General features: G+C 41.8%; 5 long non-coding RNA genes and 1 other non-coding gene across 6 annotated transcripts; 3 read left to right on the top strand and 3 right to left on the bottom strand.

Annotated features, from left to right (window-relative positions):
• The first annotated feature begins 9,123 nt into the window (after positions 1 to 9,123).
• Positions 9,124 to 13,563, top strand: LOC129636115 (uncharacterized). Its single transcript, XR_008706657.1, has 3 exons — positions 9,124 to 9,194; positions 11,164 to 11,280; positions 13,381 to 13,563. It is a non-coding gene; the product is annotated as an uncharacterized LOC129636115 (long non-coding RNA).
• A 27,424-nt stretch (positions 13,564 to 40,987) lies between these two features.
• LOC129636014 (uncharacterized) lies at positions 40,988 to 133,774 on the top strand. The gene is made up of 5 exons (XR_008706593.1): positions 40,988 to 41,120; positions 104,024 to 104,194; positions 123,823 to 123,936; positions 128,882 to 128,973; positions 132,885 to 133,774. It is a non-coding gene; the product is annotated as an uncharacterized LOC129636014 (long non-coding RNA).
• On the bottom strand, positions 43,960 to 47,163 carry LOC129636012 (uncharacterized). The gene is made up of 4 exons (XR_008706591.1): positions 46,853 to 47,163; positions 46,391 to 46,477; positions 44,809 to 44,865; positions 43,960 to 44,532 (listed from the first exon to the last, which is right to left on the bottom strand). It is a non-coding gene; the product is annotated as an uncharacterized LOC129636012 (long non-coding RNA).
• Positions 65,768 to 69,499, top strand: LOC129636013 (uncharacterized). The gene is made up of 4 exons (XR_008706592.1): positions 65,768 to 66,081; positions 66,591 to 66,764; positions 68,323 to 68,887; positions 69,144 to 69,499. It is a non-coding gene; the product is annotated as an uncharacterized LOC129636013 (long non-coding RNA).
• On the bottom strand, positions 87,107 to 93,806 carry LOC129636015 (uncharacterized). Its single transcript, XR_008706594.1, has 2 exons — positions 93,696 to 93,806; positions 87,107 to 87,526 (listed from the first exon to the last, which is right to left on the bottom strand). It is a non-coding gene; the product is annotated as an uncharacterized LOC129636015 (long non-coding RNA).
• Positions 95,736 to 95,807, bottom strand: TRNAW-CCA (transfer RNA tryptophan (anticodon CCA)). Its single transcript has one exon. It is a non-coding gene; the product is annotated as a tRNA-Trp (tRNA).
• Positions 133,775 to 144,179: the final 10,405 nt, after the last annotated feature.

Genomic DNA, 144,179 nt, shown 5'->3' with positions numbered 1-144,179 from the left:
GTCCTCCACTATGGATGGGCTGGTCTTGCTCTTCCAGGCACAGGCTGTGATCTATGCTGTAGTTTCAATTCTATCCATGACTCTGGATGTCCTCTGTTTTCTCCATCTATTCAAGACACATTTGGGGGCTTCTCTGGCAGTCCAGCGGTTAAGACTCTGTGCCTCCACTGTGGGAAGCATGGGATCAGTCTCTGATCTGGGAAGTAAGATACTGTATGCCTCGAGGTGAGGCCAAAACACAAAACAAAACAAAACAAAAACATGTTAAACCCCAAGACATGGAAACAAACAACCCAAGTGCTCATCGACCCGTCGACTGACAATTGGCTTAAGAAGGTGTGCTAAGTATGTGTGTGTGTATATATATATATATATATACACATAGTATATACATAAATGTGTTGTTCACTCACTTAGTCATGTCTCTTTGTTACCTGATGGACTACAGCACGACAGGTTTCCTTGTCCTTCACCATCTCCCAGAGCTTGCTCAAACTCATGTCCATTGAGTTGGTGATGCCATCCAATCATCTCATCCTCTGTGGTCCCCTTCTCCTCCTGCCCTCAATCTTTCCCAGCACCAGGGTCTTTTCCAATGAGTTGGCTCTTTGCATATATATATATATATATATATATATATATATATATGCTAGTGGTTCCTGCCTGCCAATGCAGGAGATATAAGAGACACAGGTTTGATCCCTGGGTTGGGAAGATCCTCTGGAGGAGGGCATGGTAACCCACTCTAGCATTCTTGCCTGGAAAATGCTATGGACAAAGGATCCTTGTGGCCTACAGTCCATAGGGTCACACAGAGTCAGACACAACTGAGCAACTTAGCACACGCACACACACAGACACATATATTCATGATGGCCACTTGGGTTGTTTGTGTGTTTATATATATATATATATACACACATATGGGTTTTGTGTATATATATCTATATGGATTGTTTATAAATGCATTCAATGGAATATTACTTATCCATAAAAAATGAAATAATGCCATTTGCAGCATGGATGGACCTAGAGATTATCATACTAAGTGAAGTAAGTCAAAGACAAATATCATATAATATCACTTATACGTGAGATCTAAAATATGATACATATGAATTTATTTACAAAATAAAAACAGACTCACAGATATAGAAAACAAACTAATGGTTACCAAATGGGAAAATGGGGCGGGGGTGGGATAAATTAGGAATTCGGTATTAACGGCCCGGCTATACATAAAATAAGCAATAAAGTCCTACTGTATAGCCCAGGGAACTATATTTAAGATATTGTAATAACCTATAATGGAAGAGAATCTGAATAAGAATATGTATGTGCATATGTACAGGGATAACCACCTCACTTGGCTGTTCACCTGAAATGCCGAAAGTGAACTATACTTCAATTTAAAAATATGGCTAAAAAAGCAGCCATTAGATGGTCTCCTTGGTCGTTCATCATCCGCGCTTCCTGACAGGAAGGAACAGATGCCGCATGAAGATCACGCTGTCGTGCAGGTCATGGGACGATTGGGCTTGATGGATGTCACCCCTCATGGTGGCTCCAGGCAGACAACTGGCCATGGCAGGCGCAGGGATGTCTCTTAACGTGGCCTCGTCAATCTAGACGTCGCAGACTTTCCAGGAGTTTAGCCACCTCTGAGGAAATGCTTTCAGTGGTAATGCTGTGTTCGGGAAAATTTGGGGAGTGATTTTTTTTTTTTTTTTTTTTTGGGTAAAAACGAATGCCACAGTTCTGGAAGCACTGCAACATTATTTATCTATTAACTTGGTGAAACTCTTCATGGGCGAGCATTTTCTCTTCTTGGAAATGAAGAGCCATTTGTTTGATGAAGACATTGGGTTACAGCCTCTGCTCTCTCTGTGGTGACTCAGAGGGAGACAGTCTGTGTGGGAAGCAGTGAATACTCAACAGTCTTCCTGGAAGAGCCTGGGACCCCCATCACGGAGCTCCTCTGAAATTCGAGAGTTCAGGGTTGGTGTGGTCATTGGAGAAGAAAGCGGTTTCCTCTTCTATATAATTTGAAGAGTGCCTCAGGCCCTCTGTGTCCCCACTCTCTAGCCAACTAGGCTTACAAGGTATTTACTCTTCCTGCCATTGGAGCTCTGACCCTTTGGGTTAAGACATCACAACTTCAGGAGTCCCCTCCTTTATAATGAGGCTCACTTGGGAGCCTGTTGGGTGCATGTGTGTGTAATATAATAGTACGTGAGCTATTGTGACATTACTATTACTTACTAATTCTAAAGAGAAATCATGAAAATGGAGTTCTGTCGAATGACACTGAGAACCTTGTGTTATCTACAAAATGGACTCATGCTAGAACAAGGGTCATTCTAATATGCAGGGACCTGAAGGAACGTGGGAGTGAGACCCACCCCGGGAGAGAAGGCAAGGTCTGTCTGTGTGAAGGAGAGCTCGCTTAAGAAGGATGACCTCCCACCATGGCATTTTCTATGGAGACTTGAAATATAGTGACCCCAGAAAACGGAGAGAATTAGAAAGCACTGTCGTGTCTGAAAGAGTGATCCCTATGGGAGATGGGGCATCTGTTCATACGATTACAAACTCAGTTTGGGTCTGTGCAGGGGTGCATATTGCAGTGTGTAGGCATGATAACTTAACCTTGTTTATTAAGGGTGTGATACCTGCCTCAGTTGTGTGCCTGGTAAATATGCCTTAGTGAATAGTGAAAGTCACTCAGTTGTGTCCAACTCTTTGCAATTCCACGGAATTCTCCAGGCCAAAATACAGGAGTGGGTAGCCTGTCCTTTCTCCAGAGGATCTTTTCAACCCAGGCATCGAACCCAGGTCTTCTGCATTACAGGCGGATTTTTTTTTTTACCAACTGAGTTATCAGGCAAGCCCCAAATATGCCTTAAATGAACATAACTGAATTCGTGTTTTAGTTCAGACTGAGAAGACACTGCACCATTCCCCAGGAGGCTTCCAGTGCCCAGCTCCTTCTGGGTGTGCTGACTTCTCATCCACACCTCTTCCCTCCTCCCAGGTAGCTCCCACCTGAGGACCCAGCCTGCCCCCTCACTTCCCAGTGCTCCGGGGGCCAGCTGAGCTCATCAGGTGGAATCTGAAGTCATCATTGGAGAGACGTGCCTCAGCTCTTCTGCTCTTGGGCTGATGAGTGGATCTTCTTAAGACTAAATGGGGGGAAGGGCTGTGTTTCCAGTTTTGACGGTTGAGTCTCCCTCTTCTTCCCCAGGGCTAAATGCCTTTGCTAAGCCTTCCTGACCTTTTCCATTTTCTATTTCCATTTCCCCCAGTCCCCCATTTCCTCTGGGCAAGAGTTTTGTCTCCAGAATCCATGCTAGGACCAGAACTCTGCTAACTTTCCTGTGGTGGTTTAGTCTCTAAGTCATGTTCAACTCTTTGCGACCCCGTGGACTGTAGCTCACCAGGCTCCTCTGTCCGTGGGATTTCCCAGACAAGTATACTGGGAGGTAGGGGGTTTCTGTTTCCTCCTCCAGGGGATCTTCCTGACTCAGGGATCTACTGTTCACAGAATAAGATCTGTCCATTGATGGCTCACTCAGTGCCAGCCTAGCAGTATCTTCTCTTGCTAGATTTCTTATATACACTTGGCTAGTCTGTAACTTGTTTTCAGGCCATGCCTCTGATGTGAGTCAGACTTTTGGAATAGGGCATGGGAATTTGCTTTATTTACAAGCACGCACACTGGGACTCAACAGGTGAGGACCAGTGGCTCACAGGGTTGAGTGGGCATCAGGATCACCTGGATAGGGATTGTTACAAAATAGGCTTCTGGGTCCCAGCCCCAGAAGCCCCCAGAATGTCTGACTCAGAGCTGGGGCAGTGCCTTTGAAGCTGCATTTCTAATAAGCTCACAAGTGATGCTGATTCTGATTCAGGGCTCATTCCTTGAGAACCACTGGTTTAGATTATAAGTTGTCTTTACACTGTCAGCCTGATGGAAGTAGCTGTAGTTGGGCTTTTCCAGCCCTGCCTTACCCTGGAGGCAGGACCACATGCTTCTTGCAGTACAGACCTTGTGTACCTATTATATCCAGAGATACAGAATATTACGCTCCATATGTTTCACTTGTGACTAGATCCTAGGCTTCAGAAGAAAAACAATGATGTTGTGGATTCTAGGCACTAGAATTAGGTTAGCCAGAGTGGCTAGGGGAACTAGGTTAGCCAGAGTGGCTACAGAAACTAATTTTTAAAAATTAATTACTTTTTAAATTTTGGCTGTATGGGCTCTTCGATTCCTTGCACAGGCTTCTCTAATGGGGGCGCGGGCTTAGTTGTCCTGGGGCTTGTTCTTAGTTCCCTGACCAGGGATCGAACCTGTGTTCCCTACACTGGAAGGCAGATTCTTAACCACTGGACTCCCAGGGAAGTTCCCCAGGAACTCTTTTTTTTTTTTCTTTTAAACTTTAAAGCCAGTGTCTTGATTCTGATGTCTCCACCCAGGTGGAGGGGGAAGTGAAGGATCTTTGGTTTCAGGACGGAGGCTCAAGCTCAAAACCAGGCTTCTGGAGAGCGTGGAACCAGGAGCTTTATTTCTGCTGCCTGAGAGAGGCGTTCCTTCCTAGGACACAGCCCTGTGCATGGACAGACACGTCCAGTTTCCAGGCGATCCATATCGTGTGGGTTTCTGGTTTCTGCAAAATGACATGTTTTGGTCCAGTTGGGGGTCCCAGCCCTGGTGAAAGCTTGTCTGGGGGCATCACTGTTCACTTCCTACTTCACTTGATCCAGTGGAGTTGTTTGGATTAAGCACGCTTGATGCTTGCTCTCATGGGGGAAAAAGTGTATTTATCAGGGTGCAGGGGATTTTTAAAATTATTTTTAATTGTGGTAAAATACATATAAAATTTACCGTCTTATAGTTATTTTAAATGATATGCCTCAGTGGCATTAAGTACATTCACATTTTTGTGCAACCATCCCCAGTATCCATCTCTGGAACTCTTTGCATTTTGCACAGGTGAAATTTCATACCCATTACACAATAACTCATTCCCTCCTACCCCAGCTCCTGGCAACCATGATCTTCCTGACAATTCCAGGTACCTAACATATGTGGATTCATGCAGTATTTGTGTTTTTGTGAGTGACATTTCACTTTGCCTAACATCCTCTAAGTTCATCCTTGTTCTAGCATATGTTGGAATTTCCTTGCAAGACTGAATAATATACCATTGTATGTGTATTCCACATTTTATTTACCCATTCATCTGTTGATAGATGCTTGGGTTGCCCCCACCTTTGGCTACTGTGAAAAATGCTGCATGAATTTGGCTGTTCAGATACCTGTTTGAGTCACTGCCTTCAATCCTTTGGGTATGTAGCTAGAAATGGAACTGCTAGATCATTTAGTTTTTTTTAAAATTTTTGGAGCAAACTGTTTATTTTTTGAGCAAATATCATACTGTTTTCCATAGTGACTGTATCATCTTATATTCCCACCAACAGTACACAGGGGAATTTATTCCAGTAGATTTCAGAAGAGGACTTTGTTCTGAGGCTGTTTCTTTGGGCTGACTTGTCTTTGTTGGACTTCCAGTGTAGTCCCTTATCCCGGAGAAGGCTGGGGAGCTGAGATGGGTGCATCCTGGCAGCAAACAGATGACCTTCTTAAGGGGTAGTTGAGGAGAGTTGAATAAAGGAATAATCCAACATAGGCAGGAATAAGGTTAAGGAAACCAGTGAAAGATGAAGAATCCAGGGCTCAGCAATGAGGGGAAGAAGGCTCGAGCCTCTAAAGTGGGGGCATAATTGTTTTACTTTTTCAAATGTAACATTTCTGAGATATTAATATGTCACATAGTATAAGAAAGAAACAATAACTGCCATAATCCTGATGCCCAGGTATCTTCTGAGGATATTAGGGAAAAAGTCATTAAGGTACCTAAGCTAGAAAATTCAAACAGAGAACTCTTTTCTCAAAGGTAAACATTAAAAAAAATTTCTTGTATATCCTTGCAAAAAAACCATACAGCTATATCTCTCTGTGTGAACATACAACAGATGTATATATATTTTTATTGTAAAAGGATCAAACCATACAGACTTGTCCATATCTGTCCCCTGCAACTAAATAGTATTTCTGGGAGATTCCTCTATCCCAGAATAACTACTTCATTCTTTTAAAGTCCTCACAGTATCCGTTGAATAGATAGTATCAAGACTGAAGTCTCATTAGCTTCTTAAATGGTGTTTTAGGAGCACCTTTGAATGAGGAATGCAAACAACGACATCAATGGGAAAAGTCCAGGTAGCAGGTGAAGAATGAGCAAAAAAAAAAAAAAAAAGGAAGAAGTAGAAGCAACCTAGAGAGAAGTCAAAAAGCAGAAGACCCAAAGAAGTAACCTGACATATTTGAGAGGGCACTTGGCTTTCAGTTCTGAGTGTAGAGATGTTGAATTTTGTGGCGAGAAAAAAAAAAAAGATTATAAAAGTGCCAGGAGGGATTTGAACTAGGTTCAGAAGGACCAGAGGGAGAGGGAATCTTGGCAGCAGCCGCTAATATTTACCAGATTCGAGAAGCACGTAGGGAGAACAGGCCTCTGGACAACAGCTACGTTTGTCAAGTCAAGAAGCGAGTAAAACGAGGGGGCATCTTCTCGGTGGGAGTGGAGAGGGAGGTTCTGCAAATGCAGAGCTCAGGAGCGAGCGTGGCTGCGGAGACCGCTACTGCTGCGAGTGTGGGGCGAGAGGTTCAGCACCAATGGTGTGGCCTTAAGGGAAGGAGTAAGAGAGAGGGTTTGTGGCCAAGGGGAGAGACAACTTAATTTGGGGTTAGTCTAGGGAGTTTAGGTTAATACCAGTGTGTGTGTACATACACACACACGCATGCCAGTGTTTTCATTTATTTATCTATCAATTTATATGAAATTAAAGAAATTGAAGCATAGTTGATTTACAATGCTGTGCTAATTTCAGGTGTACACATATATATATACACATATTCTTTTCCAGGTTATTTTCCCTTAGAGGTTATTCCAAGATACTGACTAGAGTTTGCTGTGCTGTACAGTAGGTCCTTGTTGGTTATATATAGTAATATAAATATGGTAATCCCAAACTTCTAATTTATCTTCGTCCCCCGCATTTTGTTTTTAAAGAAAAGCAGGGGAAGGAATGGTCACAGAACAAATTAAAAATGCCTCCTCCTAGAAGTGAACACTCTATGGGTACATAGGAGACTATGTTTTCTGATTTTGCCCACCCAGTGTTCCGTAAAGTAACTTTTATATCCTTCAATCAAATTAAGGACACTGAGAGTCTGGGGCGTTGACAACACTGGAACTCAAGCCTGTTTGCCTTCCAAGCCCAGGTTTTGCCCTCAGTGCCAGATTATCAGGAAGTCTTTGAATATATTGTGGCAACCTATTAAAAAGGGCTTCCTTGATGGCTCAGTGGTAAAGAATCTGCCAGCAGTGCAGGAGACCCAGGTTTGCTCCCTGGGTCAGGAAGATCCCTTGGAGGAGGGCATGGCAACCCACTCCAGTATTCTTGCCTGGGGAATCCCAGGGACAGAGGAGCCTGCAGTCCACAGGGTCAGACATGACTGAGGTGACTAAGCAGCAGCGGCATTAAATGGGGCAGGGGTCTGCTATGTGGCTAGATCATTACATGGGGACCAGGCTGGACATCTAAAAGGAAATGAAGAAAATCCTGATTACTCATCTTTAGTGTGTGTGTGTTTCTGGAAAACAGCCCACTGACTCTGGGTTGAAGAGGCATTCGGGATACTAAGCACATGGGGGGAACCATCACTGAGAAGCAAATGGAGAGCTAAATTTGGGGTATGGTGAAGATTTGCTTGGAGAGAGCGCTCTGCTCTGTGTGGTAAGGACACAGCTTGGAAGATCTCTCAGTGATCAGAGTTGGGCATGGTTGAGGCATCGAAATGGTTCAGGGAGCGAGATCTGAAAAACAGAAGAACAAAAATATTGCCCAAAACATGTTTAAGTAAAGGGAGCTTCTAAGTGAAAAGGGGGAAGGAAGAGGAGCCTCTCAGGGGACCTGACAGGGTTTGGAGGCAGGATGTTGAGAGTCCAGAAATAACACATCAAGAAAAGCCAGTGGGGTTTAGTGCAGGGGATAAGGGGTCTGGCAGCAGAAGGAGGGTCAGCGAGCAAAGCCCTGTAACTGAGAGAGGGCTCGAGCTGGTTGGATCCACCGTAAATGGGAACCATCCTCCTTTCTGTTTGAGTGCTGCTCGGAGTCCCACGGCAACGGCCGTCCACACCTCCCCACATATGGAGGCTCTAGAGAGGAATGGAGGGCCTAAAATGTTTGAAGTTATACAAAATCACTTCCATGTGGAAACGTAGCAGAATACATTATTTAAACTTAATAAGAGACATCAGAGGGGGAATGCTGACAACTGTTTTCGGGTATATGACAGTTTATGAAATAAAGCTTGCTGAAAGAAGTGGCTATGTCCATTAGGGAGACACCAGAGAGAAAGGGCCGAACCTCATCTTATGTTGAACCTGATCACACAAAAGAAGGAGGCCGCTCTCAATGATGGTGTTTCGACCTGAAGGGAAATGGTGGAAACTCATTCTATGGAGAACATGATTACACTTCAAACAAGAAATATTTTCAGCTCACTTGGGCTCTATAGGAAAGTTTTAATAATCCATCTTTTTTTACTTCTTTAGAGTTTGGCCAGGTTGTGAAGGTGCAAAATATATTCAACTGTATTTAGAAAGAAGGTACTTGGAGTCAGCAGTTCCGCTCATTGAGAATTGATAATTATCAGAAATCCCAAAGGGGAGTCTGTTCATGCAGGGTCTCTCTGCAAATTCATATGAATATTAATTTTTGTGTGTGTGACCATTAGGATGAAGCTTGCTATTCTGAACCAAACCTGCAGAGCCCCCAAGGTTCACTTCCAACTCATGTGGGTTATTTCTCTCTCATGGTGGCCACTTTCTGGAAGATCTATTTTGCAGGGATGAAATAATCATGAATATCAGTCAATCCTTTAAGGAAGAGCGTGTGTCTATGTTAAAATAAGATATTTACATTCTGTTATTTATCTCTTTCAAATTTTTTATAATGAAAAAATTAAGTTTATTATTTATTCCATTGTAGAAGTACTGCCTGCTCCATGGGCTGCCCTGGTGACTCAGACAGTAAAGAATCTGCCTGCAATGAGGGAGACCCAGGTTAGAGCCCTGGGTTGGGAAGATACCCTAGAAGAGGGAATGGCTATCCACGCCAGTATTCTTGCCTGGAAAATTTCATGGACAGAAGAGATCAATCCATGATGACTGAGGTCAAGATAATGAGTACTTTTGAGGGCATCAGTGGCTGAGAAGGGGGCTGAGGAGCTTCTTGTTGGGAGATGGAATAGATCTGGTTAAGGGCCACCTGTATGTACACAAACGTAAATATCCGTCAAGCTGTGTACTGCAGGTTGGTGTACATTATTTAAGTTAGAGCTCATTAAACATAAGCAATGTTGCCCATTTTAAGATAGTTTTAAAATACATAAAGGTAGAAAGAAATAATCATTTATGGCTCACAGAAAACCATTGCTGATCTAGTGGACTATTTCAGTATTTTTTGCTTTTTTTAAATTGAAGTATAGTTGATTTACAATGTTTAAGGTGTACAGCAGACTGGTTCAATTATACATATATATGTATATGTATTCTTTTTCAGATTCTTTTCCATTATGGGTTATTCAGTTCAGTTCAGTTCAGTTCAGTTCAGTCGCTCAGTTGTGTCTGACTCTTTGCGACCCCATGAATCACAGCACGCCAGGCCTCCCTGTCCATCACCAACTCCCGGAGTTCACTCAGACTCACGTCCATCGAGTCAGTGATGCCATCCAGCCATCTCATCCTCTGTCGTCCCCTTCTCCTCCTGCCCCCAATCCCTCCCAGCATCAGAGTCTTTTCCAATGAGTCAACTCTTCGAATGAGGTGGCCAAAGTCCTGGAGTTTCAGCTTCAGCATCATTCCCTCCAAAGAAATCCCAGGGCTTATCTCCTTCAGAATGGACTGGTTGGATCTCCTTGCAGTCCAAGGGACTCTCAAGAGTCTTCTCCAACACCACAGTTCAAAAGCATCAATTCTTTGGCACTCAGCCTTCTTCACAGTCCAACTCTCACATCCATACATGACCACAGGAAAAACCATAGCCTTGACTAGACGGACCTTTGTTGGCAAAGTAATGTCTCTGCTTTTGAATATGCTATCTAGGTATGGGTTATTACAAGATATTAATAGAGTTCCCTGTGCTATACAGTAAGCTCTTGTTGTTTATGTATTTTATATATAGTAGTGCGTATCTGCTAATCCCAAGTTCCTAATTTATCTCTCTTCCATCTTTCCTCTTTGGTAACAATAAGTTTGTTTTCTATGACCTTGAGTCAATTTTGTTTTATTAATAAATTCCTCTTGTTTTATGAATAAATTTATTTTATAAGATTCCACATATTAGTGATATTTTCTATTTGTCTTTGTCTGATTTACTTCAGTTAATATGATAATCTTTATGTCCATCCATGTTGCTTCAAATGGCATTATTTCATTCTTTTTACAGCTGAGTAATGAGTGTTTTTTCAACGCATAGTCTTTACAAATTGAGATTATAATCCATATACAATTTATATACCTTTATTTCACATTTTTAACATAAACATTTTCCAAGGAACTCTACAAACCCTTGAAAAATGTAATTTCCCCCCAGAGATACTAAAGTTGAATTGGAGGTACCCACAGATATAGGGTAAACAGTGGCGCCAATCTACAGAACATAGCACAGCCTATGTAAAGCAGGTGTAGATTTGGTGAAGGTTCAGGAAGATGATGATAAGCTTAGGTTGGTGAGTGGAAATTAATCCTGGAAGGTCTAGATTCTGGAAGAACTGACCAACAATTCAAAAGACTTGAAGCTTTCTAAGAGATGCTTGCAATATAACTAGATCTAGAACATAATGCATTGAGAAATGAAGATCTTTACATCAGAACTTCCTTACTGTTGTGTCATGAGTGGGTTACCATGGGTTGAGATGTTTATTTCCTAGTCCTTCTGGGTATCTGGGTGAGGCTTGAGTAGCTGGAGTCCCTGGGCCACAAACAGATTTCTCTTTCTACTCCAAGTAACAATCTCTGTGTTTGTCGAAAGGTGAAAGTGGTGGAGAAGCCTAGTCCACGTGACAAGCTGTCTCACCTATCAAACCCCTGCTTGCAGCAGGAGCTTGAACAAATACCACTGAGTCAGCCCCTACTCCAAATAAATGATGTAAGTTCTGTGGTTTCTGCTAGAAATGTATGGATCTCCAGGTGGGTAATAATAGCACAGTAAGGATTCCTTTTTCATCTTGATCTGTTCTGACAAGAACCTTTTTATGGGGATGATATGAGTTTATAACCTAAAAGTCAGAGAGATGAATGGTTAGTCCAGCATCACATAATTAGGAGGTGATAGAGTGGGGATCCAAACCTAGATTTTCCTGTTTGTGTTCTTTCTATTGATACTAATGGGTTTTAGTCCCCTTTCCCTGCTTTTCCAAACTGAATTTTGCAGGACTATGATATAGGAAGGAGATAGACATGGTGCTACTGTGGTTGAAAGGAACTGGGGGGGATCTTTCAGAATTTTTTTAGCACAACTTTCCTGGCATCTCTGAGTCTGTGGCTCCCAGAACTCAAGGGACCAGTTTGAAAATGCTACATTCCATCATCTTGTTTCATTAGGGCTTTGTGTGGCAGTCCTTGATAACTGGAAAACAAAAAGCTAGTTTTTATATCATTAGTTTTCACTTTTTGTGTTTTTAATTTTGGTTCTTCTCTTGGTCAGTTGATCAATTGTAGTTTGTCTTTCCTAGTGGGAAGATGGGATTATATTTTCCTGAGTTTGTACATATCTGATACCTTCTTTAGTAATTCCTATTATACAAAAACAATGATTTGGTTGGGAATAAAAATTCATGTTCACTGACTTTCAGCCTCACAGCTCTCCAGATGTTGCTCCATGGTCATCTTGCACTGAGCATTGGTGTATGGCATAGGTTGCCATTTCCTCCTCCAGGAAATCTTCCTGACCCAGGGACTGAACCTATGTCTCTTGCATCTCCTGCATTGGCAGGCACATTCTTTACCACTGAAGCCACCTGGGAAGCATTACAAACAAATAATTTTAATTGTTATAGCTAATTGTTTTCAGCTCAGATTTTTATAGGATTTTCTTCATCCTTATAATTAAAAAAATACAACTATAAGTCTAAATACGGTTGTTTATTCATGACTTTGCTTGTAACACAGTGACACCCTTCAATATTTCTCTTTTCTCAGGTTCAAGAAATTTTCTATTATTCTGTATTCATTTATTTCTTCAGTTTCAAGAGGCTGAATTCAAAGATTTTATTCAAGGATCTTTTGCTCTGAAAGACTGAGACTAAATGTCAAACTCAATATTTTTCTCATAAATTTCATCTTTGTAATATTTCCTCTCCTATATCCCAGAGAATGTATCAGTTATGTCCTTCACACTATTCGCCCACTTTTTTGTAGTTTTAAACCTGGTCTTTACTAGCTTCAGTGCATATTTCTATTTTGATATTGCATTTTTTCTTACACTTGTCCTTACCTGTATTTGTTTTTATCTTGTTCTAATTTCTTGTCATCTCAGTTTGAGTTTCTTTCCCTTTCTTTCTTCCTTCCTCTCTCAATCTCCTTCCTTTCCCTCCTTCCTTCCTTTATTGCTTCTCTCATGATTTTTTTTTTGTTCTTATTACATGACCCCATCTTTAAGCATATTCTTGACAGTAAAATCCATTAAGTTTCTGTGACTACTCATGTGTAAATATTCTATTATCTTTGTCTATTCAGACATCAGAACAAACTGTAGGGTATTGGGAAAAAAAAGAAATTGGGTAAAAAGAGCAAAAGATGGGTCTTTGTTAGGCAGAATTAGGTAAACAGAATAGAGAACTATGATACAGCCACAAGGCAGTATTTAGTGCATATTGAAAACATAGAAGATGCTCAATAAATGGTAGCTATTAATATTCTTGATCTTTCATTTTATTTTTCATATGCAATCTTGTTTGGCAACTTACTATTCCTGATTTATAAATGTGGCTTAGAGAGGATAATTGATTTTCCCTTTTTCATGATGCTAGTTGACATTAGGGTTAACTCTCCTACCTTTCAGTAATGTAAAGAGATCCTCTGAGTCCTGCAAATTGTCTGGAGATGATGTAGTTTAATACCCTCATTTTCCAGATAAAGAAACAAGCCTAGAGAGAAAGAGGATTATTAAGGTTTTATAGCTAATTACTAGTAGCATCCAGACCAGAACTCACTGCCCCATAAACAAAATTTTCTTCCCTGTTTGCAGGAAATGATCATGTACCATGTGGATCTACTATCCCTGCCCCAGACGCCATTGCCCCGCACTGGGTTGACGCGGTTTCTGTCCGCACAGCCTCCCTGCCTTTGGGGGGCCCTCCTCTCCTCTTCTGTGTGGCTCTGGGGAGGCTGAGTCCTAGGACCTACCCATCTGGCTGCACACGCAGCATATGTAAGGTAGCTTGCAATAAAACTTTTTCCCTTTTGTTTGCAATGATTTAAGTTAATGGGCAAAGGGTTGAATTAGTAATATTTTAAATTATGATAATTATATGTATAGAGTGAAGTGAAGTGTGTCTTTACTAGACAGTGTTGGATGAACAGAGCTGTGAAATGTAAAATAGCAAGGATGGCATCGGGCTCCGTGTGTACCTTTCTCCATTCCCTAAGTGGTTTCCACTCAGGTCAGCAAAGGTGAGGGCAACAGCATATATACCACAGACTACAAACTCAAACTACCGCACAACTGCCTCATCTCACGCACCAGTAAAGTAATGCCCCAAATTCTCCAAGCCAGGCTTCAGCAGTACGTGAACGTGAACTTCGAAATGGTCAAGCTGGTTTTAGAAAAGGCAGAGAAACCAGAGATCAAATTGCCAACATCCGCTGGATCATGGAAAAAGCAAGAAAGTTCCAGAAAAAACATCTATTTCTGCTTTATTGACTATGCCAAAGCCTTTGACTGTGTGGATCACAGTAAACTGTGGAAAATTCTGAAAGAGATGGGAATACCAGACCACCTGACCTGCCTCTTGAGAAATCTGTATGCAGGTCAGGAAGCAACAGTTAGAACTGGACATGGAACAACAGACTGGCTCCAAATAGGAAAAGGAGTACGTCAAGGCTGTATATTGTCACCCTGCTTATTTAACTTCTATGCAGAGTACATCATGAGAAACGCTGGACTGGAAGAAGCACATGCTGGAATCAAGATTGCCGGGAGAAATATCAATAACCTCAGATATGCAGATGACACAACCCTTATGGCAGAAAGTGAAGAAGAACTCAAAAGCCTCTTGATGAAAGTGAAAGAGGAGAGTGAAAAAGTTGGCTTAAGGCTCAACATTCAGAAAACAAAGATCATGGCATCTGGTCCCATCACTTCATGGGAAATAGATGGGGAAACAGTGGAAACAGTGTCAGACTTTATTTTTTGGGCTCCAAAATCACTGCAGATGGGGACTGCAGCCATGAAATTAAAAGACGCTTACTCCTTGGAAGGAAAGTTATGACCAACCTAGATAGCATATTCAAAAGCAGAGACATTACTTTGCCAACAAAGGTTCGTCTAGTCAAGGCTATGGTTTTTCCTGTGGTCATGTATGGATGTGAAAGTTGGACTGTGAAGAAAGCTAAGCAGTGAAGAATTGATGCTTTTGAACTGTGGTGTTGGAGAAGACTCTTGAGAGTCCCATGGACTGCAAGGAGATCCAACCAGTCCATTCTAAAGGAGATCAGTCCTGGGTGTTCTTTGGAAGGACTGATGCTAAAGCTGAAACTCCAGGACTTTGGCCACCTCATGCGAAGAGTTGACTCATTGGAAAAGACCCAGATGCTGGGAGGGATTGGGGGCAGGAGGAAAAGGGGACGACAGAGGATGAGATGGCTGGATGGCATCACCAACTCGATGGACGTGGGTTTGGGTGAACTCCAGGAGTTGGTGATGGACAGGGAGGCCTGCATGCTGCAATTCATGGGGTTGCGGAGTCGGACACGACTGAGCAACTGAACTGAACTGAACTGATAAGGTGGTGAGGTTGTGGCTGGGAGCTGTGGGGATTCTAATCGAAATGTCCTTTCTTCTTTTACATTCTTCCTTAACTTATATTATGCTTATATTGTGCATGCTAAGTCGTTTCAGTCTTGTCTGTGTCTGACTCTGCCACCCCATGGACTGTAGCCCACCAGGTTCCTCTGTCTGTGGGATTCTCCAGGCAAGAATATTGGAGCAGGTTTCCATGCCCTCCTCTAGCGGATCTTTCCGACCCAGAAGTCGAACCCGCGTCTCTTGTGTCTCCTGCATTGGCAGGTGCATTCTTTACCCCTAGCGTCACCTGAGATGCACCATGTTTATATTATAAGCATCCATATTTGGATAGCAGCACTGCCTAGGGTAGAAGGATTAAATGTATTGATGATTGAAACACTTAGAACAGCGTCTTGCATACACAAAGTGCTATAAAATAGGCTTTTCTATAAACCTGAAAAAAAGTGAAAGTTGCTCAGTCATGTTCAACTCTTTGCCACCCCGTGGACTATACAGTCCATGGCACTCTCCAGGCCAGAATACTGGAGTGGCTAGCCTTTCCCTTCTCCAGAGGATCTTCCCAACCCAGGGATCGAACCCAGGTCTCTCACATTACAGGCAGATTCTTTACCAGATGAACCACAAAGGAAGCCCATACAGCTGGAAGTAACACAGTGTTGAGAAGATTAGGGGGCTCAGACTGGAACTCAGGAATCCTGAGGAGGGCTACATTCTCATAACCCTCTGAAGAAAGTCACCTTGGGGGTGGGTTGGCTGGCAGTGGAATCACGTCCCAGGGGACAGAATGCTTTCGTGGCATGCCCTTTTGTGAGTAAAAATGACGCTTCGGGAGCTGCGGTAGAAGCTTAGTCACTTGGACGCCTGGGGACAAAGGCTACAAGTTCATGTGGCGTATTCTGTGATCACCCCTGGCTATGACAGCATGCAGGAGGTGGAGCAGGAGGGGGAATCAGCAGTCTCCTCCTGCAAGGCACCGCTGCCCTCCTGCTGGGGAATGGGCGTCCTCAGAGGGCAACAAGTCCCAAATAGAGCTTCATCCCTGACTCAGAGCTCGCCTGGCCCTTGCTGTGATGGCTTAATTTGCCTGCTCAAGTGTTGGCACCCTACCCACTCTGTGCCCCTTAATAGATGGAGTCTGAAGCCCCTGAAAAGTCCACTCTATTAGGGCAGTAAAAATATTCTGTATGATATCATAATGGTGGATATATGTTGTGGGGGGTGTGTGTGTGTGTGAGTGTTAGTCGCTTGGTCATGTCCAACTCTTTGCAACCCCATGGACTGTAGCCCACCAGGTTCTTCTGTCCATGGAATTCTCCAGGCTAGAATACTGGAGTAGGTAGCCATTCCCTTCTTCAGGGGATCTTTCTGACCCAGGGATCAAACCCAGGTCTCCTGCATTGCAGGCAGATTCTTTACCGTCTGAGCTACCAGGGAAGACCGCTTGTTGTTATACGTTTGTCTAAACCAACAGAATGTACAAGACTGAGGATGAACCCTAAGATAAACTGTGGACTCTGGGTGGCAATTGCTGTGTCAATGTCAGTTCATCAGCTGTAAGGAAGGCACTGTGTATGGTGGGATGTAGATCATGGGGAGGCTGTGCACGGGTTGAGGCAGCGGGTACAGGAAATCCTTGTGCTTTTCTCTTCATTTTGTTGCTAACCCAACTGCTCTGAAGAAACAGAATTTTTTCAAAAGCCCACTCAACCTGGCTAAGAAATCCATGCAGGGTGCCTCTCCCTGGCTACCCTCTTCCCTCCCTGTTCTTCCTGTACTTTGCCAAACACATCAGGTGCTATGGGCTGAGCTGTGTCTCCTCCATCCCCAAACTCATATGTTGGGGTCATAATCCCCAGTACTTCTGAATGTGACTATTTGGAGATAGAGTCTGCAAAGAACTGATTAAGTTAAAATGAGATTGCACTTCCCTGGTGGTCCAGTGGTTAACAATTTGCGATTACAATGCAGGGGGCGGGAGTTCGATTCCTGGTCAGGGAACTAAGATCCCAACATGCTGTGTGGCACAACCAGAAAAGAAAAAAAAAGTTAAAATGAGGTCATTAGGACAGGTTCAAAAACCCAGTGGTAAAGAATCCACCTGCCAAGGCAGGAGGGGCAAGAGACACAGGTTCGATCCCTGGGTCGGGAAGGTCCCCTGGAGAAGGAAATGGCAACCCATTCCAGTATTTTTGCCTGGAAAATCCCATGGACAGAGGAGCCTGGTGGGCTACAGTTCATGGGGTCGCAAAGAGTGAGACACGACTGGATGACTGAGCACACACAATCTAATAGACCTGGTGTCCTTATAAGAAAGGAAAATGAGATGCAGACATGTACCTGTACAGAGGACAGGCGCCAGTACAGTGGACACGTGCCCGTACAGAGGACACGTGCCTGTAGACAGGACACTCACTCGTACAGAGGACACACGCCTGTAGAGAGGATACTCACTCGTACAGAGGACATGCGCCCGTACAGTGGACATGCTCCCATACAGAGGACACGCGCCCGTACAGTGGACACTCACCCGTACAGAGGACGCGTGCCTGTACGGAGGACACTCACCCGGATACGCACCCGTGCCAAGGACACGTGCCCGTACAGAGGAAAGACCATGTGAGGCCCAGGGGGAAGGTGCCCATCTCCAAGCTAAGGAAAGAGGCCTCAGAAGAACCACCCCTGAGGATGCCTTGATATGGGGCTTTCAGGCTTCATAACTCTGAACTGTATTTCTGTGGCTTGAAGCCACCCCATCCATAGAATCTTGTTATGGCAGCCTTGGCAGTTGAATCCACAGCATTTCCTGTCTCATCCCATCCCTGCTCACCCGGGCCCTGGGGCAGTGGGCCCACTCCCAGGGCAGCCTGAACAGGGGACACCGAGACCCCAAGGCTGACTGTCAGTTCTGCAGCTTCTCACTTGGGCCCTATACATTTCCAAGTGCCAGGCGACCAAGTTATTATTTTTTTTCACATTAGAAACGTCAAGCTGATCAAAGAAACAAACACTTTTAATGAAACATATGTGGGACACTTAGGAGGAGAAGATTTACAACGTGTCCGCTGTGAAACCAGAAGGCTTATGGAAAGTGTGAAGAAGGAGGAGAAAGATAACGGGCTAGGCTGCCAGGGGAGACACGGCCTACATACTAAACAGAAGGGAAACCACTCCCGGCCATACACTCACTATTCATTTCCGTATCTAACATAAATCACCAGTGCGGCACGGGACACGTTCATCTCCCGGCTTTCAGCCCTGTCCACACCCATCGCCGTCATGTACGCTTTGATCTTGGGGAAGGAAATGAAACTCAGACATGGAGATACAGAATTGTCAGAATTGCTTCAAAACCCACACCCTCAAAATCCCATTTCCCCTATTGAGAGATGAATCTTGAGAGCTAAGAATGATGTGAAGATGTTGGACTAGTTTTTAAAAAGTAGACAATGTCTTGATGCTCTTTTGCAACTTTGATGAGTGTGTGCTCATTTATGTCGGGCTGTTTTGCAACCCCCTGGACTGTAACCTGTTAGGCTCCTCTGTCCGTGGGATCTTCCAGGCAAGAATCCTGAAGTGGGTTGCCATTTCCTCCTCCAGGGGATCTTCCCAACCCAGAGGTCAAACCTGTGTCTCCTGCATCTCATACATCGGTAGATGGATTCTTTACCACTGTGCCGCCTAGGAAGCCCTTGCGACTTTGGATCTTAGAGAAAATCCGGGCTAAAGACGGGATGGTGCTAATGCAAGGATGATGAAAAATTCCACTTTGGATTGTTTGTTGTGTCACAGACATTGCACTTGGGATGATTCTGTATTGCATATAGCATGAAAGCTGGTTTTCTACATTTTGACTGGTTATTAAGTGAATATTAATTATATTTCCATAGAAGCCTGCAAAAATCTGTGTGCATTTTCCAAAGTAATTTTTTGGGAGGATAAAAGTGTATTTGCTATGGTATATAAATATGACCAGTACACGAATCCCTTCATAACACTTGTGACATTTGTAAGGCTCCCTTGGCATATCTTAACATCAACTTGGAAATAGCTACAAATATGTTTTCTGTACTCTCAAACATTTAGATATTCCTTCTCTGTTGTCTAGCCAAGTCTTAAACTAGACTCTGGGTTGTTAAGGATGGATGAAGTCAGGAAATGGAGGGCAGCTCTGATTCACCTCTGCCAGGCTCTCTCCTCCTGCTCTCTTTTCTTTCCCTGGGAGGGTCCCCGGAAGAGTCCCTGGAAGAGGGGGCTCTGACCTTAACCAGAAGAAACCTTTCTCTTCTTTCCTCTAAAAGGATGATGGTCACCAGAGTGTGGGGTCTTGAGTGTGGAGGCAGAGATGAGGTGGTATGTGTTAGCGTATATATGCATGTGTGCATGCTTGTGTGTGTGTGTGTGTCTGTATGTATATATGTGTGCGTATGTGTGCATGTATATGCATGTGTATGTGTGTGTGTGTGTAAGTGTGTATATGTACTATTATTATTTGGAAGTGTGAAATTTTATTCTATTTCTTTGAAAAATGTTTTTTAACTTCTTCTAAGTTCTCTCCACTGAAAGGATCATTCAGAACCTTTTTATGCCCTACCCCACTGTGCTTGGTTTTGTGACTCAAACTCCTAACTACTTCTCAAGTAGCTTCTGGGTTACCATTTAGGGAGACCATGCCAGCATCAAGGACAAGATGTACCAGACAATGAAGGAGATGATTTATTGGGGCTTTTGCAACAGAGAGAAGTTTATTAATGAGGAGTGTCTCAGAGGGAAAAAAAAAAGGAGGCTGTGTGGGGTTTTATGGAGGCCAGTAAACAAGGAAGTCATTTGTGAGTCTCTTGGGAGCCATTCAGAGGGATACAGCCTTGTCTTATCTGGACTATGGGAGAGAAGGGGGGTTTGTTGCTGTTAGCTGTTTCCAGAAACATTAAAATGTAGGGGCATTTCACAACCATGGCTGTTTTTCTGGAGCACAGGACTCAGGTCAAGTTCAACATTGGCCCCAGCAGCGTGGTGAGTTGAGTTGACTCAACCTCTTTAGAGAATTTACCTTTCATCTGTTTACTGGGTCTTAGTTTTACAGTCACAAATCTTAGGTGTGTAACTAAAGTTTAACTAAGATCTGAGTCCTCCCTTTCCACTGATGCTGAGACTGAAATAGCAGTTTACTTCCATGTTTAAATACTTAGGCACTTTAGGATACTGGTCACCTGAGTATTTAAACTTTTTTCAGTCAGAGCTAGCCCTTCCCTTCTTTCTCTCTTCTCCCTCAGCCTTGATTAGAGTTCTGGGGTTAGGTGATCTGGCCTCAGTGGGAGACATTTGGTCCCCCCTTTCTGCCCTCTTGGCTGAAGGACCTTACGGGCCCTTCTTCTCTCTGTCCTTGTAGGCCCCTCTGTGTCCCTGTTCCCCTGCATTGTAAGGTCTCTGCAGGTTCACCAACATTCCACACTCCTCTTGGGTGCAGCAAGGGGAGAAGCCAGATTTTGTAGGGAGAGATTTAATTAAATTTGTGGAGCTCCCTTTGAGAAACAGAATATGAATTTTTCACTTAGTGGGGTTAAGTATATTGTGTGCGTGCGTGCTCGGTTGTGTCCGACTCTTTGTGATCCCATGGACTGTATGCAGCCCGCCAGGCTCTACTGTCCATAGAACTTTCCAAGCAAGGACAGCCATTTCCTCCTCCAGGATCTTCTCCACCCGGGGATCGAACCCGCATCTCCTCCATTGGCAGGTGGATTCTTTACCACCGTGCCACGTGGGAAGGATTACTGAGGATATTTCCTGGCTGGGAAGAGCCTCCATTTTGACTGGGCATCAGTGCAAGCTGAAGGCGCTCTGTGTAATTTCATACATCTTGTGACTAGAAGAACTTTCCACAGGCTGGTGCCTGGCTCCATACATTGGAAACCCTTTCTCTCCGTGACTTTCTGGTTCTTGGTGCTGTAGGTCGTATTCATATTAGATAGCATCTTCTGGCCCTGCAACTTTGTGCCATGACTCTGGGTGTTGGCACAGGGGACGCTAGGAGGCTTTTTGGTATCCATTGGTATACTTGGATGGCTAGCCAAACAACTATACACAGAAGTGCCTGGGAACCGTATGAACACATCTGACTAAACTCAAACATAAGTGTATTCTCACTGCTATATTTAAAATGGATAATCAACAAGGAAATGCTCTATGGCACACAGAACTCTGCTCAATGTCACGTGACAGCCTGGAGTGGAGGGGAGTGTGGGGGAGAATAAATACATGTATGTGTGGCTGAGTCCCCTTCACTGTTCACCTGAAACTGTCACATTGTCAATCAGCTACACCCCAAGACAGAATAAAAAGTTTAAAGGCATAGGTCCTTCAGAAACACTACTCTAAGTCTAAGCAAATGATCCTACCCTCTGCCCTAAAGAAATTGCATGGCGTTAAACTGGAAAAAAAAAAGCCCTCAAAATATAAGTATATTCTCATCTCAGCTTCCTCTGAGCTGCAGCCCAAAACACTGATGGTTACCCCAACATCATCTGACATGAGAGGGAAGTTAGAATGGAAAGAGACAATGGGCTTAATTCATTGGGGTTCCAGTTTTTTACTGTTGCAAATTTTACAAAATATGGGACTAGGTGAACACACCTTTCCTAGGACTTTATAAGAAGGCAGGTAAATGAGGACCCTGAAGCTTAGCCCTGAAGCTGAAGCATCCTAAGCTTCATGAGAAATCCTTTTCTACAGACACAGGAAATTCAGACACCTTTCCTGCCTCTCCAGGGCCATGGAAGACTCAGGCGTTTCTAGGTCCTCTCTGCAAACATAATCTACCACCATTTCTCCTTGTCTGTTGCAAAGCTAAGGTGGGGCGTGGGTCTTCTCCCTGAAACTGCTCACTGGTTACCTAAGCACCAACCTCTTGCTGAGGACATCCCCTCCCTAAACCTATTTGGGGTTCTAGACTTCAGAGTTTCTAGAACTTCTTCCCTACCCCAGGGCTTGGTCCAGAAGGAAGAGGCATACTGTGTAAATCCAGCAGCATCTGAACCCTTCTTGGGCTCTGTCTCACGTCCTCGTCTTCCTCCTGGCTGATCGACATCCATTTCTTTTTGAACCAGAGGACTGTGGTCACATCCTCAGGCATTCTCCTCTCATGTCTGGTTTAAGGATTGACCCTACACCCTGAGTTCCTCAGACCATTAACTTTTTGAAGATCAAAGCTCTTTTTCTTCTTTAGAAAGTCTCGCTCTTACATGAAGAGACTCAATTTGTAAGACGCTTGTTTCCTTTTTGAAATTAAAAATACCTATTTATGTCCCTGACTGATATTTTTGTGTTTGGCTGATTCCCTGAATGCTGCTGATTCAAGAAGTGGAGGACTGTGGGGCAATGAGAGAATTTCAGAAAAAAGAAAGCTCAGGTATTAGCTTCCTATTTTATCCCACCACATTCACTTTGGGGCTTCAGGATTTTCAATACTTGGTCAACAATTTTCTTAAGAAAACTTATTAATTGCAATTATGAATTCTTATCAGATTATGGCATTGGTGACTAATTTTCAAAATACTATATATGCTATTCTTTTTCTATTTATTCATTTATTAAAGAATGATTTAGTGAGTACATACTATATTGCTATTCTGCTGAGAATGCAGGTATGAAAAGACAGGTATGATTTCCACCCTCATTTAGCTTACCATCTGACTGATGAATGCACAACAAATATAATTATATAATTTATAGAATATTTGATTACTGCATACAAAGAGAAATACAAGATGCCATGAGAGAGATTAGCAGAGATTTAACTTACATAATTTCAAAAAAATAGTTTTGGAATTGTAGTTCTTGGTATTTGACTTTTATGGAATAATTATTTGTTGAATGACCATGTTTTAAATTTTATACTGGGGTATTATTGATTTACAATGTTGTGTAAGTTTCAGGTGTACAGCAAAGCAGTTTAGCTCTACATATACATGTATCTTGGAATAGGGAATGGTAGTCCACTCCAGTATTCTTGCCTGGAAAATTCCATGGACAGAGGAGCCTGGCGGGCTACAGTCTGTGGGGCTACAGAGAGTCTAACATGACTGAGTGACTGAGCACACACATACAGGTATCTGTTCTTTTTCATATTTTTTCTTAAACATATTTTTTTTTGATGTGGACCATTTTTAAAGTCTTTATTAAATTTGTTACAAGTTTGTTTCAGTTTTCTGTTTTGTGCTTTTGGCCACGAGGCACGTGGGATCTTAGCTCTCTGACTAGGGATCAAAACCATGGCCCCTGGACTGGAAGGAGAAATCTCAACCACTGGACAGCCAGGGAAGTCCCCCTTATTCAGATTTTTTCCCCATTTTGGTTATCACAGAAAATGAGTAGAGTTCCCTGTGCTATAGAGTAGGTCCTTGTTGATTATCTATTTTATATACAGTAGTGAATATGTTAATCCCGAACTCCTAATTTATTCCTCTCCTGACTATTGAGTGATCGTTTAGATAAACGGATGACAGAAGGAAATGGAGTCCTTCATTCCTCCCTTTGTGCCCAGACATTGGGACAAGCTTCCTGATCTTTTTCTCTGTGTTTTCTCCTTAAAAGACAGATGTTTTTCTTAACCTAAAGACCTAGTTGATCCGGAACATGAGTAGGAGGATAAGGCATTGAGCCCAGTTTTGCGAGATAAAAAGTCAAAGTTAAAGCCGAGATGACTCTTTAGCTTCCAGACCAACTTTGTAAGTGATGTTTTAATTCCTGATAACCTCAACTTGCTTATCTGGTGGCTCAGTCAGTAAAGAACCCGCCTGCAATACAGAAGTTGTGATTTTGATTCCTAGGTTGGGAAGAGTCCCTGGAAAAAGAAATGGCTACCCACTCCAGTATTCTTGCCTGGGAAATCCTATGGACAGAGGAGCCTGGTGGGGCTCTTCATGGGCTCACAAGAGTTGGACATGGCTTACTGACAAAATCACCACCACCACCACTAACCTCAGCTTAGTCTGTAAGGCTTATTTTACAGATGACGAGAGGGGAAACACAGAGAAGAATTCTGACTTAGTAGTCTCATTCAGCCGCCCCAGGCTCTCCCCGCCCTCCCTGACATGGAGTCACAGTCTGTCTACGGCTGTATCTACTTAGACACCACAATCAATTTGTGAATCATTTTTGAGTATATTTTCCTTCCATGTACCCAGGTACTGAGATCATCAGATGGCCCTTCAAGGAGTTTATCATCAGTAAGCAAGATTACCGTGTAAATAATTAAGATAGAATATGAAGAGTATTTCATAGAACAAGGTGCTATGGAAAAACAGAATGATAATTTCCAGTAAGTGGGAGAGCTCGTAGTAAGGTTATACAGCTGTGGCACCAACACGACAGCCACTAGCTAAACGTGGCAATTTAAAGTAAAGTTAGTTAAAAGCAAACGAAACTAGTTGCACCAGTCAAAGTTAAGTCCTCAACAGCCGCTTGTGGCTACTGACTACCGTCTTGGACAGTACTGACGTGTGGCATTTCCATGATCACAGAAGGTTCTACTGAGCAGTGATGGTTTACAGCTACTATGACGATGTGTTAAGTCCAGGGGATCAAGGTGATCTCCAGGGATGACAGAGCAATATCTGATTCTGGAGAGGAATCATCTTTGACCATCTGAGCATTAGTCAGGAGATAAAAATCTACACTGGTTAATTAGATGCTCTGAACTTGGAAGGACAGTTCTAGGGATGGGAACACAGACCCCTGAGAAAGGGATGCAGCTCAGCAGGTCCTGGTACCTCTGAGAGCCAGGCGTAGGGCGGGGGAGGGGGAGCTCTGTGGGGCTGGGACCCACACCTTTAGTAGGAGAGGGAGTTCTTGATGGTTGGCTTGTTCTGTTGTCTCCGAGAGGGCATGATAAGGTTGATTCTGGGAGTTTGAAAAACTGAAAACTGAAATTACAGCAGGTACTGGAATAAATTGCCATTGTAGGGGTGGGAAGTGTGACTGGGGTCATGTTCACAGAAAGAGGAAAGAAACAGGCAGAAAACAGGAGGCAGACACCCAGGAGTAAAGCCTGCTTCCCTTTTCCCACCTTCCAGGCTTCCTCTAGCATCCCTCGGGCAAAGCCTAGCAGGGACCCAACTGGCTAAGGAAAATGTCTTGCAAAATCCCAGCCCCAACATTGGGAAGCAAAGTATGAGGCTGGGGGTGAGGGGCCTGTTATATAATGAAGAATTTGACTGGCCTTGTTCTCCAGCTCTTGGGAGGAAGATTCTAAATTCTTGGAATTTCCCAAGTCCTAAGAGTGTCTTTGTTACTCATAAGCCCCTTGGGTCACACCTGTAGTTATGCTATCAAGATGATTCAGATGTGGACTGCTCACCAAGAAGACCAACCACATGATTAATGGGTTAGGACCTTGAGACAGCCCAACTTCCAGCCTCCGGGGAGAGGTGGTGGGCTGAATGCTGAATCCAACCTTGGGGCCAATGATTTCATCAGCCAGGTCTACAGACGGAAACCCCAGTGAAAGCTGGACCCCAGAGCTCCAAGGACCCTTCTGGCTGTGAACACATCAGGAGGGGAGATGGGTTGATTCCACAGGAGAAGTGCACAGGAGCTCTGTGTCTTGGACCCACTCAGACCTATTTGGCTGGTCCTGATCTGTATCCTCTATAGTAGTAGGAGTGTTAGTTGCTCTGTCGTGTCTGACTCTTTGTGACCCCATGGACTGTAGCCCTCTAGGCTCCTCTGTCCATGGAATTCTCCAGGGAAGAATACTGGAGTGGGTAGCCATTCCCTTCTCTATGGGATCTTCCTGACCTAGGGACTGAACCTGGGTCTCCTGTGTTGCAGGCAGATTCTTTACCATCTGAGCCACCAGGAAAGCCTGTATCCTCTATAATAAAACTGCAATTTTAAGTATAGCGCTTTCCCGAGTTCTGAGAACCATTCAAGCAAATTGTCAAACCTAAGGTGGTTTGTGGGATGCTCTGAATTCATAGCCCGTTGGTCAGAAGTGCAGGTGGCCTGGACACCCCTAAACAGGTGACTAGGAGATGGACTTGAGGCTCCAAAGCAATTGTTTAACAAATTAGCCCGATTTGGCCAAACTGCTGAACTGCTGATTCCTCCGAAGAGGTAGTGCTTGATTATTTTTTCTTGTAGAGCAAACTACCCCAACACTTCCACTCATGGGTTTTGTGAGTCAGAAACTCAGGGAAGACTCTTCTCTGCTCCATCATGTCTGGGTCACAGCTGGGGTGGCAATCCAAAACCATCAAGTAAAAAACTTATCTTCATGCTGAAACTGAAAGTGCATCTTTTCAGATTTTTCAATTATAAAATTCTGGGTAAATTCTTCCAAGTTGAATTTTTCTCCTCAGGTTGCCCCTAATTCTCTGGTGCTCTTTGCATGAGTTAGTGTGAACTTTGGTCAAGCCAGCTCTTCACGTCAGCGGTGATAGGCGGGTGGTGGTACCAGCCAGCCAGGATCAAGGGCTTATAATCTTTAAGCTGACTGCTTGGCATTTAGGATACTGATTGCATTTTTATTACAATCCTTTCCCAAATTATAGCTTCTGTGGTGACTCAGACAGTAAAGAATCGGCTGGCAATGCAGGAGACCTGGGTTCAATCCTGGGATTGGAAAGATCCCCTGGAGGAGGGCATGGCAACCCACTCCAGTATTCTTCCCTGGAGAATCCCATGGACAGAGGTGCCTGACAGGTTACAGTCCATGAGGTCGCAGAGAGTCTAACATGACTGAGTGACTAAGCACCCAAATTATAAGAGCACTATCTCTATAAGCTTCCCAGGTGTTGCCAGTGCTAAAGAACCCATCTGCCAATGCAGGAGACACATAAGAGACACAGGGATCGGAGATCCTTGGGTCGGAGAGATCCCCTGTCCCCCTGGAGGAGGACATGGCAACTTACTCTGTTATTCTTGCCTGGAGAATCTCATGAACAGAGGAGTCTGGTGGGTTATGGTTCATGGGGTCCCAAAGAGTTGGACACGACTGAAGCAACTTAGCACTCATGCATCTCTATAAGCTAAGGCCAAGATGCAGAAGCAGTGTGCTTGAAAATGTACGTCACAGTGATGGAGGAATTTGGAGCCAGGTCACCCGAGTTTACATTCTAGTTTAACCACTTACTAGCTTTGCAATCTTGGATTATATATATATATATATATATATATATATATATATATATATATATAAATCTCCTGGTGCCTCAGTTTTTCCATCTGTAAAATGGGGTCATGAATTCAGTTGTTAGCTGACTTTGTTACTAATGAGTGTGACTTTAGTTATCTCAGTTTTGTTCTGTGGACCAGAAGGCCTGTGAGCTCCCTTCCAGTTCTACATTTCTTGAGGTGACAGTGATGTACAAACAATGAAAGCAATCATACGTCAGGAGTCATTTGTTATTTTTCACTCTGCCCAGTCATCCCTGACCACAGCCATCCCCCGGTGCTCTGAGTCCTGACCGGTTCCATCCAGGCGGTGAGCACTGTTGGTTGTGGCAACTTCTGATGCAGCAGCATGAGCTTAAGCTCTGGAGTGAGACTGAATTGGAATTCCAGTTCCACAATCTGTGGGTTTCCCTGGGGGCTCAGATGATAAAGATTCTGCCTGCAATGCAGGAGACCCAGGTTTGATCCTTGGCTAGGGAAGATCCCCTGGAGAAGGAAATGGCAACCCACTCCAGCATTCTTGCCTGGAGAATTCCATGGATTCTCCTCCATGGAGGAGCCTGGCAGGCTACAGTCCATGTGGTCTCAAAGGGCTGGACACGACTGAGCGACTAACACTTTCACTTTTCTACCATCTGTCTGGCTAGTGAGGCCATTTAACCTTTTTAACACTCTCTTTTCCTCATGTAGCATAACCTTGTGTTATTCCAGATGCTTTTGACTACAAATGGGCTTCCTTGGTGGCTCAGATGGTAAAGCATCTGCCAGCAATGTGGGAGACCTGGGTTCAATCCCTGGGTTGGGAAGATCCCCTGGAGAAGGAAATGGCAACCCACTCCAGTACTCTTGCCTGGAAAAGTCCATGGACTGAGGATCCTGGTAGGCTACAGTCCATGGGGTCGCAAAGAGTCGGACATGACTGAGCGACTTAATTTTTGACTACAAATAAATGAAACCACTGGACTGAGGGTGGCTTGGAGATTATTCATTTCTTTATTAGGAAGTGGCCATTATTGGCCATTATATAGTAGCCAATAAAGTGTCCATTATTGTCAAGTGGACAGCGCACTTGACAAGCAGCCTGGACTCGGTGGTTCTCCAGTGGTTCATGAAACCAGGTTGGCTTTTCTGGGCTTCCTCCTCATGATCACAAGATGCTGGCTATAGAATGATATCAGCAGACAGGGACCCTGGGAGTGGACCTCTTATTGTCTGTTTCTTTGGTAGGGAGGAAAATCTTTCCAAAAGATAGGAGCCAACATGTCCCCAGTCTCCACTGACCAGGGTTGGGCTTCACGTTCCCGCCTCAGCTGCAGGGAATGCTGGGAAAGCTGCACAGGGCCTCTGCAGCCCCTGCAAGCCCCGCCCACAGGGCAGGGAAGGGTGTCTTCTGAGCCAGCAACCAATGGGGTTTGTGACAAATATCTAGCTCAGGGCATTACAAGGATCAGATGGACTTATTTATTAAGTTGATATTTAAGCTCATCATATGCTCATATCATAGTTATTGCCTGTCAGGCACTGTTTAATATCAACCTATTTATTCCTCAAAACTCTGTGGAAGAGATACCATCATGACACCCATTTTACAGATGAGGACACTGAGGCACTGAGAGATGAGTGTAACTGGCTAAAGGCTGAAAGCTTGGACAGGGGAAGGCAGGATCCAAACCCTGCTCTGTAGCCTGTGTTCTCAGCCCTGGTGCCACACGGCGTTCCAGGACGTGTGTTGGAGCACCGCGTGCAGCAGTCTGCCTGCTGTTTCCCTGTCCTTCTTCTGGTTCTGTGGCAAGAGCTAGTGGATGCCAGAGGCAAGAGAACAGTGAAGCAGACTCTCCCACTTCAAACGCCCTGCTTTCTCTCCCCATTCTAGTTTCTTCCATTTACTTTTCCTCCTCTCGTAGATTTGTACCAGTTTCAGAAGAACCTGTGAAGTCTATTCCAGACTTCCCTTCTTTACTAAGGGTTTATGAAAAGGGCAATTTTTTTTTTCTCCTGATGTTTGAAAGCTTGGACCAATGGAGAATAAATGTTTTCTGTTTCTAATGATTAGTAGAAATGTGTTGGCCGATTGACCCATGAAGCCTTATGGGGAGTTGTCATTGGGTGTCTTCTTTTCCTGCAGAGAGGGGCTCAGGGTGTGGTGAGAACTTTATAGTGGCCTTGTCTTATGGTGTGGTGTGTGTGTGTGTGTGCTAGTTGCTCAGTTGACTCAGACTCAACTGACTTGACACAGGCTCCGTTGCTCAGACTCTTGCGACCCCACCAGGCTCCTCTGCCCATGAAACTTTCTAGGCAAGAACACTGGAGTGGGTAGCTATTCCCTTCTCCAGGGGTTCTTCCTGACCCAGGGACTGAATCATGGTGTCTCCCTCACTGAGGGCAGATTCTTTACCATCTAAGCCACCAGAAGATGAGATCCCTTTAAAGCAGAGCATTCCGAGTACATTGTTCATTAACCAGATTGCGATGGTATTGGAGAAGATCGGAGCTTGTCATGGCCTCTGCTGCTGTGTCCATGCAATGACACAGGTTGTTTTGGAGAAACCCCTGTCTAAGGTCTTGGAGGAAGTGAGCCATGCATTGGGAACACAAACCAGTGACTCAAGAAGGAACAGGAAAGGACTATCACAAGTTTCCTAGCCTGGGACCCAGAAAGCATAAAAACAAGGTCACGTGTCCCACCATGAAGAAAGGAGTCTCTGAAAAGGGAGGAAAAAACAGCCAAATATAACTCCACATAAAGATGATCAGAAAAACATCCTCGCTCGTTTGACAACCAACCAAGAATAACATATGAGTTCATCGAGCTCCAAAAGGGGAGAAAAGATAGAGGCATTAGCCAGCTAATTTAAAAATCAAGAAGTGCATCTCTCATCTTCATGCAGAGGAATGTTTGGGAACAGATCCATGTAGAGTAGCGCTCGCCCCCTAAAGTGGGGCTTCCTGTAGGGACGCAGCAGCTGCATCTTTGATGACTCCTTGGATATTAGCAAAACACTTGCTAAATATAGATGACTGTCAACAAGTCATAAATAAGGGAACGGGAGTGGGAAACTCCGCACAAAAGGTGAGTGGGCAAGAACAAAGACATCCTTCTCTGCCAAGGTAATTATCACGTGCAGCAGCGAAGCCTGACTCACTGAGTCATTTAGAAGCTCAAGTGCCAAATAGGAATAGAAGGTCCTGTAGAGGAAACTGTCACAGAGCAGGGCGGTGGAGGCAAACCCTACCTAGGATCTGTTTCCATGGAGTGGAGAGCAAGCATGACGGCGGCAGGAACTCAGGGTATCATCGTGGCCAGGTGGCAAGGAGTTACTCAGGCTGCCAGCCTGGTGTTTTAGCTACATCAGTTCTTCCCCTGTTTGTTTCCTTTCCTGTCAGGGGAACTGTCAGAATCTCTACCCTGATTTCCCTCAGGGATGTGGGGTACCAGCTACCCAGACCTTGAATGTGAACAAGCTGGACTACATCAATGTGGCCTGTGCTAGGTCAGATCAACGTCATTTCCTCAAAATAAGTCGGACACGTGCTGATCGATTTCTGCTCTTCCTTTCTGCCCAGGTTCAATCCACTGAAACTCTGGACAGTCTCTACTTGCTAAGTGCCCTGTGTTCATGGTGTGGGCCTTGGCTCTCCCTGTAACACATCAAACCAAATAAGCATGGCCCTGCCCGCCCCACGCCCCATCACCACTTTGGCCACCTGATGTGGAATGCTGACTCATGAAAAAGCCCCTGATGCTGGGAAAGATTGGAGGCAGGAGGAGAAGGGGACGACAGAGGATGAGATGGCTGGGTGGCATCACCGACTCAATGGACATGAGTTTGAGCAAACTCTGGGAAATAGTGAAGGACAGGGAAACCTGGCGTGCTGCAGTCCATGGGGTCGCAGGAGTCACACACAACTGAGAGACTGAACAACAGCCCCGCTTCTAGTAAGTCCTGATTCAAGGAGGTGCTGCCACAAGCAGATGGACAGCTGCCACAGCTTCTGCCCCCAGTTTAGCTAATTCCTGCTGGACACAGAAAGCACCCCATCCTGAAGTCCCAAAGACTGCTGCTCAGCCCCACCAGTACACCAACTGGTTCCTAAAGTGCAACCTATCAAGTAGCTCTTGAACACTCAAGGGATCTGTAGAAATGAATAACTCTTTAAGAAACCCTGTATAAAAAATATATCCTCATGTGATTTTGTAAGTCTGCCATCTAACATGATACATCAGCCTCCAAGTTGCTGAAATAAAACAGTTAAGCCAGGGTAGAGTTAGCTAGTGCAGGGGGGGCAGTTTCCCTACCTTCCACCCCATAGATGTATTTATTTGTTTGCTCCATGGAGATTTTACAAGTCCTGGTGATTCATGAAGAGATGCTGGTTTATTCAAATAGATTCCTTCATGGACATCAGAGCACTTGGTCAAGACCATCTGGACCACGTGACCAGAGATTTGATCAAGAGGGTCTTCTCACCTCTCACACTGTGGATGGCAAGACAACCCCTTACTCATTATTTTCTGAGTTCAAGCTCAGTCAAAGTTGCCTTATTCTGCCTTGATTCTGGCAACCAAGCACCCAGTAGCTTTTCTTGCGCTGGTGTTTGTGAAATGATCAGCATGTGTTGAATGAACATGATGTGAGGGGCTGAAGAACTTTGGATTCTTTTTTGTTCAAGTTGGATTATAGTCCATCAACTACTTACAGTGAGGCTGAGCGAACCCAGGTAGAGGCAAGAGACATACAAAGCGGTGGCTGTTAATTCTCTGTCTTTAAATGAAGAATGGGAACACTCAGCAGGGAAGCACCCTGGCCCTCAGAGCTTCAGAGCGGCTGGCGTGCTCTTGGTCTCACTGTCACGGCTGTCTGTAGATGTGGTCCCTGGAACGGATGCTCAGCTTCACTTTTGGGTGCAGTTCCTCAAGCTTGCGTGGAAGTGTCTTGACTGAACATTTTCTTCTAGACAGAATCACAAACTTTATTTCCAACCCTTGGCAAGATATAATTTACATGTTATCTGGATAAGTACTGAAGAATGACTTTTGAAAAATTAGATTTGTTTTGGACAAACATCTAAGAGAAGGTACAGTGTGAGGTAGTGATTGGCTGAACATTTTGAGCTATGCTTGGAGCTTTCTGATGTCAGGGTCCTTGCAGAGCATCCTCAATAATTGAGGTTTAATGCAGTTCTGTGTGTGTGTATGTGTGTGTGTGTGCACGTGTGTTGAACACACAGGCAGTGAAGCAAACATTTACCAGTATTTTGGTGCAAATGGAACCATCTTTTCCTTCCTGGTTTATCTTCAGCTTTCCCACCTACAAGAATGACACTCAGGCGTGGGTTTTTTAATACCTAGGGAGGGTGGTCACATTGATCTCTCTGTGTTCTGGGACCTTTGACCATCACCCCCAGTCCCCACCCCAATTGATGGGAATTCTCACTGAAACATGATGTTATATGCCGGAGAATCCAAGGAATCGTCAGTCTAAAGACAATCCATTATTTTGTGTTCTAAGAAAGGAAAAAGCACTAATGCCATCAAACTACATCGTGTTCTAGTTTGCAAACGCAGCTTGATTTCAGCAATGTTACAATAACCACAAAAACTGCATGGAAGATCCGAGGAAATACATAATCATCGTTTTGGGGGGCCACATAAGGAAATTTGGGATCTAACAAGCATAAACTAAATGAATACAGACAAAGGAAAGATCTTTTCTCAGCTGAAACTATCTTTGTTTCCACAAAGTGCTCAACCCAGAGTTCAGGGCGAGATTCTTTGTCAAGTCTTTCTTCAAATGTCTCCCAACAAAGGAGTTATTAAAATGCGGCTGCTGAATAAGGTCAAGAAACCGCCAAAAGGTTTCTGTGTTTTTTCAGCCCATTGCTGTTGTTCATTCACCAAGTCGTGTCTGACTCTTCATGACCCCGTGGACTGCAGCACGCCAGGCTTCCCTGTCCTACACCGCCTTCCGGAGTTTGCCCAAGATCATGTCTGTAATTGCTGATGACATCCAACCATCCCATCCCCTGTCACCATCTTGTCCTTCTGCCTTCAATCTTTCCAGCACAGGACGTGACCAAAAGACAAGTGACCCAGATCACAGTGGCAAGAGAAAGGTCAGACCATCAGCTGCGGTGACAGGCACATGGTCCATGGGGGTCCACCTGTTTTCTGAGCTGCTGTCCACCAGCTCTGTTTGCCTCCCAGCAGTGAAGTGAGGAGGAGTCCACGTGGTTTTTGGAGAACAGTTTTAGAAGTAACTTACGGGTTAAGACGAAGTCTGGTGGGGGCGGTGGAAGGGTATTACCGTGTGTTTGTACTGTTGATTTGGCCCTCACACATCAAAGTTCTTTTAGAAACTTAAAAGATATATTAAATACAATAATGATGACAAGAGAGTGTGTTTAACATCTCTGTACAATTTCAAGAACAATGACTAAATGATGGTCACCAGGTACTTGAAAAGATGCTCAACGTTACTAATCATCAGATCAGATCAGATCAGTTGCTCAGTCGTGTCCGACTCTTTGCGACCCCATGAGTCGCAGCACGCCAGGCCTCCCTGTCCATCACCAACTCCTGGAGCTCACTGAGACTCACGTCCATCGAGTCAGTGATGCCTTCCAGCCATCTCATCCTCTGTCGTCCCCTTCTCCTGCAAATCAAAACCATAGTGAGCGATCATCTCACACCTGTCAGAATGGCTCTCATCAAAAATAACCAAATAACAAATGTTGGTGAGGATGTGGAGAAAAGGGAACCTTTGTACACTGTGGGTGGCAATGTAAATTGGTACAGCTACTATGGAAAACAGTACAGAGGTTTCTGAAAAAATTAGAACTAGAACTACCATAACACCCAGAAATTCTACTCCTGGGTATATATCTGGAAAAAGAAGAAAAACACTAATTTTAAAAGATATATGCACTCCAACATTATAGCAGCATTATTACAATTGCCAAGATGTGGAATCAACCTAAGTGTCCATAAGCAGATAAGTAAAGAAGATGTGGTGTGTATATATATATATATATATATATATATATATATATATGAAATACCACTCAGTCATAAAAAAGAGTAAAATTTTGCTATTTCCCACACATGGATAGACTTGGAGGGCATTATACTAAATGAAATGTCAGACAAGGACAGATACTGTTTTATCTCACTTATATGTGGAATCTAAAAAAATACAGCAAACTGTTGAATATAGCAAAAAGAAGCAGATTCACAGATATAGAGAATAAACCAGTAGTTTTACCAGTGGGGAGGGGGAGCTGGGAGGAGCAGATGAGGGTAGGGGCATAAGAGTTACAAACTATTAGGTATGAAATAAGCTACAAGGATATATTGCACAATGCAAGGAAGATAGCCAATATTTTATAATAACTATAAACGGAGTATAACCTTTAAAATTGTGAATCATTACACTGTACACCTCTCACTTATACAATATTGCACACAGACTACACTTCAGTTAAAAGAAGCTGCACTGCCGGCTGTAATGCAAGAGTTAAAATAATGACAAAACGCGCCCAGTAAGAAGGAAATAGCACTGATATTTTTGAAGCCTTGTATGTGGCATCTCCAAGTTGTATTACCCTCTTTTGTAGGGGTCAAAATTCAGGATGGTTTTCTTGATGTATCAGATCAGATCAGATCAGATTAGTCGCTTAATCGTGTCCGACTCTTTGCCACCCCATGAATCGCAGCACGCCAGGCCTCCCTGTCCATCACCAACTCCTGGAGTTCACTCAGACTCATGTCCATCGAGTCAGTGATGCCATCCAGCCATCTCATCCTCTGTCGTCCCCTTCTCCTCCTGCCCCCAATCCCTCCCAGCATCAGAGTCTTTTCCAATGAGTCAACTCTTCACGTGAGGTGGCCAGAGTACTGGAGTTTCAGCTTTAGCATCATTCCCTCCAAAGAAATCCCAGGGCTGATCTCCTTCAGAATGGACTGGTTGGATCTCCTTGCAGTCCAAGGGACTCTCAAGAGTCTTCTCCAACACCACAGTTCAAAAGCATCAATTCTTTGGCGCTCAGCCTTCTTCAAAGTCCAACTCTCACATCCATACATGACCACAGGAAAAACCATAGCCTTGACTAGAGGAACCTTTGTTGGCAAAGTAATGTCTCTGCTTTTGAATATGCTATCTAGGTTGGTTCTAACTTTCCTTCCAAGGAGTAAGCGTCTTTTAATTTCATGGCTGCAGTCACCATCTGCAGTGATTTTGGAGCCCAAAAAATAAAGTCTGACACTGTTTCCACTGTTTCCCCATCTATTTCCCATGAAGTGATGGGACCGGATGCCATGATCTTCCTTTTCTGAATGTTGAGCTTTAAGCCAACTTTTTCACTCTCCTCTTTCACTTTCATCAAGAGGCTTTTGAGTTCCTCTTCACTTTCTGCCATAAGGGTGGTGTCGTCTGCATATCTGAGGTGATTGATATTTCTCCCGGCAATCTTGATTCAGCTTGTGTTTTTTTTTTAATTAATTTTATTTTATTTTTAAACTTTACATAATTGTATTAGTGTGTTTCTTCTAGTCCAGGGTTTCTCATGATGTACTCTGCATATAAGTTAAATAAACAGGGTGACAATATACAGCCTTGACGAACTCCTTTTCCTATTTGGAACCAGTCTGTTGTTCCATGTCCAGTTCTAACTGTTGCTTCCTGACCTGCATACAAATTTCTCAAGAGGCAGATCAGGTGGTCTGGTATTCCCATCTCTTTCAGAATTTCCCACAGTTTATTGTGATCCACACAGTCAAAGGCTTTGGCATAGTCAATAAAGCAGAAATAGATGTTTTTCTGGAACTCTCTTGCTTTTTCCATGATCCAGTGGATGTTGGCAATTTGATCTCTGGTTCCTCTGCCTTTTCTAAAACCAGCTTGAACATCAGGAAGTTCACGGTTCACGTATTGCTGAAGCCTGGCTTGGAGAATTTTGAGGATTACTTTACTAGCGTGTGAGATGAGTGCAATTGTGTGGTAGTTTGAGCATTCTTTGGCATTGCCTTTCTTTGGGATTGGAATGAAAACTGACCTTTTCCAGTCCTGTGGCCACTGCTGAGTTTTCCAAATTTGCTGGCATATCGAGTGCAGCACTTTCACAGCATCATCTTTCAGGATTTGAAATAGCTCAACTGGAATTCCATCACCTCCACTAGCTTTGTTCATAGTGATGCTTTCTAAGGCCCACTTGACTTCACATTCCAGGATGTCTGGCTCTAGGTCAGTGATCACACCATCCTGATTATTTGGGTCATGAAGATCTTTTTTGTACAGTTCTTCCGTGTATTCTTGCCACCTCTTCTTAATATCTTCTGCTTCTGTTAGGTCCATACCATTTCCGTCCTTTTTCGAGCCCATCTTTGCATGAAATGTTCCTTTGGTATCTCTGATTTTCTTGAAGAGATCTCTAGTCTTTCCCATTCTGTTGTTTTCCTGTATTTCTTTGCATTGATTGCTGAAGAAGGCTTTCTTATCTCTTCTTGCTATTCTTTGGAACTCTGCATTCAGATGTTTATATCTTTCCTTTTCCCCTTTGCTTTTTGCTTCTCTTCTTTTCACAGCTATTTGTAAGGCCTCCCCAGACAGCCATTTTGCTTTTTTGCATTTCTTTTCCATGGGGATGGTCTTGATCCCTGTCTCCTGTACAATGTCATGAACCTCATTCCATAGTTCATCAGGCACTCTATCTATCAGATCTAGTTTCTTAAATCTATTTCTTACTTCCACTATAATCATAAGGGATTTTATTTAGGTCATACCTGAATGGTCTAGTGGTTTTCCCTACTTTCTTCAATTTAAGTCTGAATTTGGCAATAAGGAGTTCATGGTCTGAGCCACAGTCAGCTCCTGGTCTTGTTTTTGCTGACTGTATAGAGCTTCTCCATCTTTGGCTGCAAAGAATTTAATCAATCTGATTTCGGTGTTGACCATCTGGTGATGTCCATGTGTAGAGTCTTCTCTTGTGTTGTTGGCAGAGGTTGTTTGCTATGACCAGTGCATTTTCTTGGCAAAACTCTATTAGTCTTTGCCCTGCTTCATTCCGTATTCCAAGGCCAAATTTGCCTGTTACTCCAGGTGTTTCTTGACTTCCTACTTTTGCATTCCAGTCCCCTATAATGAAAAGGACATCTTTTTTGGGTGTTAGTTCTAAAAGGTCTTGTAGGTCTTCATAGAACCGTTCAACTTCAGCTTCTTCAGTGTTACTGGTTGGGGCATAGACTTGGATTATTGTGATATTAAATGGTTTGCCTTGGAGACGAACAGAGATCATTCTGTCAATCAGAGATTGCATCCAAGTACTGCATTTCGGACTCTTTTGTTGACCATGATGGCTACTCCATTTCTTCTGAGGGATTCCTGCCTGCAGTAGTAGATATAATGGTTATCTGAGTTAAATTCACCCATTCCAGTCCATTTCAGGGTATTCCTAAACAATATATTATTTCATTTTGCCTGCTTTGGAAATTTAGGTAAATAAAATCATATTGTATGTATTTTTCTAAAACTTGCTTTTTGTTGCTCAACAATGTACACTCTAGATTCAATCATGTTCATATGGAGATATATTGCATTCTATTTTGTGACTAGGTCATAATTCATTCATGATTTCTCCTCTTTATAGAAGTTTGGGTTTTGCTTTGAAGAACAGTGCTGCTTTGAATATTCGTGTCCGTGTTGCCTGGTGAACATGTGCACAAGTCTCTCTTGGCTGTACATCTGTGAGAGAAGTGCCTGGGTTGTGGGGTTTGCCAATGTGCTGTGTTACTGTGTGATGGTATGCTGTATTCCAAGGGAAAGATAAAGTGGGGAGTTGTTTCTACTAACAATGTATGGGGTGTTCACTAATCCATCTTTATTCCACATCTTACTATTACTTGATATTATTAGACTCAAAAATTTTTGCCCACCAGATGGGAGTGAATGGTATCTCATTGTGGTTTTATTATTCATTTCCCTGATTATTAAGGAACATTTTCCCATACATAATGGGCATTCATCTTGCCTCATCTATGAAATGTTTCTTTGTCTCTTTTGACTATGAATTTTGTGTGCCTTTTTGGGTGGTTTGTCTTTTCTTATTGACATAGAAGCTATTTCCTGGATATTAAGACTTTGTTAACTGTACGTACTGAAGATCTCTTCTTTCCATCTGTATCTTGTCTTTTTACTCTTATATGATGTCTGCTGAAGAATGGGGGTTAATGTGGTTGAACCAATCACAATTGATTCTTTATAGTTTGTTCTTTTTGTGACTTGCTTCATAGTCCTTCCCATCATGAGGTCACAAAAATGTTTTTCTTTTCCCTAAAAAGTGTGAATATGTTCTTCCTAAGTCATCGGTCTGTCTGACATTGATCTTAGTGACTGGTGTGAGGAGCCGATCTAGTTTTCTCTCTTGTTTTTCCTTATGATCTAGTTTTCTCTCTTGTTTTTCCTTATGATCTAGTTTTCTCTCTTGTTTTTCCTTATGATCTAGTTTTCTCTCTTGTTTTTCCTTATGATCTAGTTTTTTCTCTTGTTTTTCCTTATGATCTAGTTTTCTCTCTTGTTTTTCCTTATGATCTAGTTTTCTCTCTTGTTTTTCCTTATGATCTGGTTTTCTAGTTTTCTCTCTTGTTTTTCCTTATGATCTAGTTTTCTCTCTTGTTTTTCCTTATGCTGTATTACTAACCTGTTGGTGCAGCACCATTTACTGAAAAATCCCCCCTTTCCCACTTACTGGTGATGTCGCCTCTTCCTTGCATATGTGGGTCATTTTGCGCATCTTTGTTCTGTCCCACAGACTGTCTGTCTCTGCACCGACATCACTATTTTTCTCTGAGTTTATAGTCATTCTTGTCTGGTAGGGCACCATATAGTTTTCAGATCCAGTGGGAATCTGAATTGGCCAGGACTAAGCTGATAGATAAATAGAAGACTTCCTTTAAATTCAAACATCTCAAAAATGTCAGTTCTAAAATGTCCTGGCATTGAATATTGCAAGAAAATGAAAGGATAAAAAAAGTCATTTTCTTCAATAGCCCTATTTGAGGCAAATGTACAATTTTTTTTGCAAATACACAGCAGAAAGCTAGAATATAGTTTGCTGAAGACTAGTGGTGATTACCTATTTTTATCTTAACAGAGGTGTGAAGATAGATTTGGGTTCTCTCCTTACAGGAACCAGAAATCAAGTGGCTGAAATGTAAAGTGTTGATAACATACACACTTGTACTTTTAGGAACTTCTACTCACAAGGACATTCATTCATGTCACCCTTCCAGTCACTCAAGTTTTAAAAGACCCACCTGGGTGAGAATGTCCTGCCTTTACAAAGAATTCACACAATTTGATCCTGTTTAATTTTAATGAAAAAAAAAATATCGAATGGAATAGATAATAAAGTTCTCACAAAGATGCCCTCTTTAGAGTTATCTAAAGTTTATCAGCAAAATAACTTTGACGAAGTTAAATGCCTATGTGTCACACACCCAAAACGTGTGAAGCAATTTGAAAAAATATTTTAAATATGCCATGGATTTGTAAATTAATGCAGGGCTCACTGTGCTTGAATTTCCATTTCTAAACTGCTTCATTTGCATGCAAAGAGTGGGCAATTTTTGTGTGTGTGAAAATTTAGCCTTAAGAAATGAAAATCAAAAACTCAGCAACTTGAAAAGAGCTGTTAGGCATAGAAATTGTTTAATCGGTTTCCAGCAGGGCCAATGGTGTTGGCATTTTGAAATACCAGATTGGATTGGCATCCTAGGAAAAAAAATCCTCAGCTCAGAAAAAGTCGCCTAAAAAAGCCACCATCTACAAAGTGGGGAAAGAAGATGGCCGAGATATGACAAATGCCAATGAAACGAATTCTGCGATCGAGAGAGAGCTTGAAGTGTGAAATGAACAAATGTTACATGTGAGAAAATTTCTGTCAGCGCCACCCCAATCATCTATTCTGACAAATACAATGCTTGATCAGAGAGTCAGGTGTTTCTGTCTCAGGAATAGTTCTCCGTGGGTGTTGTAAGAGGACCTAACGATGCGGGTTCATCTTGCAGTCCATGTTCTTACTTTAGAGGATATTATAAAGGAATCTAATGATCCCTTCTGCAACAAGGTTGAGATCCCAACTTAGATTTTCCTTCCAGGGTTTTTAAAATTCAACTTTAAGATTTCATTTAAACATTTTGTGAGGCTTTTGTGGCTCAGACCTTAAAAGCTAGAACAGAATACCATATTTTATTAGAGAAGGCATGTTTGTTTACAGTATCCCAAATGAAAGGTACAAAGTTCGATCTACCTGGATATAATGAAGGGCTTCCCTGGTAGATATAATGATGATAATGATAGTAATAAAAGCCTTGTAATACATACCGGTTTCAGGTTGTTTTTTTTTTTAATACACATTAATTGGGTACCTGCTGTGTGTTGGGTACTATCCTAGGTGCTGAGGATGCAAAAATGAGTAAGAGATACCCTTTGGGCCTTAAGAAGCTCAGTCTTTTCAGTGAATCTCTACTGGGCTTAAAGAAATTAATTGTCTAATCTAGTTATCTAGTTTTCTCCCAACAGAGCTGCTGATTACACAAGATCCAAATAACAAGGAAGGTGAATCTCTCCTTCCCTGTTTTTCGTTTAAGCCGGTGGAAGAGTAGCCAGCGCAAGGAATGTGATGCTACTGTCTTTTAGCATTTGCACTGAATGCTTTGCCCTCGTTGATTCTTCTCTCAACATGGGAGCTGCGAAAACAGTTCTGCTTCCCCTTCCCAGGACTGGGGATGGAATTCTTGGGTAAGAATAAGAATAAGACCATAATGTCTTCACACTGAGACCACTTCTATTTGTGTTGTTGTTGAAAAAGAACAAACTTCATGGCCCAACACTGTCAGACGCGAGTCCTAAGTTCTCCACATGATGCTTGGCATGCACCAATGTTTGTTGATTGAACAAATGAGAATGCAGGGATGACAGGCACAGAGCCAGAGCATCTCAGAAAAGGTTTCTATGTGATAAAGGACTGTAGTGTAGTTCCAAAATAAGAGGATCAAGCAGCAAATGTTAATATAATGCCTCCTATGAATGTGGTGGCTCAGACAGTCAAGAATCTGCCTGCAGGGCAGGAAACCCAAGTTTAATCCCTGGGTCAGAAAGATCTCCTGCAGAAGGGAACGACTACCCATTCGGGTTTTCTTGCCTGGAGAATTCCATAGACCAAGGAGCTTGGCAGGCTATGGTTCCTGGGGTTGCAAAGACTCAGACACAACTGAGTGACTAACACTATGAATGTATTAAAAATTAATTCTAGAATATGCTTATAGGGAAATGAAAGAACTGCAGGTTTAGAGAGGAAAACATTGCAAGAATATGCCTCCTGTAGATTCTCAGGTGTTACCCACCTCCCCTTCTTTTGTAAATCTTTCTGTGGGCAAGATCTGTAGACTGAGGTGTATGTGGTATATTTGACTTGGTCTGAACTTGAAAAGCTAAGACTTGGACTCTGTTTGAAATTCTGTACTGAATAATCTTGTGACTTACTAACCCATGGTGCATATAATTTATTTTTAAAATATGGCTATACATATGTGGAGTTTGTGTCTACCTAAATTTTTTCCTTCATGAGTCAAGATTTATTTTCCTTGTGGCTTCGTCAAAAGTCCGTACTTCAAATGATAGTATTAGGGCAAATGCTAAAGATTTTATGTTAAGGGATAATGAACGTAAATGCATTATAAAATCTTGATATAATTCTAGCTGTATACTTCTTATAAAGAAGATGAGGCTGGGCATGAGATGAGAGAGCTATCCTCAGACCACACACATCTGAACTCATATCAGTTTGCAATGCTTCCAGCTCCCAGGGACTGAAAATCTAACTAATGGTGGCCTACATGATTGACAGAATTTTCTAAACCAGTAAAAAACATAAAGGTAGACACATTTCAGTTGGTGCAATGGATCAGTAATATCTTTCAAACCTCCAGGAGCCAGTATTTTTCTAATAGCCCTTCTCTTCTATTTTCAGTGTCCCTCCCTCCCCGCCCCCATGGCTATCATCTCATGTTCACAATATGACTGCTTCAGCTCCAGGCATCATGCGCTCATGTCAGCACCTTAAGAAGAAAGTGAAGGTCAGAGGCTAAAGAAAGGTCCTGTCCTCTGAAGGCCTGCCTTTTTACACTGTGATGTGAAGTGAAAGTCACTCAGTTGTGTCCGACTCTTAGTGACCCCCATGGACTATATAGTCCATGGAATTCTCCAGGCCAGAATACTGGAGTGGGTAGCTATTCCCTTCTCCAGGGATATTCCTAACTGAGGGATTAAACCCAGGTCTCCCACATTGCAGGCAGATTCTTTACCAGCTGAGCCATCAGGGAAGCCCAAGAATACTGGAGTGGGTAGTCTATCCCTTCTCCAGCGGATCTCCCCGACTCAGGAATCGAACTGGGGTCTCCTGCATTGCAGGCGGATTCTTTACCAACTGAGCTACCAGGGAAGCCCAAAGGAAGCTTAGCAGAGGATGGTGTAAGGAAAGGAATTCTCCCCATTACTTCTCATTTTCCAGACTGCTATCACACAACTGTCCTACATAATCACAGGAGCAGGGAAATGGGATTGCCACTAGCTATTGGCTCAGCCATCATTTACTTCCTGGTATTAGGAAAAGACTCACCTTTCCTGAGATCTAGAGACACTTGCTGGCTCCCTGAACCCATGGTCAGAGAGCTGAGGTCAGGAAAGAAGGTCATGGGCAGTGTCTGTGTAGCCTGTAGGATGTGCTGGTGTTTGGCATCAAACAGTTGAGAGAAGCAGTTAAGAGACAGATTAAGAGTGTGTTGGCTTATGGGTCACGGATGCGGGACCCAAGACCAAATTCGGAATTTGCTGCTTACCAGTCATATGATCTCAGGCAAATGAATTAGTGCTTAACTGCTTCACAGTTGAATTATCTGCAATAATGCTAACCTCAAAGCGCTGTTAGGAGAACTAAATGAGATAATGTGGACAGGGACTTAGCTGGTATGTGTTAAAGGATTAAGAAGCAGGGCCTCCTTTACTTTTTCTCTCCTTAAGAAGCAGAGGGTCTTCTGCTGTTAGATGTTGATGGGGAAGAGCCCTGTTTTGAGAGCGCAAGCCACACTTGTCATCCACTTGCTTGTGACTTAAGCTCCCATTTCTGGGGCTCAGTTTCCTCTAGTGTAATATGGGAATTAGAACTGAGTGGTCTTCAGGCTCGATTAGCTTCAGCATCTTGATGTAACAGAGCACTCTCTGTAATGAACAGCTGGTGACGTGGGTCCCCAGGATTTCCAAGGGCCATTGTCATCACGCTGTTTGCAAAGACTGGAGACGTCTCGTGTTTTCACCAATGACACTATTTGCTGCTGTCCATGTGAAGGTGGAATATAATTGTGAAGCTCCTACTCTTCCTGTGGTCCTTATGCTTTATTTTAAAAAAACCCCGAAATAAGTTAGATGCTGCCTCGTCGCTAAATGGCCAGTGACCTCACCCAAAAGTGGCTTCCTGTGCCTGAAATCCCAGGAGGGTATCTGTCCCGCCGTCTGTCCATCTTGATTTTACATTCGGACTCGATTTTCTTTTCAAAGCATACTCCGAAACACTCTCCGTTAACTTTGTACTTATTTAATTTCAATCAAAATAAGGCAAATGCATAATGAGCATTTTAACAACAAATAAATTAGAACTTGAGATCGCTATAACAATATACACCGTGAGAGGAAGAATTGAAGGGTCTAAAAATAAAGACAAAACCATAAACACACTCTCCTTTCTCTCTGAAAATCAAAAACACACCACTGGCTTTAGGACAAAGGAGGAATAATGAAAGGACCCGAAAGCTTTTCTTCCCACCTAATAGTGGGAAGGTAGCTGTGTGGGGTTGGATGCAGGACACTTGCACCCACAACAATAAACTTGCCCTAAAAAGGCTTGATTATTAGTTCCACTTAAAAAAAGCAGCCACAACAAGGATAAATGTAAAACTGATGTTAGGAGATTTTTAAAAGCTGCAACCTCTGAAAAACGAAGTAGTCATTTGCAAAATCCTGTTCCAATCAACAGAATTGTTTCCTTCAGAAAAATGGTCAGACGCTCCCCATCCTCTGTCCCAGCACAGCCTGGAAATTGTTCTTTCTTCCTGTGGGACACGGAGATGTTCAAACGCTTCATCAAGACCGTCATGCCCTAAAAAATTCTGAGTGTCATTGTGGAATAATCAACCTCAGATTGAATGTTACAAATTTTCCAAGCCATGTTGCAATTAAGGGAAGTTGAGGGCCGGTGGTGGAGGAGTCTGGGATGAACAAGGTGAACCCATTGTGTTGGGAGTCCTCGGAAGGAAGGGTGTAGCCCTCCGGCTCACAGCAGCCCTTGGCGTTGGCGTTGGCTTTGGCTTTGGGGCTCCGGGGACTCACACACTTAGATTTCGGGTACAACCTAGGATGGGGCCCAAGGACTAACCTGCATTCAGAGTTTCTCTAAATTGCTTCATGGTGGTATATCCTGAGGCTTGCGTGTCTAAGAAACAAAAACACAAACATAAAGAAGCAAATTAATTCCACAGAGTGAAACAAACCCTGCTCTGCAAAACATTCTTTTACACTAAACACTTCATAGGGTTCTCTCCTGAGATACCTAAAATATTTAAAAATTTTAAAGTATATATAGCTGTGTATGGGTGTGTGTTTGCACACACATTTGCACATTTGAGTTTCACTTCTTTGATTTTGGGGGTGAATCTGATAATGACTTTCATCCTGTAATAAATTCCATGACTTACCTCTTTCCTGTGCTTGCTTCTCCCCACTCCTACCCACTGGCCCCTGGCCCCTGGCCCCTACGTTGGAGGAGTTTTAGAAAATGATTGTGCTACATTAAGATACATGGATGGACACGTGGGTGTATTAAAAGAGTTCCCCATAGCCTGCAGTGAAGTGGAGTTGGGTTCAAAAGTAGAAGCAAATTAGTCGTGAAAACATGTTCCCATATATTCTAGGGACCTAGACGCAGGCCAAGAAGACTGGGGAAACAGGCGGGGCATATGGGCTCAAACTCATTAAATAGAAATTGTTCTGGGGAAGAAAACAGCAAATGGGGCACAGAGGCGCAGGCGCCGTATGTCCACGGGGCTTTGCAGCGGCTCTGAGCGCTTGGAACCCCATCACAGAATCTCAGAGCTGGGAGGGAGCTGGGCAGATCACCAGATCCAACCCCTTTATGTTGCAGATGAGGAAACCAAGGTGGAGCGCTTTGCCCAAGGTCCCAGCTAAATCAGAGCAGAAGAGGAGCTGAGGCCCAGGACTCCCTGCCCTCGCCTCGGGGCTCTCCCCACCACGAGGCAATGGGAACCGGCTTCTTCCAGATCTGGTCTTTTGCTCGTTTGTTGAAATTTCTCTAGGAAATGGGATAAGAAAGGAACTGTAGGAAACTGGACGGGACAAGGAACTGAAAAAGTGCCCAGGGAATGACCGACCACACGAGGGTATGGTATAAAGCAAGGCTTTTCCAGCGCTGGCAGCACGTGGGAACAAGGCTCCGCATCTCACTAATGCAATCAGAATGCACGTGGGTGAGGCTCTGACACCGATGCTTACGAAAGGTCCCAGATGATTCCCATGTGCGGCCGCAGTTGGCATAAAAGACTTGGATTTGAATCCTGCTAGTATTAGCTGTGTGACTTGAGACACGTACAATAGTTACTTGACAAATCTGGGCTTCATTTTGCTTGTGTGAAATGGAGCCAGTTAATACCTATTTTCTAAGGTCGCTGCAAGATTAGATGAGATGTACTGTATGTTTCAGAGGAATAGATATTTGTCGTTAAGTATTTGTTTCCTTTTATAAAAAGCCTAAATTTCAGTGATTATAATTAGAGACTATTATTATTTTGTAAACTATTATTGAAGATTTTTCCCCTCTAGTCCGTTTCTGACTCCCTGAACTCTTTGTCAACAGTTGTCACCAAAACTTTGAGAATGGTTTTCAGTTTTCAAAATAAGGTGATAGGGCAGAGTGCGTAGCTACTGAGAAAGTCATACTTAACTTTTTGACGAGGCTGCTGCTTCTGAGATTCTGGTAGGCTGCCAGGAGGAGGTGAGTCTGGTGGCTGGTATCAGAGGACAGCTAAAAGCTTTCCAGAAAGAAACCACATGGTAGTTGATACACCAATAAACTTTAAATGGATCAAGTCACACACTGAGAAAACCATTGCCTTTTCCACTCCTTTTTAGAGCTGCCTGTGCTGTCAATGGTATTTCGTTTGCTAACATCACTATTTAAACGGACGTGATCTCACAGCCTTCTTAGAATTTACCATTGTTTTACCTTAATTCTGTTTCTGTTTGGCTTTTATTTATGGCATGTGATACGGGTTTTCCGTTTATAATGAACGGAAATGGGAATCTAGGTAAGGAAGAAATATGCCAAATTGAAAATTCTTAAGTGAACAAGGTAGGAGTCATAAGCAGATAGTGGAAGATTCCTGGGTTCCTGGGTCTTGGCTCACCTCTGAGATCTCCAGCTAGAAAAAGAATACTTTTTCTGGGCTGCAGTTACCTCCCCCCAAATAAAAGAGTTAGATTTGACAGTATCAAAGATTGCCTTCAATTTGAGCATATCTGATATGCAAATTCATCACAATTTGGCCTTTTAAAGATAGTCTCAGTAGCCAAAGATATTTTTAAAAACCCCATTAAAACAGAAAATGGAATGGGAAATAAATTTCAATTTCATATCCCCATAGAAGAACTTGTGAGTTCCTGGTTCTTAATAGAGCCATTCTTTACTAGGAGCCACGTTTTTCTAGTAGGGCTTTCTTCTCTTGCTGATGGCCCCTATTCATTAATTTTAAAGACTGTTGTGATTTGGGTGATTACCTACATTCAAGGGTAACGCCCAAGCCAGGTGCATCCTTTTGTGAATTTCCTCAGCAATTAGATCTGTGGATTATTGCTGGGTTAGCGTATTTCCCCCTTTTTGGCATTCTTGGGAAATTTGAAATGCAGGACAGATTCTCCCACTGCAGAGTGGTAGTAAAATATTAATTGGTATAAAAGAGCATTAATTTGGCAGTTGGGATGTAACAGCAGCATCAGTGCTTCTCCCATTGCCACCAGACTCCTAACCACGTGAGTACCGGTTCATAGCACACAGGTGCTGATGGGTAGGGCTTGTGTCCCGGGGCCTGAGGGACGTGGAGGGTTGTTCTCCTAGGCTGCCTGCGGGAAGGGGCCAGGACTAGAGCAGGCGAGCCAGGCACCCAGGATGCAGGATTCAAAGAGGAACTCCCAAGTTCCAGAAAGTGCTTCCTCAGAGTCCTGGCCCTCTGAGAACTGTTGATTGATGGTTCATGATTCAAGAGCTGCTGCTGGCTGGTGGGGAACCAGTTTCATGACTAGTCACCACCCTTCACTCCTCCCCATGCTTTGCCTTCACCACTTGGCTGCAGGGTCAGCCTCAGAGAAGGCTCCTTCCTCCACTTATTCCAAGTCTCCTTTGCCCGGGGCAACTCCTGTACTACCTTTGTTTTGTGTGGTTCTCCAGCTATTGTTCCCTGGGATGAGAATGTCAATGAACTCTGGAAATAGGGGTTGTAAAGACTCAAGTCCAACCAGTGTTTTTTCAGGGCGTCTCATGTCCCAAACGTGGTTCTAGACCCCGGCGGTTGCTGCTGCTGCTAAGTCGCTTCAGTCGTGTCCGACTCTGTGCGACCCCATAGACGGCAGCCCACCAGGCTCCTCTGTCCATGGGATTCTCCAGGCAAAAACACTGGAGCGGGTTGCCATTTCCTCCTCCAATGCATGAAAGTGAAAAGTCAAAGTGAAGTCGCTCAGTCGTGTCCGACTTCTTAGAGACCCCATGGACTGCAGCCTACCAGGCCCCTCCGTCCATGGGATTTTCCAGGCAAGAGTACTGGAGTGGGGTGCCATTGCCTTCTCCAGACGGCAGCCCTAGTGCATTATTTTATCTAAGCCTTTCTCTATTATTAAGCCCATCTCAACAAAGGGGCACAGGAGCCCCTGGTGGCTCAGATGGTAAAGAGTCTGCCTGCAGTGCAGGAGACCAGGGTTCAATCCCTGGGTCGGGAAGATCCCCTGGAGAAGGAAATAGCAACCCATTCCAGTATTCTTGCCTGGAGAATCCCATGGATGGAGGAGCCTGGCGGGCTACTGTCCGTGAGGTCACAAAGAGTCGGACATGACCGAGCAACTTCACTGTCATTGTCAACAAAGGGGCAACTGAAGCTTAGAGGGTCACCTAGCTTGCTTTTGGGTGGTAATGGGCTTCTGAAACTAGCGATTCTGTATGAGCCCAGTCTGTAGAATTTTTTTTCCCCCAAGTTGTCCAATAGAGTAGAAATGTTGGGAAAATTTCCCAGGAAGTCAAAGTATTTAATCAACCTTGACTAGGGTTGAGAAGTTATAGCTGACAAGACACCATAAACCTTTTGATTGGAAGTTAGTTAGAAGAATAAGGAAGAGCCTGGAGATGGATATTCTGTTGAGAGTTGACTTTTGGGGCAGGGATCCGTGGGTCACACAACTTTAGGAAGATCCATAAAGGAAACGGGGTCTCTGGGTCTGGAGTGATAGGTGGATTCAGGAATCTTATTCAATGACCTCTCCTAGCCGCAGCGGGCTCAGATGGTAGAGAATCACCTGCAATGCAGGAGATTGTGGTTTCGATCTCTGGATCAGGAAGATCCCTGGAGAAAGGAATGGCAACCCACTCCAGTATTCTCGCCTGGAGAATCCCCATGTACAGAGGAGTCTGGCAGGCTACAGTCCATGGGGTCATAAAAAGTCAGACACAACTTAATGACTTAACAACAATAATAACAACCCATTTGCTCCTGAGAATAATTACAAGTATCATTTGTAGAATCCTCGAGAACTTATAAAGAGCTTCAATGGGTGTTATGGATTTTATTTGAGCTTGGAGTGTGGGGACAATGAGTCCCCAAATCCTCCAGGATTAGCTCGTGTGTGTCCCTGTCCCCTTTCCAAAGTGGGGTGGTGGAAATCGTGACTGCCCCTGAGGACTGGTGTCTGCCTCCCAGCCGTCATGACTCTGAATCTGGAGAATATGGGAGATTTTCTATTTTCTCCTATCTTAGAGTTTAGCAAAATTTTTTTTGGTCATAAGCATGACTACATTTGTAATTAGGAAAAAGAGTTATTTAAAAAAAAAAAATCAGGCAAAGCAAGCTTCTGAAATTCACCGCAGTGAACAAGACTTGCCTGCCCTCGAGCTGGACCGTGGGTTGGCCAGCTACTTTGGTCAAGCTTCCTGAATCAAAAGAGCCGTTGCAGTTTTGAATAGGGGCCATTGAGGTCATCTTGTCAACCCCCTTCACGCACCAGTCAGTGTGCGAAGAACACAACCAGCCAGAAGCAGTGTCCTACTTCTTCAAAATAGATACTTGGAAAGCTTTGATGCCAGCACAGTGAAGCCAAAGATATCAATCCTTGGAGATAAAGTTGTGATGGAATCCGAATGTGCTACTTTCTCTTTTAAATAGTGTTTTTTTTTTTTTAATTAAATAATATGAGATCCTTAAAGGAAGTGTGGTAAATAAAAAAAGGAAAAGTATTCTATCCATGAGAGATGATTTCAAAATTTCTTTCCCCCAATCTTTCTAAATGGAATTTGGTGGGTATTATTATTATTATTTTGCATAATGGTATTTATATTTATTTGAATTTCAGAATTTTCTTTTCCAGAATTATTTCTTAAATTTGAATAATTAAGAGTAATAACTCATCACAAAAAAAACTTATTTTAAAAGCTTTATCAAGAGTGAAAAAAAAACCCCAAAAATCTGTCTCCCACAACCTCCAACAGCTCCTGCAGTTTCCATAGTGGAAGTAGGTGTGGTTCCCTGAGGCGATATCACACCAAACAGGCCATCAGTGTTTTTTTTTTTTTTTTTTTTTTTTTAATTTTTATTTATTTTAAATTGGAGGATAATTGCTTTAGAATGTTATTTTGGTTTTTGCCATACATCAACATGAATCAGCCATAGGTATGCACATGGATGGCCCCTCCCTCTTGAACCTCCTTCCCATCTCCCACCCATCCCACCCCTCTAGGTAGTCACAGAGCACCAAGGTGAGCTTCCTGTGCTATACAGGCACTTCCCATCCACTATCTGTTTTACATATGGTAATGTACATATTTCAATGCTACTCTCTCAATTCGTCCTTCCCTCACCTGCTCCTGCTGTGTCCATAAGTCTGTTCTCTATGTCTGAATCTCTATTCCTGCCCTGCAAATAGATTCATCAGTATCATTTTTCTCAATTCCATGTATATGCATTAATATATATTTGTTTCTCTCTTTCTGGTTTCTTCATCAGTGCTTTTGTGATATGGTTTCCTCTGTGTTGTGTTCCTAATTTTCATTCTAATTTTAAAAGAAGGGCAACTGGTTGGTATATCACCAGACCCCTTGCTTCTCCAAGACTATGTTTCTGTTCCATTATTCAGAAAAATGACTTAGCAGGGTATAATAGTCTTGGTTGACAACTTTGTCTTCAAAATGTCATTGCTTTGTTGTTTGTTAACATTAAAAATACATCCTAGTTCCCTACCACTCCCCATTGTCCATCTCAGTGATTTCTTGGAACATTATGAGCTGTTGATCATCATATTCATATTTCTTTTTTTCTCTGGAGGAAGATTTCCTCAACTATGGCTTTGGATATTGTTTTTATTTCCATTTGGACATTGTGTTTCTTCTTTCAAAGCTTGATCTTTATTATGTATATCTTAATATTTTCTCCCATCATTTAAATTTTTGTCTGGATTCTAGAAGAACTACTGAAATTTGCTCTCTATACTACTGATTGATTTTCTGCAGTGTTGATTACACTCTTTACTGCCTCCCGTGTGGTTGGTTGGTTTGTTTCAGCTGCGCCACATAGCATCTCAGTTCCCTGACCAGGGATCAAAGCCATGCCTCCAGCAGCGTAAGAATGGAGTCCTGGACTGCCAGTAAATTTTTCTTCAAGTCTTATCTATCTGACCTGTATCACTTTTAATCTCATATGGTAGAATTTTTTTCACCTTAATTATTCATCTCTTTCTGAGTTTCTCTTTTTTTAACCCATGGAGGCCAGTTTGTTCTCTATTTAAATGATAAGTCTAGACTATCTTCACCAATTTCATTTTTCATAATAATTTTTTTGGGGAGTCTGCTCACCCTCTGAATTTTTATAATGATTTTTTCCTATATTTATTCACTTTCTGTCTTGTTCCTCATTTTTTAAATGTTTCTCTTCTTGGTTTGTCCTCAGATAGAAAGGGTGTCTCACTTACTCTTGGATTTGCTCTCTGGTGCTAGTCACATCTTTTTCTTGGAGCCTGAGTTACATTTTATTTTCAGGTGACTCTTCAGGACTGAGAAGGGAGTTTCTTTCCAGGCTTCCTAACTCTACTGTTCTGAAAAGATGAATGCACAGAAGTGAAAGTTCCCAGCATGGACCAGTGCTGGAACTCTCCATGTCTTTCTTCCCCCTTGTCTTTTACATCACATCATCTGGAGGGATGACACCTCCTGTGATCCTAGATGTAACTCTCTGTTTCTCTGTATTTCTTGAAAAATATCTTACAAGGGCTGTAATATGATCCAGTAATTACCTCCTTGAGAGTCTCCTAATCTGAGTTCATATCCCAGTTCAGCTTCTGGTCTGCTTTGTGAACTTTGGTGAGTTCTTTCACATCTTTGAGCTTCCCTGCCTTAAAAGGAAATCAGTAATATTGTTATTGTTATTATTATGGAGCATTGTAAGGTTTAAATGAGATAATGCTTATTGAGCCCTTAGCACACTGCATAGTGAATTTTTTAAATGGCCTTCAGTTGTCATTATTAATATTACTATTCTATAGAACAGTCTTATGGACTCTGTGGGAGAGGGAGAGGGTGGGAAGATTTGGGAGAATGGCATTGAAACATGTAAAATATCATGTATGAAATGAGTTGCCAGTCCAGGTTCGATGCACGATACTGGATGCTTGGGGCTGGTGCACTGGGACGACCCAGAGGGATGGAATGGGGAGGGAGGAGGGAGGAGGGTTCAGGATGGGGAACACATGTATACCTGTGGCGGATTCATTTTGATATTTGGCAAAACTAATACAGTTATGTAAAGTTTAAAAATAAAATAAAATTAAAAAAAAAAAACTTACCTGCAACAGAGGAAAAAATAAATAAATAAATAAATAAATCCTCCCTCCTGTTACTGTAATCACTGGTATTATTCATTTAACTTAAACATAAACATATTTATAAACACATATACATATATGTATGTAATCAAGTATATTGTTGCTATTATTATTTTAAATAAGCTGTTATTTGTAGATTAATCAAGAATAAGAAAAATAAAAGTTCTTATTTTACTTAAAAAAAAAAATATTACTATTCTGTCTTTGAATAGAGATATAAAGAAAGGTCTTGATTGAGGTAGAGGGCTTGAAACAGTACATTGACAACTTCAGCTTTCCCCATCCGCCATGGTGGAAAGACAGATGTTTAATTTTGTGATTGGCACAGATGTTTAATTCCTAAATCTCAGTGGACAATGGAGGAATATTTCCAATCAGGCACAAAAATGGTGAGTCACAAAATGAATTTCCAGTCTGGTTTGATCTGCTTCTAAATTAAAGAGCTTCCTCCAAGATTCTGATAAGAGTTTGGAAATGACGGTTTTCTTATTGCTGTGATGTTTTATCTTCTGGTCTTCATAGGTGTTTTAGTGGGAGAGTTAATGGGGTTGTGTTCAGAACTGTTATCCAGTTATAATTTTAAACTGGAAGTCTCCAGGTTTATTTCTCAGCTAGTTTTCAAACACAAATTACCAAATTTAGCCAGTTAGATACATGAAAACAAAATGTGTTACATAGGTGGTTGCTTTCATTCCCTGGAGCTGCTACCAGCAGTTCTGTCTTTATCCAGATTTCATTTGTTAAATGTGTTCTAAACCAGGGATGATGGAACCTTCTCTTTTGCTTCATTAGCATGTTGATATTCTATCATTCTCCTATCATACCATAATGGAATGATATGTTTTGCATTCTTATGGACCTTCTTAACCACTTATTTGTGTTTCCCACAGCATTTTTTCAAGATCAAGCACAGAGATGAATTCAATGCCCTTGGCACTGAGATTCGAATATATTTGAAAAGGATGCTTGAATGCCACTGTATGATATAGCACTCCTGCTGAAACCATTGTTATTCTAAAAAAAAAAATAAATCTTAGGATGTGGATTATCTCTCTATGTTGTAGAAAGATAGATATATTTTTAGTTGCAATGTTTTTGAGATAACCTCAATCCGGTTCACCAGAGTTCATATTCAAAGCTGCTGTATTTTCCTGTTGACAGAGGATGCTGTGAGTAGCTTATTTGGAAGTGATGGGAAGAATAGTGTCCCACTGGGTAGGGGTGGTAGTGTCCAGCCCGAGTTTTGCCCAGGCTGCGTCCAATTATCCACTAATACATTTAGCACTGACATGGCTTTTAATTGTAAAATGTTTTCAGTTCTCTGAAAAACTATCCTCAGACATAGGTTCTGACCATTATCACCCCATTGTTCACAGAGTCTAGTGTAATGCCATATGTCCCAAGGGTTTTTGGTTTCTTTAGTCAATTCATTTCCACTAATACTAACTGAGGTGACATTTGGTTGCTTGCCCCGTGACAAATAGTGAGGTTAAATGCCTCTTTCTGTGGTTGGGACATTGGGACATTGGACATGATGCCTTCCTTTTGAGCAGAAGAAATACAAGGAAACAAACCAATTAGCCTTTCCAGTGAGTGCTGAGGATGCCAGGGACATGTGGTTAAGTTACATAATGATGAGAAAGTCAAAAGATGTACCATCCTAAGGCTGGAGAAATGGGGTCACTGCTTTGGGGATTTGGCCTGATTTTCAGGTGTGTGTCATTTAGGGGGGCTGAGGAGGCTCTAGTAGCTCAGGTATATGTTTCTGATGGTAAATAAGCCAGCAGAAATTTAGGCACTGTCTTGAACTAGAGATACTCAACATGACCAAAGATTTTTTCAAGCAATGCTGTCCTAAGAAGTGCCAGCATGTTCTGCTCTCTTGTCTCTCTCAGTCTGACCTGAGCCCATTAATTATAGGAGCTCCTTCTCACGCAGTCCATGGCACAAATCGCAACCCACCCGAGTTTATGGGACATGACCCTGCCCAAGCCATTCTGGACAGACCCACCTGATGTGTTTTAAAAGTCTAAGAAGGTTTTGTCTGCTGCAGGCACTGGCCCAGTCTCTGGGATTCATCTTTAAAAAATTTTCTTTTCAATTTTATGTTGGAGCTTCCCTGGTGGCTCAGCAGTAGAGAATACACCTACCAAAGCGTGAGATCCAGGTTCAATCCCTGGATGGGGAAGATCCCCTGGAGAAGGAAACAACAACCTGTTCTAGTATTCTTGCCTAGAGGATCCCATGGCCAGAGGAGCCTGGTGGGCTACGTATGGTCCATGGGGTCACCAAGCGTCAGACACGACTAAGAACGCATGCGTGCATAGTTAATTCACAACTTTGTGTTAGTTTCAGGTGTACAGCAAAGGGTTTAATTGGACGTATACATGGGATTCATCTCAAGAACTGGAAAGGCTTAGAGGGGAACACCTAAAAGTGGGCGGCATCCGTGGATATGCGCCACCAAGAGGGCAGTAGCTGCGGCTGCAGTTCTCACAAGTGTAGCCGTGGCCACACAGCAAGTTCCAGGCTTAGCATTTGGAATAAAATAGACCTTCCCAATGACTCTTTGGCATATGGAAATGAACTGCTTAAAATGGACTCCAGAGTCTTTTACTCTTCTTTCCTGGCACCAAAGTTCTAATACTTTGCTTACTGCTCAAAAATGACAGCTGTTTGATATAATATTTCTGATAAAATCATTGATTCTCCAAGCCACAAGGGAAGCAGGGCTGGGTACAACATTTTTATGTTGGAGAAAGAGACACCTAAAATTCACTACAGTCATTGATCATAATACTTTCCACATACTTTCTGGAGACTTGCAACTTTAGGAGCTGGACTATCCATACACAAGCGACTTGGAGGTTGGAGCAAATCTTGTGAATTTCAGTGTCCTCTAAGTGAAATGCAGGTAAAATGCAGTGAAATCTTGGCATGACCTGGCTTCCTTACTCATTTCTAAATGGAATCTTTTTGGTCAAGGTTATCAAAGATCTGCTAGTTGAAAATTCAATGGAAAAAAATTTCAGTTTTCATCCTACTTAATACCATTTAATATTTTAAATGCTGGCATTTATAATATTCATTCATTTTTTTAATGAGCACACCCCCACCCCACCATGGTAAGTGCTTGCGATACAAGAGTGGACAAGGCAGACTCAGTCCCTGCTCTCATGGACCTTATATGCTCTCTTGGTTGAGTTGGAAATTAAGTAATAAAATTATAGGATCAATTATCCAATAGTTATTGTGATATAAATTGCAAGGCAGACGTGTAGGATGCTGAGGTCATTTAGGAGGAGGATTAGATTTCATCACAGGGGTCAGAGGATTTGGGTTAAGAGCTGAAAGGTGCTCTTTTCTTCAACTGCCCTGTACACATGGGCATTTCCCGAGCTTCAGGGGTTTGGGCCTATTCTTTCTGGGCCATCCCACCTACTTTTATGGGTTAAACTAACACCTACAGAGCTTTAGGTCTGCCCTCTCCCTGTGAGTTCCGAACTTGAAATTTCTAACTGTGTATTGGATATCATATTTGTATGTATCTCATTAGCTCACTAAAATGCTCTTTGTTCTATGCTGTATAGCAAATGAACACCAAATTTAGTGACTTAAAAAATGACAATGTGCATTTTGCTTAAAAATCGGCAGTTTGTATAGGACTCAGGTGGGTTGGTTTGTCTCTGGGGCAGCTCAAACGTTAGGAGAGAAAACCGTCTCTCTGGGAGTTGAGCCATGACAGGGAAAACTGCCTTACAATATGGTGACTGGGTACCAGGGTGGGCATATCTATAGAGGAAAAGAGAACCAGAAAGAGAACCAAGATGGAGACATACCATATTGTTCGCTATGACTTGGCCTCCTAAGTCACACAGTATCACAGTCCCCATATTCTGTCCATGGAGGCAGTGACAGTGTCTTACTCAGGGGCAAGAGATAAACTTCACCACTCAGTGGAAGGAATGTCAGTCATACTACGAGAAGAGCATGTGGTATGTATGTTTGTATGTATGTATGTATTTTTCTGATATTTTTTATTGGCATATAGTTGATGTACAATATTGTATATTACAGGTGTACAATATAGTGACTCACAATTTTTAAATTATGCTTCATTTATAGATCTTCCAACCCAGAGATCCAACCCAGGTCTCCCACATTGCAGGCAGATTCTTTACCAGCTGAGCTACCAGGGAAGTCATAGTTATTATAAAATATTGGCTATATTCCCCACATTGTACATATATGCATCTATTTTTCTATTTCTGCATCCATTTTTGGAAAACACAATCTGCAGTGCATTCTTAGAAAGTCACTTAAACATGGTGTCCATGTACAGAGGATGGCCAACCAATCATTAAGATTTTTGCACACATTCTGAGATGCTGAGCATGTGTGCAGAGGTAGGTAGGGAAAATTGCGAGAGAAATAGATGTGGTCCCTGGCTTAAGAAAGTATCCAGTTTAAATAAAAGGTAAGAAACACAATCATTATCCTTTTCACCACAAAATAAAGAAGCAGGAGGAAAATAAGAAATCACATTTATGGTAGTGTAAATGCTTTATCAGTCACAAAGAATTTTTATATAGATTGCCCAATTATACCTTCATAAAAATTTTGTGAGAGGTATGTTAATATATGTATCATATTCCTAACATTTAGAGTTTTAGGGAACTTTAGATTGGAGATAATAGAATTGGGAATGGTTAACATAGAAAGATTTTATCAGAGATGTTTATTTAGCAGGATCTCCAAGAAATAAGAAATGACTTAAAGTAGAGGCATTTGTAAGACCTTTAGAGGGAAATAAGTGACATGAGTGGAAACTAGAATTGAGGCAAATAGTTCAGTTTTAGGGAGAAGCAGGGAGATGAAAAATGTAGGTTGGTCTGAGCAGAAAATACAGACCCTGGAGAGTAAAGTGGGAAGGCATTTAAACAGCAGCCCACACTCCTCGTGGGGCTTCCTCATGAACTCCTGAGGTGGGTGGACATCTTTGTAGGCTCACTCGGAGGCCCATGGTGTGACCAGAGTCGCATCTGAGGGACTGAGGATCTTTCCTGGCAGGGCAGGGCAGGTTGAAATGGGGGGCTCAGAATCCTTGGGGTTCAGTCTTGCTGGGGAGTTCTGGGGGACACAGAGAGAAGGGGTGCAGTGTTATCTACCCTCAGCCTTTCATCATTGATGAGAGTTGCTCCTGAGGCATTAACTCTCCATATTCGTAATCTATCTCGATGCTGTGACCAGAATAAAGCCCTAAGGTAAAACCAAGGAGCAGACCTCAAGGTGTGTAGAAGTGAATGCCGCTCAGTGGCGTTGGTAAGCGTCAACGGTGTCTGCCACAGTAAAAATGGAAAGAATCGCGACTTCCCTGGTGGCCCAGGGTTATGACTTGGCCTTCCAACGCAGGGGGCTCGGGTTTGACCTCTGACTGGGGAGCTAACATCCCACATACCTCAAGGCCAAAAAAAACAAAACGTAAAACAGAAACAGTATTGTAACAAATTCAATAAAAACTTTAAATACGGTCCACATTAAAAAAAAATCTTAAAATATAAACTGAAGAGAAAAAAAAGGTGGAAAGAATAAAAGAAAGAAAAAGAGAACTCCCCCCCACCCCCCGCAAAAAAAAAAACAAAACATGCCAGGGGTTTATACGGCTTCCTGCCCACTGTTTCCTTCTAGAATACACGCGTACTTTTGACTTCTTCTATTCAGGCCTCTCCCTCCAGCCTCTCAAGGTGCCTTCCTGTTACTTCTCTGTCCTTGAGCATGTTTACAACATCTCCCAATTTAGTCTCATTTGCAAATTTAATTAACAGGCTATTTACCCCTCTTCCGGATCATTAATGGAGATATTAAATAAAACCGGATCAAACATCAATCCCCAGCAGCAGCCTTCCTCTTCCCCCTGCACGGCCCCTTCCCTCTCCCATTTTCTCACAACTCAGTGACCACTTACTGCCACTCTGACCCTCAGGGTCTTCAAGCCATTTCTCGGTCCTTGTCACAAGTCATAACAAAGATAATCTGAGTGAATTTATCAAAGACCATTTAATGAGACACTGTGTTAAATGTGCCACTCTAATCACTCAGCATTCGCTGCATTTCCTTCACCCAACTCATTTTTCAGTTCTCTCAGCAAATAGTTTCCTGAGGCAAGCATTCAAACAAATTTTAATAAATCCTGGTATGGTATGGTAGAGGTTTATTGGGGGGAAAAAACACCAATTATTTCTTCAAATGTCACTTGCTCCGTAACCACATTTCTGTGTGAAAACGTACAGCTGTACTTTGTAGGCAAAGTTCAGGACACTCGGGCCAGTATGCAAGTCCTGATCATCCCTGATTGAGTCCCCATCTCCACTTGTCTCCGTCATGCTGTGAGCCCCTTTTAAGCCCCCGATCATGGCAATAACCCCTTTCCCCTACAGTAACTAGTATCTAGGGGCTTCCCTGGTGGCTCAGGCAGTAAAGAATCCACCTGCAAGGCAGGAGACAGACTGCATGCAGCACAGGAGGTCCAGGTTCTGTCCCTGGGTCGGGAATATCCCCTGCAGAAGGAAATGGCAAGCCACTCCAGTACTCTTGCCTAGAAAATCCCGTGGACAGAGGAGCCTGGTGGGTTACAGTCCATGGGGTCGCAGGAGTGGGACACAACCGAGCGACTAAACCGCAACCAACCTAGAGTATCTAGTAAATGTTAATAGCTTCACTTTGCCATAAAGAAGAATGAATCGCTCTGGTTCTATTTCATCCCACACTTCTTTTTTTTTTTTTTCACAATAAATGGAACAAAGCAGTATGGAAATGATAGTTTGTTAATCCATGCCAGTGCCCATAATTTATGGAATTATAGAATTTACAGCTGGAAAGGACTTTAGAAGTCATCTTCACCCGGGGTTCATGGCCATCTTGAAACTGTGTACACTTGTCTGTACTGGTGTCTGAGTCCCCGTTTCTATATTTTCCATCTTCCAGCCTCTGTTGAGCATGTTGGCTGCTGCTTCCAACATAACCCATTACACTGGTAGGTAGAGGGAACTCTTATAATTTTTTTAATTCTCAATTGAAGTTAATCTTTCTGTAACTTTCTCTCATTTGTCCTCTGGTCTCCTGGAACTACTAAAGGGAAAGGGAAAGGGAAGTCGCTCAGTCGTGTCCGACTCTTAGCAACGCCATGGACTGCAGCCTACTAGGCTCCTCCATCCATGGGATTTTCCAGGCAAGAGTACTGGAGTGGGATGCCATTGCTTTCTCCGTAGGGAGCTATCTAATCTCTTTTCCACAGAACACAATTCTTAGGCAACCCGTCTGTCCTCCCAAGAGACCCCTTGCCTGAACACCCCTAGTTCTTGCAATAGGTATTCATGGGATGTGGTTTCCATCACTCCACTAACCCAGACACCCTTCAGTTTTCCAAAATCCTTCTTAATGAGTCAGTCACTGGGAACTCTTAGGTAAGGTGTACTCTAATCTGTAAATGTGTAGTTGATTTTTAAAGCTTTCAAAAAATCAAGCAAGCAATCAGCATGACTTTATACTTCTTAAATGCTTCATATAAACACTTAGGTGTAAAGTATAAGGCAAGACAAGATCTGGGGTGATCTGGGGATATATCAACCTGTACAAGTTTAAGAGAGGGGAAGCAAATTTATTAAATCCTTATTCTTGAAGCTCTCCTTAAGAAGGAAATACGGCTTTAAAGAGTGTGCAGCGACATTTGAAGCAATGGTTTTCCAGTGTGGGGAACACTGCTGACACCTTAGAATAAATCAGGTCAGTGGAATCCAGCTCCACTAGGAGTCATTGTATGCACCTCTGTCATGCACTCATGAGAGACAAGTAATCAATTTCACCTAAAATGTTCTTATGAAGCAATAAAAATTGTTAATTTAATAAAATCTCAGCTCTTGAGTGTACCTTTTTACCATTTCGTATGATTTGAAGAGAAGGCCAAATATAACACTCCTGTTTGTAATGAAAGTACGATGGTCATCTTCAGGAAAAGTTCACATGAAGATCGAGCTATGAACTGATCCAGTGGCTTTTTCATGAGACACTTGTTTTTACTTCAGTGACTGGCAGAAAAGCTAGAGTTATTCAGATTTGTGTATTTGGCAGACACTTTCTCAAAAATGAAAAAAGTGAAACTGTCACTTCAAGGAAAACAACTGACAGTATTTCTTGCCGATGATAAAAATTTGAGCTTTCAAGTGAAAATTAGAATTTTGGAAAACTTCTATCCACCACCATGAACTTGACAGCTTTACAATAGTTAAAGACTTTTGTGATGAGATTGCTGGTGATATTAACAAATGCAATTTTTTTGGATATTGTATAATTAAATGTGTCAACATTTGGAAGATCTACATAACTTGGAGAACCAATAATTTCCAAATGACTAATCCTAATAACACAAATTCATGCATGGACACTCAATTCACTTAATATGCATGATGGACCAATTGATCTTAACTGAGCAGATTACAAATATTTGACTGGTATGGTTTCACATTCCATATTGCAGTTGACTTTTAAGAAACTACTCATGTTGAGTGTCATGTCATGTCAAAGAAGAAAATCCATTATTATCTGAAAAGATTATAAAAATACGTCTCCATTTTCTAACTATAAATCTGTGTGAGGCTGAATACTCTTAATTTATCTCAACTTACCTCAGCAAATTGAATGCAGAAGCAGATAATGATAATCCACTTTCATTTAACCAAATACTGAAGAGATTTTCAAAAATATAAAGAAAAAAAGTCACTTTAGTTTTGTCATGGAAAGTATAGTATTTTCATAAAGATATGTTAACATGTAAAAAGGATTATAATTATTATTTTTAAATACATTAATAAGGGAATTCCCTGGTGGTCCAGTGGTTAGGATTGAGTGCTTTCAGTGCTGAGGCCTGGGTTCAATTCTTGGTCAGGAACTGTGTTCCCACAAGCCACATGATGTGGCAAAATAAAAAAAAAAAATTAATAAATATTTAAAAATTTTCAGTTTTAACTTCGAATATATTAGTATTAATAGATGTAGTCCATGTAAACAAAAACTCACTGGCATCCTAAATAATTTTTTTAAAGTATCAAGGGGTTTTTAGATGAAAAAGTTTAAGTACTGTTGAACAGAAACAAGAGGGAATGATGAATGGCCAGCTGAAGAGGAGAAGGAAGTAAATAAATTGGAAATGATGGGGTCAAAAGTGCAGGTAACAGAGAGGGCCAGAACATGAGGTAAAAGGAAGGATTAGAGTGGTGATTGGCCTGCAAAGAGCGCTTAGGGAGGACAGAAAGAATTTAGAACAAAGTCCAGAAAGAGATCAAAGGATTGAAAAACAGAATCTATGAAGAGGCAGAAGAACTTGTATTAAAGAGCTTCAAAAATGAGAAAATATTAATATAACTGTTAAATTGCTTGTGCCTCTGTGCTAATAGTTGGATGGATTTAAACAGCAGTGTGGGCATCTGAGGCTTAGAGATGAAATACAATTATGTCAGTGAAGTTTATTTTTGGACCACTTAGATATCTATTTAGTGATAATAAAGTTATCATTTATGGGGTATAATCTATGTGCAAGGAAATGTTCTAGGTACTTTATTATTTGATTTCATAACCTTTTTGTGCTGTGTCTTTAATTTTTTCCTTGGAATTTTACTCCAGCTTTATTGAAGTATAATTGACAAGTAAAATTGTTTTACATTTAAAGTGCACAGCATAATAACTTTTTTGTTTGTTTTTTAGCATGATAGTTTTAAAAAAGTTTTTTAACATTATATTTTTACTTATTCATTCATGTAATTTATTATTATTATTAATTTATTTGCTGCACTGGGTCTTAGTAGCAGCATGCAGGATATAGTTTCCCGACCAGGGATAGAACCTGGGACCCCTGCATTGGGAGCATAGAGTCTTAACCTTTGGACCACCAGGCAAGTCCCAACAACATGATAATTTGATATAGGTATACATTGTGAAATGACTACAAGTAAATTAATACCTTTATCACCTCATGTATTTACCTTTTTATTGGTGAGAATATTTAAAATCTCCTCTCAGCAAATTTAAGTATCCAATACAGTATTATTAACTCTACATTAGATTCTCAGAACTTTATTCATCTTATAACTGAAAGTTTGTACCCTTTAATCAACATCTCCCCATTTCCTCCACCTTCTAACTCCTGGAAACCACCGCTTCCCTCTGTTTATATAAGTTTGACTTTCCCCCCCCCCCAAATTTTACATGTAAGTTATACTACACAACATTTGTCTTTCTCTCTCTGGCTTATTTCACTTAGCATAATGCCCTCCAGCTTCATCCATGATGGCAAATGGCAAGAGTTCCTTCTATTCTGTGGTTGAGTAACATTCACATACAAAAATGAATTCGAAGTCTGTGAAAGTCTTAAGTGTAAGACATGAAACCGTAAACCTTAAAATGAATTTACTTTTGCATTAATACTATGACATAAATTTCAACAAGTTTTATCTGAAGTGGCATTTAGTCAAGGATCAGACTTGATCCTAGATTGATGTGGACAATTTTCCTAAGGAAACTTCTCTTTCTTTGGTTTTAAGTATTCTTCCCTACCCTTTAGTGGCATTGTTTTTGAGCCTCATTCAAATGATGCAATCCATGTAAAGCATTAGAGAGAATCTTTTTTGTGTAATATTGTGCTTAGGTACTAAGCTAATGGCCAGCACTTGAACTTGTGTCTGATGATTTGCCCTAAGAGAGTTCTTCTCCAAGCTCTCAGTCCTGCTTTCCTTGACTTGTCTGAAGAAGCCTTAGGGGAGCCTCTCTGTCTAAAGGATGTCTTTTCTTGACAGCTTTATAATTCACTTTTTCTGACTGTTACAGATTTGATACTTGGAATTAGGTCCCATCACTTCATGGCAATTAAATGGGAAGTGGAAACAGTGATAGATTTTATTTTGGGGCTCCAAAATCACTGTGGATGGTGACTGCAGCCATGAAATTAAAAGATGCGAGCTCCTTGGAAGGAAAGCCTTGACAAACCGAGACAGTGTATTAAAAAGCAGAGACATCACTTTGCCAACAAAGGTCTGTCTAGTCAAAGCTATGGTTTTTCCAGTAGTCATGTACAGATGTGAGAATTGGACCATAAAGAAGGCTGAGTGCCAAAGAATTGATGCTTTCAAACTGTGGTGCTGGAGAAGACTCTTGAGAGTCCCTTGGACTGCAAGGAGATCCAACCATTCCAACTGATGCTGAAGCTGAAACTCCAATACTTTGGCTACTTGATGCAAAGAGTCGACTCACTGGAAAAGACCCGGATGCTGGGAAAGATTGAAGGCTGGAGGAGAAAGGGGTGACAGAGGATGAGATGGTTGGATGGCATCATCAACACGATGGACATGAGTTTGAGCAAGCTCTAAGAGATAGTGAAGCCTGACATACTGTAGTCCATGGGGTTGCAAAGAGTGAGACATGACTTAATGGTTGAATAACAACAACAACTTCTGTCCCTAAATTAGGGACATATTTCCTTCCTTTTTTTCCTTTCCAGTAAAGCATATGTAAGTTTTATAAATTTTAATATTTTTTCTTTATGGAACATAGATCTATAAAATTCCTGATTTCTTCTTCCCTCTCTGCCCCCACCCTGACCATTTCTTTGGATTTTCCTTTCTTCCATTCTCATCTTGTCCAAGTAGTGTAAGATAAGCTACCTTGGCAGAGAGATTAAATTCCTCTTACTCTCAGCCAAACACTGAGAACAAACCTGTAGCCTGGGTGATCAGTGGTCTAAGGGGCTAGACTGGGTATACCTGGGAGCTCTTAGAGTGCCAAAGCCTCTCAGCAAAAAATGCCCAAACCACTGCCATTTCTTTTCTCTTCCTCCCTTCTTTCCTGCCTTCCTCCTCCCTCCCTTTTCCCTTCTCCCTCCCTTCCTTCCTTCTTTGTTTTATACCATGTATTTAGTATTTCCCAAAGTTTGTCCCTTTTAATTCTTATAATCATCTTATGTATTTCAATTTTTCACCAGAGAAACTAACTCAGAGAGAAGTTAACTAACTCCCGATGTTCAAAAAGAACCAGTGGCAGAACTGAGATTTGAACTTAGAAATATCTGACTCCAAAGCCTGCATTCTCCATTTTTCTCTGTGAATATTTAAAATTTAGAAACAAATCTTGACTTGTGGAATATTTAGGCAAAGCTAGACAAATCCCATGGACGGAGGAGCCTGGTAGGCTGCAGTCCATGGGGTTGCTAAGAGTCGGAGACGACTGAGCAACTTCACTTTCACTTTTCACTTTCATGCATTGGAGAGGAAATGGCAACCCAGTGCAGTATTCTTGCCTGGAGAATCCCAGGGACAGAGGAGTCTGGTGGGCTGCCATCTATGGGGTCACACAGTCGGACACAACTGAAGTGACTTAGCAGCAGAAGCAGCAGACAAATTTCAGCTCTGAATTCTTGTGCTATGAATTTGAAATTACATGTAAGAAAATAAGAAAGTGCCCATTTAAAATTATGGATAGAAATATTAAACAGAATCATCCACAAGTTCTTTTCTTACAGTATTTCTGACTGCTTTTAGATGTCCTAGTGAATACCAGAAACATGTCAAGCAGTCATGGATACAGCCCTGGAGGTCTTCCTTCAGTTGACTCACCTTGAAAAGAGGAGGTTGCAACTGAACAACTCAAATTCCTCCTCTGCTTTCAGCCTTCAATAAAATGATACATTTTGGTTTTCCTGGTCCAAGGTATAAACCTAAGTATATCATCTCCTCACCAACAGCTCTACTTAGCTACTCCTATGGACTACAACTGAAATTATGTCCATATGCTTCCATGGAAGAACCAACTTCTTGATTTGTATTTGATGTTAATGAAGATTTTCTAATTCGTTTACTTTAACTGTTATCTTGGATTATAAGCAATAATCAAGCAGAAAATCCTCATTTTCCAAAGCACAAATATGGTAACGAACTGGTACCAAAGTTGACAAAAACAAGTAAAAGAAGAGAGAAAAAAAAAAAAAAACCCCACAAAAACAACTCAAAACCCACATACCCAAATCTTCTTTAAGACACACATGGAATCTCTTAAATTACATTTGTATCAAATTAACTTGGGTGGTCTGAGCGTCATCAAGCATGCAGAAAGGGTTCCCATAAAAAAGCTAATTTAAGAAAGTCGTTAGGGCATTGACAATAGAAGCAACCTGTTCCCTTGCTGTCAATGTGTTTTCTTTTAGGGAAACTTGCTCTTTCCTGCCCATGCTGAAAATATCTACAGCTCTCCAAGAGCTTAGCCTTAACATCTTCATGGGTGGCTCCAAATGGCTGCCATTTTTACCATGTGCGGAGTGATAGCTTTTCTTTATGCTTTTTCAAATGGCATAATGACTACAAAACTGTCGGGTAGACTCATGTGTGCATTCAAGTCGAGAAGCACTCAAACCTACCAACTTCTTTTTGCAGTCAAATAGTATATCAGCAATTCAGTTGTTCATTAAAAAGTGAGTAATGTCTAGAGAATTTTGTTTATCGCATTGCTCTCTCCGGTGTCTAAGGGATGGTGTTGAGTTAAGAAGATAATAAACAGTGGAGGTAGATTGTGAATGGGGCTTCTGTTGGAGGGAGGTGAGGGCAGAGGGCAGGGGTGGGTAAGGGTTGCTGGAGGGCATGTTTGTATAGGACAATCGCAATTCAGTGGGGCGGGGTGGGGGGGAGCCCCATGTTTTGCCTCCAGAAAGGCTAATGATGCTGATCTCATCTAGGAGTTACATGAAGGCTTGTTAAAACAAAACAAATCTCACAGAATGTAGTTTGCCTCTTCTCAGGACACACTTCAAAGACCTTGGAAATTGGGTTGGTCTGTACACAAAAGAACAGATGCTTGATTCCATCTAGTCCATTTCTGAATTGTCCATCTGGGTAGAGTGTTGAACTTTGTCCCATTTTATATAGAATGACTAGGTATCAAATACCTACAACGGTAAATATTTAATGGTGAATATTGTGCCAGGTGCTGGAAATCTCATCAACCTGCGTCTCCAGAGTGTTGATTATGACCGTGTTGTACTGCAAAAATCTAAAACAAGGAAAGGGAAAGCCATCCTGACTCATTGGCTGCTCTCAGAACGACAGTTCATGGGGACCTTGTTTCTCTGCAGTTCTCCACCAGGAAAATCCTGTTCAGGTGGGGACTAGCTCTTCACGTGCTCTGTCTCACTTAGGGTAGGTGCATCATAGTTATTTGGGGGCACTATTTAATATGCGAACCCTGCCCCACCTCTGACTCTGCGTGCTGGGACAAGGCCTGGGGATCTGCATACGTGGTAAGTGGTCCTCATGGCTGCAACAGGTGCTTCATGGCCACAGGGGGAAACTGAGAGAATTTAAAAACAAGTTCCCAAAGCTTGATGAGCTCACGGGTACCTTCCATTCCTCTTCCTGGGGGCATCCTGTATAGCACACAAAATAGTTACGTTGTGGGTCCAGGAACTGAATTCTCTTCTTTGTTTTGCCTCATGCACTTAACCCTTCCAGACTCAAGTGTTTTCATGTGCAAAGTGGGAAAAGAGTACCCCATTTGCTTATTTCAACGCAGTGTTATGACAGCACCCTGAGAGCTCTAAGGCGCTGCACAAACATAAGGCATTAGCATTCATTGTTGTTTTTCCTGCTTATCACAAGTACTGTCAGCTTCACAGATGCACTGTTAATAGCCCGCTTTCAAATCGTGTTGACATTTTAGGTGATTCTTAATGGACTTGGGTGTATTTTATTTGGGGGTTCTGCACTGCTGTGTCTGGCTGGCTCTGGAAGTAGCAAGATGAGGGAAGACAAGACCCAAGGGAGAGTAACTGGAAGCCGCTGAATTCAGTGAGGAATTCAGGGAAGAGTTCTATTAGGAGTCAAGGCCAAGGTCAGGAGTCAAGGCAGAGTTGGAGTCAATTTTATGAGGTACATAGATCAGAGCCTTGTCAACAGATCTAGAACTGGGGTTTGGGAGTTTGAAGGAAGGAGTGAAACTCTAAGTTTCTGGGAGGCTGGGCCTTCTTATACTCACCCTCTGGTTCCAGCCTGTGATGGGCTGTGCCGGCCTCCAGGGAGAGAGTGGGCCAGGCAAAGGAAAGAAAGGTGATTTCTGGCGGTGTGTCTGTTTGTAAAGGGACTGCTTTTCCCTCTTTCACGTAAATTTAGCCTGTTTGGAAGGAAATCACTAACAGGCTGATTATAGAAATGCCTTTTGATTGTTTCTAAAATACGACAAATCAGGCTAAAGGAATGTATAAGTAGTGATGATCAAGAGATTATCAGAGGATAAGGATGATCAAACTTGAAGGGACTATGAACTTCTAAAATGCTGTAGGATATTTGAAAAGAGTTTGTTCTTAAGTATTTTAAAATTTCCCTATATTTTTATACATGAAGAGAAAAGGTTGATATTAGCAGGAATTACTAAGGGAAATTTCAGGACAGTCTTCCTCCAATTTTTGGGAAATTCAGAAATAGGTGAATTACTATTGCTCCTTGAAAAAGCCTCTGTTCTGGAATAGCAACAGTTAGATTTAAGGCAGGGGCAGAGGGGAGGCTGTAAAACATCAGAGTTTTTGTGGTCAAGAGGATATGTTATAAATAAACTATTTTATAATATTGTATATCTTCCTTAAAGAAGCAGAAAACCAACCTGATGTTGGATTCTTGCATGCCACGTGCTTGACTAATGACAGATGTTTCCATCCCTTTAAAAGGCTCCAAAGAAGACATCAGTTCAGTTCAGTTCAGTCACTCAGTTGTGTCCGACTCTTTGCGACCCCATGAATCGCATCACACCAGGCCTCCCTGTCCATCACCAACTCCCGGAATTCACTCAAACTCATGTCCATCGAGTCGGTGATGCCATCCAGCCATCTCATCCTCTGTCGTCCACTTCTCCTCCTGCCCCCAATCCCTCCCAGCATCAGGGTCTTTTCCAGTGAGTCAACTCTTCGCATGAGACGGCCAAAGTACTGGAGTTTCAGCTTTAGCATCAGTCCTTCCAAAGAACACGCAGGACTGATCTCCTTTAGAATGGACTGGTTGGATCTCCTTGCAGTCCGAGGGACTCTCAAGAGTCTTATCCAACACCACAGTTCAAAAGCATCAATTCTTTGGTGTTCAGCTTTCTTCACAGTCCAACTCTCACATCCATACATGACCACTGGAAAAACCATAGAACATTACTCAGCCATAAAAAAGAATGAAATAATGCCATTTATAACAACATGGATGGACCTGGAGATTGGAGACCTGGACCTGGAGATCATACTGAGTGAAGTAAGTCCCACAGAGAAAGACAAATATTGTATATTAATATGTTGCTTATATATGGAATGTAAAAAAAATGGTACAAATGAACTTATTTATAAAATGGAAATAGAGTTACAGATGTAGAAAACAAACTTATGGCTACTGGTCAGAAGGAGTGGGAAGGATAAATTGGGAGACTGGGATTGACATATAAACATGACTACATAAAATAGATGGGGCTTCCCTGGTAGCTCAGACAGTAAAGAAACTGCCTGCATTGCAGGAGACCCAGGTTCAATCCCTGGGTCAGGAAGATCCCGTGGAGGAGAAATGGCAACCCATTCCAATATTCTTGCCTGAAGAAGTCCATGGACAGAGGAGGCTGGTGGCTCCAGGCCATGGGATCCCAAAGAGTCGTACACACCTGAGTGACTGACACACACACATAAAGTAGGTAAATAATAAGGACCTACTGTGTAGCACAGGGAACTCTACTCAATACCCTGTAATGACCTATGGGAAAACAATCTAAAAAAGGGTGAATATGTGCATACGCATAACCGATTCACTTTCTGTGCACCTGAGACTAACACAGCATTGTAAACAGCCGGACTCCAATAAACGTTTTTTTAAAAAGTCCCAACTGGAGTTATCAATGCCGTGGAGAAAAGGTTTCCAGAGGGGGCTTCACCTGAGGTAGTACTGCACAGGCTTTCAATCTGGTCTGAAAGGTCAAATGGTAAAGAACAGGAGAGAAGCCTGCCAGCCAGGCAGTCTGGACCCAATGTCCCTGCATTCAAGGAGAGAATTAAAGCCGAATGTTCAATGCTGTATGGGCAAATGGCCATAGAAATGGAGGACAACCGAGTAGCTCCTGAAGCTCCACCTTTCTGCTCCTTACTGGGGGTTGTTTGCTGTGCCAACAAGGGAGGTGCTTGGGGACACTTTGGCCACCACTAATGTCCAAGTCACTGCATATGTATTGAATAATTATATAATTGAAGTAGAAACAATGCTACTCCTTCCAGACAAGCCCCATAGACATCTCTTTCTGTAGGGTTTACACCTGGAAGACCCCCACTCCACAGGCACTGGGAGTCTCTGACTTTGTTTTTCAGTCACTAAGTCATGTCCGACTCTTTGCCACCCCAGGGACTGCAGCACACCAGGCTTCCCTGTCCTTCACTATCTCCTGACATGCTCAAACTCATGTCCATTGAGTTGGTGATGCCATCCAACCATCTCATCCTCTGTGACCCCCTTCTTCTCCTGCCTTCAATCTTTCCCAGCATCAGGGTCTTTTCCAAAGAGTCGGCTCTTCACATCAGGTGGCCAGATGTTGGAGCTTCAGCTTGAGCATCAGTCCTTCCAATGAATATTCAGGGTTGATTTCCCTTAGGTTGGATCTCCTTGCTGTCCAAGGGACTGTCAAGAGTCTTCTTCAGCACCACAGTTCAAAAGCATCAATTCTTCAGCTGGTTCCCCACAAAACAGCAGGAAGAACAGGAGGCGAAACTGAGGAAGAAGTGCAGGTCATTCCTGCTGCCTCTTCTGCCCATTCTGTTGCAGTCACCCTCTCTCACCCACAAACACAGTGTTTCTTTCAAGGCAGTCCCCTTTCCTTCCCTTCTCCCAAACCATCATTTTTCTGCCTTCAGATCAGAGCAATCTCCAGGGTCAAGGCCATAAAGAATTCACAGAAAAGCACCAGTGACAATGAGCAGGTGAATCTGGCCTTCCTCCCAAACTTGCTGTTAGAAACCAGATACTTGGGCAAATGCAAATCCAGAGGCAGTATTTCAGCCATGGCAGCGTGTGTGTGTGTGTGTGTGTGTGTGTGTTTATGTTGGAGGAGAGGGTTGGGGTGGGCAGAAGAAGAGTTAGTAGTTGCAGGAGAGTTCTCATGCTGTTGTGTAAGGCTTGCATTTTGTTATTGCTGTAACTCCGCATTACTTACCTAAGTATTTAATTCATTTTTGTGTGTTGTGTGTGTTCATTCCATGGTGCCTCCTAGATATAGATCACTTTTGCCTCCTCTTGATGTGACTGAAGGAGGCGCTGTAGGATGCTGCTGGATTGTTGGTTTTGCATGGAAGGCTCTGCCATTTCGGTGAAACAGTCATGTAAGTCGGTCATTCGTTTGCGATTCCTTTGTGGTGTGAACTAAGGACGCAGAGCCCAAGAAAGCAGTGGTTCTCTCTACAAACTGCTGAGTCCCTAGCATAACCTTATGTATAAAGAAGAGCTCAGCTGGCTAAATATGTGTCTTTTTTGAGGATGAACATGGTTTTTGAAGTAACCATGTAAAATATTTCAGGTGAAAGGGATTAGTATTTTTTTTTTTTTTGAATGTTTGTATGACCTAACTTGTTTGTAAGAGAAATAGCTCAGAGTTCCTTATCTGTTGGGAAGTCAATCTGTTATGGTACTCAAAACATATGTTTCTATTTATTTCATTACATTTGCTTACTTGGAACACTGAGTGAAATCTGTAGGATTTAGAAGTGATTATAGAGCTGTATGGTAACAAACTTTATGATTTTAGCTTTTTTTTTTTTTTCCCTCTCATGTAAAGAAAGCAAGTTTTTCAAAGTATCAGAGGGTTCCTAAATAAAGTTTATCCTTTGCTCACGCATTCATTCTTTGGTGAAGAGAATTTGAGTCCATGGAATTTCTTGTGTTAGAGTCTTCCATGGGAGAGGGGAAGACTGATAAATCCCAGTTTATCCCACCCAAGTGTGAGTATTTAATATAGTGGTGTTCGAGTTCAGAATTCAAACAAACAAAAAAGAATGCGGCAACAAAAATGTGTGCAAAATGTTAGTAATTTTTTGTCTACAATTTAAAGGGGAGGAATATTTTATGTATTAAGAGTTTATTTCAGTTTTTATGTCACTACTCTTTCATTATTTTTTATGATTTTCTGAGACTTGCGACGTTCTAAGGGACAGAAAATATCTTTACGTGTTGAAATGTTTTGGTTAATTCTCTTCTTTTGAACACTTTCATTTAGGTAAATATTCAAATGTTAAATAAAGAAGGGGATAGAGAAGTTATAGACCAGAGAATTAAAGGGCTAGGGAAACAGAGAAAGATGCCATTCCAGAATTCAATAGTCTAAACTCCAGCCAAATAAATTAATATTAAAGTGGAATGAAGTGAAAACTAGATTGCTTACACTACACTCATCTGGTCAAATTCCTCCCGGAATTCCTGTTCCCATGAATATTTAGCTTTTTTCTTGAACCCAGGAAGCAATCTGATTTTTACCTTGAGGAAACATACCATATATGTCCTGAAAAACACAAATGCAAATTCAATGATCCCCCTACCCCCCGCCAATATTGAACCCACCTATATTGAATCTCTCTGTGTAGCAATCAAATTGGAAATCCAGGTCTATTACATGCACATGTAATATTTCTGGAGTATATCAAATTCCATCCTATATCAAATTTTTTCCTTGGGTTCCTAGAAATTTAATATAAGCAAGTTTCACTCTGTTTGAAAAGGACATGATGCAATATAATGTGTTTTTCAATGAATAGAATTCTTGGTAATTCAATTTATGTTCAGAACTTCTTAAAGGCAGCTCACTTCCTAGAGGCCTCACACCAGAGTTCCGTTCTGAGAACCTCACTTAGGTAACATTCCTTTTGGTGTGAAAAACTGAGAAGGAAAATCAGAAGGAAATTTGGTGACTCACACACAGTGATTTAAACAATAACCAAGGCACAGCCCAGTCAGGTAGAGGAGGGTGATGTACTTGAGAGACCAGGAAAGGTATTGATTCAGGCTTATAATGTATGACCATCTCCTGGTCTGGGAACTTCTCATCCATGGGAGCTTTATATCCTTACATAGGTCCCCATAGAGCAAGCGAGCAAGCATCTTGCCTCACTTGTGGTTCAGATGGTAAAGAATTTGCCTGCAATGCAGGAGACCCAGGTTCGATCCCTGGGTTGGGAAGATCCTGTGGAGAAAGAAATGGCAACCCACTCCAGTATTCTTGCCTGGAGAATCCCATAGACAGAGGAGTCTGGGGGGCTACAGTCCATGGGGTTGAAAAGAGTCGGACACGACTGAGCGACTAACACACAGCAAGCATCTAGGAGGATTTGGCTCAATTAATAAGTCATCTCGTGACTGGGCCGTGGTCCCAGGCTCAGCGGAAAGCTTAAAAGTCATCACCTCCTTCTGCCTTCATGGGGCTAATTTCTTTATCCATCTATACCTGAAATTTAAAGTTTCCTTCAACAATTCAAAATTGTTAGTTTCTAACGCTTTGCATTTTCTTCCAGTGTTTCTTTTAAATTTTTTACATAACAAATTCTGATTCCAGTTCTCAATTTTGTACACACATCTATATATCATGTCACTGATTATGGTTATTGTTAAATAAAATATACTGTTACATCCTATGTTCAGCATCCCCTGTGTACTAAACCAGCCCCATTAAAAACGGTATGCATTCATTATAGAAATTCCATTTAAAATCTTCGAAAGCCTGCATTAAGAATACTTTCTCGTATTGCTCTGTCAATCTTTTTTTGCACCTGTTAACATGTTTAGAAAATGGCTTTTTATAATTCACTCATCTTATTGCAAATGGAAAAGGATTCACAAAAAGTAATTCTGATTATTCAAATTGTTTTGTAAAACATAAAATTAAGAACATATCCTATAATAAGCACTAATAAACTTAGCAACTAGCTATAAATAAAATATAGGTTATTAAAGTATTCTAATATGATGGGGAAGAGTTATAAGCTCATATAATTATCCTTGCTGAATGTAAACAGTTGCCTAGATAGTTTTAACTATTCTCAGTGCTTGAAATCTTGAAATTTTCTTAGAGATATCAGTCGGATTGCTATGGCTTCCACCATTACAGTTCTTGTTTCTTAACTTCCCAATGCGTAATAAACCCACGAACTCCATTAACCGTAATTGATATGCATGTAAGGATATAAGGGCCTTTCCTCGGGCCTCTCGCTGCCTCAAACAAGAAACCAAAATGAGTATGACGCCAAGTCCCATACAAGTAATCAGCCATGCCATTTTTCATTTGAAAAGAAGTCCTCTACAATAATGGAAATGCAGAGAGAGGTTATTACAATAATAAATGAGTTGGCAGGGTGATTTATGCTTGAAACAAAAGTACTTTCTGATGGAATCCTCTTTAATTCCCTATAAATCCTGGGGTTAGTGGACAAGGTCTGACTCTGGAACTCCATCAGTTCAATGCCCGCAGTACTTTGAATTCACTCGGTTCTTTTCTTGTGGACTAAACAGCTGTTTTCAATCGTCTTCCCAGCAGGTATCTTTTGGGGATTAGTAATGCTTCCCATGGTTGTACAGCACAAGAAATGGATGTGTAACTGTATTAACTCTGCTTCATGTCTTTGGATACACTTATATCACTGATCTTGGAGCTATTGAATAATAATTCTCCATAAACTGGTTTCCTTCTTTAACAGCCACACCACCTTGTATTAGTGCAGTGGTTTTAACTCTTCAAAGTGCTTTCAAAAACTTCCTCCTTAGATTTATCTTTGAGTGTCTCTAAGTGTGTTTATCCCAAGCTAGTGTTCAGAGTGAGAAGATCCTTTCTGAGTCTACCTCAAAATAGAACCAGGTGTGAATATCTCAAGGATCTGGATTAAATTCTGAAGAGAACATAGAACCTAGAAATGGTCCATGCAGGATCATGGACCCTAAAGCTGTTGTACACCTTACATGTGGGATCATGTCACTGGTGGTCATCGAAAAGAGCTTAGAGAAACACCCTACCCTGCAGGGAATAATGTGACTCTTGCCTATATGTCTTTGTCATGTTTGGCTTCCTCTTAGAATATGTTGCTTCAAAACCCAAACACATTCTTCCAAGTTTAGCTCACAAAGTCTACCCAGATCCTTCTCCAAGAGGAATTTCACTCAATGTCCTTAAACATTCTGTAGTGTTTCATATCCTTCAAAGAGCCCTTCTGCTTATTTTAGTCATCACAACACCTCCCCAGAGTGATGGGAACCATGACACTAACCTTTCAAGAACATCCCCACTACTTTTTTTTTTTTTTCCTTAGACATTCCCAAAGGAGGCAGGGACTGTGACAAGCTTTTACTCTCACGTCTTACAAAACATCTACCACAGTGTCTTGCACATAGTAGATGCTTAATAAGCTTGTCTTGAGTTAAATGACACTTAATTTAATGACATGAACAGTGGTTGAAGGAATGATTTTAAGGAATCTAAAACAGTGGTCGCGGTTAGGACAATTGTCACATAATAAAGTATTGTCGGCTAATTTGTTGACTGCATTCACTCATTTGATGGATATTCACTGAGCATCACTCTGGGCCAAATGTTGTTCTAGTCACTGGAGATACAGTGGTGAAAAGACAAGATTCCTGCTCTCATTTTAGTGGGAAAAGAGAATAAATAAACAAGGAGACAAATAAATATGGTAATATCAGAGAATAATGAGTTCTATGAAGAGAATGAAACAGGGAAACTCTGATAGAATATGTCTGGGTATGGAGTAGAGGGGAACATTTTTGAGAAGATGACATTTAGGCTGAGACCTGACTCATGAGATGAAGTCATAACATGGCAACAGGCAGGACGAGTTTTCTGGAAGGCGTAAGGAAGACCCATGGGTCCGGAGTAAAGTGATCTAGGGAGAAAAGTGTGGAAGGTAAAATGGTAGGAATATTTACAGTGTGTGCTGTAGCCTGAAGCTGATTGGTGCAGGGCATGGGAGAGATGTGCTCACTTAGTCGTGGGCAACTCTCTGTGACCCCACGGACTGGAGCCCGCCAGGCTCCTCTGTCCATGGGATTCTCCAGGCAACAATACTGGAGGGGGTTGCCACTCTCTTCTCCAGGGGGACAGAGAGGCAGGCGGTAATGATGGTGTCACTTTCGGATGTGGGAAATGGGTAGTGAGGGTGAGACCCTCCTTTCCCTCCCTTCCTCCCCTCCCTCCCTTTCTTCCTTTCTTCTTTCCAGAGTGGGAAATCCCAAGCACTGTGGGTGCTCTGTTGGAGATCCCTCATTAGACTGAAGCAGAGGGATGGGGCAGGGGAAAGAAGGTTCCATTACAGAAGGCAAGTCACGAGACGGTGGGAACACAAGGGCCTGCCTTCTGGAGTGGAGACGTGGAGACGGGGCAGAGGTGTGGCAGAAGGGGCGGGAGCCGGTGTGCACTCTGCAGTGGGCTCTCCTGCCTCCTGATGCGATGCGAGGGAGCTCAGGTTGGCTTGCTTTTATTTTCTCAAAGGAGTAGGGGACATGGCAGTCAGCTGAGAGTGGGAAGGGGGAGAAGTTGTGGGCAGTTTTAGAAAAGAGAGAGTGTGAAGCTATCTCTTTGGAGAGTGGGGGAGCGAACCTCCCAGGGAGATACAGTGAGTGTCTGGAATGGTGCACATGTGCATCGGCCATTGTATGTGGTTCATTTTGAGGGTAACATGTTTAAACGGAGGTGCTAAGAGAGCCTTGTAAATGGAGCAGGAGTGAAGGAAGGTCTGGGTCGTGCTCCAAATGAGGCAGGACTAGAGGAACTGGGCTTCAAGAATGCTTGACTCGAAGAAGAAATATTTAGAAATAAGGTATAGGGGTTAAGAGCATAGGCTGTGGAGTCTAGCAGATTTGGGTTTGAATCTTGACTCCTTCATTATTAGCTGTGTGACCTTGGAAAGGGTATCTGCCCTCTCTGAGCCTCGGTCCTTTCATGTGTGAACAACATAAATAAACCTCCCACATCAGGGTGTTGTATCAAGGATCCAAATGGCATCCACTCTTCATCGTGTTTGTGTGGGGGGACTTTTACTCTTTAACTAACCAAAGAACTATCAGGGGGCAGAGACATCAGACTTGTTCTAGATAGCACTAGAACACCAATCTAGAACATGAGAAATTATAAAGGATACAGAAAAAACAACTGTTTTCATAGCTGGACCTCTTCTAACATGGAATGGATCTTTCTGTGAGGGAGTGGGCTACCCACCATTGGAGGTGTTCATGCCTTGGTGGTGTGACCGCCTTGGAAGACTTTTGTAGGGAATATTCCTGCCTTGGGAAGAAGATTAGATTAAGATGTTACACTTTTATAGCAAATGGATTGATATGCATGAGCGTATTCTGTGTGTATACATGTAGAATGTCTCATTGTAAACAATTTGTACCACAAGTTTGGTATATGTGTGTGCCTCCACTTGGGTTCTCTGTAAAGCCTGAGAAATCAACCGTATTTTATTTTTGCACACATTGTTTTATTGGATGTGTTGGATCACATTAAGAATTTTGTTAATTAGATATTATTACTCCATTTATAGACTGGGAATGAAAGTGAAAAGAGATGAGGTTATTTGCCCACGAACTTACAGGAAAATAGTGTAAGAATTAATACTCAGTCCTATAGCTTGCCCAATAACCCTGCCACCAATTCCTTCAAACTGAGGGTCTTAGTGTTTATAGTCTGTTAAGTATTATTCAGTCTTCTCTTTATTAAACATGAAAAAGGGATAACTTATCTTTAACATTGTTTTGAATTTAATCATTCATTTTTGTAATGCCCAATTATTTAAACTAATTAATCTCATCAGTTCATCTATGTTAATGAGCAATCTTAGACTCAGTTTGTAGGGTATGATTGTAATTTGCTAGTCTTGTAGTATTTCTGTAAAACAGCTGGTGCTCAGTCACTCAGTCATATACAGCTCTCTGCAACCCCATGGACTGTAGCCCACCAGGCTCCTCTGTCCATGGGATTCTCCAGGCAAGAACAGTGGACTGGGTTGCCATTTTCTCCTCTGGGGGATCTTCCCAACCCAAGGATTGAACCTGTGTCTCCTGCGTCTCCTGCCCTGCAAACGGATTCTTTACTACTGAGCCACCTGGGAAGCCCACCCCCCTCCCCCCAATAAAACAGCACCAAGGTGCAAAATGTTATTACATATAAATTTTATGATGAACAGGGGAAATGGCTGGAGAAATTCATGGGAGATACTATATGCAAACTTTAAAAAAGCATTTCATATTATTAATAGAAAGGGTTCAGCTAATAGAGTCACATAAATCCGAATGGATTAGAGTTTTTGTTGAGAGAAAGACTAGTTCTTATAAGACTTTCTCCATAATTGAAGGCTTTTACCAATTATGCTCAAACATTGTGTGAGAGGAAAAGATTTTTCCATCACTATTTCTGGTTACATGGAGAAAATATTTCACTCTGGTGAGAATCAGAGTAGCATTCAGGTTTTTTTATTTTTTTTAAATATTCAATGCAGGATGGCTAATGCTTCCTTTTAAATTGGAGAGGAAATATTACAAAGCTCACTTTCTTAGAGATGGAAAATAATACCATTCTTCAGAGGAAAAATGAATACATTGTTAAGCAGATCAACTTCTGAGTTTTCTGGAAAATTATATAATCTAAAGAAAATAGCTGAAGCCTCAGCAGCATTTGCTAGAAACTGGAAAGCAGTCAAAGGTGGTTGAATGGGGGAAATTAGAGGAAACGGAGGAGAAAGCTATGTAGTGGATATAATTCAGTTTTGGCGGATTAGATGTGACGGTAACCAGATCTTTTTATTCAGTAATCAGCCTGATACTAAATATCTGCAGAGTATAATGACTTACAGAAGAACTCTGTTTTTTTTTTTTTCTTTTTCTTTTTTCCTCTCCCAGTAGTAATGGGAGGTAAAAATAAGGAAATGTTCTTTGCTGTTGGGAACAAGAGTGAAATTTAACCCAGTAATGTAAAAAAACCCCGGCATATTTGATTATTGGCATATTTCCAAAAAAGAAGGACTCATAGCATTAAAACAGCTAAAGGTTGACTCACACATGCACAGTCATTCACTCTAGCATCCATAAACGATTTCAGAAGGGATTTAAAACAAGCGCTGTATTCGTTTCCTAGGGCCGCTGTAACAGAGTGTTACACGCTGGGTGGTTTAGGACAACAGAAATGCATCGTCTCACAGTTCTGGGGGGTCTGAAGTCTGAAGCCAAGGTGTTGGCAGGGCCCTGCTTCCTCTGAGGGTCCCAGGGAAGGCATGTTCCCTGCCTCTCTCCTAGCTTCTGGAAGCCTCGGGTGTCCTTTGTTGTGTGGAGGCAGCTCTCCAGTTCCGTGGCTGTCTTCTCCTCGAGTGTCTTCACTTCATTTTTCTCTCTGTGTGTATCTGCCTCAGCACATATTTCCCCCTTTTATAAGAGCACTGGTCATATTGACTGAGGGCCCACCTTCATGATTTCATCTGAACTTTGTCATATCCGTAAAGACCGTATTTCCAGATCACATCACATGCTGAGGTGCCAACAACTGAATTTTTGTAGCCACCTTAAAAAATTCGTATGTCAAAATCTAATCCCCAATGTGATAGTATTTGGAGGTGGGGGTCTTGGGAGGTGATTAGGTCATGAAGGTGGAGCCCTCAAAAATGGGATTTGTGCCCTTATGGAGGGGTTTCCCAGGTGTCTCAGTCATAAAGAATCTTCCTGCCAAGGCAGAAAATGCAAGAGATGGGGGTTTGACCCCAGGATCAGGAAGATCCCCTGGAAGAGGAAATGGCAACCTGTTCCAGTATTCTTGCCTGAAAAACTCCAAGGACAGAGGAGCCTGGCAGGCTACAGTCCATGGGTTAGCAAAGAGGCATACACAGCTGAGCATGCGCACTCTTACAGAAGAGAATTCAGAGTCTTCCAGTCTCCAGAGGACCCAGAGAGAATACATCTATGAACTGAGCAGAAGGCTCTCACCAGACACCACTTCTGCCAGCACCTTGACCTTGCACTTCTCAGCCTCTGAAACAGTAAGAAATAAATTTCTGTTGTTTATATGTCACCTGGTCTATGGTATTTTGTTAAAGAAGCCCAAACAGACTAAGACACGGGGGTTAGTCAACATAGTTTTGGATCACCCTATTCAACCCACAAGTGCCTTAATATCTTTTTCCTTTCTTGAGAAGAATTGACCAGGTGTGGAGAAGCCATGATCCATTCCAGTTCTCAGGACGGCGTCTGAAATGATACCTTATTTTTTGGTGTTGTTATTGGGGTTTGGCACAAAGTACATGCCCGTTATATACTTTTGACCGACTGTGTGGACAAGTAACATGGCTTCGAAGAGCCTTGCCACCTTTATCTCATCTGGGCATCGTTCAGGTGTGAAAGCTGGATTTGTGAGCTGAAGCCAGAAACAGCCTCCTTCAGGGTTATGTCACCTCTGAACTGTGTACCAAAGGGCACAGCAAAGCAGGGGAGGCTCGAAGTGGGAGAATGTGGACAAGATATCTTTTGATGACATCATATGTCTTATTAGTGAATTTATACAGGATTCAGAATCTTTGATGCCAGTGCTCTGGGGGAGTTGGGAGGAGCATTAATGATCCATCTACTGGTTTATGTTTCTCTGCCCAAGTTCCCAAGTTTTCCCACTTTTTAGTCTTTTCTGGTCTCTGAGATGAACATCGTGTGTGCCTGACCCACTGTCTACCCAGGCGAGCCTGCCTATCTCCCCTGCCCACCCACTTCTCTGTCCATCCTAATTCCGCCTACCACCAAGCTCTACCCTCATTCATTTCCACAGTAGGAATTCCTCCTCTTATGATCTTTTTGCAGTTTTGGTAAAGAATCTTTCAAGACATCCATGTGTTCCACCTCCTGATAAACTTGTTTTATTATTGCATAACCCCTGAACATTTTGGGCATTATTTATGATATCTCCCCAACCAGATTTTGAGCTTCTGGTGGCCAGGGACAGTGTCTTTCTCTGGTTCCATAAAGACTGAGTCACAGTGGGTACTCAGTGTAACTGACCAATGAAATTGCAAAAGGCTACTTACTTCCAAACAGGAATTTTCTTTGTGATTAGCTTCACTAATACATGCGTTCATTAAAATGGAAATGTGGTCTTCAAATAAAAAGTCACGTGAGAATCTCATCTCGTATTACTTCTGTTAATCATATCAAATGAATCCTTAGAACATTCTGCCAACCCAGGAAGAGGGCATGTCTACCTCCCTGATTTTTATAAAGGACAATCTTGTGGGTTGTGATTCCTTGCCAAGATCCTATGATACTTAAATAAGTACAAAAGTAAAACCATAGCATACTGGATGTGGTCGGATGTCTTGTGGGAACCAGTGAAAAGGCTGGTTTCATATCAAGATTGCTTTAGGGCTAAAACAGAACAGTGCAAGCGGACAACTGACCCGCAACATCTGGATGAGACACCCCATAAAGCTGTCAAGATGGTTAAAGATAGTAATGTATACAAAGCTCTAGGGCTAGCTCGATAGTGATCATCATCGTGGAGGAAGTGCCATTTACTGACTGTATATATACCTATATGCATACATCTACACAGTGGAATTACACACTATTGAAATAGATTTTTAAATTTCCTTAAGTGTGCCTATCTGGAGACTCACAGAACAGGTAATGTTGGCTTGATGGTCCTCAGGAAATTGAAAGAATAGAATCTTTTGGTAGCATATAAGTGGACCTGGTGTGTAGAGGGCTGAACCTAAATGCCAAAATGAAGAATAAATTCTAATTCTTTGATTATAAAAGCCTTCTTCCTGAGCACAGCACCTTGCCATCTGTCTTTTTAATCTCTGCAGGGAAAACCTGAGCCCGATTCCAAACTCTCTCTCTCCATAATGGGAAATCTCTCTGTGTTTGATGAACCTAAGTGAAAAATGCAGTCTCATATCCATGTATTTATTAAATCTCTGGTTTCATAAAGGCCTCACTCCGAAGTAATGTTCAGAATAAATTGCTTCCATGATTGTATTGTTAGAATGCACATGTATGATTTCTCCCTGCATTCTAAGATGACAATGTATCTTGAGGAACGTTAATGATGCAAATTCAAACTACCTGGGCAATCAGCAACAGACAGATTAGAAGATTGTAGTGATTGGTCTAAAGACTCTTTTTGGGTCCTTCTTAGTGCCAGGAGAGCTCAGAGGCCTCCTCAAGGAGATTCAGCTCATCAATTTTTCTCCTGTATGGAGACTTTAAGTCAGAAGAAAATGATTTTTGTTCAGGGTACAGCAGTTCTTCCCTGTGCTTGGGGGGTTCACCCAAGTGCTTCTGCAAGATGTTAAACCTGCCATCACAGCCAACAAAGCTGCCTGTGGATCTCACAGATATACCACATCCCTGACACTCTTCTCTTTGCCAGGGGTTCATGGGGGAGTGTGGCTCTCTGGTTGCTCATTTTCAATTCAGTCTGGTGCTTTAGAAGCTACTCCAACCTCCTGAATGGGTCTGAACACCAGCGGGGTTCAGGTGTGCTCTCGGGGCGTCCTCAGTGCCCTGGGGCTATTAGCATTCAAGTAGTCAGGCATACTCTTTCCTATGTGACCATTATTTCCCCATTGATTGGCAGGCACTAAAATAATTTAATTCTCATGACAATCGTATGGGGGAAGACTATCATTCCCTTTACAGATGGGGAAACCGGGATTTAGCAAGATTGAGACACGCAGCAGTGTCTGCATGGTTAGCAAGGTTGAGATTTGGACCCAGGAAGGCTGACGCCAAAGCTTGGAGGCTTGGCCATCCCTCCAGGTCTCAGAGCATTGGTCCCCGACTTTTTTGGCACGAGGGACCAGTTCCGTGGAAGACAATTTTTCTACAGACCAGGGTTGGGGAGATGGTTTCGGGATGATTCGAGCACACTATGTTTATTTCTAGTGTCATTACATCATCTCCACCTCAGGTCAGCAGGCACTGGATCCAGGAGGCTGCGGACCCCTGTCTTAGAGGCGGTGCATGGAGTGCTCAGGAGTCCTGCTGCCTGGGACTAAGGGCCCCTTCTGCCACTTTGTCTTCATGGGATTTGGGGGCAGGTGCCTACACCTCACTGAGCTGGCTCTTCCTTTTTGTGAAACAAAGCTAACAGGAGCCTGCTCTACAGGGCTGTTGGGAGAATCAAGTGAAATTATGCATGACTGTGATCGACATATAATGTGCCCCATAAACGTTAGCTAATCTCTTTGTAACTATACGGCGTAGTTCACAGGTGTCTGTCTCTGACCCTCTGGTTTCAGTCTACTGTTTCTTCCATCCATAAGGGAGAGTCATTGAAGTGCCTACGTGAAGGTGCTAGCTTCTTAAATACAGTAATGTGTTGACTCCTTGTGCTCATTGGCTTTTAAGGTCTGTAATAAATAGATGTCGTGTTCTTGCCTGTGGAGGGCTTCGGCAAAGCTTGCTTCCAGGGAAGGTAACTCCAATCCTTCTAACTCTCAGTGGAGGGACACTCAGGACTGGGACTCAGAGCCCTGGTCTGAGGGCGGGGAGACCTCACTTCCAGGACCGAGCAGGTCAAACTGAGCAGGATATTGTCATAGCTGGTGCGCAGGGTTCTTGTCTGTGAACTGGGAGGACAGACATAGGTGTTTCCCAGGGCAGTTTCAGCTCCTGATGAATGTGAAATGAGTCGGCGTCCTTCCTAAATGCCTTTTTCACTATTTGCTTTTAACTGGGGCTGTGTGCTTGGATTTTGGAAGAATAGTGGAAGAGGGGAGAAATACGTAAGAAAGGAGCCTGGTAATGAGAACGCACATGCCTGTGGGAGGCGATGGGTGGGTTTAGGTCCAGCAGACGAGGAGGAAAAATGAGGGACAGAAAAACCAAAAGAAAAAGATCAGACAGAAGTTGTAAAACAAACAAAGGCCTGGAAAACAATGTCTCCACTGTATGTGATCAAGACCAGTGTGATTTAATGCTATTCTTGAACTTGACAGGTGAGACCTCCTATATGACTCATTAGAACTAAGAGGATATGGTGCTGCACTTGCTTTAACTAAAAACAATTGCATGTAGCAGATGGGAAGGGAGAATTCTTCAGGTGACCCAATAGTCTTTAAAAAAAAATCCGTGCAAATGTACTAGATGACTTTAAGAAGAGGGATTGAGAGTGGTGTCAGGAAAAAGGCCATTAAGATCTATGTTTAATAAAACATGATAAACTGGGACTTTGCCTGGTGGTCCAGTGGTTAAGACTCTGTGCTTCCAACACAGCATACGGGTTTGAACACAGGTATGGGTTTGAACCCTGGTCAGGGAGCTAGAATCCCACACGTCTTGTGGCCAAAAAAAAAAAAAAAAAAAAAAAAAAAGAATAAAAATAAAAGAAAAACAAACATGATAAAAAGTTCAGAAACAGACTACAGAAATTATTATATAATACAGGTGGTATTTCAAATCAAGGGGAAATGATGCTTTCAGTAATTGGCATTGGAACAATGCTATGCTATGCTAAGTCACTTCGGTCGTGTCCGACTCTGTGCGACCCCATAGACAGCAGCCCACCAGGCTCCCCCATCCCTAGGATTCTCCAGGCAAGAACACCGGAGTGGGCTGCCATTTCCTTCTCCAATGCATGAAAGTGAAAAGTGAAAGTGAAGTCGCTCAGTCATGTCCAACTCTTAGCGACCCCATGGACTACAGCCTACCAGGCTCCTCCGTCCATGGGATTTTCCAAGCAAGAGTACTGGAGTGGGGTGCCATTGCCTTCTCCGACATTGGACCAATAGACTAAGTTATTGAAATTGCTAAAAATTAAAAAAATATTTATTTTTAATGGAAGATACTTGCTTTACAATATTGTTCTGGTTTCTGCCATACATCAACATGAATCAGCCATGGGTATACATAAGTCCCCTCCCTCTTGAATCTGCGCCCCCCCTCCCCAATTCCCACCACATCCCACTCCTCCTGGTTGTCTCAGAGCCTGCTTTGAGTTCCCTGAGTCATTCAGCAAGCTCCCACTGGCTGTCTATTCTACATATAGCAGTGTGTGTGTTTCCTCGCTACTCTCTCCATTCATCCCACCCTCTCTTTCCCTTATTTAAATTAGATTCTCTTGAAAAGGTTACATTTCTAGTTCACGTATTTTTTAACCTAAATGAAATTCTAGTTAGGTTAAAGATTTTCAGCATAAAAACGAAACTGTGAAATAACTAGAATAAAATTTAAGATAATATTTTTGTAATATTGAGGTAGAAAAGGCCTTTCTATACCTGATACCCAGGATATAAATCATAAAAAGAAAAGCTTGATAAATTAGACCACATAAGGTTATAACAAAACAAAGAAAAATTAAAGTATGAGAAACAGAATCTTAAATGATCAGAAATATCTACAATAATTGATATATGGAAGCAACCTAAGTGTCCATCAACAGATGAATGGATAACAAAAATGTGGACATATACACAATGGAATACTACTCAGCCATAAAAAGGAGTGAAATTTTACCATTTGCAACAACATGGATAGACATAGGGGTATTATGCTCAGTGAAATAAGTTAGACAAAGAAAGACAAAACACTGTATGTTATCACTTATATGTGGAATCTTAAAAAAATAAAGCAAATGAATATAACAAAACAGAGACAGACTCACAGACACAGAGAATAAACTAGTGGGTACCTGTGGAGAAGGAGGGGGGTGGGGCAAGATGGGTAGGAGATTCAGTGATACAAACTTCTATGTATAAAATACATAAGCTGTGAGGATATATTGCACAGCATAGGGAATATTACCAGTATTCTATAATAACTTTCAATGGAGTATAATCTATAAAAATTTTGAATCACTATGTTGTACACCTGAACTTAATAAAATATTGTAAATCAACGATACATCAATTTAAAATACCATTTACAGACAAAAAATGACAAGGTAAAGTATATTGAAGCATGCATGTAAAAAGGATCTTTCAATTTTTTAAATTATATTGAAGTCTGTCACATCAAAAAAAAAAAAAAAATGAAAGCCCCAAGGAAAAAACGGGGGAAAGGATATAACTGAGAAATCCACACAAAAATTTGCACTAAAGTTCCCACAAATGAATAAACAAATATGTAGTAAAATGTTGAGATTTCATATTGTGCAAGATGGAAGAAAAATCAGTCCCTTATTGGTGAAGGTGTCAGAAAATAAACAATCTCTCCTTTGGATTGAGGAAGGTAAATTGTGCAGTCATTCACAATGATACTCAGGCAAAGGTGCTCTTTCATCTACTCATTTAAATGACAATTTTTCCTATGAACATTATAAATGTATGAAACAGAAACAATTATTTTAATTGCAGAAAATACAAGCTCAAATAACCATCAAAAAAGAATATACTTAAAATATCGTACTGTATCTGTACAATGAAGTACCATGCAGTCTTTGCACTGCTTAGGTAGATCTACCTTTGATCAAATGGAAAGATTTCCACAAAGTAAAAAGATACAAAAAGAAACAGCTTGCATAGACAATGTGAATTCATCTTTATATTAAGACCTGTAAGTGTTCACTAAAGTGGTTTGAAGAATAAAATAAAATGAGGGGGACTTCCCTGGTGGCCCAGCAGTGAAGAATCCACCTTCTACTGCAGGGAGCGCAGGTTCAATTTCTGATTGGAAAACGAAAATCCTGCAAGCTGCATAGAGCAGCTAAGAAAAAAAAATTTAAAAAAAAAAATGAGTGAATCATAAAAAAGACATGAAATCTTATACACAAAGAGAAAAATGTTAGGTGATGTACACCAAAATGTTAAAAATCAGGTCTATATGATAGATTTTATTTGATAATTTTTGTCATTTTCTGAAATTATTTGTAATGAGAATAAACTACTGTTATAAAAAAATTCATTTTATTGAAATATAGTTGATTTACAAAGTTGTGTTCATTTCTGCTGAACAGCAAAGTGATTTAGTTATACATTTTATATACATATATATATTTGTATTCTTTTCCATTCAGTTTAATACAGAATATTGAATAGAGTTCTCTGTGCTATACAAGCAGGACCTTGTTGTTTATCCATTTTATATATATAGTTGGCATCTGCTAACCCCAAACTCCCAAATCTTCCCTTCCTCATATCCCTTCCCCTGGGCAACCACAGAGTATGCACTACTTTTTAAACAAGCCTTTAAAGATACCCCAATTGAAATATAAATATGTGAGAAGAACGTTTGTGAAGAAAATGGTATCTATTGTAATCACATCTTTGCATATTTTTATGAGTTATGGAAAAATAGAGAAGAAAGGGTCCAGATCCCACCTCTTCTGGCCACAGCTCAGGTGCATCTGAAAGCGCTCGGGCAGAGCTGCACGTGTCAAGGTGGGAGGGGCGGCAGGTAGCAGAATGGTGTGTCGGGGCCACTGGCAGTGTCTGCTGCAAGGTCTAAGCTAGCGCGAAAAGGATGTACTTCACACTTGAGATGGCTTTCAAGTCGGTTTACTTCTGGACCAGCAAACAAGCAGTCTAGAGGACACAGAAAGATCAGGACTCGAGTATGAGAATGCAGGATGCTTCTGTTCCCCACTGCCCCCAACACTCTGCCCCTCCAGGGGGTCCTGGGCATGAACTTGGAATCCAACAGTCTCTGCAGCCCTTAGAGTGCGCTCAGAGCTTCAGGCTCCACATTCAAGCATCAGACTGAGGGATGGGTTCTGTCAGCCCTCAGGTTTCATGTTACAATTCATGTTCTAACTCTTGAACTTGCATGGCAACCCACTCCAGTCTTCTTGCCTGGAGAATCGCATGGACTGAGGAGCCTGGCAGGCTATAGTCCATAGGGTCGCAAAGAGTTGGACATGACCGAAGTGACTGAGCACGCACACACGCACAGCATTTCTGAGACCTAAGAAACAGGATGACATGGTTAGATCACATTTTCAATATCAACCTCAATAAATACAATAAAACAGTGGTGACTTTTGCTTATTGTCTCCTCGTTCCATTGTTTCATTGGCGTTTCTCTTTGTATTGGCAAAGCAAACCTGGGTATAATGCCAAAGCAAAATTTAATAAACACTATTTTAGGATGCCAATAAGTGTAACCAAGGATGCAGTTTTCTGATAGTTTGGCTTGAAGTAAGGGCAAATTTAGACCATCTAGAGAAATTGATAGAATATATCCTCTTCGGGCAATACAGTATAAATATTATTTTTTACAATCAAACTTCTGTTGTATACTCTTTGGATGGCAAGGAGTTCAAGGAAAAACTATGCAATACGTTTTTGTTTGTGTGCAGCTGGTTAAGAACAGATTTATAGGTTTTGGCAATCAATCAACCAAGCCAAAAGATAGAGCTGACGTTCACTTAAGAAAATTAAGAAGTGTTACTTGAACTTCCTTGGGTCAGGAAGATCCCCTGGAGGAGGAAATGGCAATCAGCCTGTTTTCTAGCCTGGAAAATCCCATGGTCAGAGGAGACTGGCAGGCTATTGTCCGTAGGGTCACAATGAGTGAGACCCGTCTGAGCACGCGCACACACACAACACACTCACACACACACACACACGGATATATGCTTAATAGATGACTACTGCTATCTCTCTATAGAGAGATTTCCATACTGTTACACTGCTAACATTTAAAGAATTTCTGTATTTAGGGTCAATAGATTTAGTTATATTTCATCCTTCTAACTGCAGGGTTTCTTTGTGTGTGAGTTTTGAGCATTGTTTCAGGATGTTATTCAAAAGAAAAGTGCCTTGTAACAAAAAAGTTTATGGCATGTGCATTTTGATATCTCTTTAAAATGTGTGCAATGACTTGGCTTCACAGCCTGGCATTTTCAGGGAAGGTGTGAGCAAGTAGCTTCATTATTGATAAATATTTTAAAACACGTGGTATTTACCCAGAAGGTCCCAAAGGCTCAATGTGCCTCCTGCAGAAATGGCATGTAATAAAAAACTCCAGAATGAAATTTCAGAGGAAAAAATGATACTGCACTTAAACAAAAATTCAATAAAAGAAATGTTAGAAAATCCCCAAAGCATTTCAACCAAGTTATGGATTAATTGCTTGGCACGTTTCCTTTTTTAATTCCAAGCTGCCTTTTTGTTGGCTGAGTAAACAAAGCATCTAGAGTAAGTCAACTTTAGCCAATGATGACAGCGCATTAACATCATGACTGATAATCATGACGATCTCCAAAGGCTTTGACAACGTCCGTACATGAGCGATATTTGACCAGTAGGGACCAGATTGAGAGGCAAAGCAAAAAAAAGCTCTTCTTTTTTCCAGTTAAAAAACAGTAGTGAAATAAATGGGCAGAACAAGAAGGGCCTGTTTTCTGGCTGTGTGCAGGCTTCCACAGAGTAGATCCAGGGTCCCTTCTGGAGGCGGGTTAGGGTACAGCTTGCAGTTCCTCCCGTGGGGTCGAGGGAAGTGAAGAGGTATTCTTACATCCTAAATCCAGCAGTCTTTACAAGGCTGTTGTGATACCGGAGGGTTTTAGAGCTCGAAAGCGATAGATTGCTGCGTCACAAAATTGGTAGTTAGTGCACTTGTTCACGCCTCAAGGAAAATGTTTTCATTAGAGATCATTTTATTTACATAATGTAGATCCTATCTGCTTCTCTCCTCCCTGAATTCTCTGTGAGTTCCTAAAGAACAAGGGTTCTGCCTAGTGTATTGTTTGCAGAAGGTGTATAGTGAATATTAAATAACGTTCAGTTACAGACAAGAGGCATTCAGATTAGGTTTGTTTAAAAAAAAAAACAAAACACAGCAACTACATAGCACTTCATTCCTCCAGGGGGAAAAAAAAAGGATCATCTAAATGAATCAAAACTTACATTTGGGTTCTGATCTTTGGCAGTGCTCTGTCATGGGCATTACTATTCGTGCTACATTCTGGATTTTCCCAAAGATAAAATGATGAGATTCACGTAAGGGAGAATGCTCCTAATGCGTCAGGAAACCACGAGAGGAGTGGTGTGAGATGAATCACAAACGAATAGGCCACCAACCCAGAATCTCTGTGACCTTCAAAGTCTTGACATCGTACTCATCTATTTTAAAACGAAAACTTTGCCCAGATAAATCTACAGAGAAACCTGGCTTTTGCCTATGTTTCATGATGGAGATTGCTGCTTGCTTCTGTGAATACTTAAAAGTGGTGGTGAATTTGAACTCTTTAGATTTTCATTCCTTCCAGGTGCTGTGTTTCTACTGAAGTACTGAGTTTATGTACACCGCTCCCATTGTGATTAAAGCCAAAAAAAGAGTGCTCTAAATAAATAAATAACTGGCATTTTCAAGTTGAAAGAGACAGTAGAGATGAATTAATTCAATGATTTAATTTGGCAAATAAGGAAATTGAGTCCCAAAGGGACTTAATCTGATCCAAGGTCATTCAGTTTGCGCAAGATCGGACGCAGGTGTGTATTTATTATGGCGCTCAGTTGCTCAGGCATGTCTGACTCTTTGCGATCCCATGGACTCTAGCCCACTAGGCTCCTCTGTCCATGGAATTTTCGAGGTAAGTATATGGGAATGGGTTGCCATTTCCTATCCCGGGTGATGTTCCCGACCCAGGGATCAAACCCAAGTCTCTTGTGTCTCCTGCATTGGCAAGCAGATTCTTTACCACTACTGCCAGCTGGGAACCTCACTAAGGCAGAAAAAGTGGAAAAAAACCCACCAACCCACCATTTGGAAAACACTATTTATATATAGGAGGATTAGGGTCAGTATTTTAAAGCTGTATCAACCTAAGGTTTAGGTGTAGGATTAGCCTCTGGTGACTGCTAGAAAAACCTTGTTGAAGACATTTATACTATACAGTGGTATTTTCTGAACTTAGAGACACTTCAGTGCTTTTTCTTATTGAGTAACTATTGTAGATAAGGCTTTTACTGGGTGCTACGAGGATATGAAACAATGCAAACATCGCTGCTTCATTCCCAAGAAATTATAAGTTGTTAAACTAATTAAACAAGAGGTCATTAGACTGAGGTGGCTCAAACACACAACAATCTATGTGAACACCAAAATCTAAGCCTGTAAATGCCTTGCAGTCATGAAATTGAAACCTAAGGATGACCAATCACAAACAGCCAGTGAGGTTTTAAGCTATAGCCAAGCAATAATTTCCTTTTTTTCTTTCTGCACTTTCTCTACGTAAGTATTTCTCAGCTTCTGTTGGCAGAGAACTCCTAACTACTTCTGGTTTAGCACTGCCTGATTTGAGTCCATTTTAAACTCTCACAATTAAAAAATGCCTCAGTTTATTTTTTAACAAAGTTCAGCACAAGAGGTAACAAAGTGAATCAGTTAAATAACCTGGATCAGAACATGATTGCCGCCTCCATAATGACATAAAGTACTAGAGGAAGTTTGAAAGAGGAATGAATAGCTTTGATGGAAATTAGAGAAAAAGATTCTAAAATGTGGTCTTTGGCTAGCACTGAATAAGGACTTGACAGATTATGTTGGGAAAAATCCTTCCACGAGGAGGGTATAGAGCAAAGGTTTAGCAAAAATGGATGCATTTGAAGAAAGTAAAAGAAAGTATTAGTCACTCAGTTGTGTCTGATCTTTGCAATCCCATGGAGACCTCCAGGCTCCTCTGTCCATGGGGTTCTCCAGGCAAGAATACTGGAGTGGGTAGCCTTCCCCTTCTCCAGGGGATATTCCTAACCCAGGGATCAAACCCAGGTCTCCCATATTGCAGGTGGATTCTTTACCAGCTGAGCCACAAGGGAAGCCCATATAGATTTATAAAACTTATATATAAATATATATATATATAAAATATATAAAAACATATATATATAAGTAGTTATACCTTCCAATAATCCCACCATAAATTGAAAATATAAGTCAAAAATGCATTAATTCCTCCTAACCTTCATCATAGCTTAGCCTGCCCAAACATACACATGCTCAGAACACTTCCATTAGCCCACAGTTAGGCAAAATCATCCAACACAAAGTCTAGTTGATAATCCAGTGTTGAATACCTCCTAATTTATTGAAGATTGTACAGAAAGGCAAAAACAGAATGGTTGAATGGGTCTAGAAAAATTGTAAATGTGTCTGTTGTTTATCTGCGTGAACTTGAGGCTGACTGGGAGCTGGGGCTTATTGCCCTGCCCGGCATCATGAGAGAATCAACTCACATATCACCCTGGAAAAGATCAAAAATAGTAAAAACCGGAAGTACAATTTCTGCTGAATCCGTATCGTTTTTGTACCATTGTAAAATAAAAAAAATTTTTTTGTCCAAACTTCCTAAGGCAGGAACTATCTGTAATTATTTAGGACTGTGTTGGCCCATCGGAGAAGGCCATGGCACTCCACTCCAGTACTCTTGCCTGGAAAATCCCATGGACGGAGGAGTCTGGAAGGCTGCAGTCCATGGGGTCGCTAAGAGTCGGACACGACTGAGAGACTTCACTTTCACTTTTCACTTTCGTGCATTGGAGAAGGAATGGCAACCCACTCCAGTGTTCTTGCCTGGAGAATCCCAGGGACGGGGGAGCCTGGTGGGCTGCCGTCTATGGGGTCGCACAGAGTCGGACACGACTGAAGCGACTCAGCAGCAGCAGCAGCGCTGGCCCATGCAGTAGCCACCAGCTGCCTGCGACTGAGTGTGGGACCTGTGGCTTGGCCAGACGAAGATATGCTTTGACCCATGAAAGTGGCTTTCGGAGTCTTAGTGAAGTAAGAAGGACACGAGGTATCTCAACAATGTTCATAGTGATCACCTGTTGAACTTAGACTATTTTGGACATGCTGAGTTAGATAAAATACATTGCTAAAAATCACTTTTACCTATTTCTTTTTTACCTTTTTCAGTGTGGGTATTAGAAAAGTTAAACTGATATATTAGACTTGCGTTCTATTTCTGCTGGATGGTGCTGGGTTAAAATGACTCTAACGTGCTTTTTAAGGGCACGGCAGGTGATGTGTGGTTAAATACTTTCCTGAAACATCGTCCTGAGCCAAAGCAAATTTGCTATTAAGGCAAGACCATTGTCATTAAATAAACGTCAATAATTTAGACAGGAGCTAGGCTGGCAGTCAGCATTGCCTGATGGATGGAGAAGGAGTTTGCTAAGCAAGTGAACACTGGCCACTGACTTGACCACAGGCTTGAGCCTATTTACGAGTAATAATGCAACAATCATCTGGGAGCATCTTTGCATTTGAACAACTAATTGGAAATTATGTGTCATACAAATGTATATTTATTGTCAGGGGACCTTTACTTAGTAATAATTTATTACAGCTAAAAATAATATAATTAGTAGCTAACCCCTTCAATATTTTATAATTCACAGTTTAAAAAGGCTCATTCCAGACCTCCAATAAATCTAAATTAAAGAGGCTTGTGTTTATTTCCCATGGCTTAATCCACTGGCATTTCTTTATTCATAAAGCAGAGTACTATTGTTATAAAATGAGACCAAATAAATAGACAAAATGTCTCACATCGAGGACTTGCTAGGCAACACAAATCTGAAAACACCATGACACAGTTCAGGCTTAAGAAAAGGCCACGTTGCAGCCTGGATGGGAGGGCAGTTTGGGGGAGAATGGATACAGGTATACGTATGGCTGGGTCCCTTCACTGTTCACCCGAAACTATCACAACTTTGTTAATGGGCTATCAGTTCAGTTCCGTTCAACCTCAATACAAAAGAAAATTTATTAAAAAGGAAATTGCCATGTAGGCTCATTACAAGCAGAGGGAGTCAGAATCTGAGACTGGGGCACAAGTTAATAATTGTTATTATTATTCTAATTTTGGTTGTGGGCAGTTTGTTTTAGCCATAAGTGCAATACATTTCATAAAACAGTCAGGGATGCATGTCAGTGAGAACACGCACTCTGGGCGACAGCAAGACAGAAATCCCGCTCCACCAATTTTAAAGTCAAGGACTCTATGCACTGACTTCAGCAGAGGAAGTGGCAGAGATGGTCTCAAATATGACCCATGAATTTGTAGAAACAGCCTGTTAAACACTAAATCTCAAGGGCTCTTTTTTAAAAAAAAAAATGTAATACTCACACTTAAAAAACCAACTGTATTTCCCACCTTCCTTGGGGGGTCTGGCAGAAAATTCTTGATTGAGCTATACCAAGACAAACAGTCCACCCCTTGTTGCAATAAAGAAAGGGTGCAGAAACAGGCACAAATGTTTTAATATGGGAACCTTCTGTCTCTGCAGTGATTCATTCCATTGCTTGTTCTGACCCTCCGCCCTCCCATTACCCATCATAGTTCCACAGAAGAATGTCATAATTATTTACTTGAGACCCAAACAGGACCTCCCTCAAATTCATTTTCAAAACCAAGCATCTTTAATTGAATCACAGTTGTTTTTATCTAAGCATAGAAAATAAAACCAGAGAATTTCCTAAGCTGCCATCGTACAGAAGCTGCAGGAAATTGATTACAGAGAGGGTACGGAGCCTGTTGTATTCACTTTCTTACAGGAACGTCTGATTGTTTTAGGATTTCAGTATGGTAAACGCATTCCTTTGGTGAATACAATTTTAGTGCATAGAATAGGGTTTGTGATGGGCTCTTCACTTATAAAAGAAGACATTTCATAATGCAATAGTATTAACATGTAAACCTCAGATGTATTTCCAGGCACAAGTGGTTAAGAACTCAAAAACAAGTAATTATCAATAGCACGTGTCTACAATGGAAGAAGCATCAGCTGAAACAAGTTATATTTATGACATTGGCAAGAAGGATACATTAATTGACTGCAGAAAGGAGCCAACATAATATTTGCTTTGGATTTTCAAAAGGATGTGAAGAAGATCCTAATGCACTTAGCTTTATTTTGTAAGGAAAAGCTCAAGAGGACACTAACCAGAGGAGAACTGGGGTGTACCTGAAGCCTTGTGATTCCACTGGAGTCATCCAGAAGGAATCAGCTAAGTGGACAGTCTCACAACGATAGCACAAGATTTCTGGATCTTTAAGAGAGCTGTGGTTTTCAAGACGATAGTTACTAAGATGCTTTTGGGGCGGAACTTTCTGTAATGTTGGATGTGGCCCTGCTTTTTCTCAGATGAGCTTCTGCTCATGTTAGGCTTTTTTAAGGGAATAAATTCCCTTCTATTCGTAACTCTGCTTACCCAAGCTCCACCTACATTTTAAGGCTACATTCAAACCCATATCTTCTAAAAAATTCTGAATTTGACTCCCAACGTGTGCCTTGCTCCTTGGAAGGAAAGTTATGACCAACCTAGACAGCATATTAAAAAGCAGAGACATTACTTTGCCAACAAAGGTCTGTCTAGTCAAGGCTATGGTTTTTCCAGTAGTCATGTTGGATGTGAGAGTGAGACTATAAAGAAAGCTGAGCGACGAAGAATTGATGCTTTTGAACTGTGGTGTTGGAAAAGACTCTTGAGAGTCCCTTGGACTGCAAGGAGATCCAACCAGTCCATCCTAAAGGAGATCAACCCTGGGTGTTCATTGGAAGGACTGATGCTGAAGCTGAAAGTCTAATACTTTGGCCACCTGATGTGAAGAACTGACTCATTTGAAAAGCCCCTGATGCTGGGAAAGATTGAGGGCAGGAGAAAGGGACGACAGAGGATGAGATGGTTGGATGGCATCACTGACTCAATGCACATGAGTTTGAGTAAACTCCGAGAGTTGGTGATGGACAGGAAGGCCTGGCATGCTGTAGTCCATGGGGTCGCAGAGTCAGACATGACTGAGTGACTGAACTGAACTGATGCACCTTGCTGAAGGTCATCTTTCCTTTCCATAAATGCCACAGCCATGGTGCTCTCTGGGACTATTTTTCTTCATTATATTTATATATTGGATTTATGTCCTTCATTAGGGCGTAAAGGCCTAAAGGTCAGGCTCTGTGTCTTATTTAATTTTGTTATTCTGCTTTCTTCTTTTCCTCCTGCCCCAAAGTGCCAAGCAGAAGTCTTACACATAGAAAGAAAGAGTCGCTCAGTCGTGTCTGACTCTTTGCAACCCCATGGACCATAGCCTGCCAGGCTCCTCTGTCCATGGGATTCTCCAGGCCAGCACACTAGAGTGGGTTGCCATTCCCTTCTCCAGGGGATCTTCCCAACCCAGGGATTGAACCTGGGTCTCCTGCATTGGAGGCAGATGCTTTACCATCTGAGCCACCAGGGAAGCCCAATAGAAGGTGCTCAATAAATTATTTTTTGAAAGAATCAATGAAATATAGTGCTAACCTTACTGTGGAGGGAATAACAGATCAAGGATCTTGCTTTCAGTTAATTTAAATCTGTGAGTCAGCTATAAAGGATCCTTGACATTGCAGTTGCCAATCTTGAATGACATACTCAGACTGCCCTTGGAATCTCTGACACTCCCTGATGAAATTCTGGATGTCCTCTGCTAAAGTGCTAAATGGAGTGAAGAAAACTACCTAATATGAAGGAAAAAATAGCTTTGAGAATTTGTGGATATCTTTTGGGTGTGATATAAAAAAAAATTGAGAATTACTTTATGGCCAGACAAAATTTTAAAATCTATAGAAACAAATATTATTTTAAGGTACACAATGTATGGGAGACAATTTTCATTCATCAATTCTACCTCAAAAAAAATTAAAAAAGCTGAAAAAACCTTATGAGAGGAAGAGAGGAAAAGACCCCCACATTTACAATCTGAATCTTACTCTCTAGTTATCTTTCTTATATATATATAATGTCAAGTAACAAGGAAGATATAGGAAAATACTTGGAAATTTCCACCTAAAACAATTTTTTTAATAGAATTAGTCCTTATTTTTTAAAAATTTAATTTATTTATTATTTTTTGGCAATGCTGGATCTTCATTGCTGCATGTGGGCTTTCTCTAGTTGTCATGCGTGGGCTTTTAAATACAATAGCTTTTCTCATTGCAGAGCATGGGCTCCAAGGGCACGTGGGCATTGCAATTGTGATGCATGGGCTTAGTAGCCCCGCAGCATGTGGCATCCTCTGAGACCAGGAATCGAACCCATGTCCCCCGAATTGCAGGGCAGATTCCTAACCACTAGACCACCAGGGAAGTCCTAAAACAATTTCCATTTGGTGTATCTAGCTAGCAGCCTTGATGATTTTCTTAGTTTCACATTATTAGAATAAGAAACCTAATGACCTAATCATTCCTCAAGAAGAAACTGGCATATCAATTTCCAGTGGAAGGATGTAGAAGAGACCATGGTTTTGGGAACATGTGGCTACTGGCCCAGGTTACAAAGCTCAGCAAATAGTACGGTGGAGGAGGGACCTCATCTATTACAAGGTTCTCCTGGCTATGCTTTGCAGTTCATTTTTGCATTGAGTGTCCGATATCTTTAGTGATTCCTCTGAGGTATCAGCTCTCTGTATCTTTTTTTCCTCTCCACATCTTCTGAGGAGCTCTTCAGCTGGCCTTCTGTTTGTTATTTCTGTCACTTCCCCTAACATCGTGTGCTTCTCTGAGGATAAACTTTGTCTAAAGCAAGTTAGCCAAAGTGACCATATTGGTTTTTCTCACCTGGAGGATGGTCCTTGTTATCTCAGTGGTGGAAGACAGATCTATCCTTTGTGGTTAGGGCTCTCCTAGGACTAGAACGTGCTCCATGGTCATGGCCAGGCCCGTGTCGTTTCTGGCGCGGGATTGCAGTTCTTCCTTTTCTCGGGCGGTGGTCTCGCTGGCTATTCTGTCTTCTGAATCAGAGCCCTTGCAGGGCCCAGCACTCTGGTGTGCTCACGTGCATTTTTGTAATAAGACCAGCCCCTATTTTCTGTTATCCGACAGACTTTCATCTGTCGCATGACAATGTCGGATAATAATGTTTCATCATTATTTTCTCTAGAAAATTCCAATCCATGATTATGGTGAACAAAAGCTTGCTCAGGAAGAATGACTATTTCCATTGATTTCAGTTTGTCAAAGGAGGTGGTATGTTCAAGGAGGGTAAATGTCAATTGGCGAAAGCCCAGTGTTAGAGAGGTCAGCTTTACAGGGTCTCGTCTCAGATGGACTGATTAGTAAGCTTTCCTCCATTACTACTTTTTCAAGCATTTTCTTTGTCTCTGTATTCTTCATCATAATATACACAAACAGTGTTTTATACTTCATAAGGGTGTTGCAAAGATTAAATGAGTAAATACTTTTATAATTCTTGAAGCAAGCATATGGTAAGCTCTCAATAAATGTTTTATGGTATTATTATAATATTATGATTCATTCAGTATTTTAACAAATAACTACTTAGCATTACCACAAGCCAGGCTCTGTGCCAGGTGCTGGTCATTCACAATGGACCAATGAGTTCTTATTGTGAAGAGTGCTGTAAAAAAGTTTAGAGGGTTTTAAGTTTTAAGTTTTAAGAGTGGCACTGTCAGCTCAGACCAAGGAATCCAAAGATTATCCTTCTTATTTCTAAAAGATCTACTTTATTTATTTTCAGTGTTGTGTAATATTCCACAGTATAATCAGACCATGATTTATTCATCTACTGCCATGACAAACAATGTTAAAATGAACATCCTTGTATATATACATTCTTGTGCTCTCTGCAGTGTTCTGTAGGCAGACACAGTGAATTAGAATTTCTGGGTCAAATCATAAGGTCTTTAGTGTTAAATGACACTGCCAAACCAAATGGCTTTGTAATAAGCTTTGTAAATATGCCATTGACTTATGTCCGCTAAATAAATGAAATGTATAATAGATGGTTGTATGAAATTTGGATTTTGCATTCATTCCCCAAATGTTTATGAAACATTAAACTGGAGCAGGTACTCTATTAAGGGATGAGTTATGTTTATCTATCCTTAGATTCTTCTTTCAATGGTACTTTCTGAAAACACTTTGGATAGGGCCTGGCATAGAGCATTTAGTCAAAGCTGGCTATTTCTTCTTGTCCCTCCTCATCTTATTTCTCTGATGAAGGTAATTGTTCTCTCTTGTAATTCAAAATATTTTTTGTCATATGACTTGTTTAGTGTTTATTCCTTATCATTTTGCCCTTGCATTATTATTATCTTTTTATGCTCAGAACCAAGGTAGCTACTGGTGAGCTTCCTTGGGCAATCGTTGCAGGAATGTTGTCAAAGTTTGGGACTATGGGAGGAGCTGGCAGGTGTTTGATAGCACCGTTTTATTTTTTCTTTCTTTTTTAATTGTGGTAGAAAATCACACAATGTGAAGTCTACCTTCTTAAATTAAAAAAAAATCATTTTATTTATTGATTTCGGCTTTGCTGGGTCTTGGTTGTTGAGCGTGGGCTTTCTCTAGTTGCTGCAAGTGGGGGCCCCTCTCTAGTTGTGGGGCTCAGGCGTCTCACTGCAGTGGCTTTGCGTGTTGTGGAGCACAGGCTCTGAGCATGCGGGCTTCAGCAGTCGTGGTGTGTGGGCTCAGTAGTCGTGGCTCTCTGGCTCGACAGTACAGGCTCAGTGGCTGTGGTACACAGGCTTAGGCAGCACGTGGGGTCCTCCCAGACCAGGGATCGAACCCGTGTCTCCTGCATTGGCAGGCAATTCCTTACTACCGAGCCACCAGTGAAGCCCCTACCCCCTTAGATTTTTAGTGTGTACAGTACAGTATTGGGAACTACATGCCTATCATATATCAGTAGATCTTTCTCATCTCCTATACTTACTGAACAGAAACTCTCCTTGTCCCTCTCCCGCTAGGCCCTAGTAATTATCATTCTGGTTTTCTGCTTCTCTGAGTCTGAAGATCTTAGATACCTCATAAAAATGGAATCACGCAGTATTTGCCTTCTGACTGCTTATGTCACTGAGCATAATGCCCTGTTTTCTTAGGTAGAGTTTACAGTCAGGGAAGATTCTTGTGATTCTGTAGAATATACCCTCCTTGTGGCTGGTCCTATGGGGCCTGAGTGAAGGATAGCTGTATTAAGATTCTATTTCTTTCTTTTTTTTTAAAAATATTTATTTATTTATTTATCCAGGTTTTAGTTGCAGCATGCAGGATCTTCTATTTCACTGTGGCATGCTGGATCTTTAGCTGTGGCCTGTGGGATCTAGTTCCTGACCAGGCATGGAACACAGGCATTGGGAGCTCACTTAGAGCCTAGACTACCTAGCCTAGACTAGACTCACTTAGCCACTAGACTACCAGGGAAGTCTCAAGGGTCTATTTCTATGATACAGGCCTCCTATACATCCTCTTTTGAGCCTCTTAAAATCAAAATAAGTAGGTCCAATGATCAATTTTTTTTTAATTTATTGAAAAATAATTGATTTACAACAATGTGTTAGTTTTAAGTGTATAGCAAAGTGAATCAGTTACACATATACATATATCCACTCTTTTTTAAAGATTCTTTTCCCATACAGGCCATTACAGAGTATTGAGTAGAGTTCTCTGTGCTATACAGCAGATTCTTATTAGTTATCTAGTTTAAGTATAGTAGTGTGTATATGTCAATCTCAGTCTTCCAATTTATCACTCCCTCACTTATCTTCTGGTGATGGTAAGTCTGTTTTGTTTTGTTTTGTTTTGTTTTGCATTTGTGACTCTACTTCTGTTTTGTAAATAAATTCATTTGTACCTTTTTAAAATTTTTATTTAATTGTTGTACTATTTTATTTTAGCTTCCACATATAAGCAAATCGTATGATATTTGTCTTTCTGGGATTGATGTCTGACTGACATTGATTGAGAACCCAGAAAGGCTGTGCCACGTCATCACTGACCACACAGCCAGGACTGGAGGTGCAGAGATTTTGATCCATGTCTCTCTTCCTCCAAAGTTCATGTTTGAAAACCATATCTTCAAGTTTCTTTTCCATGGAGGTCAAAGTCCTCCAGATTCTAGCTGTGAGATCAAAATATGGCAGACACAGCATGATTTTGAAATTTGTGTGTCTCTAGACCTGCCTTTGAAAGTCCATGTGTTAGTGTCCAAATGGGCTCTTTTCCAGTTTCCATGGACTCGTGTGACCCACCTCCAGTGACCCAGCCCAGACGCCCCTCTTCCCTTTCATCCAGTCCACATCAGAATTGAGCAAGGGCCCTTACTTGCTTTGGCAGATGGTGCTAATGTTGATGGTTGGTTTCACATGTGTCCTAAAGACAAATCTTGGCTTTGTGAGACCATAAGTAATGGGGGGGTGGGGGCGGGTCTTAAATCAGGGCTCTTCTGATCACAGGTGGGAGAAAACAGCTTCTGCAGGGGACCACTCCTCACCCTCCCTCCAGTCCCCCAGCCCTCTCCCCACTTTTCCTGGCATTTCCCTAACCATCAGGCTCTCCAGCCTTTGGGAAAATGGACTAGCCTTCTCACTACTGTCCTCGAAACAGATGAAGGGAAATTGCTCGGTCCCTTGTACATAAGCAATAACAAACATGGAGGCTCATTAAACTTCCCTTTTTATTTCTTCAAGATTTCTTCCATTAAGCATTCTGTTCTCCCGTCAAAATCTGAAGTGTGCTCCAGCAGCCCTTGTGTAGCCAAATATACGATGGGTCCATTCATTTAGCATATTGTCGTTTTCAGACGTTATGTCTTGTCAAAGAAAGACACTCACAGAAATAAAACAAAAGAACAGAAGTCTCCAAATGAATGGGCTTGCTTCATGGAGGAGAAAGTTGAAGTATTAAAATCGCTCATCAGATGTTCTGAAAAATCATTTCAGCTGCTCGGAAAAAAAAAAAGAAACAAAATTTTATTTTGAAGGATGTGTTCCAAGAACTTCCCCTTTGATTTTTTTTTTTTAAAGCCATCTGTCATGTTTGTTTCATTCCAGCCTTGAAGTAAATAGATTTAGAGCGTCTACGGCGGCCATTGAAACCTTCCGCAGAAGAACAGAAAACAGCCTGCTCCGTCAGTGCCCTTCTGGTATACTTTAATCAAAAGGCTTTGAAATTGAAAAAAAAAATCCATAGACATTTTGCTTGAGTTGGAATATGGTGTGCAGAACACAGGATGTTATTCTGACCTACCGTTGAACATCACAAAACTTTCGCTTTTACCCTGGGGGGCAAGGAGAGACTAAAGCAGAATGACTTTTTATAGGCACTAGGGTATTTCTTTTCCCCTTTTATTCTTTGGTTGAGCCCTCTGAACATGAGGCTTCATTTTCCGGATAGAGGTGAGCCCTGGGAGTGCGATTCTTCATTTAGAATAAAGAAGCCTCACTTTTCAGTTCAGCTTGTCTGCTTAACCTCATGATGTAATTTTCACTTTCTTACTGATTTCACCACAAAGCTTGCTCTACCCCAGAAGAATGCCCAAGGTGTTTAGACATTTCTCCTGGTCTTTCCTTTTGAACCTGATGCTTTTGTCCCCTCATGGCCACATGGAAAGAAGACCCATGAACTGGGCGTAGCTTCCTCCCTTGAGACTGAATAATTGTTCCCTGTAAAAGGAGGCTTTCACAGATCAATAACAGCCTCGGAGCAGGGAAGAAAACAAGCATGTGAGAAACTCATTATAATATAAAAATATTCTAAATAAATAAATGGCAAGTACTAACATGCTCAAAATAAGAGTGTGGAAGTGACTGACAAAGTGTGAGCTTGTAAACTCGGATACAGAGCTGTGCAAAAGCTCCGTGATGATTAAAAATGATGGTGCTTATAGACGAGTTCAGTGATAATTTGTTTAAAATAGATGGGCCAACTCTCCCGCTTATATGTGTGGATAGAAGGAAAATTAGCATACGTTGTAGGCTGTGAAAGTAGCCTGATTAATACTTTAAAACATCAAGGACTCATTAAAATGTAAACAGAACTTAAGAAACAATGAGACAGCACTGAAATATTTACTGAAAGAAAGATATCATATTTGGGATTAGCCTCGAGATAGCCCAGCCTGTGTGTGGTGGGGAGCGGCCAGTGAGGATGCAGAGAAAACTTGATGGCTTAAGCGTCAGTAGACTTTGGAACTGGCTGAAAGGTACCTAAGGGGGAGAAATTTCCAGAAGGAAGTAAAAGGATGAGAGGGCAAAACAATGTGACATATTGAAGGGTTTTGGAATATTGGAGTGCTTTATCCGAGCTTGAGGTAGAAAAGCACAGTCTCTAGATGTAGCTTATTTTGACAAATTTTCCTTAAATACTGATCAGTGACAAGATAGAGGTGGGATGACCATTAATGATCTTTTGTCTTACTCCAGTCGGCAGAGCTCAGAAAGAAAAGAGAAAGCTGCCTTGTTAATTTCATTTCATTTAAATAAATGATAAATTGATTTTTAAAATTAATTTAAAATGCTATCTTATAATTCAGATATTTGCATTACTTGTTTTCTTCCCTAGTAGAGGGTAAGTTATTTAAATTGCTGACTTTGCTTCTTGGATAACTTTATACCTGTTACAGGATCTAGCAGAGAGCTTGGTCTGTATTTAGCACTTAGTACCTTTTTGGGTATTGGGTGAGTGTGCTTAGTCACTCAGTCGTGTCTGACTCTTTGCAATCCCATGGACTGTAGCCTGCGAGGCTCCTCTGTCGATTCTCCAGGCAAGAGTACTGGAGTGGGTTGCCTTGCCTTCCTCTGGGGGATCTTCCCGACCCAGGGATCGAACCTAGGTCTCCTGCATTGCAGGTGGATTCCTTACCATCTGAGCCACCAGGGAAGCCCATTGGGTGAATTATAACTTTAAACATGCATATCTGATCAAACATTTTAGACTCCCAATTGTATACCTTATTCACAGTAAATGTGCTCCAAACCACATTGAAAGCTGGAACATATCATTGTTCTTATTGGTACTTAAGAAGAGAATAATGGAAAGTACACCTTTTTTTCCTGCCCTCACTCCCCACCTTTCTACTGGATCTTGGAATGCCCTGTGCTCAGCCTACATCTGCAAATACATATATTATTTAGAGATGTTTGACAGAGCATGTTCTCATTTTCAAGCTAAACTGAGGGGAATGGCTTATGTCAGTGACAGATCCCCGAGAGTCGGTTTTTCCAAAACAGAATTTTGTGAAGGCTTCAGATTTTTCAAAGTGCTTTCAATTCGGTGATGTTGTTGGAAAAATATTTGCTTCCAAATCAGTGTGCAGTGTAAAACAGAAGGGCTCAGGCCTCGCTGCTTTGCATGAGCAAGAATGAGAAGTATCATTACCGTCTTTGATTCAAACAGTAATTCCTGCTGCTGGGGGAGCTGAGCCGCTCTGGAAATAAGCAGGAGCCTGTTGGTAGTGTTAATATTCCACAGCACTTGAAAACACTGTACCTGTGTCTTAGTAGTGGGCAGACTGATAGTTCAAACTGTGATTTGTAACACGTTGGTGAATATCTTGACACTTAGGTCAGGTCTGATGTCAGATGAGAAGACAGAAATTAGTGTGTTTGGTTATGATTCTGTTGTGATTACAGCAAAAGAGACCCTCATCCCACATCTGGCTCGCGTATTATTGTTTCTCCAGGACCTCAGAGACTCGTCAGTATTTTTGGAAGCCTTTGGTACTTGGCGCCAAACTGAAGACGACAACAATCTGTTTATTTGTTTTCTGAGAGGGAATGTTCTGGAAGGACCAGATGGGAAGAACTCTTATGGGCAGTCTTCAAATAACTCTCAGAACAAAGTTTAAAATCAGGTATTTTCACTTCAAGTGTGACGGTCCTTCCACTCTGAGTGTCTCTGAAAAAAGAACCTGATTCCTGAGTCCCAGATCAGGTGGAGCCCCCAGGGCAGAGTTAGAAGGAAGAGATCAGACAAAGCAGGCCCACTCTCCTCCCTGCATTGCTCTTGGGTAGAGTCAGCCTGGGGTTCTTTCCATCAACGCAAGGCTGTATTTACACCACCTTAGAAATAAAACGCCAACACAAGAGAGAACTAACTCACAGAGTTTCACTTAAGCTGTATTTTCAAACGACCTCATAGACTCTTTAGTTTCTACCTGGAAATAACTGTAGACCTGAGTACTTTCAGCAACCCAGGGAAATGTGACTTGTGACTCTAATTCTTCAAACTGAATCACAATCTTTTGGTCTGGAAAATCCGTCTCAAAAAATAGAAGTTCTGGGGACTTCCCTGGCGGTCCAGTGGTTAAGACGTTGCCTTCTTCAGCTGTTTGCAAGCCAGAAAGAAGGCTCTTACCAGACACCGAAGAATCAGGCTCTCACCCACAGCCAAATCTGCCAACACCTTGATTTTGGACTCCTCAGCCTCCAGAACTATGAGAAATAAATATTTATTTATTTATTTTTAAAGGACTTCACCTTCCACTGCGGGAAGTGTGGGTTCGATCCCTGGTCGAGAGTTAAAATCCCACATGCCTCGCAGCCAAAAAAGCAAAACATAGAACAGAAGCAATATTGTAATACATTCAATAAAGTCTATAAAAATGGTCCACATCAAAAAGATTTTTAAAAGAAATAATAAATGTACAGGACTGGGTGGTAAAAGAAACTGTCTTGGTCTCCTCTGAGCAGTGGATGAGACTTCTGTCTCCTTCTTTCCCAGTCTCTTCTTTCTAGACCCCGTGCCGTCTCTCTCCCACTCCCTTTAACTGCTCACAATCTCTCCACTTTTTTTTTCTCTTTGCTCCCTCCTTCCCTTCCTCTCTCCCTTCCTGACTCCCTTTCTCACACATAAGCACATTCTTTTTCTTCTTACCAAAATCTGCTTCCTGTTAAGGGTCTGAGAAAATTTCATACAGACAAAATGTGACGCCTCTTTGAAACACATATTCTTGTGTTCTTTGAAAAGAAATCAAAAGTTAAAGGGAAGAAGAAAAGAAAAGAAGCCTCAGACATTTAGGCTTCAGAAATAGTAGGTGAGAGCAGTATATTGTGGGACAGAAGAATCGTCTGTAAGCCACTGTGTACCTATGAGACCTCTGGGTATTAAACTGCCGCCGTCCACATCTCTAACCTGGAAGATGCTTGTGAACAGCTCAGGAAAGAGGGCAAGCCAGAAAGAAAGCAAAAAAAAAAAAAAAAAAAAAAAAAACAACTTCAGGAGAAAATGCCCTTAAATGCCTAGAAAGTCCTCATGCTTATGTGTTAATTTTTATTTCTTAAATGAAGAAACTTACGACTAGATGACAAAGAAGCAAAGAACAGATTGGTTCCAAATAGCTCAACAGGCCTTTAAAATTTGCTCTGTGTTTGGCTAATCCCTCTGGGACAAAAATGCCTGTGCTCATTCGCTAAGTCACATCATCTCATTGCGAGGCCATAGACTGTACACCGCCAGGCTGCTCTGGATTCAGAATCCATAGGATTCTCCAGGCAAGAACACTAGAGTGGGTTGCCATTTCCTCTTCCAGGGCATTTTCCTGAACCAGGGATCGAACCTGCGTCTCTTGCATTGGCAGGAGATTCTTTACCACTGAGCTACCTGGGAAGCCCACATTTTTACCCCCATTGACAAATGCACCTCGGGGTCTGATTAACACATCTGCCCAGCCTGTAATTTGGAAGATATAATTAATATTATTTACTAAGTGCCAAGAGCACATTTGGTATTCTGCAAAATACGGATGAAAAACCCAGAGTTCCCTCCCCAGCAGGTTGGGGTGTGGCAGCCCCTGATCTGGTAGCCAGCTCCACCCCTTTGATCTGGTCTATGAATCTGGAACAGCTCCTTAACCAACCTGGAACAGGTCACACTGTTCAATGAGAGCCATGTTCATGCTTGGGAAAGATGTTGAAGTCATTTTCAGAGAAAAATTCCCAGGATTTGGGAACTGAAAAAGAGGGAGACAGGTGGTTGCCATAGCAACTTTACCATCTACCTAGAGCACTGTGGGGTGGCTTCTCTCTACCTTTCACAGGGAAATTCCCAGGCCTCGGCTTTAATTTGGGCAAGACCCCAAATTGAGGATTCTGTGGAGAAGGAGAAGGGGGAAGAGAATAGAATAAGGCAAGCACATCATCCATTAAGAATGAAGGGGGCAAAAGAGTTCTAGAATGCGAAGATAGCCATCTGAAATGACCACAAGATTGTAAATCAACTATGCTTCAATACAACTTGTAAAAATGAAAACAACTTTGCAAATATGATAGGTAGAAACTTTTTAGAAGCTTAAGAGTTTCAATACCTGACTCATTTGACCCAAGGCAGAGTAGGAGTTCACTGTGGTCTTGAGCATCCTCCGACTCTGAGAATTTCAGAAATAGCAAAAATGATGCCCGGGGCAAACCAAAGGAGAAAGGAGGTACTGGTGGGGGAGGAGGAGAAGGGAGAAGAGGGGAAGGAGGACTTGGTCCCATACTGGTCTGCTTGTTGGCAGCAAGCTCTGCCCTAAGATAATGAAGCTTCTTCAAAGGATTAGGTGTGAATGGGTGTTCCAGAGATTCCCCCAGACTTGTTTTGCAGGTCAAGGGCAATCCTTAAAAATTCTGGGGTTTCTCTTCTCTGAATGCGTTTCCATCCATTCCAGGAATAATGTTTAGCCTGGGGGCTTGTGATATGTAGACTTTTCAATTAAAAAATATTTCTGTTGTTACTCCTCCTTCCATTTAACTTGTCAAGACACCTACATTCAGCCGCTAGCACTGTCTATTAATGTCTACCTTAGACTCGCCAATATGTTTTCTTAAAGGGACAGCACAGGGTTGTTAGTGGTCTTGCAGGTTACCAGGGGAAATCAACCTCAAACATAGGGATCAACTGATAAAGACTTCAGAACTTGTGTCTTTACACTAGGTAGGAAAAGGGAAATTTAGATCCTCTTTTCAAGAATTCTGAGAAGGATAAATCTCAAAGTCATCTTGTTACAGAAGAGTTTATAATTGAAAAAGATGACAAAAGAATGTGTAATTGAAAGTTACAAGTCTTAATATGTCTCTTCTACTTTCATCTTGATGAACCCTATTTTGTTGTAGATTATCAGTGGAATCCCCAGACCCACTGTAGTCTCCTCTCCAATCCCAACCTCCCCTCCTTGTACCAAGCTCCTCCATGTCATGGGGTGATATTTTTCAGGCAAAACTGTAGAAATGGTATGAAACAGGTGATAGCATAAAACAGAATGGTACATAAAATCACTTACTTAAATCAAGGGGTGGAAGTTACTGCGAGCATCAATTTTTTTAGAAGGCAGGATATTCTATTATAAAGAAAATAATTTTTGTTTACAATAGCCAAGACATGGGTGCAACCTAAATGTCCATCAACAGGGGAATGGATAAAGAAGATGTAGTACATATATCAGAGAAGGAAGTGGCAACCCACTCCAGTATTCTTGCCTGGAGAATCCCAGGGACAGAGGAGCCTGGTGGGCTGCCGTCTATGGGGTCGCACAGAGTTGGACACGACTGAAGCCACTTAGCAGCAGCAGCAGCAGTACATATATACAATGGAATATTGCTCAGCCATTGAAAAGAATTAAATAGTGCCATATGCAGCAACATGCATGGACCTAGAAATTGTCATACTGAGTGAAGTTAAGTCAGACAGAGAGGGAGAAAGATAATTTGACATCCCTTATACGTGGAATCTAAAAAGAAATAACACAAATGGAATTACAAAACAGAAAGAGACTCACAGAGAATGAGCTTACAGTTACCTGGGTTGGTGGGGAGGATGGGGAGAAGGGATGCTTAAGGACTTTGGGATGGATATGTATGCTGCTGCTGCTGCTAAATTGCTTCAGTTGTGTCCAACTCTGTGCGACCCCATAGACGGCAGCCCACCAGGCTCCCCCTGGGATTCTCCAGGCAAAAATACTGGAGTGGGTTGCCATTACCTTCTCCAATGCATGAAAGTGAAAAGTGAAAGTGAAGTCGCTCAGTCGTGTCCAACTCTTAGCGACCCCATGGACTGCAGCCCACCAGGCTCCTCCATCCGTGGGATTTTCCAGGCAAGAGTACTGGAGTGGGGTGCCATTGCCTTCTCCGATGGATAGGTATACACTGCCATAATTAAAATGGATAACCAACAAGGACTCTACCGTATAGCACACAGAACTGTGCTTGATGTTATGTGGCAGCCTGGATGGGAGGTGTGTTTGCGGAAGAATGGATACATGTACATGTAGAGCTGAGTCCCTTCACTGTTTACCTGAAGCTATTAATACCACAATGCTGTTCATTGGCTAAACCCCCAATACACAAATAAAAAGCTAAAAAAAAAAAGAGTTTGATCAACCACATTTCTACCCATAAGTTTTTCAACATGAGCTTTTGCTGGTAGTCCTGGGAACCCCCAAAGGAAGTAAAGGAGTCTGTGAGCTCTTGTTAATAGGTTGAAAAGCCTATAGGATATTGTATACCAGAACTGAGATTGCATTGAAATTATATCCAATACCTTCAGTGTGGTGACCTTGCCATGTGATCCAAAGTTCTTATAGACTGGTTTTTGGGTCCATAATAAATAAAATGTTGAAAAGCAAATTAATTTTTTGCAATAACTTTTTGAAGACTAAAACTTTTTAAACACAGGGTCCATAGAGGAAAACATAACTTAAAAAAGGAAATGTTAGTTTCTGTGAGTACTCAAAAGGTCATTGATCATTAAGATTTTTGGCTGAATAGTGAGTACTCCAGCATTTAAAGTTCTTTGATTCTTATATCAAAATATAAACATGAATATCAGATTAGATTCTCTAATTAAATAATTAAGATGGCTATCCAGTGACATTTGGAAGACAACTCAACCAACCCGCAGATCTTGGCAAACCAGCATGACTTCATAGTATGTAAATTTTAATTAAGCATGCAAATTTGTGATAACATTATATAAAATAATAATTTTGCACCCAGAAATGAAAATAGCCTGATTTTCAAAAAATAAAAAGCCCTAATAAATGAGTCTCTAATTCAAAGCTGGGGGAGATGAGGGCTTTACAACCCCTGTGATGCCATTGCCACCTGGCAGCCTTGCTTGAACTTGTCTACAGAACTATTTACCCTTCTTTGTCTCTATGCGTGTGTGCATGCTAAGTCGCTTCAGTCGTGTCCAGCTCTTTGTGACCCTATGGACTGTGGCCCCCAGGCTCCTCTGTCTATGGGATTCTCCAGGCAAGAAGACTGGCTTGGGTTGCCATGCCCTCCCCCAGAAAATCTTCCCAGCCCAGGGATTGAACGTGCGACTACTGCGTTGTAGGCAGATTCTTTACCACTGAGCCACAGCGGAGCCCTCTTTGTCTCTATCTTGGGTTTTTTTCCTGCTTGGGAAACTCTGTGAGTGGTTCCAGTGACAATTCTATTCTTCCAACATTCAACACTGTTGTAGGTTAAAATCTCTTGCCTAGAACATGTCTGACTCATTGCTAGTGTGTGATAAATACTTGTAAATGAATGACTAAATTTTCTTTTTTCTTTACATCTTATAGGAGTATCAGCTGAGCTTTCACCAAACGCTGGTGTTTTTAGTGCTTTTGTCAAAGAAAAAAACACACTGAAAAATAACGTTGGCATTGAATTTAGATGTGATGCTATTTTTACTGTATCTATTATTAATTTTGATTGTGTGTGTATATGTCTGACAGAGAGAGAGAAAGGAGAAGAAGGGAGAGAGAAAAAGAGGGAGGGGGGGAGGGAGACGGTATTTTAAAGTAAAAAGAAGCCACAAATGTAGATTTTTGTACCTTCTTCCATTTACACCTATTCTTATGAAAACTCAGTCTTGACAGCTGTGAGTTTTGAGTCTGTGAAGGCTTCAGCCACACATTCTTTTCATAAAATGTATTTGTCTGGCATATAAAGTTGTTTAGATGAGTCTAACTCTACCCAAGAGAGGATGTTTGGAACAGATGTTCACTCCTCTGCTGAACTTAAGGCAGTCACCCCTCCCTTCTTGTACCTTTGAACTGACGTGGAGTTTTGAGCAAATTGCTGACTTGTACCCCCATTTCATGTTTAGGGTATTTGGTGATCTTTTGTCATCTGCTTCTTTTTTGCTATTGTTACCTAAGATGAAGCCATGTTAGCAAAGTAGAATTGTAAACTCTGCAGCTTCTAAAGTTCAGATTATGCTTTTTTAAGTGTTTAGAGTAAATAAAAGAGAGGTCAGATTTAAATGAAAAGCTTTTTTTTAGGCACTGCTGTGTTCTGATGATACTGAAACAATATTCAGTACTATTTAAAACTGAACACTGAAGCCTGGATAGGGGCTATTTGGACAAACATCATTATTTAAGATAGCAAAGCAGAGTACGGACCTGTCTTTTTGGTCTAAATAGAAATTTGATTAGTTGTGTTTTTCAGTACTGTCTATTTTTCTCTGAGGAGGTGGATACAATCCATTGGTCATTGTCCACCCTGTGTTCTGCTCTTTCTGGCTTCAGGTCAGACTGCAGACTTTTGAGATGCCATTCAAGTTGGGCGTTTGAGTCCCGTGGAGATGGGCATTCCATGGAGAGGCCATTTAATCACCATTTTTGAGGGGTGGATTTTGGAAATGTCTTCCTGGATATTGCCATAGATGAACAAAACCATTGATCCTAATTAGACCTAACGCTAGACTACTCACATATGAGGGCAATTCTATTCACTGGTTATAGAACAGTTTGAGATCTATTCTGTTAGGCTGTTCTACCTTACTAAGATAATGCATCTTTACAGTGTGATAATGCTCTCTGTAAATTTTCCAGGTACTTTGTTTAGAAGTTTAAATATTTGTTTAGTAAACTATGAAGCTTGAAAGTATCCTGTAAAATGAGAGTATCCGTAGCTCAGATTTTTTCTTACTTTGACTGTCTTCCCTTCAAGAACTCAAGCAATATGTACTGGCAAATTATTTAGCAAACTGTAAGGCCATGTATGTATTTAAATAGAACTTAGATTGTAATAGTAAATATTCTTTAATATCTCAGCCACATTTAAATTTTTGCAATGGGTAAAGTGGTCAATTTCAATAATCCTCAGTTTAAATGATTGGTTAGCCCTTCTCTATGCTTGACCACTTAGACTGTGTTTCATGCTGACTTTGTTGGCGTCAGTCTCTTTGGATGATCATCAGTTTTGTAGAGCTTAACCTTTTGGGATAAAAACTCTTTTCTTTTTCCCCTGCATAGTTAAATGGGAAAATCTGCCAGGACTGATGAACAACCCATCAGCTTTACATGGTGAGCCACAAAAAGACTATAGAGAAGATTATAAACATCTACAGTGTTCGTTACAGGGACATTATCCATAAAGCATGTAATCCTATCCAAACCTTCCTACGATATTTTCACAGTGCACCAGAATTTTTAGGATATTTTCTATTTTCAACCCGTGATCCCGTGTAATACATAGTCTTGGCATTTCTTATCACTGCCAGCCATGCATTTCTCATTTAAAAAAATGTTTGTTCCAAATTTCAATACCGTGTATCCTTTTTGCCTGAGACCAAATGCCTATCACACATTCTCATCATTTTAATTAAACTCGGGCCAATCCAGGGCAAATGTTTGATTTTGACTCAAAAGGTGCATGCAAATCACAAATGCTATGCGATTCAGAATGGAAATGCGTCCCATGGCCTTCTTTCAGTGTGTGGAATGCAACAGTCTGCCAGATTTGTGATTTTACGTCATCAGAGAAGAGACCTGCTGATTCAAAAATAGAAAAATAGACCCATGTCCACCTAGTAAGTAAACATACATCTGTAATGCTACGATCATCAGTTTAAAGCAACAGAAACTGGGTTTAGAATAAGGCAGTCCTCATTTTTAACCCAGCATCACATGGACAAACGGCAAACTGGCCACACAAGGGAAAATCAGTGGGCCCTGGAAGATCATACATGAATCAGCCACCGGAGCTTCTGAGTTCTTGGGTACTTCTTACTCTCTCCTTCCGCATGGCATTGAGCAGGGAAATTATTCCTTTTCCTGGCCTATCAAATGGAGGAAACACTAAGGAACCATTGCCTGTTACACATTTTTCACAGCTTGTATGGTCTATTAGAACCTTCAAAAAGGCAGTTCTGTAATTGCTGAATTCATTTTCATGAAGCAAGATTTTATGTAAACATGGATAAGTGGAAACTCAACAAAGAAAAACCCATTAATAAAGAACGTCATCAAAACAAGCTCCTTATAAATCCCTATTTGGTATGTTTGATGCCAAAGTGAGTTATGACCACATGACACATACAGTCTTTTTTGCGGGAAAAATGTTTCTGCACAAATGAATTGTACTCATTCATAGGAACGTCCTACAATTCAAAATGTTTACAAGCAAAGTGTATTAGCTTCTTCCATTGAATATTAACAGCCCCTGCCTCTTTCAGCACTCTGTTTGTAGGAGTCCTACATTATAATATTGAAGAGCTACGTGAGAGAAGACATCCTTGTCTTGTTTCTGATCTTTGCATCTGTCTTTCTTGTTTTACACTCCGCAGGGACAGAAACCACCTTTTGTCTTTGTATTCCTAGTCTTTAACACAGTATTAGGATATAGAATACTTAGCAAAGGGTAATAAAAAAATTAAGAAATGTAGAATCCACTCCCTGCTCACAGCTATTGGGTGAAATAAGGGAGACAGACATTGGAATACAAAGTTCTATCTGTAGCATGAAAGTGTTTCTACGGATAATAATTGGGTGAGGAGAGGATGGATGCCTAGTCTTCTGCTTGGGACAGGGAGAGAAAAAGTGAGAAGAGACTCTTGGAAGATTTTCTGGAGGAGATGATGCTAAGCTAGATCTGGAGGGGTCAACAGTTAGGAGAAGGAGGAAGAACATTTTAAGTAGAAGTTATACAGACATAACTCATAGCGTACTTGGAAAAATGGAAAAACACATGCAGTATGAAACGCTTTCAAAAGTCTGCAGGCTGACTTTCATACCTCCTCCCTGTTCGCTTCCTGCGAAATAACTCCTAAATCAAACTCTATTCTGGATTTCCACTCTGCAGCCTTTCTGGTTTTTCTGCACTCCTCTCAAAATATAGTCCCCAGAACTGAGCCCTGTTCCAGGTGTGACTAAGCAGCCAAAGCGCAGGCATGCCTCGTTTTCTTGGTCTGAAGCTTATAATCACAGAATCCAAGAGCATGTTACCCACTTCCCCACACCTGCTTTCTCCAAATAGAATTTTGATGTTTTAAGCGAACTAAACCTGGAGCAAACCATGCCATTTTCATCACGTTTGATTCAGAACACCAAGGAGTCGTGTTTATCTTCCCAGTATCTCCTGTTATGCAATCTAGCCCGAGGGTAAGCGTGTACTGCTTCCTTCATTTATAAGGCACTGTTTTGTCTTCCTGGGTAAAAGCAGACATTGTACTCTGGCGTGAATTTCTGTGAGATATTTGGATGAATAGGTGGTCCTGGGGGCCATGGAAGATCATCCTGCTGATCTTAGGGAACTTGGAGGGAGCCTCGCAGAACATAGTACTTTTGTTTTATATAATGAGAAATTGATACTAAATCCTTCTGGTATAAAATAATTACAAGACAGCATCTAGCATTTGCCTTGATAATATTTAGTGTCTAAAGGACTGACTATCCCCTCTGGAAATTGCTCTTGGCAGTAGATGCTTTCAAATTCTTCTCAAAGCTCAGCAGGGTGGTGAGTAAGGTCCTATATCAACACATTTTGTTATTATTTATTGTTTCTTATTTACTTTTATTTCTCTGTGAATCTTGCAACCCAGTAGGTAGTTCTGTGCATAAATAACCTCCCACACACTTAAACACACATGTGCACATACACACACACACATATGCACGACATAGAGAAGAGCCTGTTTATCCATCGGTGTAACTTCTTTTCCATTTAAATAATTTTTTTATTGGGGTATAGTGAAGTGAATCAGCTATCCTTATACATACATTCCTTCTCTCGGACCTTCCTCCCATTCTTCCCCCACTACCCCACCGCTCTAGGTCATCACGGAGCACTGAGCTGAGCTCCCTGTGCTATAAAGCAGGCTCCCACGAGCTATCTGTTTGACACATGTAGTGTATTTATGTCAATCCCAATCTCCGGATTCATCCAGCCACCTTCCCCGCTACTGTGTGTCCACACATCTGTTTTCTATGTCTCTATCCCTGCCCTGAAAATAGGTTCATCTGTACCATTTTTCTAGATTCCACTTATGTATGTTAATATGTGATATTTGTTTTTCTCTTTCCGACTTACTTTACTCTGTGTGACAGACTCTAGGTCCATCCATGCCTCTATAAATGACCCAATTTCATTCCTTTCAGTGGCTGAGTAATGCTCCACTGTGTATATGTATCATTCTTCATCCATTCAGCTGTCAGTGGACATTTAATGTGTCTTAAGGGAGGATATGTCTTCTTATTTTATTTTATTTTTTGTAGATGTCAGGGTAGAGTCTGGGGAGAGAAGAATTTCTTGCAAGAGCCTCTGAAGTGAAGTCCCAGTGGACCTTCTTGGTTTTGTTTGAAGTGACTAAATTCTCAAGCAGCAGATATAGTGTCATAGACATGAAGCCACGGAAACACACTTTAGAGTTCATTGCAATGGAGAAGGATAAATAGATGACTAATTTTGTGATCAAGGGTACATGACCTGTACAGTCCCTTCCAACGCTGATTTTGCACAGATATTTAAAATGATCAACAGTGCTTCCATTTCCTGGTCTGTCAGGACTCAGCAAGGAAGCAGGAAGACTGGGCACATCCTGACTGACCTTCAAGTCAGAATCGGACAGGGGGGAGCCCATAGGACAGGGTACATTTTGGCTGATTTGTTCCACTGTTCTCTTATCCTACCATGTCACACCTTTCCCTTACCAGTACAGTTACTAGAAATCTGTTTGTGCCTCTGTCTTTATTTTTCACCAGCATTTGGTAAATCTTTTAGTAGCTATATTGCCTTACAGAGCAATGAGTTATCTGGTCAGCTAGAAGCTCTTACTATACTCTTCTCTATCGCTTTTCATTTTTTATTTTTATTATTATTTTTTTAGTCTGTATTTAAATTTTTTTCATTTTTTTAAAATTTTATTTTATTTTTAAACCCGAAACACTGTATTAGTTTTGCCAAACATCATAAGTGGATTACATGCTCAGTCCCTCAGTCATGTCCAACTCTTTGTGACCCCGTGGACTGTAGTCCACCAGGCTTCTCTGTCCATGAGGTTTCCCAGGCAAGAATACTAGAGTGGGTTGCCATTTCCTTCTCCAGGGGATCTTTCCAACCTAGGGATCGAATCGGAGTCTCCTATCTCCTGCATTGGCAGGAGATTCTTTACCACTGAGCCACCTGGGAAGCCCAATAAGTGGATTGAAAGTGAAAGTGAAAGTTGCTCAGTCATGTCCGACTATTTGCTACCCCATGGACTGTACAGTCCATGGAATTCTCCAGGCCAGAATACTGGAGTGGGTAGCCTTTCCCTTCTCCCAGGGGATCTTCCCAACCAAGGGATCAAACCCAGGTCTCCTGCATTGCAGGAGGATTCTTTACCAACTGAGCTATCAGGGAAGCCATTCAGTTCAGTTCAGTTCAGTCGCTCAGTCGTGTCTGACTCTTTGCGACCCCATGAATCGCAGCACACCAGGCCTCCCTGTCCATCACCAACTCCCGGAGTTCACCCAGACTCACGTCCATCGACTCGGTGATGCCATCCAGCCATCTCATCCTCTGTCGTCCCCTTCTCCTCCTGCCCCCAATCCCTCCCAGCATCAGAATCTTTTCCAATGAGTCAACTCTTTGCATGAGGTGGCCATTAGACGGAACTAAATAAAGTTAAATTGAAGTTGCTGTCAGCTAGCCTTAGCCAGTCTACCTTTTCTTTCTCCTGCTGCAAGCATGGTGAGCCATATGGAACTAGAGCTTTGTCTATTCTTAGCCCATTGCTTAGACCTTGTACTTCCTTTAGAACAGTGATTTCTCTCTCTCTCTCTCTCTCTCTTTTTTTTTTAATGGGGCGGAGGCAAGTGGAGGGATGACCGAAGAGAAGGAGAGTTATTAAGGGGACAGAAATGAAAGATGCAAACCTTTCTCTGATCCACTGCAGGCAAATCTTTTTCCATGGCACACACCAAGAGGATTGCCACCAAGTGATAATACACACTCTCTTCACCCTATCTGGGCATCTCAGGTGTGCATGTTTTTTTATGTAGTTGGAGAGTTAAAGACCAAATCTGAGGAGGGGATGTTTGTTGGTTATAATCTAGCTGGTGTTGAGTTATCCCAAACCCACTGTGTTTTGCACACCTGTGCTGTATTTTCGCCGTGCTTCAGCCGGTGCTTCCCTCTGCTCTTTTTATTTCTTTGTTTTAACCGAGCTGGGTCTTCACTGCCACACTTTCTTAGTTGCAGTGAGCTGGGGCTCTTCTTTGTTGGGGTGTGTGCACTTCTCACTGGGGCGGCTTCTCGTTGCAGGGCATGGGCTCTAGGGTGTGTGGGCATCAGTGGTTGTGGCACACGGGCTTAGTTGCCTGGAGGCATGTGGGATCGTCCCGGACCAGGGGTTGAACCCATGTCTCCTGCACTGGCAGGCAGATTCTTAACCACTGACCACCAGGGAAGTCCACATTGCTTTTGAGAGTCCCAGAAATGCCTGGCTATAACCGCTTTCTTTGTGGTATACTTGAGATTCTCTTGTGCTCTCTGGACACTCATTTTCTCCAGCCTGGCTTGTGTAAGAAGACAATGTCCCACCCTGCTATACTATGGATTTTTCCCTGACTCTCACGGAAGATGCGTGGATTAATGTAAGAAGGAACTGCTTGAGCCTCTTTCCTCCTGAGCTTCCTATTAAGTTGCTACAATCTGTGCTAGATGTTCACAGGCTGCATTGGCCCCGTTTTCCCATTCTCATCCTAATTTACAAGAAGTGGGGATCTGGGGATGAAGTTTCTAACTCTCTAGCAAAGAAAAGCCCTAAATTCACTAAGGCAGTGATATAAACAAATGACAAGTGGAGACTTTCATGAGCCACAACCAACCACAGCTGCATTAAACCAATGACCCAAGAAGTCTGGTATTTTGTTATCATATAGGATACAGCCCAATATCAACACTCTGAAGGAAAAACATGTGTGAGAAAAGCAACCCAGTTTCTGCCAAACATTGGGATAAAGGCTAAACAAGCAGCTGGTGATTTAAGACAGAGATAGAGAAAACACAAGGTCAGTGATTTCTGACCACGTCTCCCTTTGCAATAGGCAGAGTGAACCCAGGAAAATTCCCCATCACCCAGAACTCCACACCTCATCCATTTGACTAGAGAGCTATGTATTTCACAATCAAATGAGAATAAAAAATTCTGGTTGGAGGCACAGAGTTTAGTTTTGGGGTCCTCATTCTCATATGCTGGTTCAGTTTAATTCAAAAAATATTTGTTGAGCATTTTTTTATCAGAGACTAGACTATGTATTATGAGGGATGTAAAGATGTTAAATTTCTGCTTTCAAGGAACACGTATCCTGGGGAAACCAGAGATAGACACATTGAATTGTGAAAGTGGGCTGTGTTAAGGGCTCTTTGATAGAGATACAGAGTGCCATGGATCCAGACAAGAAAACTACAGCAGAGCAGTGGAGCAGACAGTTGAATTGGGCCTTGAACGCTGAGTAGAATTCAATCCAGTGGGACTTGGGAGAAGAGTGGGAGAAGGGTGCGAAAGGATACTTGAGACGAAATTAATGGTTTGTTAGATGATATCGGACCATAAAATTCCACAGTGTATTTAAGAAACAGTGACTATTCTGATATGGCTTGTATATCTATATTGGGAGGCAGATTATCTGGGTGCTGAAGTGCCTTGAATGGCATGCCAATGAGTTTGGCTCTCTGAGTAACTGAGAAATTCATCCACTCAACGAATGTTATTGAGCACATACCTTGTGAAGGTTGACGTTGTTGTCACAGTGGTGAAGAAGAGGTGAGTTTTCTTCCATGACTTCTATTCTAGCGGTGAACTAATCTGTTAAAACTGGAGAAGGAAATGGCAACCCAATCCAGTATTCTTGCCTGCAGAACCCCATAGACAGAGGAGCCTGGAGGGCTACAGTCCATAGGATCGCAAAGAGTCGGACACAACCGAAGCGACTGAGCACCCACGCATGCAAGCTATTAAAAAGCAGGCGAATCAAGATTTTTTAAAAAGTTTTTTGATGTGGACCATTTTTAAAAATTTATTTATTTTTAGTTGAAGGATAATTGCTTTTCAATATTGGTTTGGCTTCTGCTATACGTCAGTATGAATTAGCCATAGGTATACATATGTCCCCTCCCTCATGAACCTCCTTCCCACCTCCCACCCTTTTCCACCCTTCTAAGTTGTTACAGAGCCCAGGTTTGAGTTCCCCAAGTCAAAGTCTTTACTGAATTTGTTACAATATTGTTTCTGGTTTTTTGGCCCTGAGGCATGTGGGATCTTGGCTCCCTGACCAAGGATTGAACCCACAGTCTCACAAGGTGGAGTCTTAACCACTGGACCACAAGGGAAGTCTCCAAGAAGATGATTTTAAAGAGAGAAAATTTTCTGGAAGGAAATAAAGTGGGTGATGTGAGAGAGACAGAATGGGGGAGGTCAAGGACAGCCTCTCCAAGGATCTGATGTTTGTGCTGAGATGCGATGACCTCAGTCAGTCACACGAAGATAAAGCACGGGAGAGAGTTCCATGTGGAGAAGCAGGAAAGAAGAAAATCCGGGAGAGGAATGTGCTTGGCATGTTTGAGGAACAAAAGGTCAGGAGCTGTAGATGATAGATAGTAAAGGGATGGTGGTATGAGATGCGGTTATAGGGGGAGGCCGAGTCTGTTCACGGAGGGTCTTGCAGGCCATGGTGGAGCCTGGGCTCTGTGCTGAGTGTAATGGGGCGTCCGTGCACGGTTGACATGGGACTTTCTTGCTGGTTGACGTTTCACCCTGAAGTGAACTGATTGCAGGAATCAAGAGTGGAAATGAAGAGAAACCCATGGAGGGCTTCCTGAATTTCAGGTGGGATATGATGGAGGCTTAGCCCAAGATGGCACCAGTGGAGAGGGAGAGAAAGTGACCAGCTTGGCATACATTTTACAGTTAGTGTCAACAGGACTTGGTGTTGAATTGAAACAAAGATGGCCCTGGGGGTTTTGGTTTGAGCAGACATTTGTGTCATTTGCTGAGATGGGAAAGATTGGAGAAGAAATTGGTCTGAGGGGTAAATCAAGGGTATTTTTGGATAAATTATTGAGTTGCTTATCAATCATCCACATAGTGATGTCAAATGGATGGCTATCATATGAGTTATTTTTCTGGTATCAGGGCAAGGGCCATTGTTGGAAATAATAAATTCAGGCATGCACTTAACCTAGTGGAGTAAATAATGTGGATTGATTTCCCTTCTGTTGGCAAAGCTAGTGTGTTTTTTAGGTGGGGTTACTAATGATAGCAATATATCATTATATTATATACAGGTTGATATCTCTATGAAAAGACTGCTTAATCATCAGACCAAACTTCCACACTTAAAAACACCATTACTTTAGTAAGAAAAATGCTACTAACAATGAGCATATTGACTACTTTGCAAATTTTTCAAGACCATGTGTATTGCCAATGTCTGCATTTACTATTATGGATTTACTTTATTATAATGAGATACAGGAAGGTCTGGGGGGCATTTTTTGGAGCAGTACAATATTGGACATTGAAGAGAATCTTGTTGCTTATGAAATATTTTGAGCTCATTAGAAAAAGAAAGACTATAAATATGTAAATCTAATAACATTTTGAAAATTCAAAATTGAAGCTTTCTTTTAATGGTCTCTGAATTCTTAGTTATTGAACCACTGGATTCATGGAGAGAAATGATTAAGGAATAATGCACTCAAGATGCCTTAGGAGAGAAGTCAATATCACATAGAGGTTCTTCCAAGCTAGGGCTACCAAAAAGAATGCTCCATCCAGATTAAATAATAGTTACATTAAGCATAATAAACGTTCTCAACAGAGTTTTATTAGATTTTCCGTCTCTATATGAAATCTTTCAAAGAATTCTTTTTTCAGCTGAGATGGTCTCTTGCATGATGTGCAAATGAGGATAAAATAAAACCCAAGAATGTGGTCAGGGAGAGAGAGATGGAAGAAGCAGACCGAGAAATATTGAGCCAAACAGTAATGCACGAGCTCCAGGACATCTGGCGAGCATGAATACCATTGCTCTGCACCAGCAACCATTACAAACCATTTGGAAGGATCAAAAAAAATTGCAGCCCAGGTGCAGCAGTTTATATTTTGAAAATGAAATAAATCTAGTGGATACTATGGACGAAGAGCTTGAAAAATCTTATTAGAAAAATAAATCTGTTTTGAGTTAGAAGAGTGAAGAAGTCTTCACAAATTATTGGAGAAGAAGTGTTGCAAAACTCAGTGCATTCATGTTTATTCAATAATCACACACATGTTCCATTAAGAAATGCAGAAAAGAGTGCAATAAATATTGACTTTCACAGCAAAGTGTAGGAGTACATGTGCGAAGCATAATGAACCCTTTTCGTGACAGTTTGGGAAAAATAGAAACTTTGAGCCATTTACACAGGTTGAAAAATAAGAAAACTGTCCTCTTTAGTAGCCGAGGGAAAAACCGTATCAAGTTATTTTTACAGATTATTCATTTGGCTTGATTCTCTTTGTGCACGAAAACCAGTTTGTGTTTGGTTGTTTCTTGATCATAGGGAATTATGGGGCAAGACCTGGGCTTGGAGTCCTTTTAGTTTGGGAGGGGCCAAAATCATGGGTAAATTCTCCCCACCAAAGCTTTTGATTTTCCTAAAGCTCCCTAAATAGAGAAAGGACCCAAATTCAGTTTTGCTTGTCTTCAAATGTTTGGTAGAAATCGCTCTGTGTTCTGAATACCACATGCCACCCCCGGCAATATTTCTATCCAGGAAAAATTATGTTAAAATGAACTTAAGAGAAGCTTGAGTGGAGGAGAAGTAACAAAAGACTATTTGGGGAATGCTTATGCTCTGCGGATCAGACAATATCTTGGCATGGTCTTTTGAGAGGGAAAATGGCCCAACTAAGAAATGTGCATCAAAGATTACAATGTTCATGGCCTTTAGGCCATCAATTCCATGGGCCCCTAGGGAAACAATCAGAGATATATGTATATAACAGCTTTCATGCAAAGATATTCAGCAGCATTATTTATAACAGTAAAAACTTGGAATGGTCTTAACTTTCAATGGTAGAATGATTTAATAAATTAAATTATAATTCATGATAGACTATTGTGAAACCCTTAGAAATCATGTTTTAAAGAATATTTATTTACCTGCAAAACTATTCATGGATGCATTGTTAAATGCAAAAGCCAAAACGTCATGCACAACACATATGGTAAGCTTCTGCTAAGTTATATGTGTGTTATATGTGTTTATATGTAAGCTGCATGGAAAAAAAGACTAGAAGGAAATATTTAAAGAATGCTAACTGCTTACTTCTGGGTGGTGGAATTATGTGTAATTTAAATATTCCTTATCTTTGTGCTTTTGTGTGTTTTCAAGCTTTATATTCAGATAAATGCTTTTACACTCAGAAAGGAACAACTTAGTGTTATTGAAGAGAAAAGCAACTAAAAGTTTAAAGGGAGAGTTCTGCCTCAGTTATTAGGAGAAGGCAGAGTCTTAGGTCTGGTATATTTTCCTGAATCGGTGGGTGAAATTGATCCCATTCTCCTTTCATCTCTACCTGGGCAGGGATAGAGTGGGGTTTTTGAATGGGCAGGATCCGGGTCAATAGTTCAAAAATGTGAAACATTGGTTGGGCCTGAAAGAACACCAATCAGGTCACGGGAAGGTGGGAGGCTCTGAAAGCACCCAATCTGCTGTGTGACTCCTGGTGGGACGACTGCAGGGGCGGGCTCCATCTCCAGCAACTCACTCAGCCCCGAGCCACCTGCAGTGCAGAGTTTCTACCAGTCCCCTACTGATCTCTCAAGAGTTCCCAGGGTTATCGTCAGCTTGGTGGGGCATAGCGCAGTAAGAGAAATGGGCCCTAGGTTTCACACTCCAAGTGCAAATGCAGACTCAATCACTTGCCCTCAGCATTTTAAGATCATATGATGATGCTTGGTGAATTGCTCTGAGATCCACACGCAAGTTCGCAATTCCATTACCAGGCCTTAATCGGTATTTCGAGTCACTCATGTAAGAACCATTGAAAACCATTGATCCTGAACTTCACATAGACATCAGCAAGTGAGTCTGGGAACGTTTAGGTGCCAAGATCTTCGCAAACTAAAAGGACAAACGACTGTAACAGCATTAGGCAGATAAAGCCGATACAAATCGCTGTTAATATGAGGATCAAGGAAAGTTACTAAGGGAATAAATCTGCCAAGAACGAATGCTGTATGAGGACAAATTGAAATGAATAGAATACCCACTACTGATTTGGACTAACATTTTACTTCTCCCCCTATTAAGAACAGATATATAAGGGTTGATTTTTATCATCAAGGACACTGGCTTCCCAGTTTGAACAGTTTTGACCAATATTCTATGCAGCAATGTGAAGATTTTAGCTATTTAGCAATAATTGTTAAGAGGAACTCTTGTAATGCTTCTTTCTCTGTGTCATATTAACATTTATGTATGGGTGGTTTGTGCCATGGGTTTCGCTGGCTCCACCCTGTTCATTGAAATGCTAAAGTCAGCCACCGTGGTGCCAAGTGGGTCTCTCCTATGAGAGAAGAGTGGTAAATTCTATGAAGAGTTTCTACTGTTTTTATGTACAACTGTTGATTATTGAGAATTTTTCTACTGTTTTTATGTACAATGGTTGATCACTGAAAAATTTTCACTAGTGCTATGTACCTTTCTTGTCAATTGATATTGTAGCAATAAAGCTACTTTTGTAGAGATTTATCTAGACATCCATCCAACTTTCCTATGCCAGTGTTGGAAATAATTTCAGATGCCTTACAAAATATATATATATAAAATAACAAGTAATGAGTAACATAGGACAGAGGTAAAATAGTAAGAAAGGTTAGATAAAGCCAAAAATGAGTTTAATAAGTCATGGTCCGCTGCATTATCTAGAAGCGGGCCAAATTTCTAGTGGCCAATGCAGAGAACGAGAGAGACTCAGAGCCATCAAATATTGTCCCATGAAGCCCTTGGTTTCCTCGGAGTCACAAAAAGTAGGTACAGCAGGTGAGGCCAGGCCAAGAGAAAAGTTCCTTCTGCCCTCTTGCTCAGCCAGAAGAGTTTTAAGTTTATCTGTTTTAAATGGTGTGGATTCTGGGTAAGATTTAAGATTAAGAAAGCATCCTCCACTAAAAGACATGCTCAATAGCCACACAGTTCACAGTGGCCATAATAGTAAAGCCAACCAAAGTACAGGTAATGCATATCCATCCTCGGTCCTAAGGCTGGAAGTATGTCTCCTATGGCCTCACAGACAAGATGCTGGTGAAGAGAACAACGTACTCAGCAACACCATGGAAAAGAACTGTGGATGCTGAATGTATTTTCCTAACTGAAGGTATAAGAATTTCATTCACTTCTTTATTTATTTAACAATATTTATCAAACACTTATTATATGAATTCCATATAGTCTGAGTACGGGGGTATGTTTTTTATTTTAAGATATATTCTTTTCAATATTCTGCTCATGAAAAAGTACACAATATTATAGATAATACAACTAGAACAATCAATTTCAGACCATAAGAGCTTTGTAACTGGGGGGACAGAGAGTGAATTTTTCCGCAGTTGTCATAGGATTTCTTGGAATGAGGGCCAGTCTGACATTCTTAAAGAATGTCCAGAGTCTTGCATGCCTAACAGAGAAGGCATGCAGATATTTTGGTGTGTTGCACAGACAGGTCACAGGAGAGGGAGGAAAATAAAAAAGTATTAAGAGAAAGTACTGAGGACTTCCCTTGTGGCCCAGTGGTTAAGACTTCAGCTTCCGATGCAGGAGGCAAGGATTCAGTCCTGGTTGGGGAAACTAGGATCCCACATGCCACGGAGTGTGGCCAAAAAAGAAAAAGTACGAGCATGAGTGCTTGATTGGAAAGAGAGAAGGAGGAAAGAGAGGAGTGTTTACAACTGATGTGGAAAACCCCAGAGGTTTTCTGACCTTCTGCAGTGGATGATACTGGTACTTGCCAATGGGATGTATTTTTTTCCCCATGGCATAGACGACGTGTGTGTGTTAGTTCCTTAGTCGTGTCTGACTCTTAGCAACCCATAGACTGTAGCCCACCAGGCCCCTCCGTCCATGGGATTCTCCAGGCAAGAACACTGGAGTGGGTTGCCATTTCCTTCTCCAAAAGGAACTATAGAAAGAAGGAAAGTGAAGTCGCTCAGTCATGTCTGACTCTTAGCGACCCCATGGACTGTAGCCTACCAGCCTCCTCCATCCATGGAATTTTCCAGGCAAGAGTACTGGAGTGGGTTGCCATTTCCTTCTCCAGGCATAGACAATGCACACCTACTATTACATTGTTGTCTAGAGAAGGAAAGAAGATGTCCTGGAGGGATGTGGAGGGTAAGAAAAGGAAGGCAGACAGCAGCTTTTGTGATTGAGGCTCTACTTACCACATAACCTCATTCCATCATTCTCTTTCAACAAAAAATCCAGCCTTAGTTCACAGTTTGGAAGATGCATGATTTTAAGCAGCCAGTCTTTTGGAGGAGATATGCTGTATCCAAAAATATGGATTTGAGCCCTAGTTATTAACTCTATGGCCTTGGGTAAGTAACTTGGCTTTTCTGAATCTCTCTGTTTCCTCATTTTCAAAATGGAGAAAATAACAGGTTATCTCCCTATTTATGGAGCTGTAGTGAGGATTAAACCAGGGTTATATTTGTGAAAGCCACCGTGATTGTCAGAGCTTTAGAACATCCCTGGGAGGATCCAAAGGAAATGAACACAAGTGTTGCATTTGAGGAGAAGAAGCTGGAGGTGGGCAGGGACCGGAGGGAAGAAGGGTAGAAAAAGGGAAAGGGAGTGGGGAGACTTTTACTTTTCATTGAGTAACCTTTGGAACATCTTGCATCTTTGCACTGAGATTCTCATCACCTATTCAAAATAAATAATGAATAATTAAGAATAGACTTTAATTATGAGGAAAATGAAAATTACATAATTAAAAGTTATTAAAAGTTACATAGCTAAGTTATTATCTAGATCAATCATCAACAACTTATGGCCCTTGGGTGTCATCTGTTTTTGTAAATAAAGTTTAATTGGAACACATCGTTCAATGGTATCTGACTCTTTGCAACCCCACGGACTATACAGTCCATGGAATTCTCCAGGCCACAATACTGGACTGGGTAGCCGTTCCCTTCTCCAGGGGATCTTCCCAACCCAGGGATCAAACCTAGGTCTCCTGCATCGCAGGTGGATTCTTTACCAGCTGAGCCACCAGGGAAGCCCTTTCATTGTCTGGGACTGCTTTTGAGTCACTACAGGGTTATTATGGCAGAGTTGAATAGTTGCGAAAGAGAGTGAATGGCTCCAGAAACAGAGATATTTACTATGTGGTCCTTCACAGAAGTTTACTGACTCCTAGTCTGGATGTTATATAAGGCTTTGTGGTGTAATAGACCTCTTGTTCCCCCCTTTTAAAAAGTTATCTTTTAATGTGAGCTTTATTTTTGCTCTTTTTCTCCAGCTGAAAAGGGTCTGTAACTAACAGCTCATTCTATATTCTCAGCACATGCCACTGTGTCTTCCACATGGTGATTTAATTTACTATTCATTCTAAGGTACTTGGGGACATTAATATAATTAATTTTGCCATGTTGAGTATATATAATCAAAACTTCCTATTAAAATTCTATATAGTTATCACCCATTTTTTATAGATAGTTTATTATTCTGTTTATGGATTAGAAATCTAGGCTTACAGTCAGAAGGTATTGCTTATTGTTTTGATAACTTACGACTCCCTATGTGACTTTAATCAAACCTGTGCCAAAGTTTCCATATCTGGAAACAGGGAACAATAATACTTATTGGAGCCTATTCCACAGGAATATTCTGAAGACATCAGAGTAGAAATACTTTGTCATTTAAGCATTCTTGGTGGCTGGCAATTTATTCTCAAAATGACACTGGCAAAGTGAGCTTTCTTAATTGCTTACTGAAGTGAAAATATGTAGCCACTGAATTGTTCTCCAATCAATTAGGAAGAAAAGGTTTACTATGAGTAAACATAATTATTTACATTTATTGAACACTTACTATGTGTAGGGCAGTGTTTGCAGGATAGTTGGCTTTTATGGTGTCTTAATTTGCTCAGGTTTCCAAAACAAAATACCATAACCCGGGCGGTTTGAGCAATAGAAGATGTATTTTCTCATAGTTCTTAGGCTGGAAGTTCAAGATCAGTGTGACAGCATGATCGGGTTCTTCTGAGACGCTCTTTCTCAGTTGCAGACACAGACATCCTCCTTGTGTGGTCACGTGGCAGAAAGAGAGAGATAGAGACGCAGAGAGAGAGTCAGCAAGCTCCCAGCTCTCTGGTGTCTCATCTTGTTGTTCAGTTGCTCAGTCGTGTCCGACTCTGTGACCCCATGGACCGCAGCACACCAGATTTCCCTGTCCTTCACCATCTCCTAGAGTTTGCTCAAATTCATGTCCATTGAGTCAGTGATGCCATCCAACCACCTCATCCTCTATCATCCCCTTCTCCTCCTGCCCTGAATCTTTCCCAGCATCAGGGTCTTTCCCAATGAGTCAGCTCTTCGCATCAGGTGGCCAAAGTATTGGAGCTTCAGCTTTATGATCAGTCCTTCCAATGAATATTCAGAATCGGTTTCCTTTAGGATTGACTGGTCTGACCTCCTGTCTGTCCAAGGGACTCTCACAAGTCTTCTCCAGCACCAAAGTTCGAAAGCATCAGTTCTTTGGCACTCAGGCTTCTTTATGGTCCAACATGTCACACGCTGTCTCTTCTTACAAGGGAACTAATCCCATGACAAGGGTCCCCACCATCATAACCTTATCTCAGCTTAACCTCCCAAAGGCTCCATCTCCAAATACCATCACATTGGGAGTTAGGGCTCCCATATGTGAATCTGGGGGAACACAGTCCATAGTGTAGGACATCCTGGCATTACCAAGGGTGTGGGCTTTAGCAACACTGTTCTTCCTTTGCACCCTGTCTGCTGCCATGACCCACGCTCCAGCCCCATCCACACATGATGCTTGCATGGTGCCCCTGTTTCTGGGTGGGAGGCCCATTCGTGGAGCTGAGCTGCTCACACTTCACCAGAATAATATGGGCGTCCAATAATATGGGTTGGGTTATAGCCTGCAAATATCTTCAGTAGGAAGCTCTGGTTCTTCACAACAACAGTTTAATGTTTGATCTTGTTAGCACTGAAAAGGTGACAATTTGATGGGGTATTGTAATCAGAATGTGGAAAATCAAGAGACGCCATGTTTTGTTGTAAGACTGATGCCAAAATTTAACTAGAATATGCATCATTTAACCACGATATGGAAGGAGCCAAATGGTGGGCAGGGGGCCAAGGGAGAGTATTTCTTTTACAAAGGTAATTCCCAGGTCTTAAAGTGATGGTACTGGACATTTTCCAGAGTTTTGTGGATTTTACTTATTTCCTCTTCCTTCAGATGACAAATATCCTAGACAAAATGGTTGCCACCAAAATTTTAATGTCTTTTTTCCTCTTACCTACAAATTGGAAACGATGATATTTCCTGTTGATACACCTCTTGGGGATTGAGGGAAAGGTTATATTTGTCATCATCATCATCATTTAAACCATAATCCACCTTAGCCAGTAACGGAATGCTTATGACTATGGCTATCAGGATACAACATGAAGAGTCTTCTAGAAAACGGTCATCCTACCCTCCCCACTTTTTCCTTCCCTCCTTCCTCTCCTTTTAAAATCACTAGGAAATTACTCTATTCTCAGTGTTTTGGCCAACAGTCGTTTTGTAGGAGGTACAACACTTTATTAAAGTTTCAGAGATGCCTGACCCACGGTAAGTGCTTTATAAATGGTAGATGAATGGAATGCCTATATCCTTTTCCACTCAAATTCCATTTTAGGATCTGTTAGTTGTCATTACAGTCAGGCCAATTTGTTAAAAAACATACAGCTAATTACATTTCCAGTGTCACTCTATATGGAAAATCAGAATATCAAATACCATGTTTATTATTTATTTATACAAAAGGGAAAAATGCAAATTCTTTTCATTGCACCTTTAATAATAAAAAGGAACATTATCATTACTAGCAGAAGATAGTTTTTCTTTTTTGTGTTTTAAGTTTTGCTTAGTTTTGAAATCCACCTCAGTGCTGTGAAAAGAACTATCTGCTAAAAAAGATTCTGAAGTGGAAAATAAAGGAGGAAGGGACTGGAGAGGAGACTCAGAGGGCTTTTTTTCTTGCTAACTTTTTTTTTTTTTTTTTGATCACATTGCTTGCCATGCAGGATCTTAGTTCCCCGACCAGGGATCAAACCTGCGCCCCCTGAAGTGGAAGCATGCAGTCTCAGCCACTGGAATGCCAGGGAAGTCCTCAGAGGTTTGTTTATTTGTTTGTTTTTAATGAGTCCTTTGAGAAGTTGGAAGTAGAAAGCTGTCCACAAATATTAAATTAAATTAAATATTAATATTGAGTGTCTTTTCCTTTCTAAACAGGAATGGCTGGCATGCATGAAGGAGATGCTTCCTTCTTCTCTAACCTAGTGGCCTTCAGACTTCTCTGCGTTTGTCTGTTTGTTCACTCCATCTCTCAACCGTCCTTGGCTGGCACCCCCATGGGTCAGGCTTCATAAGGTTGTCTTCCCCTGCCCCCACCCACCCACTCCCAGCTCAGGGTGGGCTGCCCTGGACTCTCTTAGCTCAGTCAGTGGGCCTTGTGACCCTTTTCTCTAGTGTCTTTGATTAAAAACAGTGGAAGCTTTCTTGTCTCCTAGAAGGTAACAGACCTGGATTACAACCTTGTCTAATCATCTTGTCAACCTAAAAGGTTATTCTCTCCAATGCAGACCTTTGCCTATTTCTTCTCTGGATTCCTCCGAATTCTGTTCTTTGCCCACGCTTCCCAACAGGGGGCGTTTGCTCAGGCTGTGGGCTCTCTCGACACTCTGTCCCTCGGTGGAGATGACCAGGGTGGCGTCTATACCCGATAGTCCTATCTGACAGCCCCAGCCCTGGTCTCCTGCTCAAGTGCTGTGCCTGCCCACGAGGCATCTCTTCTGCTGATAAGGCAGGCGTTTGGTCTGTTTTATTTAATTATGTCTCCCTGGCTCCTTCTTTCCCTTCCTCACTCCCTCCTTCCATCCTTTCGTTTTCAACCCATCTCAGTCTTTGCCCTCCTTATCGCAGCCACGCTGACCTTCTTAGGATCTCAGTGAGCTGCACATTGTCAAGTCCTTGACCTCACATCTCCCTTGTTATAACCTCTCGTGATTCCCTGGATCTTTTCTTCACAGTGCTATGATTTGTAATGTGTGTCATTAATTGCTTAATGTTCCCTTCCTCATTAGTTTATTCCTCCATGAAGTCAGGACTGGGTCCGCTTTGCTCACCAAATAGTGTGGGACAAATAGTAGGCAATTAACAAATATTCACTGAATAAATAAATGGATAAATAACTTCATCCAACTTTTAACTGAATATATTTTTATTTAACTATTCATTTATTCTTGGTATATGATCCATACTGTGAACATCAATCACAGTTTTTTCTTTAATTAAAAAAAAATTTTTTTTAAGATTTTTTTGGTGTGGATCATTCTTAAAGTCTTTATTGAATTTGTTAGGATATTGCTTCTGTTTTATTTTATTTTATTTTATTTTATATTTTATTTTTAAACCCGAAACACTGTATTAGTTTTGCCAAACATCAAAACGAATCCGCCACAGGTATACATGTGCTCCCCATCCTGAACCCTCCTCCCTCCTCCCTCCCCACACCATCCCTCTGGGACGTCCCAGTGCACCAGCCCCAAGCATCCAGTATCATGCATTGAACCTGGACTGGCAACTCATTTCATACATGATATTACACATGTTTCAATGCCATTCTCCCAAATCTTCCCACCGTCTCCCTCTCCAACAGAATCCATAAGACTGTTCTATACATCAGTGTCTCTTTGGCTGTTCGAGGCATGTGGGGTGTTGGCTCTATGACCAGGGCTCAAACCCACACCTCCTGCATTGGAAGGTGAAGTCTTGATGATTGGACCGCCAGAGAAGTCCCAGACCCAGTTTTCAAAAGCCATCGCACTCTTTGTTTGGCACCTCTACTCAAGAAAACTCCAGTGACCTCATTTTACTGAGGAAATTCCTGTGTTAAATTGCTGCTCCTGTTTTGTGAGGCACTCGGCCTAGAACACCAGCTTTGAGAGCTCTGTTGCAGCTGGCAGTATGTACTGTTGTACAAGGGAAATCTCACCTGGACCCCAAATTGGTCTTAGCATATAGAACCACTGACCCACCCTCAAGTTGTCCTTATTCTCTTGGCCGTCAAGCTGACTTCAGGGCTCATATGAGGTAGTCATCTTGGCTTAGTGCCCATCTTTGTCACTTCCGGTTTTGATCTCAGCTGCCCTCTGACTGAAACTGTGCCTTGTTTGATAACCAGGCTCTCACAGCAGTCCCCACTGCACAGGCCACTCTGTGGTAGTCATCCAGCTTAGCTTGTCCCATGCCTTTGGCACAAGGGCCTGCTGGGTTAGGACCTCAGGGCTAACTCGCCATGACTTTGGACATACTGCCTGTTCTAATCAGAACTTAGCGGTCCATGCTCATCTCTGCACCTCTGTCCTCTTAATGCCCTCTCTACTCCCAATGTTTTCCTCGCTTTTGTCTGCCCTTCTGAGTCCTCCTGGTTCTAGTCTCTTCACAAACCAGCTTCCAGGTTCTCCCGGAGGCTGCCCTTAATCTACGCTGTCTGTGCTTTGCATGTGGACATGTGCTGCCCGTCAGTGTCACACGTGTGTGTTTGTGTGTTTTAGTCGTTCAGGGATGTCTGACTCTTTGCAGCCCCATGGACCCATAGCCCGCCAGTCTCCTCTGTCCATGGAACTCTCCAGGTAAGAATCCTGAAGTGGGTAACCATTTCCTTCTCCAGGGGATCTTCCTGACCCAGGGATCAAACCTGGTCTTCTGCATTGCAAATTCTTCACCATCTGAGCCACCAGGGAAGCCCCTCAGTGTCTCTTAATTGTCTCCCATGTCTGTGCTCACAAACTAGATGTTGAGCTAAGATCCTAACAAGTCTTATGTGTGAAGAGATAAACACCCCCTCCTTCACCTCCCTGCACCTGTTGGAGATAAACATTTGTGGGTAACATGCTTTGATGAATATTCTTGGAGAGCAGGATGAACCTTCAGAGCCTGGACGCCATGTGAGGGTTTGGGAAAGTTGAGTTAAAAGAACCTGTAATGGGAGATGAAAGCAGAATTGACTGACTTTGGGAAGAGGTGGGAGAAGAAGGGAGAAAGTCTTGAGGAGAAGGATCTTTGAAGCAGAGAAATGACAAGAAAGAAATTTCTTTGTGAAAGAGCATTCATTTCTTTATACACAATCTATAATCAAAACTGTGAAAAGAAAAAGATTTCACAATACCTGGTGTGATGACTTTCTGGGGGTCTGAATGATACCCAAATATAAGGGTATATCTAAAAAGAGTTATTCTAATGAAACACGGTGTCATCCTCACCTATGTATGGGAGGCACCCAGTAAAATGGTGGTAAAACGGGGCCCTGAAGTAAATTCCATCTTGATGTACTAGCTAAGATCTTTAAAAATGAGTTCCCATCAAAATAATGGATTCGTGGTTTTAAAAAGTTCACTGTTAAAAGAATTCTCCGGCAGTCCAGTGGTTTGGACTCTGCACTTCTACTGCAGGGAGCGTGGGTTACATTTCTGGTAGGGGAACTAAGATCCCACAAGCCACCCAAGGGGAAAAAAGTTATTGAAAAAGTTCACTGTTAAAAAGGAAATATAATAATGATGAAGGCTAAAATAATACTCCATTGTGCCAAAAATATAAATATCTTTTTACCCTATTAACAACAATAAAAAATTTATTTTTTAGTATGTATAACCTGATGAAAATTGTTCATTTTTACTAAATTGATTTAATGGTTGCAGTTGTATTTAGCTGAAAAATTGATTTGATTTTATAAGGGCTATAAGCAGTAAAGAGTTAATTCTTTTTTAAAAAATGAGTGCTACAAACCTGTTTAACTCATACACAACAATTTCACACACACACTCACATTGCCAGAGATCTTATTTTATCATTTGCTTTATAATTAAAATCTCTTTGATCCTGAGTTATTATATTCTTTAGCTTGAACTGCTAATAGCCTTAACTAATCACCTATACTGAGTTCATCTTATCATTTTTGGAGGCTTATATAAGCTCAGGCACCTAGAAATTTAATTACAGAACTCAATTCTTCTCTGTTATTTTCAGAGACAGTCCCCTGAAATCAAGCCAATCCTTGGCAGCCCTTCACTGGAAACTCCTTTGACACACATCAAGTCATTCTTTTCATTAAGGCCTTAATAAGTCACCAGAATCAAAGAATAACTGAAAAATAAACATAATTTTGGAGACCAGAGTCAGAATGAGCCCCACGTGAAAGAGTGTTTGATATGCCACAAATGGGAATGAGGCAAGGACTGATTAAGGAAATACGGAGAGATCAGTAAACCCTAAGGGATATTAGATGGGGTGGTAGTGGCCTCCACCTTTTGGAACCTCTATTCCCACTGGAAGTTTTGGAATTTGGAAGATCTGTGTAAACTTGAAGATTAACTTCTAGACTACCTGAGACATTTTGGCTATACCAAATTTTGAAACGTGAAAAAATGTTACAAAGTTTTGAAAGACTGCCTCCTTAAGATAGTTAGAGTCTGAGTTACTGCTAAAATGATGTGTTGGAGAGGATTCTTAAGAGTCTCTTGGACTGCAAGGAGATCCAACCAGTCAATCCTAAAAGAAATCAGTCCTGAATATTCGTTGGAAGGAGTGATGCTGAAGCTGAAACTCCAGTACTTTGGCCACCTGATGTGAAGAACGGACTAATTGGAAAAGACTCTGATGCTGGGAAAGAGTGAAGGCAAGAGGAAAAGGGGATGACAAAGGATGAGATGGTTGGATGGCATCACCGACTTGATGGACATGAGTTTGAGCAAGCTCCAGGAGTTGGTGATGGATGGAAAGCCTGGCATGCTGCGGTTCATAGGGTTGCAAAGAGTCGGACACAACTGAGTGACTGAACTGAACTGAAATGATGTTGATCATGGAATGTTCCAGAAACAGTTGGACTGTAGATTGACATTGCTAAAATGTCTCTTCTCCAGAGAACCTGCTCAGCTCATAGTATTGAATAAAGGTACCCAAAGAGTCTTAGCACTCCACGTGTGCCCTTCACGTCCATGGGTGGTTGGAAAGAGTCTTGAGGGAGCTCAGCCTGGCCTCTCTGTAGCTCAGGACAGGAGCAAGCTGAGTCCCAGTCTTAGCTTAAGAGTGGGGATTGCACAGAAAAGCAATCTGTAATTACTTAGTCTGGAAATGTCTTTTGGTTAGGAAGTCTCTGAGAGAACACACAAATTAAATGTCTGTGTGTAAGTGGGCACCAAACAGCTGGTCACTCCACTGCAACTGGACCTCAGGCCGCCCAAACACACTCTGCAGTCACTCTATCTTCTCTCATAGCTCCCATACTTCCATTTTGCAATCAATTTATATCTCAGAGCTGGAACAGTTTTCTTGACCCTCATCCTGAAGTGACTGATTTGCAAATAATAAGCCCCTGAAGGCCTTTCAAATGTGACCCCAAATAACTGGGCGTAATCCAGGCTTCCCTGGTGGCTCAGTTGTAAAGAGTCTGCCTGCAATGCAGGAGACCACCTACAAAGCAGAAGATCCAGGTTCAATCCCTAGGTCAGAAAGATCTCCAGGAGAAGGAAACGGCAACTCACTCCAGTACTCTTGCCTGGGAGATCCCACAGACAGAGGAATCTGGTGGGCTATGATCCATGGGGCCACAGAGAGTCAGACATGACTGAGCAACTAAATCACCACTGCCCAGGTGACTGAAGGGTAAGAAAAGTATGTGCTCATTTACTGTTACAGCTGAAAGAGAGAGCATATATAATCCAATGCTGGCATTTTTGCAGATGAAGAAATCAAGTTGAACATCAAAGGAGTAAGTAGTTAAAGGTCTCACACTACAAGTTTTTGGAACAGATATATCTAGAACACAAGTCCACTGGCTTTGCTCACTAACCTTGCCTGGGCTTCCCAGGAGGCTCAGACAGTAAAGAATCTGCCTGCAATGCAGGAGACCCAGGTTCAATCCCTGGGTGGGGAAGGTCCCCTGGAGAAAATACTGGATCCCCACTCTAGTATTCTTGCATGGATAATTCCATGGACAGAGGAGCCTGGTGGGCTATAGTCTATGGGGTCACAAAGAATCAGAAATGACTGAGTGACTAACACTTTCACTTTTTCTTGCTATGTTTAAGACTCATTTTCACAAGTGCTTAGGGGAAAAGCTTCAGATTTCAACTTATGAAACAGCTTAAGTCTGGAATCAGGTCCTGTGATGAAAAGAAAAAGATTTTTCTTATCTTTTTCAAGATCTGAGAAAATGTATTAAATAGGAACTACTGAATATCTATTTTCAGTTATAATTACTTGTCAGGATGAAAGATACTGCTTTGTTTCTTTAGAGTCATTGTCAGAGATCATGTGAATGAGCTCTACAAGCTGATGATCTTCCTGAATCTACATCTTGTATTTAAATGAAATAATCAGGCTTGGTAAATATCACTGTCTTTTCTAATGAATGCATGGATTTTTATGTAGGTTAAGAAATATTTATCCTTTATAGTATAAGTGAAAACCCACCCTTAATTCATGAAAGAATTAGTCCAAAAGTAGGCAGAGAAAATAGGACAAAGGACAGACTGAAAAAATAAATTATAAGAAAATAGAGTCAAACCTAACCATTTCAATTGCTTTGTGCTCAGTCATGTCCGACTCTTTGGGATCCTGTGGACTGTAGCCCACCAGGCTCCTCTGTCCACAGAATTCTCCAGGCAAGATCACTGGAGTGGGTTGCCATTCCCTTTTCCCGGGGATCTTCCTGACCCAGGGATTGAACCCAGGTCTCCTGCACTGCAGGCAGATTCTTTACTGTCTGAGCCACCAGGGAAGCCTGGTTTTAACATTAGCGCTAAAAAATGCTAACACTAATTAAAAGAAAGTTGAGGTAGTTGTGTGAATATCAAACAAAGTAGACATCATAGTAAAGAATATTATCAGGTATAAAATGGTTGGGCTTCCCTGATGGCTCAGCGGTAAAAGAATTCGCCTGCCAATGAAAGGTTCAATCCCTGGGTCAGAAAGATCCCCTGGAGAAGGAAATGGCAACCCACTTCAGTATTCTTGCTTGGGAAATCCCATGGACAGAGAAGCCTGGGGAGTTACAGTCCATGGAGTCGCAAGGAGCCAGACACGACTTAGCACCTACACACCACTACCACCATAAAAATGATCATTTCATAAAGGAGTCATAAGGTTCTTTACAGCTGAGCCATCATCTTTACAGAAGATCCCCTGGAAAAGGGAATGGCAACCCAGTCCAGTATTCTTGCCCAGAGAACTCCATGGACAGAGGAGCTTAGTGGGTTACAGTCCATGGGGTCACAAAGAGTCAGACACTATTGAATGACTAACACATACAACACAAACACAGACATGATACAGTTGGGTGTTTGTTTTAAATTCAATCTGATAATGTCTACCTTTTATCTGCATCATTTAGGCCTTTTAACTTTAAAATGGTTGGACTTCCCTGGTGGCTCAGCTGTAAAGAGCTGCTTGCACTGCACATAAGGTTAAGGAGAGCAGAATGACTCTCAACATCATTCTCCTAATAACAGAACTTCAAAATGCATGAAGCAAAAACCTGTGGTATTTCAAGGAGAAATAGATAAATTCACAATTATAGTCAGAGACTTTTAATACTGTTCTCTCAATAACAGATGGAACAAGTAAAGTGACAGTCAGTAAGGATATAGAAAACTTGAACACTTGTTCAACGAACATGACTTAATTGACACTTACCGAACATTCCACCCCAAAACATCAGAATACAATTCTTCTCAAGTGTACATAGAACATGTATCATATTCTGAGCTTTAAAACAAATTTTAAAATGTGTTCAAGTCATTCAAAGTGTGTTCTCTGACCATGATGGAATTAAATTAGAAATCAATAACAGAAAGATTTCTGGAAAAACCCCAAACATTTTGAAACCACAGAATGCACCCTGCCTGTCTCTTGGTCTAGTGGGAAGTATTAGGTCATATTGTTCTTCTACTTAAGATGTTAATAGATAAAACAGTAAAGACTTCAGGATGATTTAGACCCAGTCTTACTTATCCAGGGACAGTGGAAGGAACAATTTGATCCCCAGTGGTCTCTAGAGTCCAAGGTCTTTACACACATACAATAAAACCACATCAACTCTTAGAGAGGAAAAAGCTGATTTAAATTTATAAAATGTTTTGCTGTGTAATATTTAAAGACAAATGTAATTTTATTGCCTTCGAACCAAATATTTGGTTCTTCAGCCAAATGTTTCAGGTAGCATGCATTGAGGGTTTATTTTTTACAACATATGTAAAATATGAATATAAAAATATTTTAGTGGTTTCTAACTAATATGTTGTCCATAAGTTTGGAGAATAGATGAGAATCTTTATAGTTAAATGGATGCTTCCAATCTGAACATATATTTTATGTATAGGTAATTTGTTCTCTTATTAATAAATACAAGAAATATAGGTAAATACTTCACTTTTCAAAAATGGCCATAATAATATTTCTGATTCAGTTTTTTCCCCCAGACCTTCTTTTAAAATAATTGTATTTATTTTTTTGCTGTGCTGGGTCTTTGTGGCCGTGCAGGCCATGCTCTCGTTGCGGTGGGCAGGCCTCTCACTGCGATGGCCTCTTTTGATGCCAAGCACGGGCTCTACGGTGCACAGGCTTCAGGACCTGGGGGCATGTGGGCTCAGCTGTTGCAGCTCCCGGGCTCTAGAGCACAGGTCAGCAGCTGCGGCACACAGACTTAGCTGCTCTGTGGCTTGTGGAATCTTCTGGATCAGGGATCATACCCATGTCTCCTGCATTGGCAGGCGGACTCCTTACCACTGAGCCACCAGGGAAGCCCTTCCCCAGACCTTTGACATTCCTCCCAGGAAGAGACAGAGTCTGATTCCTCTTCTATGAAAGTGATTGGCTTTAGCAACTGGCTTCTGATGAATAGAAATAAGGCTGTGAGACTTCCAGGGCTGGGTCCCCAAAGGCGACACAGCTTCCACTTGGTTTTCTGTCTCTTAAGATGTGTGCCCTTAGAACCCAGTGCCCATGCTATGAGAGAATCCACATAGAGAGACCTCATGGAGGTGCCCACCTGGAGGGTGGCCTCAGGAACTGAGGTCCCTAACTCTCAGCATCAGCCCCCAAACATGTGAGTGATGGAGCTTTCTGGTGACTGGCCGTTAGTCTCACGTCTTCCAGCAGAAGACCCAGACATCATGGATCAAGGACAAATTGTTCCCACCCTATTCTGTCTAATACCTGATCCTCAGAATCTGTGGGCTTAACGAGTGATTTTTTGTTGTTGCTGTTGTTCAGTCACCAAGTCGTGTCTGACTCCTTGCAACCCCATGGACTGCAGCACGCCAGGCTTCCCTGTCCTTCACTATCTCCCAGAGTTTGCACAAACTCATGTCCATTGAGTCAGTTTTTTTTAGTGCCACTAAATTTTAGGGTGACATATTATATAAGCATAATTACTGGAAGAACAGTACCCCCTTATTTACTTATCACTTTGTCTAATAAGCTCATTTTATTTCATGTTCTCCATGAATACTTGCATATTTTGAATCTGTATTCTATTTTTTCCCTCACTAAATGATTTTTAAAAATGGGAGACAAATTGCTTTACAATGTTGTGTTGGTTTCTGCTATACAACAACACGGATCAGCCATAAATATACATATATCCCCTCCCTCTTGAGCCTCCCTCCCACCTCCCACCCCATCTGTCCACTCTAGATTGTCACAGAGTGCAAGGTTAGGCTCCCTATATTATATAGCAACTTCCACTAGCTATCTGTTTTACACATGCACTCAATATGCCAGCAAATTTGGAAAACTCAGCAGCAGCCACAGGACTGGAAAAGGTCAGTTTTCATTCCAATCCCAAAGAAAGGCAATGCCAAAGAATGCTCAAACTACCGCACAATTGCACTCATCTCACACGCTAGTAAAGTAATGCTCAAAATTCTCCAAGCCAGCCTTCAGCAATATGTGAACTGTGAACTTCCTGATGTTCAAGCTGGTTTTAGAAAAGGCAGAGGAACCAGAGATCAAATTGCCAACATCCGCTGGATCATGGAAAAAGCAAGAGAGTTCCAGAAAAACATCTATTTCTGCTTTATTGACTATGTCAAAGCCTTTGACTGTGTGGATCACAATAAACTGTGGAAAATTCTGAAAGAGATGGGAATACCAGACCACCTGATCTGCCTCTTGAGAAATTTGTATGCAGGTCAGGAAGCAAGAGTTAGAACTGGACATGGAACAACAGACTGGTTCCAAATAGGAAAAGGAGTTCGTCAAGGCTGTATATTGTCACCCTGCTTAATTAACTTATATGCAGAGTACATCATGAGAAACTCTGGACTGGAAGAAACACAAGCTGGAATCAAGATTGCCAGGAGAAATATCAATCACCTCAGATATGCAGATGACACCACCCTTATGGCAGAAAGTGAAGAGAAACTAAAAAGCCTCTTGATGTAAGTGAAAGTGGAGAGTGAAAAAGTTGGCTTAAAGCTCAACATTCAGACAACGAAGATCATGGCATCCGGTCCTATCACTTCGTGGGAAATAGATGGGGAAACAGTGGAAACAGTGGCAGACTTTATTTTTTTTGGCTCCAAAATCACTGCAGATGGGGACTGCAGCCATGAAATTAAAAGACACTTACTCCTTGGAAGGAAAGTTATGACCAACCTAGACAGCATATTCAAAAGCAGAGACATTACTTTGCCAACAAAGGTTCGTATAGTCAAGGCTATGGTTTTTCCTGTGGTCATGTATGGATGTGAGAGTTGGACTGTGAAGAAGGCTGAGCGCTGAAGAATCGATGCTTTTGAACTGTGGTGTTGGAGAAGACTCTTGAGAGTCCCTTGGACTGCAAGGAGATCCAACCAGTCCATTCTGAAGGAGATCAGCCCTGGGATTTCTTTGGAAGGAATGACGCTAAAGCTAAAACTCCAGTACTCTGGCCACCTCATGTGAAGAGTTGACTCACTGGAAAAGACTCTGCTGCTGGGAGGGATTGGGGACAGGAGGAGAAGGGGACAACAGAGGATGAGATGGCTGGATGGCATCACTGACTCAATGGACGTGAGTCTGAGTGAACTCTGGGAGTTGGTGATGGACAGGGAAGCCTGGCGTGCTGTGATTCATGGGGTCGCAAAGAGTCGGACATGACTGAGCGACTGAACTGAACTGAACTGAATGTATATATGTCAATGTGAATCCGTATTCTTAAACTCTTTGTGATCCCGTGGGCTATAGCCCACCAGGCTCCTCTGTCCATGGGATTTTCTAGGCAAGAATGCTGGAGTGAGTTGACATTTCCTTCTCCGGGGATCTTCCCGACCCAGGGTTTGAACCCAGGTCTCTTGCACAAGCAGGTGGATTCTTTACCACTGAGCCATATGGGAAGCCTGGTGTGTATATGTCAATGTGAATCTGTATATGTAAAGTTTTAGTACACACTGTTTCTATGTAAAAGGTCTATGTACCGTAACTGTATGTGCGGTTATACTTATATAATTGTATATATTCCTGATTATCTCACTAAATAGAGAAATATTACACAAGGACATCAGAAAAAAAAAACACCTTATCTCTCATAGACCAGTGTATGAATAAATCACAAATCTGAAGAATAAGACCAGATCCACTATGGAATTTTACCATCACAGTCCTGGAGCCCATGGGGCTGACATTATATCCCAGTTCTACTGCTTGGCAACTGTGTGTACAAGAATGAGATCTACAGTGTCTCTGAGCCTTAATTTCCTCATCTGTCTTCTGGGGATTATACCAGCACCGATCTTTGAGGACTGCTATAAGGAATAAATAACGTAATGCACATGGTAGGCGCTCAAGAAATGTTAGCTACTAGAGCTATGTGTATGAAATCTATCCTTTTAAATACATGCCATATCATAGTACCTTAATTTCCAAATCTGGACAATTTCCCCCAGTGACCCACTGCTGGGCAGAGCTTGTAAAACTGACTTTTACAGGAATTCGCTGTGGTTGTTAATTTGGGCAACTTCCCAGAGACAGTCTGATGACTACTGTTGCCCCTTTGAGCACTCCTGGAGCGGTGTAAACTGTCCCCATAGGACCCCAAGCTAATGCCCACCAACCCAGGTAGGTTGGCTTGTGTCTTAGTGAATTTCAGCTCGGTCCAGAGATTCACTGCTCTTGGCTTGTCTCACAGAGAGAGACACGGAAACAATTTTGCAGGATGATAATTTCCCGCAGACTTTTTGCGAAGTTCCACTGTTTGTTTTGGAAAACAGTGAGGGTAAAATAAAACCCAAAGATTTGCTTTCCTCTTCCGACAGTCTGGCTGGGTCGACTCAGTGGCACCCGCTTTGGGGACATGCCCCCGTCTCTTTCTCTCAGCCTTTCCAGGGAGAACAGTCTTGTGTGATTTTAATGTGATCATGTCTTTACCATGTGGTCTATCAGCTGTCACTGTCAGTGTGTTCGAGAGTGTCTAGAAGGGGTTTTAATTGGCAAGATCTTTAGCAAAATTTGCAAATTAGTGATCCACCGGCTGATGTTATGACAATGTCTAAACACTATCAGTGCCATTTTAAAATAATCTTTCATCGATACAACATTCATCTTAATTAGCCAGAAAATGCTGGTCCCAAAGGAAGCTGCCTACAGTTTTGTGGATCCAACATGGGGTTATGGGAAAGCTTGCTAAACTTGATTTATTTGGGAAAAAGATGGAGATATATTGAAGTTGTTTATATTTTACTCAACGTATGAGGTGCTGGTCAGTAGCCCAAATGTTTGGAACATAGACAAAGATTCAGGAGGGAAAATACCCTTCTCTTTGATGGAGTGTCATGGTGTGAGGCTCAGCCAGAGTCCTGACAACTGAATTTTAATCCTGGATCAGCCAGAATTTGTTTTCATGGCCTGGGAAAGACCAATAATAGTTGCGTGTAATTGAGTATTTATTCTAAACCAGGTACTCTACACCCATTTTTGTTGTTGTTGCTGTTGTACCTTGCAATGTTAATATGAGGTGAAAACCGTTAGCATCTTCATTTTAGAGTTAAGGAAACAAACTGAGGTACAGGGAGTGGAATTATCTTTTTTAAAATAAACGTTTTGTTTTATATTGGAGTACAGTTGATGAACAACCTTGTGACGGTTTCAGGTGCCCAGCAAAGTGACTCAGCCATCCATATATGTGTATCCATTCTCCCCCAGACTGGGAGTGGATTATCTGGCTGTGGGTCAAGGCCATGAAACTGGTCGTGGTAGAGACTCAGGTCTCTATCTTAAAGACTGAGCTCTACAGACCTACAAGTTAACCTGTCACAGAGAAGTTTCTTCAGATACGTCTGTATTTTGGGCTAAATGATCTTTTGCTTATAGTTCAAAAAGGGTAGGATTGTAGTTGAGAAAGAGGATGGTTCTTTGTAGCTTCTGGATTTCTGGGTTGTTCTGGTTCTACTGTGACTGATATTCTCAAGATAGCTGGCAGGTCCTTGTAGCATCTTGGGGACAGTGCCAAATTAATGCTCTGGTGCTGATTATTTTAAGTGGATTAGCAACCTGATGAGGACCATTTGTCTCAGGTGAGCGCTGACTGTACACGACAACTCTTGTCACTGCCTTGTAGACATGGATCACACCAGCCGGAAAGGCCTCCCTTCTCTCATTGCAGGGATATCAGCAAGCTCCTGGCTGTGCTTAGCATCCTTTGGGTGTCCTCTCGGCTTTTACTGAGGCTACCTGATGAACATCCTTCATAGTATATCAGCTTTGTTGTTGTTTTAGTCGCTCAGTTGGGTCCAACTCTTCAAGACTGCAGAGACTGTAGCCTGCCAGACTCCTCTGTCTGTGGGGTGGGTTGCCATTTCCGTCTCTAGGGGGTCTTCCCACCCAGGAATAGAACCCAAGTCTCCTGCATTGGCAGGAGTGTTCTTTACTACTGAGCCTCCTGGGAAGCCCCTGTTATCAGCTTAGGGGTCATTGAATTTACATCTGAACAAATTCTTAGTTCTATCCAATTGCACACAAACTCATCAGAGGATATTTTTTTGGTATGCAATTCTGCCTCAAAGCATAAAATTCAGTATCATCTCACCCCAGGCTGCAGGGTGGAGATGCCAGACGGCTGTTAAAATGACCCTTTGCTTGGCCTTTTCTCTTATTTTTTCTTAAAGAAAATTTATGACCTGTCGCTCTGAACTTCCTATTGTGGGCTTCGCAGGCACCCTGACAATTCTCTCCCACATGGGTAACTACCCCAAGCTGCCTCTATGACTACATTGCTCTTGGCAGAAGCCTTAAAATATCATGAAAGTGGATTGTTGAGATCACTTGGCATTTTACTCAGCATAGCTATTATTTAGAGACAACTCTGGGAGATGGATTGTCAGAACTCGGGACTTCAAGTTGCTTTAGGGTTCAGAACCTGACTTGAAGTTTCTATAGTCTCCAGGCTTCATTTGTAAAATAATAATGCCTGCTTTTCAGAGGTCCTGGGCGATTCCATGAAACTATGACAGTGGAAAAGCCTGGTGAGATGTGGATGTTTGCTGTTCATCACTATCACGGCAAGGAGACTGAGGATTCCTTTGTGTATAATTTACCAAGATTTTTAAATGAGATTTAAAACAATTTTAGGATTCCAGGGGATTTTCCTGTACCTTAAGGGACCTCAGGTTTCTGGGTCTCTGATGTGACTTTGGGAAACATGAGATTCAACCATTCAAACAAACTCACTATTTTCTGATGAAGGCATAATTCAGTACATCTCTACCCTCCATCTCCCACAAGCCCCACCGTCAGAGGAGAATTATTTTATTTTTTTTGTTGTAGTTACTACTGCTGTGTAACCAATCACCCCAATTTTCTGGTGTCAAGCACCAGTCATTTTATTATGCTTATAGATTCCGGGGGTCAGGGATTTGGAGAGGCACACGGGGATGGCTTATTTCCTGTTCCTTGATGTCTGGGGCATGGGCAGGGTAGATATGAACAGGTGGGGGTGGCCTCCCTTGGGGTGCTTAGTCCTGAGGTGGATATCTCACGTCAGTGTATCCAATCAGAGGGGGTCTAGGTGTTGGGCCTGTGCTCTGATTACCAGGTGTCTAGGGAAATGAGTTTTCTGGCAGGATTAGCGTCTGAAGGCTGCTGTAACAAATTGTCGCTAACTTGCTTGCTTTCATGGCTCACAGTCAGGAGGCTAGAAGTCCCAAATCAAGGTGTTGACAGAGCCATGTTCCCTCTGAAGCCTCTAGGAAAGAATTCTTCCCTGTATCATCTTCGTCTCTGGCGGTTCCTGGCAATACTTGGCTTCCCCAGCCTGTGGTCATGCTCAGTCACTCTGTTGGGTCTGAC

Source organism: Bubalus kerabau, chromosome 21 (genome assembly GCF_029407905.1).
Source record: "Bubalus kerabau isolate K-KA32 ecotype Philippines breed swamp buffalo chromosome 21, PCC_UOA_SB_1v2, whole genome shotgun sequence".
Classification (NCBI taxonomy): Eukaryota; Metazoa; Chordata; class Mammalia; order Artiodactyla; family Bovidae; genus Bubalus; species Bubalus kerabau.
The sequence above is the reverse complement of the archived record's forward strand: the minus strand, read 5'-3'. Positions and strand labels throughout refer to the sequence as shown.